General features: G+C 46.8%; 3 protein-coding genes, 1 long non-coding RNA gene and 1 pseudogene across 4 annotated transcripts; 3 read left to right on the forward strand and 2 right to left on the reverse strand.

Annotated features, from left to right (window-relative positions):
* Nucleotides 1–6: 6 nt before the first annotated feature.
* Nucleotides 7–64,717, forward strand: LOC149439021 (myosin-10). The gene is made up of 31 exons (XM_089659565.1): nucleotides 7–118; nucleotides 2,276–2,428; nucleotides 4,333–4,506; nucleotides 8,961–9,134; nucleotides 11,326–11,440; nucleotides 18,645–18,838; nucleotides 20,513–20,634; nucleotides 21,996–22,065; nucleotides 22,167–22,327; nucleotides 27,770–27,878; nucleotides 32,575–32,706; nucleotides 32,904–33,110; nucleotides 34,040–34,177; nucleotides 35,711–35,834; nucleotides 35,958–36,129; nucleotides 38,017–38,229; nucleotides 38,328–38,472; nucleotides 41,577–41,783; nucleotides 42,544–42,648; nucleotides 42,978–43,130; nucleotides 43,277–43,525; nucleotides 43,936–44,148; nucleotides 47,442–47,654; nucleotides 47,774–47,935; nucleotides 48,038–48,166; nucleotides 50,714–50,802; nucleotides 55,027–55,150; nucleotides 55,333–55,541; nucleotides 55,862–55,970; nucleotides 59,277–59,449; nucleotides 63,360–64,717. Exons 1-31 carry the CDS (start codon nucleotides 29–31, stop codon nucleotides 63,511–63,513), a joined length of 4,782 nt encoding a protein of 1,593 aa, XP_089515691.1. The 5' UTR covers nucleotides 7–28; the 3' UTR covers nucleotides 63,514–64,717.
* Nucleotides 64,718–74,376: 9,659 nt separating this feature from the next.
* Nucleotides 74,377–75,885, reverse strand: LOC149439022 (E3 ubiquitin/ISG15 ligase TRIM25-like). The gene has a single exon (XM_089659566.1). It carries the CDS (start codon nucleotides 75,883–75,885, stop codon nucleotides 74,377–74,379), a length of 1,509 nt encoding a protein of 502 aa, XP_089515692.1.
* A 20,444-nt stretch (nucleotides 75,886–96,329) lies between these two features.
* LOC149439023 (nuclear factor 7, ovary-like) lies at nucleotides 96,330–98,695 on the forward strand. The gene has a single exon (XM_089659567.1). It carries the CDS (start codon nucleotides 96,355–96,357, stop codon nucleotides 97,864–97,866), a length of 1,512 nt encoding a protein of 503 aa, XP_089515693.1. The 5' UTR covers nucleotides 96,330–96,354; the 3' UTR covers nucleotides 97,867–98,695.
* An 8,323-nt stretch (nucleotides 98,696–107,018) lies between these two features.
* On the forward strand, nucleotides 107,019–108,991 carry LOC149439024 (E3 ubiquitin-protein ligase TRIM39-like; annotated as a pseudogene).
* Nucleotides 108,992–121,278: 12,287 nt separating this feature from the next.
* LOC149439025 (uncharacterized) lies at nucleotides 121,279–131,115 on the reverse strand. Its single transcript, XR_016307880.1, has 2 exons — nucleotides 130,626–131,115; nucleotides 121,279–127,483 (listed from the first exon to the last, which is right to left on the reverse strand). It is a non-coding gene; the product is annotated as an uncharacterized LOC149439025 (long non-coding RNA).
* Between the last annotated feature and the right edge of the window lie 8,912 nt (nucleotides 131,116–140,027).

Consider the following 140,027-nt stretch of genomic DNA (forward strand, 5'->3'; position numbering starts at 1 on the left):
CGCACAGAAACTCTGCCACCTGCTGGGCATGAATGTAATGGAGTTCACCCGAGCCATCCTGACCCCGCGCATCAAAGTGGGCAGAGACTACGTACAGAAGGCACAGACAAAGGAACAGGTGAGCCGCTGCCGTCACCCCAAAATGTTTTTTATAGACAACAATATTTTTTACTTTCTGCTGTAAAACATGTCAAGTGAAAAAAAAAATATATAAATGAAAGAGAGACCGAAAATTTGGAGGGAACATTTTTTTTTTCTACTTTCTATTAGAAAAAAAAAGGGCCAAAATGTATTCTGCGACATGTCTATGGTTATATCACCATCAATGTACACAGCGCTTTACATATATATTGTACATTCCCATCAGTCCCTAACCCTCAAGGGGCGTACAATCTAAGGTCCCTAACCCTCAAGGGGCGTACAATCTAAGGTCCCTGACCCTCAAGGTGCGTACAATCTAAGGTCCCTGACCCTCAAGGGGCGTACAATCTAAGGTCCCTGACCCTCAAGGGGTGTACAATCTAAGGTCAATGACCCTCAAGGTGCGTACAATCTAAGGTCCCTAACCCTCAAGGGGCGTACAATCTAAGGTCCCTGACCCTCAAGGGGCGTACAATCTAAGGTCAATGACCCTCAAGGTGCGTACAATCTAAGGTCCCTGACCCTCAAGGGGCGTACAATCTAAGGTCCCTGACCCTCAAGGGGCGTACAATCTAAGGTCCCTGACCCTCAAGGGGCGTACAATCTAAGGTCCCTGACCCTCAAGGGGCGTACAATCTAAGGTCCCTGACCCTCAAGGGGCGTACAATCTAAGGTCCCTAACTTACATTCATACATACACATACTAGGGACAATTTAGACAGGAGCCAATTCACCCCCAGCATGTCTTTGGAGTGTAGGAGGAAACCGGAGTACCTGGAGGAAACCAATGCAGGCACAGGGAGAACATGCAAACTCCAGGCAGGAGGTGCCGTGGTTGGGATTCGAACCAACGACCCGAGTACTGCAAGGCGGAAGTGCTAACCATTTAGCCACTGTGCTGCCCGTTGTATATTGATTGGTTTTCATAAAAGTTATTTCACTGCACTCCTGTGCACATCACATGCGGTGTGATTGGAGCCGTGCATTTTGTATGGCTGTATTCGCACCACACCAAAAAGGTGCAGGACCCTTTTTTTGGGTCCGCACTAGAATCAGATCGCACGGGTATTCACACCTATGAGATCGGATTCTGCACATCGCACCGCGTTTTGCAGGCCGATTTCAGGATGATGTTAACATACACACCTGCAGTGGTTCACATGAACGGAGTGCGATTCTGATGCAGTGCAGAATTCGCACAGAAAACGCTGAGAATTCCGCACCGCATCAGTGTGAACCCGGGCTAAAGATCAGCTCCTTGTGGTTTAGGCCACATGATTAAAAGATAACTATTGTAACACCCCAACCCACATGGAAGAAAAATATATTTGAAATACTACAATTTTGGCCATATTATATATATATTATATTATTATTATACAGGATTTATGGCGCCAACAGTTTGCTCAGCGCTTTACAATATAACGGGAGACAATACAGCAACAATACAGATCAATACAAGAGGGATAGGAGGGCCTGATCCTGGGAGCTTACAATCTAGGAGATATAATATAAATATATATATATAAAATTATTATTTTTTTTTATTATTTTCTTCAGATTTTTTTAACATATAAAAAAGTCATTTTAACATATATTTTTACATATATTTGTAAATGAATTCCAAAAATGTTGATTTCTATTTTTAAAGGCATACGGTATATTTGAAATGTATTTTTAAAAATATTTTTCATATATTTTGTTATAAAAACGCATTTCAACATGCAGTGTGTGTGTATATGTGTATATATATATATATTTATTGAAATATATTTTTAAATATATTGAATATGGCCAAAATTATTGTATTTCAAATATACGGCAATATATTTGGGGAGAATGTTTTAAAAATATATTTCCAATATATTTTTATTCCATATGGGAACCCCCGCAGTGTTATATGGTTTGTCCCAACCCCTGTAACTGAGGCTTTTGTTGGACAGCTTGGCCTGTTATAGGAAATGGAAAAATTGCAGATCTTCTGTTGGCAGAATAAACAGGTATTAAAAATATGTTGTGGGTAACAAAACTGTTCTATTATTTCCAGTGACCCGCTGTATCAAATATACAACGTTTGACTTTGCCCATAGCTGGAAACATTGGCAGGATTCTTTCATATTCTCTCTCTTTCCAGGCGGATTTTGCCGTAGAAGCTCTAGCCAAAGCAACGTACGAGCGCCTATTCCGCTGGCTGGTCCACCGGATTAACAAAGCTCTGGACCGCACCAAACGCCAAGGAGCTTCCTTCATCGGAATCCTGGACATCGCTGGCTTTGAGATCTTCGAGGTGGGTCAGAGCCGTTCACGTGCCCCTCTGCATATTGTTTGTTTCTCATACCCATCACAAACCACAATACAATACGAGAAGATTTTTCATTTTAATCAGAACTGTAGGTAGTTCTGCTAAATAGAATGATCTTGCCTTTGTTTTACCCTTAAATGGGCTTTAGCCACTTTAAAGTGTTACTAAACCCACAACAGTAAAATCAGTCCGGGGAGAGCGGATATAGTGAATGCAGGGTCCGGGGAGAGCAGATATAGTGAATGCGGGGTCCGGGGAGAGCGGATATAGTGAATGCGGGGTCCGGGGAGACCGGATACAGTGAATGCAGGGTCCGGGGAGAGCGGATATAGTGAATGCGGGGTCCGGGGAGACCGGATATAGTGAATGCAGGGTCCGGGGAGAGCGGATATAGTGAATGCAGGGTCCGGGGAGAGCAGATATAGTGAATGCGGGGTCCGGGGAGAGCGGATATAGTGAATGCAGGGTCCGGGGAGACCGGATATAGTGAATGCAGGGTCCGGGGAGAGCGGATATAGTGAATGCAGGGTCCGGGGAGAGCGGATATAGTGAATGCAGGGTCCGGGGAGAGCGGATATAGTGAATGCGGGGTCCGGGGAGAGCGGATATAGTGAATGCAGGGTCCGGGGAGAGCGGATATAGTGAATGCGGGGTCCGGGGAGAGCGGATATAGTGAATGCAGGGTCCGGGGAGACCGGATATAGTGAATGCAGGGTCCGGGGAGACCGGATATAGTGAATGCGGGGTCCGGGGAGAGCGGATATAGTGAATGCGGGGTCCGGGGAGAGCGGATATAGTGAATGCGGGGTCCGGGGAGAGCGGATATAGTGAATGCAGGGTCCGGGGAGAGCGGATATAGTGAATGCGGGTCCGGGGAGAGCGGATATAGTGAATGCGGGGTCCGGGGAGAGCGGATATAGTGAATGCGGGGTCCGGGGAGAGCGGATATAGTGAATGCGGGGTCCGGGGAGAGCGGATATAGTGAATGCAGGGTCCGGGGAGAGCGGATATAGTGAATGCGGGTCCGGGGAGAGGGGATATAGTGAATGCGGGACCGGGGAGACCGGATATAGTGAATGCGGGGTCCGGGGAGAGCGGATATAGTGAATGCGGGGTCCGGGGAGAGCGGATATAGTGAATGCGGAGTCCGGGGAGAGCGGATATAGTGAATGCGGGGTCCGGGGAGACCCGGATATAGTGAATGCGGGGTCCGGGGAGAGCGGATATAGTGAATGCGGGGTCCGGGGAGAGCGGATTTTTTTTGCTAGAAATTTCTTAGAGCCCCCATACTTTATACATTTTCTAAAAGCAGATGCCCCAAAGAAGAAAATGGTGGATGTTGCCACAGGTGGAGACAGGAGACATCTGGGTCTATTAGAACACTAATGGCTCCTCTGCCTTCCAATGCAGCAATGATAGTGATTGATTAGCTTCATCCTCTGCTACAGTAGCCAGGGAATGACAACCCTGAACTTGAAAGGGACTCATCACAAGTCGTGTATGGGTTCAGTAGTTGCAGTGGGGTTGGGGGGTTGATGTACAGATGTTCCCTGATCACCTCCTGCTCTGTATGTCATGGTCCCCGGGCTCCCTGGAGGTACGGTAGATCCTGGAAACCACCACGGGAAGTGGTGGGATGGGCCAGCACTTCTCACATCTGTAAAAGCTCCCGAGCTGCCCTGTCTGCGTCTGTTGACACAGAGCGAGCGGCTCAGCCCCACCCCCCAATCCTTCGGCGCAGCATTTGATTGACAGCATCGGGAGCTGATTGCTCTGACAGGGAGACAGCAAAAGAAAATAGCATACCTGCTTATGGTTTAGTTTTTCTTTTTTGTTTTTGAATGTATTGTGATTTGTTGAAATGTGAATGCTAACTCTTCCTCTTGCAGCTCAACTCCTTTGAACAGCTCTGCATCAATTACACCAATGAGAAACTGCAGCAGCTCTTCAACCATACCATGTTCATCCTGGAGCAGGAGGAGTACCAGCGGGAGGGTATCGAGTGGAACTTCATCGACTTTGGCCTTGACCTCCAGCCCTGTATTGACCTCATCGAGAGGCCAGTAAGTGTGCACAGCCATTACCTCTGCTGTAGACCTTCATCGATTAAACAGAGCGCTACATGCAGCAATAAAGAAACAAATAGTGCAGCGCTAAAAATACATGAAAATGCATAAAAAACAAAACAAACTCATTGAATGAATAAACAAAAAAAAAAAAGAAAACTCATGAATAAACAAAAAAACAAAACAAACTCATTGAATTAATAAAAAAACAAAACAAACTCATGAATAAACCAAAAAAACAAAACAAACTCATTGAATAAATAAAAAAATAATGTCCAAATTTCTATATATGAGACTCCCAACAAATGAATAAATAAAGTGCCAAAAAAGGAAGCGATCCTCCTCTTGTATCCAGTGTGCGTATCCAAAACACCCCGTTTGCTCCACAAACCACACTGAGGTTTTAAAGTTGAGACTGTGACCCTCACAGTATGTTACTCCAAAGTGCGGCCACCACCAGGCTTGATACCTTCCTAGGAGCTCATCTCGCATTCGCATAAACAGGACCGATGCATTATACATAAAAAAGGCAAAAAGACCACTCCAATAGTGTAAATCCGGCAGATATTTAACGGAAAATCAGTTAAGAACACTTGCATAGATACTGTGCATAAAGGCATAATAAAAAAAAAGACATCCCAGAAATTCCTCGAGGTACAAGCAACACGCTCAATGATGTCACAGCCTTCGGTTCCGCCCAACGCATTTCACCATAAATGACATCATCAGGGGCACAGAGACCAATTAAAGGAGCAAAGGTAACACCAGAATCGGAAGTAATTGAAAGAAACCAAAGCAGCCAGTAAAAAGTAAAATGCCCAAAACTAGTTGAGCATTCAAAAGCCTCACTTATGACATCTTGTGGGCAAAAAAAGAAAATAATAAACAACAGTATAGCAATGACCATAAAAAGGCCATTACTAACCTCTCTAAAAATTTCAAAACCAGTACTGGGTCAAAAAACAATTATATCTGTTTAAAAAAAAAAAAAAAAGGGGGAACCAACCGCAAAATGCTTAAAAATATTTTTAATATTCCGATTTTTCCTTTTTACAAAAAACTCATAAATACATAATAATTAAAAAAAAATGTAATAACCACATGTATAAAAACATCAAAATTCATACACCCTTTCCACCTCAGTGGTAACTGTGATTAATATATGCTTTTACATCCCATTCCACGTTTAAACCGTAGGGGGAAAACGTACGCATCTCATATATCCACCTGGTCTCCCTCTGTGATATTTCTCTCTTAATGAAACCTCCTCTCCAGTTGGGGATATATTTATCAATCCCTAAGAAAAAAGTGCCCTTCGGATTTTTATTATATGCAGAGGCATAATGTTTGGACTGTGTCCTTGGAAGCCTCGTTTAACCCCTTGCCCTCGCAAAGATTTACCCCCCTCCCTGATCAGGCCATTTTTTGTGATACGGCGCTGCGTTACTGACAATTGCGTGGTCATGCAACGCTGCGCCCAAATTAAATTTATGTCCTTTTTTCCCCTCACTAATAGAGCTTTGTTTTGGTGGTATTTGATCGCCTCTGCGTTTTAAGACCGACAATTTTGAAAAAAAAAAAAACCTATATTTTTGACTTTTTGCTATAAAACATCCAGTAAAAAAAATCAAAAAATCTAATTTCATCATAAGTTTAGGCCAATTAGAGGTTACAATCTGCCAAAGAGCACATTGACTGGCCTGAAGAGAAATGGCGCAACACTTTGTGGACTGATGAAAGTAAGATTGTTCTTTTTGGGTCTAGTGGGCGGAGACAGTTTGTCAGACGACCCCCAAACACCGAATTCAAGCCACAGTACACTGTGAAGACTGTGAAGCATGGTGGTGCAAGCATCATGATATGGGGATGTTTCTCATACTACGGTGTTGGGCCTATTTATCGCATACCAGGGATCATGGATCAGTTTGAATCCATCAGAATACTTGAAGAGGTCATGCTGCCTTATGCTGAAGAGGAAATGCCCTTGAAATGGGGGTTCCAACAAGACAACGACCCCAAACACACCAGTAAATGTGCAACATCTTGGTTCCAGACCAACAAGATGGACGTTATGGAGTGGCCAGCCCAATCCCCGGATCTTCATCCAATAGAAAACTTGTGGGGTGACATCAAAAATGCAGTTTCTGAGGCAAAACCAAGAAATAGAGAAGAACTGTGGAATGTAGTCCAATCATCCTGGGCTGGAATACCTGATCACAGGGGCCAGAAGTTGGGTGACTCCATGCAACACAGATGTACAGCAGTTCTCAGAAACAGTGCGACTACAACCAAATATTCATGAAGTCATTCAAAGGAAAGCAAAATCTTCAAACATTTCTCAGTTTATATAGTGAATGTTTGAGTTTGTAAAGAAGAATACAAACACTGCGATTTTTTTGAACCGTCTAATATTCACTTTTCTTCCATTTTTTTAGAGGAACAACACAAATTTGGTCTATTTTTCTTCATGTTGTGATTTGGAATAGAATGTGTCGTGTTCCCAATGCATTTGTGTGGATGGAAATAAAAGCTATTAGAAGGATTTTCAGCTTTATTCACTTTTTTCAACACACTGCTATTATTTTGAACACAACTGTATATGGGGTTTATTTTGCAATTTTTTTCTTTTCTTACGAAAGTGAAGTTACTCTTTAACTCATTGGGGTCAATGGACTTGACCGGCTCATCTCCACAATCCAGTATACTGTAGCAATACCAGTAATGTTCTCTAGAAACACCCGAAGTCCATCCCTGATGGGGTTCATATACTTTGGACTATATGCTGTATATCCTATAAAACCTGAATATGTTTATAAGGACATTCAGTGAGCTCTGACGCCATCTGCTGGAGAAAAGTCGGCTTCGATTCGTGTCTGCATTGGCTCAGTCCGTGGTCTTCACTCTCTGTAGCTGAAAGTATCACTTACAATCGCTCTGATGCTGAATCAGAATACAGGGTCTGCCATACACTTCCTGTTTCTCCTCCAGGACAGGTTGTAGTAATAATGCCAATATTTGAGACTTTAGTTTCAGCCTCTTGCAAGACACATTGATCTCCAACCAAGAGATCAAACGAGCGAACGGTGTCCAGATTCCACACTGACACCAGTGCTAGCAATATCAAGGGAGATGGATGGACGGCTGCGGGGTCACCCAAACAAATTCCTCACATCGAACCGCTCTCCATACAGTGTAGTGAAGGATTAAAACAGAAAAGACGTCATAGTGCAACCTGATAAAACTCAAAGATTTATTCAATACAATATTGCACTTGCATAGATAAGGTGCATAAAGGCAGTATACAAATTCGAAATTCCCGCGGTGTCCTACCACCACATTTCTCCAAAACTGGCGTCCTCTGGGATTGGAGACTCCCCCCTCCTTGCCTAATAAGCGTTAATGAGTGTTTTATGTGCTGCTGTCTACTGAAAATATTTTTGTTCCTTCTCCCTTTACAGGGAGAAGAAACAAAGAGATTTTTCCCTCTGTGTTGTTTGTCAGGGATCTGGACTGTGATTGGCCTGGACCTGCTGACAAAATCCCACTAATTCCAGCAGGAGTCATGGGGGGGGGGTGGTTGGGCGCCCTGTACCAGGAAGAGGCCAACAACGTACGCTTTGTCTGTAGGAGCCACCCCTCCGCAGTACAAGGCGGGCGATCCTGAAGCGATTAAAGCAGAACTTCGGGAAAAAGATTCTCCGTTATGTCCTCCTCCCGGCCCCCCATCCCCAAAGAGATTGCTGGAAAGGGGGTAGCAAGGGGTTAAATGTGCGCCTAGCAATGTGTAATGTGAGTCTTAAGTGCTGCTTTTACTAAAAGATCTCTTTGTTTCTTATCCCTGGCCGAGACCTGCTGACAGATTCCCGCTTTGTACAATCACAGCGGCTGTCATGGGGGCGGGAGGCAGGTAATGGCGCACCAGTATGGGTCGCTTGTCCACCTTTTGCCAAAAAAATGACAAATGCACGCAAATTTGCAGCAAGAAAATGTGCGGCCATTTTTTTTTTCTGTAAATGAAGCTGCACAGCATTGTAACCCCGATCAGTGAATGGTAGGTGCGGTGCACAGGCTCGTGCAGACTCTTCCTCCAGCTCTGTGTCCGTACCAAGTACCAGGCCTTCAGTTAGAGAGCTGGAGGAGGTGCAAATGAACTAGTAGTGCGGTGATCACTTGCGACTTGTAGTTCCTCCATTTACAGGTCTCTGTGAATAAATGAGGCACATGTGCAGGAGGAGAAATGCGCAGCCACGCTATATTCAATGCAGGAGAAGATCCCCGTCAAGCTGTCAGAGGGGGGGAGTGTGGGGGTCGGCTTGCAGCTATGTTACACCCTAAATATGGTCAAGGTGGAGGTAGCCTTTAACCCTTTTTGCTGTTACCATAGACCAGCACTACTTTGCAGAATTTCTGTTCAGCCTTTGTTATCTGGTTTTTTTTTTTTTCCCACCCAGGCAAACCCTCCCGGGGTCCTGGCTCTGCTGGACGAGGAGTGCTGGTTCCCCAAGGCCACAGACAAGACCTTTGTGGACAAGCTGGTGCAGGAACAGGGCACCCACTCCAAGTTCCAGAAGCCACGCCAGCTGAAGGACAAAGCCGATTTCTGCATCATCCATTACGCCGGCAGGGTAGGTGGCTGCGGTGCTTCCTCAGGTATCTTGTCTACTGATCTAATCGTACAGAATACGTTTTGTAGTTCACCTATAGGGGGTTATTTACTAAAGCCGGAGTGTGCAGAATCTGGTGCAGCACTGTATAGAATCCAATCAGCTTCCAGGTTTTATTGCCAAAGCCTAATAGAAGAAGCTGATTGGCCGCCATGCACAACTGCACCAGATTTTGCACTCAGTTATAGTAACATCCACCCCATAGAGCAGCCTTTCTCAACCAGGGTGTCCAGGTGACCTGGGGTGCCTTGAGGTTTCTTCAGGGGTGCCTTGACAAAATGTCTAAACATTGCCCAAAACTTGTATACAAGCCAGCAGGTGGAACAAGCCCGCCTTTTAATTGCACAAAGCCACAGGTTTTCATTGTGCACCATTGCGACCTTCTAGCCGCTGGCGTCCTGACAACCAATGACATCAGTTGATAAGGAGGATGTCAGTTGCCTGCACAGGATCCTGGTTTGACCCTCCCCCACCCCTCTCCATCAGTGCTGGGGTCACATTAGCTCAGTGATGGAGAAAAACTGAGGGAGAAGAGAAACATGGGAATACTAGTCAGTACCGGTGTGCAAAAGTGTATTTGCTTTGGAAGAATAAATCACCTCTAATGTTGGGTGTCCTACATGTGTGGATGTTGCTGCTTTATATAAAACTATTAAAATAATTTTAAAGGGTGCCTCAGGACTCTCCATATTTTAAAGGGTGCCTCGGGACTCTCCATATTTTAAAGGGTGCCTCGGGACTGTCCATAATTTTAAAGGGTGCCTCGGAACTGTCCATAATTTTAAAGGGTGCCTCGGGACTGTCCATAATTTGTAAAGGGTGCCTCAAGACTGTCCATAATTTTTAAAGGGTGCCTCGGGACTGTCCATAATTTTTAAAGGGTGCCTCGGGACTGTCCATAATTTTTAAAGGGTGCCTCGGGACTGTCCATAATTTTTAAAGGGTGCCTCGGGACTGTCCATAATTTTTAAAGGGTGCCTCGGGACTGTCCATAATTTTAAAGGGTGCTTTGGAACTGTCCATAATTTTAAAGGGTGCCTCAGGACTCTCCATATTTTAAAGGGTGCCTCGGAACTGTCCATAATTTTAAAGGGTGCCTCGGGACTGGACATAATTTTAAAGGGTGCCTCGACTGAGTAAAGGTTGAGAAACACTGCCTTAGTCATCTTGTCCCATGGAAATCTATTAGTGAAGGAATATGAATGTATCTTATATACTGGAATTTGCTGCTGTAACCGTCCCTACAAAGCACCCCTTCTGAACTAGAGAGGAACTTCACCCTCCCTAATAAATCCCCATTCCCCCCACTTACCTTTTGGTGATCGTTTTCTGCTGGAATCACACACTTGATAGCCAAAGGGCAGGTCCTATCCTGTGATGCCAGCTTAATTCAGCCACTTTTTAACATCTGCTGGCTTTAATATGGATTAAGTCCAACGAGGTGCATGCCACCTTGTGGACTTCTTTTATTCACAACTTACCATTTTACTGAGCATCGGGGTACAGCTTTCCCAGACTCCCAGCACTCTTGACAGGGGACATGCTACTTTTTCATAAAGCGGCAGCTCTGTCCGCCCCTGCTTTCTGCTGTCCATTCACAGAAGCCTATGTATTTTGTGAATGGGTTTACATAATACAAGGCGCTCTGTGATTTGGCAGGAGGAGAGGAGTGAGTAGGCAAAGTGATTCTGCAGCTGGTGGAGCTGAGACCAGAAGGTTCAGCATTGGGAGCGGTGGAAGTGTAGTGATAGCTATACAACCAGCACTCCATAAAAAGGCAAATTTAAAGGGAAAGTGAATGAGGGGGCATGCATCCTATTGGACTTGACCTTTGGTAAGGCAGCACATCTTACAATCTGGCTGAATTCCTGGTGTTCTGTTTAAGGTGGAATTTCAGCAAGCTTTGTATTGCATTAGACACAGAGAAGTTGCCAACATTTCCATTTACAACTGTATCATCTCTTGTAAGGTGAGGAAGCCAGCCAAGCATTAAAGCATGGCTAAAGCCAAGCATCGGGCCCCGGGCTCCTGCCTAGGTTGCCTGGTGGATGACTCCGCTCTGGTGTGGTGTGCGAGCAGCCAAAACACGGGGCGGAATAGGTCCTGGGTGCATGTTATTGCCAGTTACAGGTTCTGCGTTCCCTCCCTGCAGGTGGACTATAAGGCCGATGAGTGGCTCATGAAGAACATGGACCCTCTGAACGACAACGTGGCCACCCTCCTCCACCAGTCTACAGACAAATTTGTGGCCGAACTCTGGAAAGATGGTAGGAAAATGAAATGTGTTTTTTTTTGTTGGTTTTTTTTTTGTGTAATACTTGTCTTAGCAAAATTCAGACGTCTGTCACAGGAACTTCAAGTGGAACATCAAGTATTTTAGCATTTCTTTTTTTGGGGGGTTTGTTACGTCTCTTGGTGCTCAGGAGTCTGACATGGAAAGGGTTAGGAGGACTTCTTATTCCAGCCTTCTCCATCTGCTCTTTGCACTTTGGACTTCAGCTGCTTCACTGAGAGCCAGGAGCAGCCTGCTTCCATATAAGGGCGTCGCCTACAAGCTGCACTACAGAAGCTGCACTACAGAAGCTGCACTACAGAAGCTGCACTACAGAAGCTGCACTACAGAAGCTGCAGTCATGCTAGTGTTGCAATTAGTGAAGATTTCTATGCTGGAGTGTCACAGAACATCTCATTGATGGGTGAAATCTGGGAAATTCCTTGAACATGAACAGTGCTGTGCTGATTATTTCCAACCTCCTTTTTTGTTTTTCTCTTTAAACGTAGACATACAGACTGTCCAGAGAGCCTCCTTTTATGACCAAATATGTGGAGGTGATATTTTTGTTCATAGATTAGAACTGAATGTAGAGAGCAGCTTTTAGACTAGTGTGCACGCTTGCCGTGGAGATACGGTAGAGTAGGCAGAATCTGCGTAGATGTGCTTCATATCTGTGCCAGGGTTAGGTGCGCATACAGATTGCAGCCGCTCTAGAAATCAATGATGAGGGTGTTGAGCTCTCTGCTTCAAACGTTGGTGGGGCCTAGTCATTTCATTATATGTCTTGCTGACTCCGTGCCCCGTTCCTTCCACCCGCCCGTGCCCCGTTCCTTCCACCCGCCCGTGCCCCGTTCCTTCCACCCGCCCGTGCCCCGTTCCTTGCACCCACCCGTGCCCTGTGCCCCGTTCCTTGCACCCGCCCTTGCCCTGTGCCCCGTTCCTTGCCCCGTTCCTTTCACCCGCCCTTGCCCCGTTCCTTTCACCCGCCCTTGCCCCGTTCCTTTCACCCGCCCTTGCCCCGTTCCTTTCACCCGCCCTTGCCCCGTTCCTTGCACCCGCCCTTGCACCCGCCCGTGCCCCGTTCCTTCCAGCCGCCCGTGCCCCGTTCCTTCCAGCCGCCCGTGCCCCGTTCCTTCCAGCCGCCCGTGCCCCGTTCCTTCCACCCGCCCGTGCCCCGTTCCTTGCACCCGCCCGTGCCCCGTTCCTTGCACCCGCCCGTGCCCCGTTCCTTGCACCCGCCCGTGCCCCGTTCCTTGCACCCGCCCGTGCCCCGTTCCTTGCACCCGCCCGTGCCCCGTTCCTTGCACCCGCGCGTGCCCCGTTCCTTGCACCCGCGCGTGCCCCGTTCCTTGCACCCGCGCGTGCCCCGTTCCTTGCACCCGCGCGTGCCCCGTTCCTTGCACCCGCGCGTGCCCCGTTCCTTGCACCCGCGCGTGCCCCGTTCCTTGCACCCGCGCGTGCCCCGTTCCTTGCACCCGCGCGTGCCCCGTTCCTTGCACCCGCGCGTGCCCCGTTCCTTGCACCCGCGCGTGCCCCGTTCCTTGCACCCGCGCGTGCCCCGTTCCTTGCACCCGCGCGTGCCCCGTTCCTTGCACCCGCGCGTGCCCTGTGCCCCCGTTCCTTTCACCCGCCCTTGCCCCGTTCCTTTCACCCGCCCTTGCCCCGTTCCTTTCACCCGCCCTTGCCCCGTTCCTTTCACCCGCCCTTGCACCCGCCCGTGCCCCGTTCCTTCCAGCCGCCCGTGCCCCGTTCCTTCCAGCCGCCCGTGCCCCGTTCCTTCCAGCCGCCCGTGCCCCGTTCCTTCCACCCGCCCGTGCCCCGTTCCTTCCACCCGCCCGTGTCCCGTTCCTTCCACCCGCCCGTGTCCCGTTCCTTCCACCCGCCCGTGTCCCGTTCCTCGCACCCGCCCGTGCCCTGTGCCCCCGTTCCTTGCACCCGCCCTTGCCCCGTTCCTTTCACCCGCCCTTGCCCCGTTCCTTGCACCCGCCCGTGCCCCGTTCCTTGCACCCGCCCGTGCCCCGTTCCTTGCACCCGCCCGTGCCCCGTTCCTTGCACCCGCCCGTGCCCCGTTCCTTGCAGCCGCCCGTGCCCCGTTCCTTCCAGCCGCCCGTGCCCCGTTCCTTCCAGCCGCCCGTGCCCCGTTCCTTCCAGCCGCCCGTGCCCCGTTCCTTCCAGCCGCCCGTGCCCCGTTCCTTCCAGCCGCCCGTGCCCCGTTCCTTGCACCCGCCCGTGCCCTGTGCCCCGCCCTGTGCCCCCATTCCTTGCACCCGCCCGTGTCCCGTTCCTTCCAGCCGCCCGTGTCCCGTTCCTTCCAGCCGCCCGTGTCCCGTTCCTTCCAGCCGCCCGTGTCCCGTTCCTTCCAGCCGCCCGTGTCCCGTTCCTTGCACCCGCCCGTGCCCTGTGCCCCCGTTCCTTTCACCCGCCCTTGCCCCGTTCCTTTCACCCGCCCTTGCCCCGTTCCTTTCACCCGCCCGTGCCCCGTTCCTTGCACCCGCCCGTGCCCCGTTCCTTGCACCCGCCCGTGCCCCGTTCCTTGCACCCGCCCGTGCCCCGTTCCTTGCACCCGCCCGTGCCCCGTTCCTTGCACCCGCCCGTGCCCCGTTCCTTGCACCCGCCCGTGCCCCGTTCCTTGCACCCGCCCGTGCCCCGTTCCTTGCACCCGCCCGTGCCCCGTTCCTTTCACCCGCCCTTGCCCCGTTCCTTTCACCCGCCCGTGCCCCGTTCCTTGCACCCGCCCGTGCCCCGTTCCTTGCACCCGCCCGTGCCCCGTTCCTTGCACCCGCCCGTGCCCCGTTCCTTGCACCCGCCCGTGCCCCGTTCCTTGCACCCGCCCGTGCCCCGTTCCTTGCACCCGCCCGTGCCCCGTTCCTTGCAGCCGCCCGTGCCCCGTTCCTTCCAGCCGCCCGTGCCCCGTTCCTTCCAGCCGCCCGTGCCCCGTTCCTTGCACCCGCCCGTGCCCTGTGCCCCCATTTCTTGCACCCGCCCTTGCCCCGTTCCTTCCAGCCGCCCGTGTCCCGTTCCTTCCAGCCGCCCGTGTCCCGTTCCTTCCAGCCGCCCGTGTCCCGTTCCTTCCAGCCGCCCGTGTCCCGTTCCTTCCAGCCGCCCGTGTCCCGTTCCTTCCAGCCGCCCGTGTCCCGTTCCTTCCAGCCGCCCGTGTCCCGTTCCTTCCACCCACCCGTGCCCTGCTCCGTTCGCCTTCCACCCACCCGTGCCCTGCTCCGTTCGCCTTCCACCCACCCGTGCCCTGCTCCGTTCGCCTTCCACCCACCCGTGCCCTGCTCCGTTCGCCTTCCACCCTCCGTGCCCTGCTCCGTCTACCTTCCACCCTACACAGACTCGCTCCATCCACCCACCACGGACCCGCTCTTTCCACTCTCCATTACCTGCTGCTTTCCCCGTGATCCATGGCCAAGCATGCATATTTGGGAAGAAGACAAGTTGCTAAAATGACCATAGGTTGGTCTAATTGTTCCCACGTGTTGGACCATCCTTCTGCTTATGTTCACCAGTCTTGGGAAAGATTGCTTGTACAAAACAATCTGCCCATATACAGTACCAATCCTGTGTGGCCCAGAAATCTATAAATACCTCATGCAACATTGTGAGGTTCTATTGAAAAGATCCTCCAGGTACGGGAAATGCACATGCTTGTGACTCGCTCCATCCACCCACCACGGACCCGCTCTTTCCACTCTCCATTACCTGCTGCTTTCCCCGTGATCCATGGCCAAGCATGCATATTTGGGAAGAAGACAAGTTGCTAAAATGACCATAGGTTGGTCTAATTGTTCCCACGTGTTGGACCATCCTTCTGCTTATGTTCACCAGTCTTGGGAAAGATTGCTTGTACAAAACAATCTGCCCATATACAGTACCAATCCTGTGTGGCCCAGAAATCTATAAATACCTCATGCAACATTGTGAGGTTCTATTGAAAAGATCCTCCAGGTACGGGAAATGCACATGCTTGTTTGAGATGGCTCAGTTAGCTCAATCTATATCAAAGGCCAACATTTCTTTTACATTTTTGGATAGTGCAGGGAAGTTTTAAGGTTGCTGACAGGTTTTTGGTCAGGGTCCAATTGTTGAGAACCCTCTCCTGGAGATACAGCAGGAAGAGGAAATTACTCTGAAATCGGAGCACTCCTCTTAGACAGTTGTCACCAGAGCAGGTGTCCCCATTCTAAGTCCTCTCTTCCTGTTCCCGATGACAGCTTGAAATTTTAGACTTTGGTCCCGCCTATTGAGGAACACAGGAAGTCATTAACTGTTGGGCTATATTGCCGCCTACAGAAGGATTGGCAGAGAAAAAAAATAACAGGCCAGCCCAGGATAACCCCTACTACTATCAGCATGCCTCAGTGTTTTGTTAGTGTCCTAGAAGGATGGACATCTTTTCTTCAGCTCTTCTAGGAAAAGTCTCGCCAATCTTTTGCTAGCTTATCTTTCTCTCCATTCAGGATTCTTTGTACCTCGCTGGTTGAATGTGTGTCCACAATGACAACCTTTGCTCAGCTCAGCTTTGGAGTACCATACCTGGTCCCTATTGGACTGGACATCTAGAAGCAGTGACCTTTGGGGGCAGGGTTCCAACGTTGGGTGTATTTGAGACCCTGTTCTGTTAGGACATCGCAGAGCGCTTTCCAGGTCCAGAGCCATTGGCATGGCCTCCATGCTTTCCCTGTCACTGAAGACTCTTGAGATACACTTTTGCTCCCTGCCTTGGAGATGCAACAAGAAGTGAGAGCAAAATGAGACTGAAACAGGTGTCACCAATGGAAGTTTTCCCCTCTCTTCCTGTTGTGGTGACAACCTAAAATTATTACTTTCAGTGGTCATTAATACATATAAACAGGGTGTATCTTCCCAGCAGGGACACAGACAGTAGTAAGGACTTTTTGTAGGATAAAAGGATATGTATGTGGAAATCAGTCCAGATACGGATTTATTTATTGCAATAAAAGTGTTGACAGCCAACGCATTTCAGGAGGTTGTACAAGATTCATCAGGGCTTTAATATTTTATGCAGAAGGGATCTGAACAAATAGCTTCTTAAAGTTGAAAATACAAAACTATCTTTATAGTGGGGAGCACCCTGCAGTACAAGGGGTAAAAATGCTCATTGTTGTCTAGGGCAGGGGTCTGCAAAGTTTCCGAACAATAACCACTTTGCTGTCCTTCAGACTTTAGGGGCCAGACTGTGGCCAGTGAGAGTAGAAAATGCTCTGGTGTCATCGAAATTAAAAGAAATTGAATAGTGCCTGTGGTCAGTTGGAGGGGAAATGGTGCCTCATCACTGGTGTCAGTGGAAGAAATGGTGCCCCATCATTGGTATCCATGGAAGGATTACTGCCCTGTTATTGGGGTCATTGGAAAGAAAAGTGCCTCATCATTGTGTTTCAGTGGGAGGAATAGTGCCCCATCATTGGTGTCAGTGGGAGGAATAGTGCCCCATTATTGGTGTCAGTGGGGGCATAGTGCTCCATCATTGGTATCAGTGGGAGGAATAGTGCCCCATCATTGGTGTCAGTGGGAGGAATAGTGCCCCGTCATTGGTGTCCGTGGGAGGAATAGTGCCCCGTCATTGGTGTCAGTGGGAGGAATAGTGCCCCATCATTGGTGTCAGTGGGAAGAATTGTGCCCCATTATTATTGTCACTGGGAGGAATAGTGCCCCATCATTAATGTCAGTGGGAGAAATAGTGCCCCATCGTTGGTGTCAGTGGGAGGAATGGTGCCCCATCGTTGGTGTCAGTGGGAGGAATGGTGCCCCATCGTTGGTGTCAGTGGAAGGAAGCGTGCCCCATCATTGGTGGTAGTGGAAAGAATAGTGCCCCATCATTGGTATCAGTGGGAGGAATAGTGCCCCATCATTGGTATCAGTGGGAGGAATAGTGCCCCATCATTGGTGTCAGTGGGAGGAATAGTGCCCCATCATTGGTGTCAGTGGGAGGAATAGTGTCCCATCATTGGTGTCAGTGGGAGGAATGGTGCCCCATCATTGGTGTCAGTGGGAGGAATGGTGCCCCATCATTGGTATCAGTGGGAGGAATAGTGCCCCATCATTGGTGTCAGTGGGAGGAATAGTGCCCCATCATTGGTGTCAGTGGGAGGAATAGTGCCCCATCATTGGTGTCAGTGGGAGGAATAGTGCCCCATCATTGGTATCAGTAGGAGGAATAGTGCCCCATCATTGGCGTCAGTGGGAGGAATAGTGCCCCATCATTGGCGTCAGTGGGAGGAATAGTGCCTCATCATTGGCGTCAGTGGGAGGAATAGTGCCCCATCATTGGTGTCAGTGGGAGGAATAGTGCCCCATCATTGGTGTCAGTGGGAGGAATAGTGCCCCATCATTGGTGTCAGTGGGAGGAATAGTGCCCCATCATTAGTGTCAGTGGGAGGAATAGTGCCCCATCATTGGTGTCAGTGGGAGGAATAGTGCCCCATCATTGGTGTCAGTGGGAGGAATAGTGCCCCATTGTTGGTGTCAGTAGAAGCATAGGTCCTCACATCTGTGTGAGGAGTAGTGCCACAAGGGCCAGATAAACACAGGCAAAGGGCCGCAGTTTTGAGACTAATGGTCTAGGGGAAAAAAGTGGAAGTGTGTGGTGTATCCTTCATTCTCTGACCACTAGAGTTGTGGATGGGTTCTCTACGTCCTCAAATACAATGCTGCACTGCTGGTGCTGCATTGTACTTGATGATGTTAGAGCGCGCCCGACAGAACGTGGAAGAGAAGCCGCCATGAGCAGCCAGTCGCATGGAGAGATGGAAGCCTGCGGGGGGAAAAGGAATATGGTAAGAAAAGCTGCTTTTTGGTACTTTGGGTAAAAATGAGCATTTATCCCCTGCAGTGTTGGGGATCCCCTTAGCAAGGGGTAGATATGTTAACCAAAGTTTCCTGTGTTTGCTCTGAGGTTCGTGCGATCTGCACTGTGCAGCTCTCCATGATTGGCAGCTTCAATCGGAGACTGTTACAATCACAATAGGATCGTTCCAGCAACTGTTTCATCTGTTGTCACCAGCAGAAGCAATATTTGAACAAATAGTTGGGGCCGCAGGATGTGGTAAAGCAAATGTAGAGTTGAAATGGGGAACACGCAGAGGAGGTTGCAGACAGAAACCGGGTTGAACCGGCCCCATGGACCCTCAGATTAGTAGTACGACAGTCACTAATGGCCGCATTCTGCTTTGTAGTGGACCGTATCGTGGGCCTGGATCAAGTGGCCGGAATGACGGAGACGGCATTCGGATCCGCCTACAAGACGAAGAAGGGAATGTTCCGAACGGTGGGCCAGCTGTACAAGGAGTCCCTGACCAAGCTGATGGCGACGCTGCGGAACACCAACCCCAACTTTGTGCGATGCATCATCCCCAACCACGAGAAACGAGTAAGTGTGCCATAGGTGGAGGCAGGCGTTGACCTTGGTTCTAGAGGGTGCTGGAATAAAGTTGTGTTGTTTTGAATGTGCTTTACTGATGCTAGGTTTTAGGTGTGTAGCCATCTAGATTCGCATTCAGTTTCTTATTCGGAGGCCTAGACGTGAATTTACTTCTGGCCTTCCCTTCAAGTGGTTGTAAAGGCTCAAGGTTCTCTGCATGAAGGTAATAAACCTTCTGTGCGCACCAGCCCCACTATTACCAAAGCCCCATCATGATCCAGAAATGTGCATGAGAACCTCGGCTCTCCCGGGTCTCTGCCTCCTCATTGGCTGAGATAGTCAGTCACAGCCAGGAGACAGAAGTGGCAGGGCCAAGCTGTGGCTCCGTGTGTGATTGAAAACACGGAGCAGTGGCTCAGGAGTGTGCCTGCTCAGGTGCCCCCATAGCAAGCTGCTTGAGAAAGGAGGAGCCAGGAGAGACGGCAGTGGACCGGAGAAGAAGAGGATCCGGGCTGCTCTGTGCAAAACCACTGCGCACAGCAGGTGAGGAGAACACGTTTGTTGTTTGAACAAATAAGAAAACTGAATCTTTTAGTATTGCTTTCAGTCTTGCACAGGTGTACCGGCTCCTCCCCTTCAGTCTTGCACATGTGTACCGGCTCCTCCCCTTCAGTCTTGCACAGGTGTACCGGCTCCTCCCCTTCAGTCTTGCACAGGTGTACCGGCTCCTCCCCTTCAGTCTTGCACACGTGTACCGGCTCCTCCCCTTCAGTCTTGCACAGCTGTACCGGCTCCTCCCCTTCAGTCTTGCACAGCTGTACCGGCTCCTCCCCTTCAGTCTTGCACAGCTGTACCGGCTCCTCCCCTTCAGTCTTGCACAGGTGTACCGGCTCCTCCCCTTCAGTCTTGCACAGCTGTACCGGCTCCTCCCCTGCAGTCTTGCACATGTGTACCGGCTCCTCCCCTTCAGTCTTGCACAGGTGTACCGGCTCCTCCCCTTCAGTCTTGCACAGCTGTACCGGCTCCTCCCCTTCAGTCTTGCACATGTGTACCGGCTCCTCCCCTTCAGTCTTGCACATGTGTACTGGCTCCTCCCCTGCAGTCTTGCACATGTGTACCGGCTCCTCCCCTGCAGTCTTGCACATGTGTACCGGCTCCTCCCCTTCAGTCTTGCACATGTGTACCGGCTCCTCCCCTGCAGTCTTGCACATGTGTAGCGGCTCCTCCCCTTCAGTCTTGCACATGTGTACCGGCTCCTCTCCTGGAATGAAATGGCTTACTCTGATTTCACTGCACACGGTAAGCTTCTCACGATGCGTTTTTTGGTGCGCTCCAGTGAATTTTTGATGCGTTTTTGACATGTTCCGGTGCGTTTTTTTATGCATTCCAGTTCATTTTTCCCCTCTTTTTCTTTAATTTAAATAGGGACATGGTTGTTCCGGTGCGTTTTTAATGCATTTTACTGCGTTCCAGTACAGTGCAGGAAAAATGCAGCCATACTGGACCTGCAAGCACTGATGTGAACTATGACATTGACAACCCTATCATCTACTTTCTGTGCATTTTGGATGCAGAATAAAAGCAACAAACGCATGCGGTGTGAACTGGCCCTTAGGGTTCACAGTTATTTGGTTTTGATTCTTCCCTCTAACCTTGGCTTCCATTTTTCTCTGTCCTGTACAGGCTGGTAAATTGGACCCCCATTTGGTGCTGGATCAGCTGAGGTGTAATGGGGTTCTGGAAGGGATCCGAATCTGCCGGCAGGGATTTCCCAACCGGATTGTCTTTCAGGAGTTCCGGCAGAGGTACTGTAAACACAAGCGTGTAAAGTGGAGCTTCTTTGGGTTTTTCTGTGATATTTTTTTCTTTGTCCCAATTGTTATTTTCATATCCTTTTTCGATTTCCTTGCTTGTCCTTATTAAACAAAAAATCCTTAGGTCTCATTCACATGTGCTTTGATCCCTGAAGAGCAATCCGTGTTCGGATCACTCATTAGAGAGAATCTGACAGGTGGTGAGGAGGTATTGCATCGCCTCCTCACTGCCTGCTTTAAAGTGGCTGTAAACCTTAGACCTGAAATATGAACCAAGCATTTCCCTCGATAGTGTGTACTTATCTCAATCCAAAGCACTAAGTGTCATTTCTGTCTGCTGCATCCATCTGCTGCTATCAGCATGAATCACTTCTGACAAGTTTTCCTGACACCAAGAGGAAAAAGGTGACAGGGGAGGGAACTCCAGTGCACAGTCTGTGATTGACAGCCTCAGCTATATTGCTTTGTGAAGGGGGGTATGTCCCTTCCTTTCCCTTCCCTCCAATCAGCTCTCAGAGCTCTGCTCACTGAGCTCTACAGTGTGTAACTTTACTTCCCACCCACTGTTTTCTAAAAGCTCAGACAAGCTTTATAAATTCAGAACTTTGAATGGCTGTAGGGAGGAGAAGACCGCATTTAACCAGGTACAACTTTTATAGGATGATTTGTTTCAACTTTGTGCATCACCTGGGGCCAGCCACTTCACTGGTTATATGTCAGGGTATACAACCACTTTAATGCCTTGACCTCCACAGTAGCGTGCTGCAACCCCATGCATTGCACGCGGTTGGGGGGAGCTTGCAGAGCAGTCCCATTCTCTTGAATTGGTTGCATTTGATGGGCACTACACCCACTGAAAGTGATAATTCCTGCTGCAGTATATGTGCACCCCTGGCAGCTAAAGAGGATAGTGGTGGAAGGGGGGACACGAGGGGGGCTGTAAAAGCGTGGCTCAATGCTGGAGTTTTACCATCCCCCAATAATCAGTGTGAACAAGCCCTTACGGCTGGGAATTTGACTTAATTTTTTAACCATCACAATTTTTTAGTTCCATAACTATATTTCCTCCTGGTAATTTTTCCCCTTTCTAGTACAGCGAGGGTTATCTGGTAATTGTAGAATCATGAATCAGTAGACGTTGCAGTGAATTGTGGAACATGTCTGAAACATTGTTTCAAAAATCAAATTCCGCCTAGCAGATGAGTGGAGCCTGGTTGTGGAGTCAAGCTTGGTCATGTGACCACAATTCCCATAGAGATCATAGAGTAGGACTTCGTAGGGTGATAAAAGTGTGTGTACTGGATATCTCATGGATGGAGGCAATTAATGTGTTCCTGTGTTCTGCTCTCCAGGTATGAAATCCTCACCCCCAACTCCATCCCCAAAGGATTCATGGATGGGAAGCAGGCCTGCGAGAGGATGGTAAGAGGAAAACTTTGGTCATGAGAACAGACGAGGTCATGTGATCCTTATGCAGTTACTCTGCCTGCACCTTTTTGCTGACAGTTGGGTTCTCCCTGCAGATCCGGTCACTCGAGCTGGACCCAAACCTCTACCGCATCGGGCAGAGTAAGATCTTCTTCCGCGCGGGTGTGCTGGCGCACCTGGAGGAGGAACGGGACCTCAAGATAACCGATATCATCATTTACTTCCAAGCCGTTTGCCGAGGCTATTTAGCCAGAAAGTGAGTATTAGACTTTGGTACACTGGATGGAAAACTGAAAATTCTGGCTGCTTGGCAGCCATACGTACATAGTTACATAGTTAGTCTGGCTGAAAAAAGACAAAAGTCCATCCAGTTCAACATAAAAAAAAAAAAACTTACAATCCTACACCCACAGTTGATCCAGAGGAAGGCAAAAAAAAACCAGTAAAGCATGATCCAATTTGCTCCTGCAGGGTAAACAAAATCCTTCCTGATCCCCCGAGAGGCAATCGGATATTCCCTGGATCAACTTTACTTATATCCAGTTATATTCTGTGTATCTAAGAAAGAATCCAGGACTTTTTTAAAGCAATCCACTGAGCTGGCTAGAACCAACTCTGGAGGGAGTCTATTCCACATTCTCACAGCTCTTACTGTGCAGAAACCTTTCCGTGTTCGGAGATTAAATTTCTATTTCCTCCAGACGTAAAGAGCGCCCCCTTGTCCTCTGTGATCCGGTGGTTTCAGAATGTTAAGTCACTGACTTGGAAAAGTTCCACTTCCCATGCTGAATACTGGCTCTAGGGCAGCAGCTAAAAAATGATTAAAATTTAAAAAAATGATAAATTATTGAAGCCAACAGCCACGTCATTTACTATTTCAGAAGGTGGTTGTCTTTGTTTTAGCATGCATGCCTATTATTACTAGACCAGGTTCTTGTGTATTAGAAAGCAGACATACTTCACCAACATACCTGTCTATCTTGGAAAGAAAATCCCAGAGTTTGCGAAGTTGTGTGCAAAGCGCCATCCCTTCAGTAAAACATACAAGTGCCATAAAATGCAGTGTAGATTCCTGTACCGGAACCGACCCAGACTGCGCTTGGGTACATCCGTTAGAATATCGCTTCCCCGTCCGAACACCGACCACAGACACCACAACCGACCAAACAAGACTAGACGACACCAGTCTTGAAGTAAACCAGGAGGTAGACTAGATTATTTTAACACAGATACAATATATGGATGAACAAAAGCAGACAAGGGCGCACTCTCATCGTGTATTACCGTGGTACACCCCGTGTTTATTGACCTCTTTAGCATTCTTTGGTATATAAGTGTTGGACCAGCAGGTATACACTTTAGCTCCGAAGAAGGGGATTCGTCTCCCGAAACGCGTCAGATTTTCCCTAATTAGGGCACAGCATTGTATTGGACTGCCATTGCGGACCACTTATTCTGCTTTTATTCTCCTGTGGTTTGTGAGTATATATCTATTTGATTTCACAATAAACGTGGTGTACCACGGTAATGCACGATGAGAGTGCGCCCTTGTTTGCTTTTGTTCATCAGTATCCAGATTTCCCGGTCTTTGAAGGGCTGCACCTCCCCGTTTGGCATTCTGAATTCCTTCTAGTCTGCATGAAGATTTTTAGTGCTGGTTTCGTTTGTTTACAGATACAATATATATACACTCAAGGGGACAATCCCCCCTCCCTGCATAATGACACAGGGTGGGGCAATCTACATTTAGTACCGATACTCACCAACAGACAGTCCCCTCAGGAGGGAGGGCTGCTGGAGACAACCCCCACCAAGCCAATACACATAAACACATACATCCCATAATAGTTTGCTCCCAAGCAAGACACACAATAGAACGCAACCACATAACATCCAACAATCAACAACCCCCCACCCCAATATTAGGACAGATCACCCTGTACCCCTAACAGGCACAGGGTGACTTACACATAATAGGGATATGGGGAGCTGAGACGGGGGTCTCCCCACCTCTCCAAAGTGAGCTGGGTTCCATGGGCCCCCCCACCCAAAGTGACTCCCATCACAATTCCATATCCAGATGTCCCTCCATCGATTTAATTGGACAGCCACTAACCAGCTAGTATTGCTTCTCTATTTAAAAAAAAAAAAAAAGTAAAAAAGCACAGAATTCCTGTAACCCTAGGAAGCTGCTTCTCAGGCCAGCAGATCTCCTCTTCCTTCTCTCATTGCACAGTATTTATATCAACAATCATAGAAAAATAGAACAACACATAGCATACTTCTGCTAGACCAGGTATTTGTGTATGAGAAAGCAGACATACTCACAAACATACCTGTACACAGTTGTTCTCAAAAGTTTGCATCCCCTGGCAGAAATCGTGAAATTTTGGCATTGATGTTGAAAATATGACTGATCATGCCAAAAGACTGTCTAGTGATCATATGAAGCCATTTATTATCACATAGTTGTTTGGCTCCTTTTTAAATCATAATGATAACTGAGCTGAATGGTTGACAGCCAGAAAGAAGCCTTTATTGGGCCAATGCCACAAAAAAGCCCAGTGATGTGTGTCAAGATGTTGTCAGGAATATTGTAATCGGGCTTTTTTTTTTTTTTTGTGTGGCATTGGTGCAGTAAAGGTTTTTTTCTGGCAACTCGACCATGCAGCTCATTTTTGTTCGTATCATCGTATTGTGCTCCTTCAAAACAACCACAACGTCTTTTTCCAGAGCAGCCTGTATTTCTTCTGAGGTTACCTGTGGGGGTGTTTCTTTATATCCCGAACAATTCTTCTGTAAGTTGTGACTGCAATCATTCTTGGTCTGGATACAAAGAAAAACAAACAGAGGGCGCCCCGGCCTAGTGCATTATTGTAAAAAATGTATTGGAAGGATAAAAAGTAAGTATCGTACTCACAATAGGCAAACAGGTCAAAGGCACGACACACTAAACAGTGGTGTCCAATCCACATTGCATATACGTCCAAAAAAAAATGAAACAATGGACTTCCAACAGGCTAACGCGTTTCAAGGTCTCAACCTCTTCCTGGTGGCTCTGAGGAAGAGGTAGAGATCTGGACTACCCAGGTCCTTTGAGGGCAACAAGGAGTGCATTTTCCAGGATATCTGTGATGTTACCATAACCCTAGCCGAGTCCATCCCGAAGTGCAAGAGTACAGAGTTTGCTGTGTTATCGTTCTTGATCAACCTGACCTTGGCTTGGTATCGAGGGATCCCCACATTTTCCACTTCTTAAGTGATTGCACAGTACTGACTGGCATATTCAAGGCTTTGGATATCTTTTTATATCCTTTTTCTTCTTTTAAAGCGCCATTACCTTGTTACGCAGGTCTTTTGACAGTTCTTTTCTGCTCCCCGTGGCTTAGTATCTAGCCTGATCGGTGCATTCACGGGAGAGCTAACAGACTCACTCATTATTTATACAGACACTAATTGCAATTTAAAAAGCCACAGATATGGGAAATTAACCTTTAATTGCCATTTTCACCCTTGCGTGTCTGTACCAAGGCCAAACATTCCAGGGGAGGGAAACCTTTGATCCGGGCCATTTGGGTGATTTCTGTTATAATTTAAAAAGGAGCCAAACAACGATGTGATAATAAATGGCTTCAAGTGATCACTATCATTTAATGAAAGACCGTTATGTGGCATGATCAGTCATATTTTCAATATCAATTCCAAAATTGTGTGATTTCTGCCAGGCTATGCAAACTCTTCAACACAACTGTATCTTGTAACGCAGATCACAAAGTACACTATATTGCCAAAAGTATTGGCCCCGCCCTCCAAATCACTGGATTCAGGTGTTCCAATCCCCTCCAAATCACTGGATTCAGGTGTTCCAATCATGTGATTCAGGTGCTCCAATCCCCTCCTTGGTCACAGGTGTATACAATCATCCCCTAGGCTTGCAGACTGCTTCTACACACATTGGTGAAAGAATGAGTCGCTCTCAGGAGCTCAGTGACTCCAAGCGTGGTCCCGTGATAGGTGGTCACCTGTGCAATAAGTCCATCCGTGACATTTCCTGGCTGCTAAATATTCCACGCTCAACTGTTAGTGGGATTATAACAAAGTGGAAGCAACTGGGAACAACAGCAACTCAGCCACCAAGTGGTAGGCCACGTCACATGACAGGGCGGGGTCAGCGCATGCTGAAGCGCACAGAAGTCGCCAACTGTCTGCAGAGTCAATAGCTAAAGACCTCCAAACTTGGTGTGGCCTTCAGATGAGCCCAACAACAGTGTGTAGAGAGCTTCATGGAATGGGTTTCCATGGCCGAGCAGCTGCATCCAAGCCTTACATCACCAAGTACAATGCAAAGCGTCGGATGCAGTGGTGTAAAGCACGCCGCCACTGGACTCTAGAGCAGTGGAGATGTGTTCTCTGGAGTGACCAATCACGCTTCGCTATCTGGCAATACAATGGACGTGTCTGTGTTTGGCGGTTGCCAGGAGAACGGTGCTTGCCTGACTGCATTGTGCCAAGTGTAAAGTTTGGTGGAGGGCGGATTATAGTGTGGGGTTGTTTTTCAGGGGTTGGGCTTGGCCCCCTAGTTCCAGTGAAGGGAACTCTTAAGATGTCAGCATACCAAGACATTTTGGACAATTTCATGCACCCAACTTTGTGGGAAGAGTTTGGGGATGGCCCCTTCCTGTTCCAACATGACTGCGCACCAGTGCACAAAGCAAGGTCCATAAAGACATGGAGGAGCCAGTTTGGGGTGGAGGAGCTTGACTGTCCTGCACAGAGTCCTGACCTCAACCCCATAGAACACCTTTGGGATGAATTAGAGCGGAGACTGCGAGCCAGGCCTCCTCCCCCGACATCAGTGCCTGACCTGACAAATGTGCTTCTGGAAGAATGGTCCAACCTTCCCATAGACACCCTCCTAAACCTTGTGGACGGCCTTCCCAGAAGAGTTGAAGCTGTTATAGCTGCAAAGGGCGGGGCCAACTCAATATTGAACCCTACGGACTAAGACTGGGGGGCCATTAAAGGCCATGTGCGTGGAAAGGGCGGGGCCAACTCAATATTGAACCCTACGGACTAAGACTGGGGGGCCATTAAAGTTCATGTGCGTGGAAAGGCCGGCCGACCAATACTTCTGGCAATATAGTGTATGTGAAGCAGTGTGCTAAAACAGTATCCCTTTGGGAAAACATGCAACTGCCATAACCTTCAGTGTAGATTCCACATCCAGGAATTCAGTGGGACAGCCACTCCCCAGCTAGTATTGCTTCAATTTTGAAAAAGTAGAAAATCTCTCTGAATTTGTATGATCCTAGGCAGCTGCTTCTCAAGCCAGCAAATCACTTCCTCCTCCTCTCACCCCACAGTATTCACATCAAGGATCATGGGAAACTAATACAATACATGTCATAGTACAAATGTTTATTAAAAGGCAAATAGACTCACACTTTGTAAAAGGATCACACGGCATGTGAATCAGTCTGCTGGTCCTACTGGGATCTCTCCTCTCCCCTGCTGGCAGTGCTGAAGCCGGCGGCGGTGCCTGTTCGCAGCATTCACATTCTGTGTCAGATAACAAAGATAACCGTTCCGTTATATCCCTGAAAAGTATGTAACGTGAATGTGACAATGTATCCACTAAAAGCACAGACACGTCGGCTCGTTCATGGTTCACACTTCTAGCTTTGTCTCTTCTGATCAGGGCCTTTGCCAAGAAGCAGCAGCAGCTCAGCGCCTTGAAGGTGTTACAGCGGAACTGCGCCGCCTACCTGAAACTGCGCCACTGGCAATGGTGGCGACTCTTCACTAAGGTAAGCCGGAGGCACCGCGACACCAATGTCCGTGTGGTCAGCTGTAGAAGAAATGGCTTTATTACTGTGTGTAACTCTCTGTGACCGTCATGACCCATACGTTCATCTCATACCACTCTTAACTGCGCATGCGTGGCTCCGGGGGAGCGCAGCGCAGCAATCGGTGGTCACCGATCAATGGAAATAGCCGAAGACATCGGCTCTGTCATGTGATCAGCTGTGTCCAATCACAGCTGATTGCATGCAAATAAGGAAATGCCGGTTATCGGCATTCATCTCCTTATGAGCTGTCACGCTGACAGAGGAGAGGAGAGCCGGTAGTCGGCATTCCTCAGAGGGGACATGTACACTGATCATGAGGGCACTGATGATCAGTGTGCCCTGATGATCAGTGTAGCCCCATCAGTGCCATCTGTCAGTGACCATCAATATCAGCTGTCAGTCCTCATCAAAGCCACATATCAGTGCCTACCAGTGCACATCAATGCCACATATCAGTGCCTACCAGTGCACATCAATGCCACATATCAGTGCCTACCAGTGCACATCAATGCCACATATCAGTGCCTACCAGTGCACATCAATGCCACATATCAGTGCCTACCAGTGCACATCAATACCACATATCAGTGCCCATCTGAGTTGCCTTTCAGTGCCACCTATTAGTGCCACCTATCAGTGCTGCCAATCAGTGTCACCTATCAGTGCCAGTCCATGCCGCCTATCAGTGCGCATCAGTGCCATATATGAGTGCTGCCTATCAGTGCCCATCACTGCAGCCTCATTAGCGCACATCAGTGAAGGAGAAAAATGACTTATTTACGAAATTTTATAACAAACTAAGAATTTTTTTTTTTTTTTTCAAAATTTTCAGTTGTTTTTTGTTTACCAAAAAAAAAAAAAAAAACCCAGAGGTGATTAATTACCACCAAAATAAAGCTCTATCTGTCTAAAAAAAAAATGATAAAAACATCATATGGGTACAGTGTTGCATGACCGCGCAATTGTCATTCAAAGTGTGACAGTACTGAAAGCTGAAAATTGGCCTGGGCAGGAAGGGGGTATAAGTGCTCTGTAGGCAGGAAGGGGGTAGAAGTGCCCTGTAGGCGAGGGGTTAATAAAAAATAAAAATAAAAATGTTTTAAAGAAGTTGTCTCAGTTCTATTTTTAGTGTTCTGTTCCGTTTTTATTTATGTAGTACTGTGTTTCATCTTCCTATGTGCTGTTGGATGGCCATGGAGAAAGGGGTGCCCTGGCCAACCTCACATCTAGCCTTTGACAACAGAGCTTGCAAGAAGACGGCTGTATCGATAGATGGCGCTATTCTCCATCTCCAAACGCTTGCTTGCCTGGAACATTTTAGTTGGCAAGCCCCTTTCCTCCTGCATTCCTTGTGTCTTAGGCAAGTGCTTGGAGACAGAGAAAAGTGCCGTCAAGGCTGCCGTCACCTTACTAGGGGCATTGTTGGATGGCCATGAAGGCTTAAAAGGTGCTCTGTGTGACGAAACCAACAGCCTTAGACAGCTCGTAGGGAGATCAGACAAAGTGCTACCTGTATTTTGCCCTCGGGAAATAGAACACAGTACTAAAAATTGAAGTGAGACTTAAATGTGTTTGAAATAATTATTAGAAGTGGAACCGATTCAAGGTTACCTCTGGGCCATGTAGGTGTTAAAGGAAACGTGCCAAGCTGGCTTATACTGGCCATAGCCAGGGCTCCCATCCAGTGCTGAGGCTTCCATTGGCAGACTTCTGCAGACCAATCTAGTACCCGGGGCAGTTACTGAGTGTGTTGCTCGAGAAATAAGCTCTGCCCTGGAACAAGCACCGCTTCCAGGAGGCAGGCTAAGACGACGTTCATATCAGAGCTTCATGAATTGAATAAGGCTTTGCAGTTGTACCACATCTGCAGGCTGGTGGATTGGAGGAATCATGCCCAAGTAGACAGACTGATGTCTTCCTGCCTCCCAATGTATTCAGGACTTATTGCTTCTATATGGTGGAGTTGGTCAAGGTTCAGACCCCCCCCACTGTGGTGTCACAATGATTCCATCCTGCTAAGCACTACCCCTTTGCACTGTAGCAGCTGGTATAAACACTACACCACCATGGCATACAGATGGGGTAAGGAGTTGTTCATGTCCACAGTTCGAAAACGGTCAGCTTGGCAATCCAGATCTCATGCTGTTTGTATAGGTTTGCAATTATTGTCCAGTACAATTAGAACTCACTATATGTGTGTGTGTATATATGTGTGTGTATGTATGTATGTATATATATATATATATATGTGTGTGTATATGTGTGTGTATGTATGTATGTATATATATATATATATGTATATGTGTGTGTGTATATATGCGTGTGTATGTATGTATGTATATATATATATATATATATATATATATATATATATATATATATATATATATATATATATATATATATATGTGTGTGTGTGTGTATGTATATATATATGTGTGTGTCTACACACCCCTTTTAAAATGTCAGGTTTCTCTGATGTAAAAAAATAAGACAAAGGTGAGTGACCTATACACTGCACAACTCAGTCGAACAACAAACTGAAATCTTTTGTGGGGGGGGGGGGGGTAGTAAACATAAAAAACTCAAATTATGTGGTTGCATAAGTGTGCACACCCTCTTATAACTGGGGATTTAGCTGTGTTCAGAGTTAAGCAATCACATTCAAATTGTTAAATAGGAGTCAGTACACATTTGCCATCATTTAAAGTGCCTCTGATTAATCCCAAATAAAGTTCAGCTCTTCTAGTAGGTCTTTCCTGACATTTTCTTAGTCGCATCCTACAGCAAAAGCCATGGTCCGTAGAGTGCTTCAAAAGCATCAAAGGGATCTCATTATTAAAAGGTATCAGTCAGGAGAAGGGTACAAAAGAATTTCCAAGGCATTAGATATACCATGGAACACAGTGAAGACCGTCATCATCAAGTGGAGAAAATGTGGCACAACAGGGACATCACCAAGAACTGGACGTCCCTCCAAAATGGATGAAAAGACGAGAAGAAAACTGGTCTGGAAGGCTGCCAAGAGGCCTACAGCAACATTCAAGGAGCTGCAGGAATATCTGGCAAGTACTGGCTGTGTGGTCCATGTGACAACAATCTCCCGTGTTCTTCATATGTCTGGGCTATGGGGTAGAGTGGCAAAACGGAAGACTTTTCTTACCAAGAAAACATCCAAGCCCGGCTAAATTTAGCAAAAACCCATCTGAAGTTTCCCAAAAGCATGTGGGAAAATGTATTCAGGTCTGATGAAACCAAGGTTGAACTTTTTGGCCATAATTCCAAAAGATATATATTTGGCGCTAAAACAACACTGCACGTCACCAAAAGAACACCATACCCACCGTGAAGCATGGTGGTGGCAGCATCATGCTTTGGGGCTGTTTTTCTTTACCTGGAACTGGGGCCTTAGTCAAGGTAGAGGGAATTATGAACAGTTCCAAATACCAGTCAATATTGGTGCAAAACCTTCAGGCTTCTGCTAGAAAGCTGAACATGAAGAGGAACTTCATCTTTCAGCATGACAACGACACAAAGCATACATCCAAATCACCAAAGGAATGGCTTCACCAGAAGAAGATGAAAGTTTTGGAATGGCCCAGCCAGAGCCCAGACCTGAATTCAATGGAAAATCTGTGGGGTGATCTGAAGAGGACTGTGCACAGGAGGTGTCCTCACAATCTGACAGATTTGGAGTGTTTTGCATGGAAGAGCGGGCAAATATTGCCAAGTCAGGATGTGCCATGCTGATAGACTCATCCCCAAAAAGACTGAGTGCTGGAATCACATCAAAAGGGGCTTCAACAAAGGATTAGTGTAAGGGTGTGAACACTTATGCAACCAGATTTTAGGTTTTTATTTGAATATCCCTTAACCTAAAAGATTTCAGTTTGTTGTTCAACTGAGTTGTACAGTTTATAGGTCACATTAAAGGTGGAAAAAGTTATGAAATTATTTATCTTTGTCTCATTGTTTTACATCGCAGAAACCTGACATTTTAACAGGGGTGTGAAGACTTTTTTTATATCCACTGTATGTGCATTGAAAGATGAACCAACTGATCATTAAGAATAGTTTTATCTCAAACATTCATTGGAAACAGAAGAAATATAACTAATGTAGCTGTATGTCAGTATGTCTTCTCCCCCCCCCATACTTACCTTCCTCCAAAGCTGTGGCCATCTGCAGTGGCTCTCTCCCCTCACTTCCTGGTCCCAATGGCTTTGTTGCAGAAGCGGAAGCCATTGGCTCTCACTGCTGTTCATCAAAACCTGTGACAAAGGGGCAGGGCCAAACAGTGCTTATAAGTGCAGGCAGCGTGGCTTGGGAATGAGCCTGCAGGTGTGCCCCCATAGCAAGCAGCTTGCTGTGGGGGGCACACCAAGAAGAGGAGGAGCCAGGAGTGCCAGCGGGGGACCTGAAATAAATAATAGTATTTCAAGTCACTTTAAGACCAAGCAACACTGACACTGAACAAAATGGAGAAATTAAAGTTTAATGTGCTGACCTGGTCCATTGTGTTGGAGTTTGTGCTTGTTTACCCCTTGTGAGATAGTTTGAAAACTTGTCGCGTTATTATCGATCAACTGAACTTGCCAACAATCTCTCTTATCACATTTACAGAATATTTGAGCCAAGCCTTCTTGTTTTGCAGGTAAAGCCCCTCTTACAGGTGACCCGACAGGAAGAGGAGCTGCTGGCCAAAGATGAGGAGCTGCTGAAGGTGAAGGAGAAGCAATCGAAAGTGGAGGGAGAGCTGGTGGAGATGGAAAGGAAGCACCAGCAGGTGAGTAATAGATAAATGACAATGTATTGACTTTAAATTTCACATTTAAGACGGCTATGTTGTGTTTTATAGGCGTTCTTACAGTATATTAGTATAGTAGTTTAGAAGACACTCATGGAAGTCATTAGAGGTGGGCTTTTTAGAGAACATGGGAATGTCTATCTAATGTCTGACCATTTTGTGATCTCATCATCCAGCTGGTAGAAGAGAAGAACATCCTGGCCGAGCAACTCCAGGCTGAGACAGAATTGTTTGCAGAGGCCGAAGAGATGAGGGCCCGTCTAGCAGTCAAGAAACAGGAACTGGAGGAGATTCTAAGGGACATGGAGATCCGAATGGAGGAAGAAGAGGAGAGGAACCAGGTTCTGCAGAATGAGAAGAAGAAGATGCAGTCTCATATCCAGGTATGGACCACCTTCGTCATCTATCATGAACGCTGCTGCCAGACTCATCCACCTCACTAACCATTCCGTATCCGCCATCCCTCTCTGCCAATCCCTCCACTGCCCTCCATTCAGTGTCCTCCACCCCTCTCTGCCAATCCCTCCAATGGCCTCCATTCAGTGTCCTCCACCCCTCTCTGCCAATCCCTCCACTGGCTCCCAGTTGCCCAACAGATAAAATACAAAACTCTGACAATGACATATAAAGCCATCCACAACACTGCCCCAACTTACATAACCGATCTTATCTCTAAATATCACCCAAACCGTACACTCCGCTCCTCGCAAAACCTCCTACTCTCTAGCTCCCTTATCTCCTCCTCCCATGCTAGTCTCCAAGACTTCTCCAGGGCATCACCCATCCTCTGGAACTCCCTACCCCACTCTATCAGATTATCACCTACTCTACTTGCCTTTCGGCGTTCACTGAAAACCTGTCTCTTCAGGGAAGCCTATCCTGCCCTCTGCTAATTCTGGTATCCTCTACTCTTCCAACCACTCCATCCCCCACAGTGATTACCTACTGTACCACTCACCCCGCCCCCCTAGATTGTAAGCTCCAAGGAGCAGGGCCCTCAAATCCCTCTTGTATTGTTACTGTATTGTCTCCCACTATAATGTAAAGCCCTGAGCAAGCTGTTGGCGCCATATAAATCCTGTATAATAATAATCTATATACATCTCAGAAAGCACTTCTAAAGTGTAAGTCCAGGTGGTCTTACAAAGCTATATGAAGCTAACCTGTAACTTCCCAAATATTTTGATGCGCTTGCATTTTTCAGTTCCTGATGCACAATCCATCTAGAATTATTTGACTCTTTGTCTTCTCGGTTCACCATCATGTAGCAGCCTCTTCCCAATGAACTGAACTATGTTTGTGTCCACCGTAGGATCTGGAGGAACAGCTGGATGAGGAAGAAGCAGCTCGACAAAAGCTACAGTTAGAGAAAGTAACAGCAGAAGCCAAGATAAAAAAGATGGAAGAAGATATCCTTCTACTAGAAGACCAGAACTCCAAGTTTGTGAAGGTGGGAGACATTTCATAGGAAATATGGATATACCGCATGGGTCATCATACACTGATTGGAATGTTAGTTTAATGGCGCCCCAGAATCATGACAAAAACTTTCAATTGCAAGGAACTTCAGGGCAAAAAGAAGTAACTCAGTTTTAGTTCTAGATATAAAAGAGCCGCTGAGATCCTAGGTGAAGATAGACATACTAGAGGTCTGTACAATATATGATGTCCTAGACTTTGTTTTTAGTGGGCCCTTTTAATACATTGAATATAAATAAATAATATCTGTGCTAGGCCAGAAAAAAAAATGATATATCTATATACACTCTAATCAGGCAGCCGCTGAACAAATGTGATACCGGTAGAGAAGTCAATGAACATTAAAACAGATGATAATCTGTGAATAAATTCCATAATAAAAAGCTATATCCATACACAATCTACATACAGCGGGTACATTAAGTACTGAACATGTCCCCAGTTTCCTCAGTAAATATATTCCTGAAGGTGCTATTGACATAGTTACATAGTCAGTCTGGCTGAAAAAAGACAAAAGTCCATCCTGTTCAACCATAGAAAAAAAAAAAAAGTTATAATCCTACACCCACAGTTTATCCAGAGGAAGGCAAAAAAAAAACCCAGCAAAGCACGATCCAATTTGCTCCTGCTGGGAAAAAAATTCCTTCCTGATCCCCCGAGAGGCAATCGGATATTCCCTGGATCAACCTTGTCCTTGACATGTCGGTAACAACCCATGCAATCCATAGATACAAAGAAACCAAAAGTACAGAAATTAAGTTGTGTGTAACAAAATTGAATGACACAGGGAAAAAGTATTGAACACGCTAACTGAAATTTATTTAATACTTCGTACTGTATGGAGAAACTAGTGGCATGCATCGCTCAGGTGCGATTTTTGGCCCATTCTTCCACACAGTCTTCAAATCTTGAAGGTTCCGTGGGTCTCTTCTATGAACTCTGATCTTTTAGATTTTCTATTGGTTTCAAGTCAGGTGATTGGCTGGGCCATTCTAGCAGCTTTATTTTCTTTCTTTCTTTGAAACCAATTGAGAGTTTCCTTGGCTTTGTTTTTGGGATCATTGTCTTGCTAAAATGTCCGCCCTCGTTTCATCATCCTAGGTGTCAAACTGGCGGCCCTCCAGCTGTTGCGAAACTACAAGTCCCATCATGCCTCTGCCTTTGGAAATGATGCTGGTAACTGCCAATCTTGCAATGCCTCATGGGACTTGTAGTTTGGCAACAGCTGGAGGGCCGCCAGTTTGACATCCGTGCTTTAGGGCTTCTTAATCCATTCATTTAGTTGGAATGCCTGGGATCCAGGCAAAAAAGGCAACATGAGCCAAATGCAAGATGTTCTATGGTGGAAAGTCTACACATCTTAATTTCTTCTAGAAAAATATTCAGCACTTAACATTCTATTGCATGTAGAAGGCAAGAACTCCTAGGTAGAGTCCTATATATATAATAAAAAAAGATGTTGCTTAAACACCTCCATGGTTTTTCTCCATTTTCTTCCTCTCAGGAGAAGAAACTGACGGAGGAGAGGATAGCAGAGTGCACTGCACAGCTAGCGGAGGAAGAGGAGAAAGCCAAAAACTTGGCCAAGCTCAAAAACAAGCAGGAGATGATGATCACTGACCTTGAAGGTACAACGTGACCTGTTTTAAAATGATTCATTTTCCAAACTCTCAGCCATTTTTGTTGTGTCTGGTTTAAAATTTTGTGTGCTATCTGACCATTTGCCCCGTTGTATTTTTTCTGACTTTCAGAAAGATTAAAAAAGGAGGAGAAGACACGGCAGGAGTTGGAGAAGGCGAAGAGGAAGCTGGATGGGGAGACCTCTGACCTCGCAGACCAAATCGCTGAGCTGCAGGCTCAGATCGAAGAACTGAAGTTACAGTTGGCCAAAAAAGAGGAGGAGCTGCAAGCTGCTTTAGCTAGGTGATTGGAGGGGAGGCTCCATGTGAAGGTCTGGACCAGTAGCAGACAACATTCATATCATTCCTAGGGATGTCACCCTTATCAAATAACGTTCCTTCATCTCCTGAGAACCAACCTGAGCAAAAAAAAGGGTTCATGTACAGAGCATAATTTTTTTTTTCTGAAACCATTGTGTGTAGTTGATGCCCCTTGATGTTAACCCCTTCCCAGTCAGTGTCATTAGTACAGTGATAGTGTACAGTATTATATCTGATCACTGTATTAGTGTCGGTTATTATACCTCCAAGCGAGGGTCTGTTAGCGCCAGATTGCCTTCCACACTCACAGTCCCACTATATGTCCCTGATCACCACCATTACCAGTATAGTTTTCTAGCAGCATAAATTCTAGTATATATGCCATAGTTTTTAGATGCTATAACTTTCAAAGAAACCAATTTATATACACTTATTTGGGATTTTTTTTAAATTAAAGACATGTAGCAGAATACATTTTGGTCTAAATTTGTGGAGAAATTTGTATTATTTTTTTTAATTTTTTTTTTAATTGGATGTTTTACAGAAGGTAGAAATTTTTTTTTTTTTTTTTTTTTTTTTTTAATTTTCGGTCTTTTTTTGTTTATAGAATAACAAAATTTTAAAAACCCAGTAGTGATGAAATACCACCAAAAGAAAGCTCTGTTTATGTGATATAAATCTCATTTGGGTACAGTGTTGCATTAACGAGCAATTACCAATTAAAGTAGCGCATTGCAAAAAAAAATGCCCTGGTCATGAAGGGGGGTAAAACCTTCTGAAGGTCAAGTGTTTAACCCCTTCAATACCGGGCACTTATACCCCCCTCCTGCCCAGGCTAATTTTCAGCTTTCAGCGCTGTTGCACTTTGAATGCCAATTGCGTGGTCATGCAACACTGTACCCATATGATATTTTTATCATTTTTTTTCACACAAATAGAGCTTTCTTTTGGAGGTATTTAATCACCTCTGAGTTTTTATTTTTTGCTAAATAAAACAAAAAACACCTGAAACTTTTGGAACAAAATGCACTTTCCTTTGTTTCTGTTATAAAATTGTGCAAATAAATAACATTTCTTCATAAATTTAGGTCAAAATGTATTCTGCTACATTTCTTTGGTGAGAATAATTGAATTTGTATTTTTTTTTTTTTTTGCAAATGTTTCTATTATTTTTGTTTATTTTGTATTACATTTTTTTTTTTTTTACTATTTTATTTTTCAGCACACTGTGACCAAAGCAATACAACCATAGTAACATTGAACTACTCTGGGCAAGTGATCAGGATTTTTTTTTTCACATTATGATTGCTAATACCAATATGTTTCATTGATATTTGCAATCATTGCTACTGAATGAAACTGATTCATTCAGTCTTTTGTTCTGATTAGCTGTGATTGGGCAAAGCTGATCACATGATACAGATTGGCTGTGATTGGTCCTGTCTGTATCATGTGACTGCCTTGACCAGTCAAAGCTAACAACACAATTGTATACAATATATGGCATGACAGGAAGCCATCCATTGTATACACTTGACATGTGATCTGCTGTGATTGGTCACAGCGCTCACATGACACTGGCGATGGGCCAGTGTAGTGATATGTCATTGGCTGTGTCCCGTGGACACAGCCGGGGACAGATCACACCACTGCGCAGCCGTGTGAGCGGCTCGTCTTGACAGGACGTCATATGACGCCCAGTCACATTGGCATGTGTCCCGCCCGACCGTCAATCTGCTATAGGCCGGACAAAAAGGTGTTAATTGAAAAAAAAAAAAAAAAGTTGTAAAATTCAGTGGTTTACATGAAACCCTTCTATTTTAACCTTCTTAACCTGTTCACTCTTTGACCTTCTGTGTTCCCATGATAGGGGAGATGAGGAGGTGGTACAGAAGAACAATGCTCTGAAGCTGGTGCGAGAGCTACAGGCCCAGATTGCCGAGTTACAAGAAGACCTGGAGTCCGAGAAGGCTTCCCGTAACAAAGCAGAGAAGCAGAAGAGGGACCTGAGCGAGGAGCTGGAGGCACTGAAGACAGAGCTGGAGGACACTCTGGACACCACGGCTGCCCAGCAGGAGCTGAGGTATCAGAATGAAGGCAATGTCCATCTTGGGTTTGTCTCCTGTTTCTGGCCTCTTTCTTCTAACTCAAGTTAACACTCCCATTTCTTTCATCTTCAAGGACCAAACGTGAGCAGGAAGTGGCTGAGCTGAAGAAGAGCATTGAGGAGGAAACCAAAAACCATGAGGCCCAGATACAGGAAATGAGGCAACGTCAAGCCACCGCCCTGGAGGAGTTGTCCGAACAGCTGGAGCAGGCCAAGAGGGTAAGAGGCCTGGACCTAGAAGGGCCTGTGAAGGGTTCCTTAACCGCTTGTCAAATGGCAGTCGGCTCTCCCAGGCACCTACATGTGAGCTTCCTGGTTTAGGGGCATGCAGATCTGTGCTGTGATTGGACACAGCACAAATTTGTCAGCAGGTTACAGCCAGTCATTTTGACTGTGTACCTGCTGATCGGCTGTGGCCAATCAAAGCACAGAGATCTGTGTGTTTTGTTAGCACAGCAGCACAGATTCTCGCCAGATTTCTCCCTGCTTTCAGTTATCGTTCAGAACTGAAAACAAGGAGAGGCTCACGCCAGATCTGTAAGTAAAAGCAGCATACAAACACTTGCATACACTTGTTAGGCACACAGTTAATCCTTTGATTGCTGTTCTGATCAATCCTGTCACCCACCCAGTGTCTTTAGTACAGCGTAGAGGGGTGGCCCTCGGAGCTCTCTGATGTGGCCCTTTACCTCAAACTGGATGCAGTAGTTTTGGTTCACTTTCAGAAAGTGCACCACACCCGCAAGATATAATAGACGTCTATGGCAAAACGCAGGGAAGCCTCACCCAGGATGCAGGTAAACCACGGCGCATCTTTGTGAAACCAGCCTTATAAGGGGCAGGGGTGTGGGAATTTTTTTTCAAAAACTACTTGTCCAGGGACTAAATCGGGGTCCCAATCTACTTGTCCCTCATGACAAATTTCTTGTCCTGATTAATAAAAAAATTTTTTTTTAAACAAGACCATATTTAAATCAGAGATGATTTTAGGAATGTCGGGGCTTTTAAAAACAAAAGGGGCTCTATGGCAACTTAAACATGTAATATTTTTAACATTTCGCTGTTTATCTCCTCCTCCCTCCCCCCGCCTGTCTCCAGCACCGCACCCGGGGTCTAGCAGGGAAGGGAGAGACCTTGTAGTGTAATGAGCACTGATTGGGTGCTCCTCAGAAAAGGGGGAGGGTCCGGCTTATCCTTTAACCCTTTCGCTGCCAGAGCAGTGTTTGCATTTTTTTGCACACGTTTAAACAATCATCTTAGGCCTGAAGATTACATAAAACCCCCAAACATATATTTTCTGAGAGCCGAGACCCTAAAATAGTGGTAGTTCCAATTTTGTATGTCACATGTTATTACAAAATGTCAGTTAAAAATACAAGTAAGTTAATTTTAGGGCCCAAAAAAAGCTATAAATTACCCCAATTTTTTTGTAAAATATAAAAGATGAGATTGAACCGAGTAAATAGATATCCGACTTGTCAAACCTTAAATTTGTGAGCGATCGTGAAATGGCAACGAACTTCAGTACCCTATGTTTTCTATAGGTTGACACTTATAAAGCCCCTTATAAGTCATCGGTAGAGTGTTCTGGAGGAGGTCTGGTGCTAGAATTATTGCTCTCATCCTGGGTGCACGGTGATATGTGACTTGGGTATCACAATCGTTTTCATGCGTAGGCGCTCCAGCATGTGCTTTTACATTTGTACGTGTGTATATGTGGGGGTGGGAGGGCTTTTATTTATTTTATTTTTTTTTTGGGGGGGGGGTGTTATGTACTTGGGTGTAACTTTCATTTTTTTTTACATGTGATAATTTTTGGTGACAGGTTCTCTTTAGGGACCCTGCCTGTCTCCCCCTGTGCTCCACTGAATGTAATGCAGTGCACATCGCACCACATTACATTCTTTCCCAGCCTCCGTGGCCGGGAATCTCTCAACGGGGACCTGGAAGTGACATCATAACGTCACTTCTGGGTCAGGACAAGAAGGGGAAGGGAGGGGAAGGGAGCGGAGGCTGGCTCTGTGTGGAAGCAATCGGCAGCAGCTCTGCTGCCCAAATGACAGATGAGCCGTGCTGCTTGTCCACAGCAGGGCTAAAGGTAAAAAAAAATGACCTGCTCAGCTCCCAGAACTACATGTCCCGGGCATCGGGTGATATGAATTCAACATCCCTGAAGGTGCTCAGGACAGTCAGGGTTCGCTCCCCCTTACCACCACTGGTGTAATGTCAGGGGTCTCAATGGCGACCCTGCCCCATGCTCCATGGGGCCCATGCGGACTCCCTGTTAAGTTCTGTTTTACACTTAGACAGGAGGGGTGGCATATGCAGGAACCGATCCTCCATTTTTCTCCTGCAATTGCTGAAACTGGGCTTCTCCTCCTCTCTCTCCTGCTGGCACTCAGCAGCTTCAGGGGGGAAATGTTCATTATGCTATTCAAAATCAAAAAAAAAAATCTAAATTCTGAACCATTTCCTTTCATTGTGGCCCACAACCGGTTACAAAATCATTTAAATGGCCCTCGTTCTTCAAAGGGTTGAGCACCCTTGGTGTACTGTATTATCACTGTTCACTGTATTACAGTCACTAGCAACGTCCGTGTCAGTTAGGAACATGCACATGTTTAAACAATCATCTTAGGCCTGAAGATTACATAAAACCCCCAAACATATATTTTCTGAGAGCCGAGACCCTAAAATAGTGGTCCGTGTCAGTTAGGACCAGGTTGCCCGCCACACTATCAGTCACACTATAAGTCGCTGATCACCGTCATTACTAATATAGTGTCTGTATGGATCAGTATCTTGATCACAACCAGAACCTTACTAGTGTCCACACTAGTATAGTGTCCCCAAAAAAGGAGTTTGCTTTTTACCAGACATGTAGCAGAATACATTTTGGCCTAAATTTTTATGAAAATGTTTGATTTTATTGGATATGTTTTATAACAGAAAGTAGAAAATATTTTTTTCCCAAAACATTTTCTGTATTTTTTCGTTTATATAATAAAAAAACCCTGTGGGGATCAAAATACCACCAAAAGAAATCTTTATTTGTGTGCATAAAAGGAAATAACTTTTGGTTGGGTACGGTGTTGCAACACCAAGCAATTTCCAGGTAAAGTAGTGCAGTGCTGAAAGTGGTAAAAACTTTCCAGTAGTCAAGTGGTTAAGGTTAAAAGTGAATATTTCCATAGACCAGCAATTTACTTCATACATCAAGTCAGCAGTAGGGGAAGTTCCTCTTTGATCCTAATGAGAATCTTCTTTGGGTTCATTGAAAATGAAATTATTTCGACGTTTTAATTTCCCTGTGTCCCGCACAGCTCAAAGTGAACCTGGAGAAGAACAAGCAGAGCCTGGAGTCTGAGAACAAGGAGCTGGTCGGTGAGGTGAAGGTTCTTCAGCAGCAAAAGTCAGAGTCGGAGTACAAGAGGAAGAAACTGGAGGGTCAGGTTCAGGAGTTTCACGCCAAGGTGTCAGAAGGGGACAGGCTGCGTGCTGAGCTGGCAGAAAAGACCAGCAAACTTCAGGTACTTTGTCCGACCCATGAAGCCTTCTGTCACATGGAGATTGTAAAACGATCCATTACTGTATATTATCCAAAACTTTCCTGCCAGTTTTTGAAGTTTACTTTATTTGTCCACCATACTGCCCCGAACTACATCACTGACCTAATATCCAAGTACCGCTGAGCACGCACACTCCGCTCCTCACAAGACCTCCTTCTCTCTAGTTCCCTGGTCTCCTCCTCCCATGCCCGCCTCCAGGACTTCTCCAGGGTGTCACCCATCCTCTGGAACTCCCTGTCCCAACCCATCAGATTATCACCTACTCTCCTCTCCTTTAGGCGTACCCTGAAAACCCATCTCTTCAGGGAAGCCTACCCCACCCCCTGCTAACTTGCCGACCTCCTCCACTCTTTCTACCACTCCATCCCCCACAGCTATCTCCTCCTGTGCCACCATCCCCCCCTCCTAGATTGTAAGCTCCAAGGAGCAGGGCCCTCAATCCCCTCATGTTTTGCATTGTATTGGTATTGTTCTGTCACATGTTCTGTCCCCCTTTGTAATGTACAGCGCTGAGCGAACTATTGGCGCTTTATAAATACTGTATAATAATAATGTATAATAATTTGTCGCAAATGGATTTTGTCTCTACGTAAAAAAATTGTTGGCATGACACCTAAGTGAAAGGCAAATTTGTTGTTGGTCAGCCTCTGCTTAGCAGGTTTTATGCTGAAAGGTTGTGATATGGTCTTGATACATAATGATTTATTGTTTATCATTACAGAATGAACTGGACAATGTGTCAACCTTGTTAGAGGAAGCTGAAAAAAAAGGGATTAAATTGGTCAAGGACGTCGCTGGCCTGGAGTCCCAGCTGCAGGACACTCAGGTCTGTTCGGTGTGACTCACGTACTGTTAGTGGTTGGCTATTGTGGTTTTTGAGGTCAAGATCTTAAAACCGGGGGAGTACGTATAGTAGTCGTAATTGCGAATTGGACCCATGCTGCAGGGGGCCCGTGCAGCTTCCCTGTACACCTGGATAGGAGGGGCAGCATATACAAGGACTGATGCCCTCCATTTTCCTTCTGCAGCCTTTCAGCTGAGCAGACACCACCTTTATCTGAACTATAACTTTTGGGTGGACTGGGTTCAATCTGGCTTAATGCATTTCACACAAAAGACACAAAATCCCTAATGTATGGTTTATCCCTTTGACAGGAACTGCTCCAGGAAGAAACTCGGCAGAAGCTGAACCTTAGTAGTCGTATCCGACAGCTAGAGGAGGAGAAAAGCAACCTGCTGGAGCAGCAGGAGGAAGAGGAGGAGGCCCGCAAGGCCCTGGAGAAGCAAATCATCAACCTCCAGGCACAGGTACCATTCCTGTTGGAATATTATATGTTCTAAAGGGCTGCATAGTGAAGAACATGTCCTACCTGTAACTTGTCATAACCAATCAAAATTCAGTTTGTTGCCTTTTGCTTGATTATATAACATCAGCTGACAAATTTTTGAACCAGCTTGTAGACTCGAAGAAGAAGCTGGAAGATGATGTTGGCACCATTGAAGGGTTAGAAGAAGTGAAAAAGAAGCTCTCAAAGGACATGGAGCTAATGGGACAGCGCTTGGAGGAAAAGGGCTTGGCTTACGAGAAGCTGGAGAAGACCAAAAACAGACTTCAGCAAGAGCTGGATGACTTGATGGTGGACCTGGATCACCAGAGGCAGATTGTGTCCAACCTGGAGAAGAAGCAGAAGAAGTTTGACCAGGTTAGTTGACTTTGTCCCTTCCAACAGAAGAAGTTTGACCAGGTCAGTTGACTTTGTCCCTTCCAACAGAAGACGTTTGACCAGGTCAGTTGACTTTGTCCCTTCCAACAGAAAAAGTTTGACCAGGTCAGTTGACTTTGTCCCTTCCAACAGAAGAAGTTTGACCAGGTCAGTTGACTTTGTCCCTTCCAACAGAAGAAGTTTGACGAGGTCAGTTGACTTTGTCCCTTCCAACAGAAAAAGTTTGACCAGGTCAGTTGACTTTGTCCCTTCCAACAGAAGAAGTTTGACCAGGTCAGTTGACTTTGTCCCTTCCTTTACTAGATGATATCCAGTACCTCAGGAGAGATGTATATAAGGGGTTTCCTTTCTTGAAACATGGCATGAATTCCATCTCTCTCTCCCACCAGCTTCTTGCTGAAGAAAAGACCATCTCAGCCCGATGCGCCGAGGAACGCGATCGGGCCGAGGCAGACGCACGGGAGAAGGAGACCAAAGCTTTGTCACTAGCCAGAGCCCTGGAGGAGGCGCTAGAGGCTCGTGATGAATTTGAGAGACTGAACAAGCAGCTGAGAGCAGAGATGGAAGATCTGATGAGCTCCAAAGATGACGTTGGGAAGAACGTAAGTTACCATAAAGGAGATCTGTGCACATGGATTAATATTTTAGTAAAGGCCACTGTGGTTATATTTGGCAAGCATTGCGACAGCCTTCCTTAACCAGAGTTCTATGAAACCTTAGAATTTCTCCAGAGGTTGCTAAGGGGTCCTTGAACAATGTCTCTCAGATCGGTAACCACTGACAACAACAATCTTTTTAGTGATCTTTAAAGGGGGTATTCCTCCCAGTGACCTCCTACTGACATATTAATGTACCATGGGCTATAGATATAGGAATTATTAGCAGAGGTTCCATGAGACCAGAAAGGTATTTCACACGTTCCTCCGTGCTAAAAGATTTGAGAAAGACTGACTTACCATTATTTTACACCCTTATAAGGTCTCATTTCTTATGGTCAAACTCCAGCCAAAGCTGCAATAAAAGCTCTGCCAAATCTAAAAAAAAAACAAAAGTGTTGGCTGGGTTTGGGCCTTATTGCTTGTACATCTGATTTAATGAAGCTATGCAGGCAAGATCAGGAGGGCCAATTTTGTCCTAAAGTGGAATTTCATGTTTTATTGCCCAGCAGCTGCTTTCTGTCTAGTGCTTCCCCACTAGAGCCGACATGCTTCTTCTGGCTTTACCATTTGGTCTAAATGAAAGTCAGCGTCACCAAACTTACTTCCTGTGAGCCCCGACCATCCTAGACCTTCACCCTAAGAATACAACATTACACAGCTTGAGCGTACACCTAGACTGTTTGGTGCTCATCATTCAGTCCAGGCCGAACAACAGCCCCAACCACCACTGCTGAGGAAGGACCCATTACACCACCACAGCCTAAAGACTGCAGCGGAGAAGTGATATCGGGTTTTCATGAACAAAAAAAATGTAGACCAAGCGGGCTTAAAGTGGTTGTAAACCCTTACATGGAGTGACCAGCCTCAGGTGATACACAAAGCTGAAAACAATCCTCCTACCTAAGTTGTACCTGTTTACCTGTAGCATTTTCTTCTCTACATCCATTCAAACCCACATGGAAGAAAAATATATTTGAAATATATTTTTAAAATATTCTTCCCGAATATATTGGCATATATTTGAAATACTACAATTTTGGCCATATTCAATATATTTCAATAATGTGTGTGTGTGTATATGTATATATATGTGTGTGTGTATGTATGTATGTGTATATATGTGTATATATATATATATATATATATATGTATGTGTGTGTGTATGTATATATATATATATATATATATATATATATATATATATATAGAGAGAGAGACAAGTGCACACTATAAATGGATATGCTATGTTCAAACTTCATGTCTGAGGTTTTCAACCACTTTAAAGGAAGGGTGGGGGTATATGTGTGTGTGTGTGTGTGTGTGTGTGTGTGTGTATATATATATATATATATATATATATATATATATATATATATATATATATATATACACACACACACATACATTTCATGTTGAAATGCGTTTTTATACCAAAAGATTTTTAAACATATATTTCATATATACTGTATGTCTTTAAAAATGCAAATCTACATTTTTGGAATGCATTTACAAATATATGTTAAAAAAATTTGAAGAATATATTTTCAAAAAATATATTTTTTTAACATATAAAAAAAAGTCATTTTAACTTATGTTTACATATATTTGTAAGTGCATTCCAAAAATGTAGATTTGTATTTTTAAAGACATACAGTATATTTGAAATGTATTTTTAAAAATACTTTTCATATATTTTGTAATAAAAACACATTTTAACATGCAGTGTGTATGTGTGTGTATGTATGTATATATATATATATGGCCAAAATTGTAGTATTTCAAATATATTTTTCTTCCATATCGGAAGTGCTGAATGTCTAAAGCTTGTCTGAGTGTTCAGTAATAAAGGGGTGGATATCTGAAATCACACACTGCAGAGCTCAGTGAGAAGAGCTGATTTGGAGGCAAGAGCCACACCCCCCTCCACACAGCTTACAGGAACAGAGCTAAACCTGTCAATTTGCTGGAGGTTCCTACCCTGTCACCATTTTTCTTTTGGTGTCAGGAAAACTTGTCAGAAGTGATTCACGCTGATAGCAGAGGAACGAAGCAGCAGACAGAAATTACACTTAGTACTCCGGACTGAGACAAGAGCACACTATAAATGGATATGCTTTGTTCATACTTCATGTCTGAGGTTTTCAACCACTTTAAAGGAAGGGTGGGGGTAGCTGGAGTTCCTTTTTAAGAAGTAAAAAATGTAAACATTTGATTTTTATGTAATACTTTTGAGACTTGTAGATTGTAGTTGTGTGAGTTGGTCCTGTTGGTTGTAGTTGTGTGAGATGGTCCTGTTGTAGTTGTGTGAGATGGTCCTGTTGTAGTTGTGTGAGATGGTCCGGTTGTAGTTGTGTGAGATGGTCCTGTTGGTTGTAGTTGTGTGAGATGATCCTGTTGGTTGTAGGTGTGTGAGATGGTCCTGTTGGTTGTAGTTGTGTGAGATGATCCTGTTGGTTGTAGGTGTGTGAGATGATCCTGTTGATTGTAGATGTGTGAGATGGTCCGGCTTATTGTAGGTGTGTGAGATGGTCCGGCTTATTGTAGGTGTGTGAGATGATCCTGTTGATTGTAGGTGTGTGAGATGGTCCGGCTTATTGTAGGTGTGTGAGATGGTCCGGCTTATTGTAGGTGTGTGAGATGGTCCGGCTTATTGTAGGTGTGTGAGATGGTCCGGCTTATTGTAGGTGTGTGAGATGGTCCGGCTTATTGTAGGTGTGTGAGATGGTCCTGTTGGTTGTAGGTGTGTGAGATGGTCCTGTAGATTGTAGGTGTGTGAGATGGTCCTGTAGATTGTAGGTGTGTGAGATGGTCCTGTAGATTGTAGGTGTGTGAGATGGTCCTGTTGGTTGTAGCTTTGTGAGATGATCCTGTTGGTTGTAGGTGTGTGAGATGGTCCTGTTGGTTGTAGGTGTGTGAGATGGTCCTGTAGATTGTAGGTGTGTGAGATGGTCCTGTAGATTGTAGGTGTGTGAGATGGTCCTGTTGGTTGTAGCTTTGTGAGATGATCCTGTTGGTTGTAGGTGTGTGAGATGGTCCTGTTGGTTGTAGCTTTGTGAAATGGTCCTGTTGGTTGTAGGTGTGTGAGATGGTCCTGTTGGTTGTAGCTTTGTGAGATGGTCCTGTTGTAGGTGTGTGAGATGGTCCTGTTGAAGGATTGCTTCCCTCGCTATTATTTCTTTGTACTGTTGCTCTGCTTTGGCCTTTCAGTACATTTGATTCTTGACGTCTTTTTCCAGGTTCACGAGTTGGAGAAATCTAAGCGGGCTCTTGAGCAGCAGGTGGAAGAGATGAGAACTCAGCTGGAAGAACTGGAAGATGAGCTTCAAGGCACAGAAGATGCTAAGCTGCGTCTGGAAGTCAACATGCAGGCCATGAAGGCGCAGTTTGAGCGAGACTTGCAGGCACGGGATGAACAGAACGAAGAGAAGAAACGCATGTTGGTCAAGCAGGTAGGAAACCCCATCCAGCTGGGGAGTTCAATGCAGGAAGCTGCCTTTCTGAACTTCATACCGTCAAAGTCTGCCGTTGTAATTAGGATTCCGAGTTTATATTTTTTTATCTTTCCAAGGTGCGGGAGCTCGAGGCAGAGCTGGAGGACGAACGCAAACAGCGAGCTCAGGCTGTAGCTTCCAAGAAGAAACTGGAAATGGATTTGAAGGATCTGGAGTCTCAAATTGAGGCAGCCAATAAGGGACGCGAAGACGCCATCAAACAACTGCGCAAGCTGCAGGTAGCTTGGAATACTGTGGACAATCTTCAGAATGTGGAACGCTGATGTCCACCATCGGCCTTCCTATGATATTCCACATTTTTATTAACTTTCTCTCACCAGGCACAAATGAAGGACTACCAGCGGGAGCTTGAAGATGCCAGGGCATCCCGAGATGACATCTTCGCTCAGTCTAAAGAGAATGAGAAGAAGCTGAAGAACCTGGAAGCCGAAATTCTTCAGCTTCAGGAGGTAATGTGTATTACAGTATGCAGTTGGCTTAAAGCGGAGCTCCACCCAAAAGGGGAAGTTCCGCTTTAAGCCTTTGTTCCCCACTCCCCGACAAGGATTGGCACCTTTGGGGAGCGGGTACCCAAATTTGACAGGTACCCACTTCCACTGCGATTGCCTAGGCAATTGGAAGCGGAAGTTGTCCCCCCACCAACACCACCCCCCCACCCCCCGGGCAGGGGGAGGGAGCAGGTACCCGGATTTGACAGGTACCAGCTCCCAATTGCAGTCGGACCGCCTAGGCAATTATAAACAAAAGGTGTCCTCCCTCCCTGTAGTCTTCTGGGACATGTGACAGATCCCAGAAGACTACGGGGCCATTCACAAAACGCAATGCTTCTCGCACATGCTCAGTGGGCACCTGGCTGTGAAGCCGCAAGCTGTCATAACCAGGTGCCCACACTAAAGATGCCAGCACCAGGGAGGGAAGACAGCCGGTGAAACCAGCCGTGGTGAGGACACCGCTGGGCCGAGGGACAGGTAAGTGGCTGTATTTTAAAAGTCAGCAGCTACAGTTTTTGTATCTGATGACGTTTTATTTTTTTTTAGGTGGAACTCCGCTTTAACAAACCAGCATTTTAAAGTGAGGATTACCCCCCCCCCCTTCCTGACCAGGCCATTTTATTGTGTTACGGCGCTGCATTACTTTAACTGACAATTGCACGGTCATGCAATGCTGCACCCAAATTAAATTTACATCCTTTTTTTTCCCCACGAATTGAGCTTTCTTTCGGTGGTATTTGATCACCTGTGTTTATTTTCTTTTTTTTTTTTTTGCACTATAAAAAAAAAAAGCGTAAATTTTGAGAAAAACACATTATTTTGGACTTTTTGCTATAAATATGTCCAGTAAAAAAATTTAAAAAAAAATAAAATTTCATCATAAATGTATTCTGCGACATGTCTTTGCTAAAAAATAATCCCAGTATGTGTAAATTGGTTTACGTGAAAGTTATAGTGTTTACAAATGGCGGTATAGATAATGGGATTTTTTTTTTCTACTAGTAATGGCGACGATCAGCGACTTTTAGCGGGACTGCGGCGGACATTCTGACACTGGGGGGGAACTGGCTTGGTGTCAGTGACATCCCCAGTGACACCAATACAGTGATCAGCACTGACACTCTACTAATGACACTGAGCAGGAAGGGGTGGTGAGGGGTGATCAAAGGGTTAACTGTGTGCAGGGAGTGTTTTACTAGGGGGTGGTGTGTTGGTGCTTGACTGTAAACACACTGCTCTGGGTGTGCACAGCCATCTAGAGCAGTGTGCCCGAACTGACAGACTCCGTGTGCCCGATCTGACAGGGAGGAAGACTGTTAGTAAACAGAACAGTCCTCCTCCCCATCAGAGATGCTCGGTAATCACCGGGCACCGGTGGTCAATTACTGGCCAGGACTCGGTGATTGACAGCTGCGGCTGAGAATGGCAGCGCGGAAATGCAAAATCATGTATATATATATATACACGTGATTTTGCTCACCCCTGTAGCAGTATATCTGCTATAGGGCGGCAAGTGACTGGCCTCAGGTGATGCACAGAGATGGAAAAACAAATCCTCCTACATAAGTTGTACCTGTTTATCTGCAGTATTCGCTCTGTTCAAAGTCCAGAATGTGTACCTTTGTCTGAAAAGGGGGCAGAAAGCTGAAGTTACACTCGGCAGAGCTCGGTGAGGAGAGCTCTGAAAGCTGATTGGAAGGAAGAGACACATACCCCCCCCCCCCCCCCAGTACACAGGAACAGAGCTGAGGCTGTCAATCACAGGCTGTGTGCTGGAGTGCCCTCCTGTCACCGTTTATCTCTTGGTGTCAGGAGAATGTTTCAGAAGTGACTCATGCTTATAGCAGGGGAACAAAGCAGCAGACAGACTTAGTGCTCTTGATTGAGACAAATAACTTGTATAGAAGTAGATGCTTTGTTCATATTTCATGACTGAGGTTTACAACCACTTTAATACACGTTCAGCAAGGCCTTCCCACTGACGTGCATGTCTGCACAAAATGTAAAATAAAAAAAAAAATTTATCAGTACATATCTGCCATCTAGTGATCTCTTAACTTCCTCTGGCAAGCTGACAACGCTGTCTCTGCTGCACTGAAATCAAAAGCAGTGTTGTCAGCCCTGCCCACAAAGACAAGCCACTGTAACTGGGCAGGTTGCCAAACTTGTAAGGATGTGAAGACGGGTCGTCATGTCATACGGCTCTGCAATCTAGCCTGGTGTTTGCTTGAACAGGTCGCGTTTGGCGTATGCAACGGGAGGAATAAACTGCCATGCAAAGGACCTCAGCATGGGTACACCCTTGTTCAGGTGCCTTAAGGGGGTGAGGTGGTTTGGAGGAGGTAATGGTTTAACCACTTATTTTTACTGCCCCCCCCAGTCACATGTATAAACTAGGCCTTATGGCGCAGTGAATGTTCCGCTGGTTACTAACCCCAAGTCCGCAGGGTAGCTTGTGCTCTATGTTCATTGGCTTTCAGTGACTCGTTTACTTTACCCCCGTAGGATCTGGCAGCTTCTGAGCGCGCCCGCCGCCACGCCGAGCAGGAGAGAGACGAGCTCGCTGATGAGATCTCAAACAGCACTTCAGGAAAGTGAGTGGTGCTTTTAAAAAGTAACTCCAAGTGGAACTTCACTCTCTCAATCAACATTGAATATTTGTAATCCTTAAGCCGCCAGCCTTAGTACATAGATAGGAAAGTATATTATATTTACTTGTTTAAACTTTTTTTTTTAAAACATTTCTTCAGTTACGTCCTGATTTCCATGCCTAGGCAAATGATGCCATACATCCCAGCAGTCTTTGGGAGGGAAGGGTTCTCAGCTCAGCCAATGCCTGAGCTAAGGGCAGATGGATTCCAGGAAGTAAATGCTACATGAATCATCTGCCCTTAATGAAGATGGCCACTGCCAGAAATGCCAGGGGGTGTTTTCCGATATGATTTCTTAGCAAAATGCAGACGCGGATGGATGGTGGAGTTTGCTTTGAATATTAACCTCTTGGCGCCGGCCGAATGCAAATGTGCGGACTCCCGGCGTCTGGGCCTAGACGCTGAGCGGCCGCACATTTACTGCCTATTAAAAAAAAAAAACGTGCTGAGAGTGCGTTCCCTGCATGCTCCCAGCACACATGTCCGGTACTCATGAAAAGGTCCCGATCTCCTCTTTCAATCAAGACCTTTCCTGATCATGTGACCGCCGTCATGGCGGTCACATGACCCTAAACCCCACCCCCTGCTTCTTAAACCCTTAAAGGGCTGGGAGGCGCCAGAGCTGAGGGGTTAACAATGAATTAAATAGCATTTTTGGTTTGTGGTGCTCAGATGACGCGCAGTTCCACTTTAACCCCTAGCCTACGGGGCACTTCTACCCCCTTCCTGCCTACGGGGCACTTCTACCCCCTTCCTGCCTACGGGGCACTTCTACCCCCTTCCTGCCTACGGGGCACTTCTACCCCCTTCCTGCCTACGGGGCACTTCTACCCCCTTCCTGCCTACGGGGCACTTCTACCCCCTTCCTGCCTACGGGGCACTTCTACCCCCTTCCTGCCTACGGGGCACTTCTACCCCCTTCCTGCCTACCGGGCACTTCTACCCCCTTCCTGCCTACCGGGCACTTCTACCCCCTTCCTGCCTACAGGGCACTTCTACCCCCTTCCTGCCTACAGGGCACTTCTACCCCCTTCCTGCCTACAGGGCACTTCTACCCCCTTCCTGCCTACCGGGCACTTCTACCCCCTTCCTGCCTACCGGGCACTTCTACCCCCTTCCTGCCCACCGGGCACTTCTACCCCCTTCCTGCCCACCGGGCACTTCTACCCCCTTCCTGCCCACCGGGCACTTCTACCCCCTTCCTGCCTACAGGGCACTTCTACCCCCTTCCTGCCCAGGCCAATTTCCAACTCTCAGTGCTGTCACACATTGAATGACCATTGCGCAGTCATGTAACACTGTACACATATGACATTTTTATCATTTTTTTGTGACAGATAGAGCTTTATTTTGGTGGTATTTAATCACCTCGGGGTTTTTTATTTTTTCTTAAACCAAAAACCACTGAAAATTTTGGGGAAAAAAAAGTTTTTTCTTAGTTTTTGTTATAAAATTTTGTAAATAAGTGATTTTGTTCCTTCACTGATGTGCGCTAATGAGGCTGCTGTGATGGGCACTGATAGGTGGCACTGATGGGCATTGACAGGCATCACTGTTGGGCACTGAAAGGCAGCACTCATATATGGCACTGATAGGCGGCATTGACTGGCAGCACTGTTTGGCGGCACTGACTGCCACTGTTTGGCGGCACTGACTGCCACTGTTTGGCGGCACTGACTGCCACTGTTTGGCGGCACTGACTGCCACTGTGTGGCGGCACTGACTGGCACTGTTTGGCGGCACTGACTGGCACTGTTTGGCGGCACTGACTGGCACTGTTTGGCGGCACTGACAGGCAGCACTGACAGGCACTGATAGGCAGCACTGACAGGCACTGATAGGCAGCACTGACAGGCACTGATGGGTGACACTGAAAGGCAGCTCAGATGGGCACTGATATGTGGCATTGCTGAGGCACTGATGGGCACTGGCAGGTGGCATTGATGATCACTTACTGCTTGCATTGATGGGCACTGACAGGTGGCACTGCTGGGGCTACACTGATCATTAGTGCCCTGATGATCAGTGTACATGTCCCCTCCGCAGAATGCCGATTACCGGCTCTCCTCTCCTCTCCTCTGTCAGCGTGACAGCTCGAGAGGAGAGAAATGCTGATAACCGGCATTTCCCTGTTTACATGTGATGAGCTGTGATTGGACACAGCTGATCACATGATCGAGCCGACATTTTCGGCTCTTTCCATGATCGGTGATCAGTTGTGTCCGAGGGACACAGCGCACCGCCGATCACCACACTGAGAGTGGGAGGACGTCATACGACGTCATCCCACAACGAGAGAACCACCTTGCGCCCGTCATTGGACAATATGGCGGACGGAAGGCGGTTAAAGCCAGCTGTGCATCTATGTGACAGCAAGGTGGTGGGCCTTATGCCGTGCTGCCACATATATGCGATCGGCTGGCGTCGCTGTGCTGGGAGCACATTTAATCGTATGTCCTCAGCACTGTGACCGCACCGTCGCCAACTGCAGGAACTGGTAGGTTTGGCTCCTGAACACATGATCACTGTGACAGCCAATCACGATTACACGATCAGGAAGCCCATATAACACCTCTGGCATTATGAGCGCTTAAAGCGTGGGAAGGGATTTAATAAACCTTTATTAAACCTTCTTATGAAGCCATTAACCCCTTCCCTACCAGGCACTTTCACCCCCTTCCTGTCCAGGCCAATTTACAGCTTTCAGCGCTGTCGCACTTTGAATTGCGCGGTCATGCAACACTGTACTCAAAATGCACAGAAAGTAGGTTATATGGCTGTCAATGTACTAGTTCACATCAGTGCTTGTTGTACCAGTATTCTCTTGAAATACCTCAATCAGGAAAATACAGCATTATGGCCACTAGGTGGAGCTGATGATGAAAGAAAATTAATGTATCAGTCAAATGATGGTTATTATTCATCACAGCTGGGCAAACGCTTGTGACACTTGTCTTTTTTCTTTTTTTTTAATAAATAGATCCCTATGTGTATTTGTGACAGTTGCCACCTAGGAAGCAGGGGATTTTGGTGGACTGTTTCACAGTCATTTTTTTTTTCCTGAACTAGTAAAGTGGCGGGGTCCTTTAATTTGTTGCTAGAGATCGCTCCATGAAAGATACCTGTTAAGAGAAGCTTCATTGGTAGGCCTCGGCATTGTCTAAAATGCAGACCTAGAACAGTGTTTCTCAACCTTTTTTTAGTCAAGGCACCCTCTAAAATTATGGACAGTCCCGAGGCGCCCTCTAAAAATTATGGACAGTCCCGAGGCGCCCTCTAAAAATTATGGACAGTCCCGAGGCGCCCTCTAAAAATTATGGACAGTCCCGAGGCGCCCTCTAAAAATTATGGACAGTCCCGAGGCGCCCTCTAAAAATTATGGACAGTCCCGAGGCGCCCTCTAAAATTTATGGACAGTCCCGAGGCGCCCTCTAAAATTTATGGACAGTCCCGAGGCGCCCTCTAAAAATTATGGACAGTCCCGAGGCGCCCTCTAAAAATTATGGACAGTCCCGAGGCGCCCTCTAAAAATTATGGACAGTCCCGAGGCGCCCTCTAAAAATTATGGACAGTCCCGAGGCGCCCTCTAACATTTATGGACAGTCCCGAGGCGCCCTCTAAAATTTATGAACAGTCCCGAGGCGCCCTCTAAATTTATGGACAGTTCCGAGGCGCCCTTTAAAATTACGGACAGTCCAGAGGCACCCCATTCTAAAATGTAAAAACTATTCTAATAGTTTTATACAACGCAGCAACATCCACACATGTAGGACACCAACCATTAGAGGTTACTTATTCTTCCAAATGAAATACATTTTTGCACAACGGTACTGACTAGCATTCCAATGTTTCTCCTCTCCCTCAGTTTTTCTCTATCACTGACCTGATGTGACCCCAGCACTGATAGGGAGGGACGGGGGGGTCAAACTAGGATGCTGTGCAGGCAGCTGACATCCTCCTTATCAACTGATAATGTCATTGGTTGTCAGGACACTGGAGGCTAGAAGGTGCACAATGAAAACCTGGGGCTTTGTGTAATTAAAGGCTGGCTTGTATACAAGTTTTGGATATTTTGCCAAGGCACCCCTAAAGAAACTTCAAAGCACCCCGGGGTGCTAGGGCACCCTGGTTGAGAAAGGCTGAACTAGATTGCCATATTTTCAACAGGTCGGCCCTCCTGGACGAGAAGAGGCGTTTGGAAGCCAGGATCTCCCAGCTGGAGGAAGAGTTGGAAGAGGAGCAGAGCAACATGGAACTTCTCAATGATCGGTTCCGTAAAACCACTCTTCAGGTGAGCAAAATGCATCCCCTTTTTACTAAAATTTAAAGGTCAAGGACCCCGTTATCAGCTGTTCCCGGGCCTGGATCCTGCTGTGTATATTTTGACTAGCCGGAGTTACTGACAGGAACATAAAATGACTGGCTATACATGTCCTGCTCAGATCAATGGACTGACTTTGGTTTGGATTCCAGGTGGACACGCTCAACGCCGAGCTGGCCGGGGAACGCAGTTCAGCCCAAAAAAGCGAAAACGCACGACAGCAACTGGAGCGCCAAAACAAGGAGCTGAAAGCCAAACTTCAGGAACTGGAGGGGACTGTGAAATCCAAATTTAAAGCCACTATTGCTACCCTGGAGGCCAAGATCGGACAGCTGGAGGAGCAGCTGGAGCAGGAGGCCAAGTGAGTATTTGTAAGAAAGGCAGAGAAGCGGTGCAGACCGGGGGGTCCAGGGCCCAAATCCCGGTTCGCATGAAGATTGCAAGTTCTCTGTGTTTGAGTTCGCCTTACCTGTAGGTTAACCAGCTTCCTCTGATTGGCCCCGAGTGCGTATTGTCATTACAATGCGAGGTCCCTCTGATGAGGAATCGTTTGGTATTTTCTGCAAAACGAGATAAAATGGGTTGGTTCTGTAAAAAAAAAAAAAAAGGATATTCTGAAGACAGTGCATTGGGAAGTCTCATAATAATGGAGTATTCCCCTCCCCCAATCTCCTCCTCCAGAGAACGAGCCGCATCTAACAAACTGGTGCGCAGAACCGAGAAGAAACTGAAGGAGGTCTTCATGCAGGTGGAAGACGAGCGCCGGCACGCCGACCAGTACAAAGAACAGGTACCCATTGAGCAGATAATGGACTGCATACCTGGGGGGGGGGGGGGACACAGGCAACTGGCATTAGAGGTGTGTGCCTCGGGTGACACTTGTTTTTTGTCTATCTGCACCACACGCAGCTTCTGTTTCAGAGTTAAATGGAACCTGGTGCAGGTTTTGCGCCTCATTAACAAAGGGATGGTGCCAGAGATAGAAAACTGCTGCCGATCCTCACCAGACCTGGCAAAGGGATGTGAACTGTCTGCAGTGATTGTATTGCATGGGCGGAGCCTGCAGGGTTAATAATCCTCCTCCTCCAACCCAATCGAAGCTGCGTGGGAGGAGTGAGGTGGGGGGAACTTAGTGTTACTAAACCCACAACAGTACAATCAGTCTGTAGATGCAGTAAAGCATGCTTGTTATACTCCCTGTGGAACCTAAGGGGTTAATCCTCTGCATTGTGTAAAAATGCGGTTTTATCCTGTCTTCTCTGATCCTCCCCTTCTTCCAGTGTCTCCCATCTTATCTCTTGATAAGACCTATTGTGTGGTCACTCTGCACATGCAGTTTGGTGTGTATTTCTCGAGAGGCTTTTTTATTTTTTCTTGGGAGAGTATATGTGATCAGCACAGGGCCATTTATCACTGTGCAGACAGAGGTTAGGGGTTCTGCATTCTCCTAGAGCAGAATGAAAACTCCTCCTACAAGCTTTAACGTGTGCTCTGCTGGACACTGATAGAAGTCACAAGACTGCTCTATACTGTTGATGAGAAAAGGAATTTAGCAGTTTATATTTACCAAAATAATTGAATTTCCATGTTCTGTGTACTGTGGGAGAGAAGATATAGTGAATGCGGGGTCCGGGGAGAGAAGATATAGTGAATGCGGGATCCGGGGAGAGCGGATATAGTGAATGCGGGGTCCGGGGAGAGCGGATATAGTGAATGCGGGGTCCGGGGAGAGCGGATATAGTGAATGCGGGGTCCGGGGAGAGAAGATATAGTGAATGCAGGGTCCGGGGAGAGCGGATATAGTGAATGCGGGGTCCGGGGAGACCATATATAGTGAATGCGGGGTCCGGGGAGACCATATATAGTGAATGCAGGGTCCGGGGAGAGCGGATATAGTGAATGCGGGGTCCGGGGAGACCATATATAGTGAATGCGGGGTCCGGGGAGACCATATATAGTGAATGCGGGGTCCGGGGAGACCATATGTAGTGAATGCGGGGTCCGGGGAGAGCGGATGTAGTGAATGCGGGGTCCGGGGAGAGCGGATGTAGTGAATGCGGGGTCCGGGGAGAGCGGATGTAGTGAATGCGGGGTCCGGGGAGAGCGGATGTAGTGAATGCGGGGTCCGGGGAGAGCGGATGTAGTGAATGCGGGGTCCGGGGAGAGCGGATGTAGTGAATGCGGGGTCCGGGGAGAGCGGATGTAGTGAATGCGGGGTCCGGGGAGAGCGGATGTAGTGAATGCGAGGTCCGGGGAGACCGGATATAGTGAATGCGGGGTCCGGGGAGAGCGGATATAGTGAATGCGGGGTCCGGGGAGAGGGGATGTAGTGAATGCGGGGTCCGGGGAGAGCGGATATAGTGAATGTGGGGTCCGGGGAGACCGGATATAGTGAATGCGGGGTCCGGGGAGACCGGATATAGTGAATGCGGGGTCCGGGGAGACCGGATATAGTGAATGCATGGTCCGGGGGTTTAGTGACACTTTAAAGAGGTTCTTCAGCTGCTGACTTGAAGGACTTTTAGGAGGAGATTTACTGAAACGGGTGCATGGTAGCCAATCAGCTTGTTCAATTTAGCTTTGACAATAAAACCTGGAAGCTGATTGGTTTCTATGCAAAGCTGCACCAAATTTTGCACTCTTGAGTATTTAGTAAATCTCCACCTTACTGTCCAGGGATCCAGCACTGTCCTCGCCTGGGCCAGTCCTTCGCCAGTGTTCAGGGAGCTGGCAAGTTGTGTGTGGGAAGCTGACTCCTTGCGGCTTCACAGCTGGCCTAACACTGCACATTAGCGAGCCGCTCTGCACTTTGAAAATGATCCCGCAGCCCCCTGGGACCTGTAACTTATCCTTAGAGATTGCAGGCAATGGGAGTCGGACTTCTGGTGGAACCGCCGAGGCAATTCCATAGGCAGTAGGAGCAGGTACTACCAAAACTAGGACCCCCCTTCCAAAAAAATAAAATTTGCCAAAAATGTTAGGAGGGGGAGAGGAGGACATAAAGTGGAACTTTAACTGCAGAGGGATCCAGCGCATGCAGCTCCAGCTGAACTGCTTTCTGTGCCATGTCTAGCTTGTGACCCTTTTGTCAATCAGGAGCAGATTCTGCTCAGTTTCCCTAACTTAGAAGAGTGGCGCAGGCATAAAGTCTGAACTGCTCTCCTAAAGTGGTTGTAAAGGCTGAAGGTTTTTCATTCTATGCATGAAGGTAAAAAAAGGTGTGTTGCCCCCCCCCAAATACTCAGCTGAGCCCCTTCTCGATCCTGCGACGTGCAGCTGAGTCACATGAGGAGAAGCGGAGGGCCGAGCCCGCGGCACATGGTGTCTTACAGACACGTAGAGCAGGGCTCAGGAGCGAGCACGCACCAGTGCCCCCCATAGCAAGTGGCTTGCTATGAGGGGCACTGCTCAAGAGGGAGGAGCCAGGAGCGCCAGTGGGGGACCCGAGAAGAGGAGGATCAGGGCCACTCTCTGCAAACTATTACACAGAGCAGGTAAGTATGACGTATTAAAAAAAAAAAAAAAAAACTTTTAATATCCCTTTTAACTCCCCCCATAGTCTCTAAAGGACCAGCAGTTGCTTGAAACCAGGGGCAGACTGACCATTTGGAAACTCGGGCACTGCCCGAGGGCCCGGGGTCAGTAGGGGGCCCCATGAGATGCCCCTGGTACCTTTTTCATAGGCTTTTTTTTGAGTTTGGGCAAGGACACAGGGGCCCCATGATCCCCTATTGCCCGGGGGCCCCATGAGTTGTCAGTCCGCCCCTGCTTGTAACGACCGACTTTCCCCCTCCAATCTCCAGTAGTGGCTGCCTTGGGGTGACAAAACTGCCCTTGTCACTGGGTTATGGTTGTATCTGAACATTGCAACTTCCTTTTTTTTGTATTTTGGTAAAGAATTTCATGCACATTTATGTACATTGGGAAAGGTTAAGATGGATTTGGGTCTGTAGCCATCACCCCTGGAACCTCGCTGCAGCCCTGAGCCCACATCACTCCTTCAAGGACGGACAATTCACTTTCTTATATGTCATGCCAGATATCTGTGCTCCCGGGGCTGCCATCTTACTAATGAGCCGTGCCTTCTCCTCTGTAGATGGAGAAAGCCAACACTCGCATGAAACAGCTGAAGAGGCAGCTGGAGGAGGCAGAAGAAGAAGCCACCCGGGCAAACGCATCAAGGCGCAAGCTGCAGCGGGAGTTGGATGACGCATGCGAGGCCAACGAGGGTCTGACCAGGGAAGTGACCACTCTGAAGAACCGACTAAGGTGAGAAGATTGCACCTAACCGGCGATCAGTGGCAGACCGAGGGAAGGGGAGAGGGCTTTCTAGACTCTCCACCATTGTTCCACACACGTCAGTATTGATTGGTTGTGGCAGGCATCCCCTAAGCCCCTGTAAAGCCCATTAACCCTTTAGCTGCCAGAGCAGTTTTTGTACACGTTTAAAAAAAATAATAATTTTAGGTCTGAAGATTACATAAAACCCCCAAACATATATTTTCTGAACGCAGACACCCTAGAGCAGGGATGTCGAACTGGCGGCCCTCCAGCTGTTGCGAAACTACAAGTCCCATTATGCCTTTGGGAGTCATATTTGTAGCTGTAAATCTTGCAATGCCTCATGGGACTTGTAGTTTGGACAGCTGGAGGGCCGCCAGTTTGACACCTGTGCCCTAGAGAATAAAATAGGGGTAGTTCCAATTTTTTATGTCACACGATATTACCGCAAAGGTCTAGAAAACACAACATTTCTGTAAAGAACATACTAAAGTGAATTTTAGGGCACTAACAGAAAAGATGAGGTTGCACCGAGTAAATAGATACCAAACATGTCAAACCTTAAATTTGCACGTGACTGTGAAATGGTGACAAACGTAAGTACACTATATTTTCTATAGCCGTGGCTTCAAAAGCCCCTACAGGTCATCAGTTTAGTGTTACAGAGGAGGTCTGGAGCTAGAATTATCGCTCTCCGGTGTGCAACTTTTTTTTTTTTCATCACCTAGAGGACACAAAGTCCCCTTATGTGATGATTTTTAGGCGACAGTCTCTTGGACCCTGCATGTCTCATTAAAGAGAACCTATTAATGTCTCCTCTGGGATCCACTGGATGTATTGCAATGCAAATCACATTGCAATACATCTCTCCCCCGTTATTCTAGCTGTGGAAAGTGACTGCGGTGACCCGGAAGTGACATATCACAGGTCACAGCAAGAAGGGGAGGACCTTGAACGCAGCCCGCCATGTCAGTACAGGGGAGTGCAGGTGGAGCCTGGAATACATGTCAGGAGCATGCGTGGGGTGGGGGACATTACCAAGGGCTATGGAAGCAATCTGCTTCCACCTGACACCAGGAGTCTGTCAATTTTAGACACAATCCCGGGGGGGCTGCAGCCTTTGGATGTGTGTAACACCCCCCCCCCCCCTCCTGCTGTTCGGTCCATATGACGTATGGACATGGCATGCATTGGGGGACAGCATTACCAGGGGCGATGGAAGCATTCTGCCACCACCTGACAGCAGGAGTCTGTCAATATGAAACACATTCCCGGGGGGGGGGGGGGGGGGTGGCTGCAGCCTTTGGACGTGTGTAAACCCCCCCGCTGTTAGGGCCATATGACGTATGGACATGGCATGCATTGGGGGGAGACATTACCGGGGGGCGATGGAAGCATTCTGCCACCACCTAACCGCAGGAGTCTTTCAATTTTAGACACAATCCAGGGGGGCTGCAGCCTTTGGATTATGTGTAAACCCCCCCCCCCCCTCGCTGTTAGGTTCATATGACGTATGGACATGGCAGCGAATGGGTTGAAGGGAATTGTTGCAGTTAATTGCTGTTAAAGTGTATATACACCATTAGAACACTAGTTCCTAGTAGGTGGGGCTACACAACCCCTACTTTGTTGTAGATAAGGAGATGTTGTGTCCATCAATGAACTCAGAGAAAGGGATTTTGCAGCAAGTGCAAAAAATCCCATTTTTTTTTCCCCCTCTTTTGGGTGTAATGTGGTTGTTTTACAAAGATGAAGACTGCACACATTTATTTGGGTTCGGAGCTTCCTTTATTGTGCAAAATATCACAACTGTGGTTGAACTTGAACACGTTTCGGGAGTTTTGATACTCCACCCTTCATCAGGACTTGGCGTTTGCATAATCATGAAATGAGACCATTTGGTTTGGGAACTTATTGGTAAAATGAATTAGGCTGATCACTGGAGCTTTTTTGTTTTTTTTATGTATGTGTCCTACCAACATGTAGGGTCGCATGACTGGTGTTTTGTGTGTCCCATGGATCAATAAATACACACTATATTCATCTATTTCCCTGTCCATGTGGGATCTCCTTCATGGTGGGGGTTGGGGAAAGACCTGGCAACCTACCCTATAAAATAATTGCTAAGAGAATTCATGGAAGAAGTCGCTTACGAGTGACGGTCCGTGCAATCACCAAGGGTCGGCTATGACTGAATGGATAGATATTCTTCTAGCCTCCGATGTGCGGCTTGCCCTTCTTCCTATTGCATTGTGTGTGGTGGTGAGCCACAGTCTGCACCTGCTGTGGATTGATCTGGATTGTTTGCCTGAGCGGTATACCTTTGTTTTTTGGATTCTACCAACATGTACCGTTATCTTCTTGTAGCCTTGATAGGCGTGCTTCTATGCCTTGGTCCTTTATTAAAAAAAAAAAAAAAAAAAGGTATTACAGGAAAATATTTAGGACGACACTTGTCAGGAGCATTGGCTTGGTGGCTCATTCAATCAGCATTGGTGTATTAAGCCACTGAGATACTGCTGGTGGTTGTCGGCCTCATTCATTTTTTAGTAAGTTCTCAAACCGCGTCACTTTTCAAAATCGGAGCTCTGCTGAAGCGGGGCTGTCAGTACCTGTGAAGCGTGTTGGATGGTTACCCCGATATCAATGTGAACTAATCAAAGACTGTTCGGCGCTCCTATCAAAAGTTTTCTCATTTTGGACCTTTGATATCTTGGTCAGGGACCCCCTGCTGCATGAGAGCAGCCTCACCATCGACTTTCCACAACGACGAGAATTGTTTCTATGACTTGTTCGCACCGTGTCTGTTGAGCTGTGTTTTTCTGTATACGGACGTACATGTGTGGTGTGAACCAAGCACATAGAAAGCAGTTGTTTTCTACCTACCGTGTGGTGCCATTGCTACAAGACACTTAGAGGGATGATGGCGGAGACAGAAACCACACCCATTGCTTTGGATTGAGACCGTACACACGCAGGGGTGTCAAACTGGCGGCCCTCCAGCTGTTGCGAAACTACAAGTCCCATCATGCCTCTGCCTTGGGGAGTCATGCTTATAACTATGTAATGGGATGGGGGGGTCCTTTCCCTCTACTCAGATCTCAGATTACACCCAGCTCTGTAACGCTGGAGCTGAGAAAAAGCCTTTGATTGGCATGCTTTAGAGGGCTGTAGATAAACAGGTACAATATACATAGGAGGATCTGTGTATCACCTTAGGCCAGTGGTGGGCAACCTTTTTTTTCAACTGAGCCAAATCTCACCAAAACCACGATTGAAATTTATTTTGAGAGCCACAATTTTAAAACTGAAAATACATCCCCCCTATAGTAATTCATCCCCCCTATAGTAATTCATCCCCCCTATAGTAATTCATCCCCCATATAGTAATTCATCCCCCCTATAGTAATTCATCCCCCCTATAGTAATTCATTCCCCATATTGTGTCAATTCACTTACCTTTGCTCCGCGCGTTCCTCTCGCCGTGTTCCCGCGCTGTTCCGGTCTTCAGGGCGGACTGTGAGAGGAGAGGAGTTCGTCACGCTGCCCCGCCTACATCCTCACAGCCAATGTTTGCCACGCTCCGTGGGCCGGATTAAAAGGTCCGCCGGACCGTAGTTTGCCCATTGCTGGGCTAGCTGCAGAGTCCTGACTTTTGGGGCGGCCGCCCGAGAGGAGGGAGGGGAGCGGGCGCCCGGCACACAGAAGAGCCGCATTAAAGTGTGCAAAGAGCCGCGGCTTGCCGACCACTGCCTTAGGCCAATCACTTCACTGGGTATATGTATGAGTTGGCAAATATAGTATATGAACCTCCTGCCCTACTAAGCCTACTAAGAAGATTAAATATGTATGAGTTTACAACTACTTTAAAGTTGCTTTTTTTTTCTTCTTCTTCCAGGCGAGGTGGACCCATATCCTTCTCCTCATCTTCCAGCCGCTCTGGTCGCCGACCATTGCAGATAGAGGGCACGTCTATGGACCTCTCAGATGATGAGACAGAGAGCAAAACCAACGAGGTCAACGAGACAACGGCTTCCACCCCCTCTGAGTGACCTCCTCTCTCTGCAAGTCCTCTGCCTGTCAGGAAGGGACACTAAACTGCTCACGGCAGCACTACAGGTCATACAGACAGAGGGAGCCTGGGGGTAGGGGGGGCTGTAACACCCTCTTCTCAGGCCACTCCACTTTGCTAAAAATCCCAATCCGCTGAACCAATCTCCTGCTGAAAGTGCCCTTTTCTGCAGGAAGGAGATGGAAGCCATCTTCTTCCACCTCTCCCACCCCCCATATTCAGAAGGCAGCCAATGAGAATGAGTTCTGTGCTCTGCGTTATCCTACAGACTTCATTTCGTTCCTCTTTCTAGCATCATACGGACAAAAAAAAACAAAAAGACGCACTACATGTTCTCTGTCCCGAGGGAGGGGTGGGGGAGGTGAAGGGAGGACATGGGATCAAATCGTCCCTTTGCATGTTCTAGAAGCTCCTATGTCCTTACCCTATTCCATTATAAACTACGGAACTTTCTGTGGATCCTTTTTATCAAAGAATTTCCATAACTAAACTGTGAATTCCGCCAGTTTGTTTTTTTTTTTTCTTTAAAGGTAGGGATTGGTGGCGGGAGAGAACTGTATAATTTCTTTTTTTTCCTTTTGGGATTTCAACCTCCTCCAATTGATATCTAAACCAAATTCCAACTCAAGATTAGCACTTTCTTGGAAAACGTAAATGGGGAAAACAAAACATGACAACAAAAAGAAAAAAAACGTGACAACAAACAAACAAAAAAAAAAAAAAAAAAAGGTGCCTTAGCCACTTAGACAATTGAGAATAATAAAGTACATATCCACTTGTCCCTATGGAACTAATGTGATGACTTTATTGTGCATATTATATCATGTGTAACTATGACGTCAATCCAAAAGTCAGTATTATCCAAACTCTTGTGCTGGAAAATAGCATTTTTTTTTTTATTATAATTATTATTAAAGGCTTTGACCGTTCCAGACTTGGGTGGAGTTTTGGTTACCCATCCTGAGCTGGAGACAGTTTCATAGTTTATACAAGTTATCTCTGCGCTCATTCAAGTGTCTGTTCATTTATTATGATTTTTTTTTTTTTTTTTTTTAAATACATAACAGCTGCCAGAATCTCCCACCCCATCCCCTTGGATCGCCCCCCATACCTCTCACTTCCGTGTATATCTCATATTTCTAGACAATAAATTTTGTAAGACAATAAACGTATTCATTCTAGAATGGGATTGTAGTCTTATTTAGAAAGAAAAAAAAAAAAGGTTTAAAGATGTTGTTTCTGATGGTTGGGAAACTCGAAAATTTGATATCAAAAAGAAAGTTAACCAATCATTCCAGTTGTATACGAAGATGGTTTAGAGTAGATGTAAACCCGGTCAGTGAGATGTCATATCGGCTTTTACCTGGAAATATGGAAATCGTGCAGAAAGGGCTGTAAATTGGGCTAAAATTAAAAAGCGGCAAACACAAAAAAAAAGAAGATATCCCTTCTAATAGTATCAACTTAAAAAGACAAACACCGTGTTGTGCTATAAATAACCAAAAGTGCAAAATAAATATAAATATGATGTTATAGTACACAAAGATGAATATACAGGCGTACCTCGGTTTACGAATTGAATTAGTTCTGCGGGACTTTTCGGATTCTGAAAAATTCGTAAACCGAAACGCGGTTTCTCATAGGAATGCATTGAAAACCAATTAATCTGTCCCAGAGGTCAGAAAAAAGTAAAAAAGAAAGTCATTTATCTGTTCAAAAGTCTTTATAAAATGCACTTTAACTAGTTGCCGACCGCGGATAGCCAAATGATGGCTGCACTGCGGCCGGCCAGTTCTGGGAGGGCGTCATATGACGTCCTCCCAGAACATGCTGTCTTGCGCCCCCGGCGATCTCCGTGATTGCTGAGCCCTACGGACTCAGCTGATCACGTGATGTTGTAAAAGGCCAATCACAGCAGTCTTTTACCACGTGATCAGCCATGTCCAATGACACGCTGATCACCAGTAAATGCAATTGCCGGTTCTCGGCTGCACTTTCCTTACACTGTCAGACCGTGAGGAAAGTACTGCCGAGAACCAGCAGTTGTCAGAGCAGAGATCGGCACCGATCATCAGGGCACTTATGATCAGTGCCACCCACCAGTTCCGCCCACAAGTGCCTAGCAGTGCCACCCACCTGTGCCCATCAGTGCCGCCTATCAATTCCACCTCATTAGTGCCGCCTATCAGTTCCACCTCATTAGTGCCGCCTATCAGTTCCACCTCATTAGTGCCGCCTATCAATTCCACCTCATTAGTGCCACCTATCAGTTCCACCTCATTAGTGCTGCCTATCAGTGCAACCTCATTAACGCACATCAGTGAAGGAGAAAAATTACCTGTTTTATAATGGAAACAAAGAAACTTTTTTTTTTTTTTTTAATTTTTGCTCTTTTTTTGTTTATAGCACAAAAAATAAAAACACCCAGTAGCAATTAAATTCCACCAAAAGAAAGCTCTATTTGTGAGAAAAAAATGACATATGGGTACAATGTTGCATGACCGCGCAATTGTCATTCAAACTGCGACAGTACTAAAAGCTGAAAATTGGCCTGGTAAGGAAGGGGGTATAAGTGCCATTAGGCAAGTGGTAAAGGCATAAAGGGACATGATTAAAAAAAATTAGTAAATGCATTGAAAACCAAGTAACCCGTTCCGGAGGTCAGAAAAAAAGTCTTATCTGTTCAAAACTCTTTATAAAGTGCACTTTAAAGGCATGAATACTGTACAGGGACATGATTAACATGAAAATTCGTAAATGCATTGAAAACGAATTAATCTGTATTGTGAAAAAAATTTGTAAACCGAGGTGTTCGTAAGCCAGGGTACGCCTGTACAGTACGTGTTAAAGTAAGATAAGTGACAACAAATGTCCATAAAGATCCAGAGCAAGGAAAGATAAAAAAAAATTGTGTCTGAAGAAGTAGTCCCTTTGAGAGTGCAAGGCAGGTAAGCTTCTTCTTTTCTCAGCACTATTATATCAATGGTGTCACTCAAAGTGGTATCAGGGATGCAGGCTTACCAGATCCTCATGATCCCCTTGCTAAGTGTGGTCATAGAGCCCTCAATCAATCATCTCATGGACATCACTGGCCTCTTCAGCACACCTTCCCAGGTCACCCAAAGAAGCCACTCACCAGTAATGTCCGGTCTCCCAGCAATATAACTGGTGCAAGGGCAAATAAACACCTCATCGTGTAATGTCTTTACATTTATTCCATATAAAAATGACACTCAATGCGCGGGCCCCAGAAGACGTCTTGATGACGAAACATTTCGGACGGAGCCTTTTACTGACTTCATCGTGTACCGGAAGCGGACGCAGCAAGTTGGCCTGGTGATTGATTTTCAGCGCACATTGTTTTTATTCAAATGCGATTGCAATTTTTACGTAGAATAAATGTTGTAGAAGACGTTTTACACTATGAGAGGCGTTTATTTTCCCTTGCATGAGTTATATTGCTGGGTGACCGGACTTGACTGTTTGGTGGGTGGCTTCTTTGGGTGAAAATGTGCTGAAGAGGCTAGTGATGACCATGAGAATTGCTTGAGGGATTTATGGGCCACTTTTAGCAAGGGGGTCCTAAGGATCTGGAAAGCCTTCTCTGGGTGACGGTGGATATTATTGACACCAGGGGTGGACTGACCATTTATCCACTCGGGCACTCCCCGAGGGCCCGGGGTCAGTAGGGGGCCCCATGAGATGCCCCTGGTACCTTTCATAGGCTTTTTTGGGTGTGGTTTGAGTGTGGGTGAGGGCACAGGGGCCCCATCATTTCCTATTGCGCGGGGGCCCCATGAGTTGTCAGTCCGCCCCTGATCGACACCATCGATTATAATACTGCTGAGAAAGGAAGAAGCATATTTGTCTTGCACTCTCAAAGAGACAACTTTGGACACATTTTTCTTTTTTCCGTAGATCATGATCTTTGTGGACATTTCTTTACTTTGTCACTTCTCTTACTTGGGTGAATAACATGTATATTAACATTTGCATACAGTAGCATCATACGTGTATATATCTTGCCATCTTGGTTATTTATGTTGCAACATATTTTAGGCTTTTACATGTTAATTTCTTTTCAACTGCCATTTTCAGCAATTGTAAATTTGCAGATTTTATTGCAGTGATCCTGCCATGAAGATCCTTGTTCAGGCACCTCCTGTTACGGTAGGGTGCCAACGTTCTTTGCCTGTCTCCCAGTTATGCTCTTGCGCTGTTATCCTGTTGGGCCGGCATCCGATGGAGACTACAAGTGGCAGTTTCGGTATTATGCAGGTGTGGGCTACGGTTGTCGTCATCAGCAAACCCTGGAAATACCAAGCAGCTATCCCTGTAGTGCATGTAGGAACTGCAGGAGATTAGCAGTACTGATGAATGAAAAAGGGTAAAAAAATCCCTCAACTAAATGTCATTCACTTAGAGCAGCCTTTCTAAATCTTTTTATCCCAGATGGACTCGTGAAATATTTTTCAGGTCTCAAGGAACCCATGCAACAATTCATTGGTAGTGATGGGGGGGGAGGCTCGTATACTGATGGCAAGTGAGAAGAATGTCCTGGTTGCAGTGATGGTCAGAATGCCACCCTTACTGACAGCTTTGGGTTTAAGCAGCTGATGCTGCCAAGTGGCACTATGCCAACTGGGAGGTCAACCATTCTTGGCTCAAGGAATCCTTAGAAACCTTTGGAAGGGACCCTAGAGTTCCATGGAACCCTGGTTGAGAAGGACTGGCTAAGAATTTACATCTACTTTAATGGTAAACTTTCATTGCCAAATCACCTGTTTGGTGCCACAGGGCATTCTTGCTGGCAGTGGTAGTATGGGTGGGGGAGGGTCTCCTGCTTACAAGGGTGCAGATTTATAGAACCATTGCTTCAACCAGCAGTGAGATCTGGGATCATCGGGAGTAACAAGTATGCTGACTGAGTTCCTTTACAGCATTTATCTGACTGCTCGGTTGAGGTTGACATAGTATCTAAGCAGCTGCACAAAAGACCTCAATTTTTCCTAGATGTGGGTCCAAGTGGCTGCTGAGACTCCTTGTCCCTGTCTCATGGATCCAGCCCTGTCCTTTAATACAGTGTTTCTCAACAGATTTTCAGTCAAGGCACCCTTTTAGAATTGTGCACAGTCCTGGGGCACACCAGGAGGTACAGCCAAGCAGGCACACTTTTCTTTGTGCGTTCCCTCACGTCCCCTTTTTTTTTAAGGGGCTGTGGTATGTGTGGGAAACATACAAAGGGGCACACTTGATTTTTTTAAAATGGTGCTGTGCCATGTTTACTAGATGCATGGGGGTGCCATTACTAATTAATGGCAGCTGTGTACATCTGCAAAATGCAGTACAGGAAAACATGCAGTTTCACATGTGTTATTTCACTTGGTGTGAACAAGCCCTAAAATGTAGGCTGTGAGGGGGAATTCAGTGGTCTGTAGGAGTAGCTCACAGACGGTGAGAGCTGGGAGGCGGTATTGCCACGCGCCCCACCCCCTTTGCCAAATGAAGCTTGGTGGCAAGAAGCCAGTGAAGGATAGGGCCCATTGACAAAAAAAAAGTAAGATTTGGATTTACTCTCCATTACAAAGGGGCAGTGGTGTAGGCTTACATTAACCACTTGCCTATCGGGCACTTATACCCCCTTCCTGTCCAGGCCAATTTTCAGCTTTCAGCGCTGCCACACTTTGATTGACAATTGCGCAGTCATGCAACATTGTACCCATATGAAATTTTGATCATTTTTTTCTCACAAATAGAGCTTTCTTTTGGTGGTATTTAATCGCCACTGGGCGCTTTACTTTTTGCGCTATAAATAAAAAAAGTGCAAAAAATTTGAAAAAAAAAAAGTTTCTTTGTTTCTATTATAAAATTTTTCAAACAGGTATTTTTTCTCCTTCACTGATGTGCGTTGATGAGGCAGCACTGATAGGCAGCACTAAAAGGGCACGGATAGGCGACACTGATGATGGGTACTGATAGACTGCACTGACTGGCACAACCCCTGGGCACTGACTGGCACAACCCCTGGGCACTGACTGGCACAACCCCTGGGCACTGACTGGCACAACCCCTGGGCACTGACTGGCACAACCCCTGGGCACTGACTGGCACAACCCCTGGGCACTGACTGGCACAACCCCTGGGCACTGACTGGCACAACCCCTGGGCACTGACTGGCACAACCCCTGGGCACTGACTGGCACAACCCCTGGGCACTGACTGGCACAACCCCTGGGCTGCACTTGTGGGTAGGCACAGGTGGGTGCACTACTGGGCACAGGTGGGCAGAGCTAGTGGGCGCACTGCTGGGCAGAACTTGGGGGTGGCACTGATCATCAGTGCCCTGATGATCAGTGCCGATCCTCGCTCTGACAACTGCCGGTTCTCGGCAGTACTTTCCTCACGATCTGACAGCGTGAGGAAAGTGCAGCCGAGAATCGGCACTTGCATTTCCCTGTGATCAGCGTGTCATTGGACACCGCTGATCACGTGGTAAAAGGCCGCTGTGATTGGCCTTTTACCACATCACGTGATCAGCTGTGTCTGTAGGACACAGCTATCACGGAGGAGAGCGCGTTCTGGGAGGACGTCATACGACGTCCCCTCAGAACTGGCCGGCCGCAGTTTAGCCGTCATTTGGCTATCTGCGGTCGGCAACTAGTTAATCTATGAATGTGATATACTAATAGATACGAATGAGCAGAATCCTCACCAGAGGAGCGATGCATTGACTGGCCGCATCAATCAGAAGCAAGTCTTCGTACAGCAGGTGTATAGACTTCTTCGGCTTTAAGAGTTGGTGCAGCAGTGATGCCATTAAGTCAAATTCTGAAGGCCCCTTTTTCTGGGGCCACTCAGGAGTGGGGCCCAGTTTTCCCTACCATGACTACTTTGAGAGCAGGAGGGAAAAAAAAAAACAAAAAACAAACAGCTGAAGATCAAATAGAGAGCCCAAGTATAGGTGTCCTACACCCTAGGCATAGACAACTGGCAGGAAGGGCTGTTGAAACAATAATAAGAAGCCAATAAGACTGGCATCACTGTTGGGGAGTCCCAGTTATGCTACAAACTAGGTGGTCTATTTTGCACAAGGTCCATAACAGGATGTGAAAGACATGTCACCTGGTGAGAGGTTCAGGGCATCCAGGTTAGGAGCTTTTGTGAAGAGAATCCTTTCCTTCTTGGAGCTAGGTCTGAAACAGCATTTTGCTTTCCACCCTTCCTTTACATCATGTTTCAGAGACTGTTGACCTCTCACATCTTGGTTTCCCACCCCCTGACCACTAGTGTTGCCACCCTGTTCAATCACCCTGGCAGACTATATCACTGAACAGACTGCTGCCAGCGAGACCAGAGAACGGGTGTGGCCCCATTCACAAAAAAGTACCGGGACCTGTTGGAAGCCACCGCCTGGGTAAGAGAGTCCCAAACAAGTGAACACTGTGCAGGTAAAGCAGCAAACGGAGAATGTCAGTTACCGCCATTGCATCCAGTTAACATATGTTGCAGCCCTCATTAAACAAAGTAGCAGCACAGTCTAATGGGCAGGGCTAACCGCAGTTCACACCTTCTACCAGCCACATTACACCAGTGCTCCCTTGACCATCTTAAAAGCAAACCCCCTGCTATCATTGCCATTGGTTATTGCAGCCTAGCGTGGAGTTGCCCTTTGCCAACAAGCCCTATTGCCCATTTGACACTTTGTTTGCCTAAAGCAGCCTCTTTCCCGAGTATGTAAAAAAAAAAAAAAAAAAAAAAGGGGACAACACCCACAGCAAGTACCATTTAAAAGAGATAGTAGTCATCCTGTCCCTCTCCTTGTGATAATCCTTTAAGGAACAGTCACCTACATCACTTCCTACTTGTGCACCAACTGGGGGCCCAACAAGCACACAGAAGAATTCGCACTGCATTTAAGGAGACATTGATTACGCTGGTCAAAGAGCTTTCTAGCTCAAATCTAAGCCTTGCCCTCAGTTTCTGAGGGCCCACAGTGAGGTAGTTCTGTTGTTTGAAGTGTTATCATCCCCAGTGAGCAATGAAAACTAGCAGATTGATGGTATTGGGCCAACTTATGAAAGAAGAAAAGAAAAAAAAAAAAAAGGGGGGGGGTGCAAGGAAGCAGATGTTACATCAGTGAGGAGCAATCTGATAACCAATTGGAGAGAAGTGACATACCCCCTTCACCCAGGAACAGAACGGAGGCTGTCAATCTGCTGGAGATCTCTCCCCGTCACCATTTTTGTCTTGGTGTCAGGGAAACTGGTAGAGGAATGGAGCAGCAGAGAGAAATGACATTCACAGCTCTGGATTGAGGGGATACATTTTATTAAGAGTTTGGCTGAGGTTTTCAACCACTTTAAAAAGGAGGCACTGGTTCCAGCCCTGTGTTGATGATATTGCTTTTCTACAATTGAGACATTCTAGTAATAGGCCTGTAGGCTGCCCTACAGTTTTGTTGGTCCAATCCTCCATAGGTAGCAGTAGACTATGACAGTGAATGACTTCCTGCTTCCCTCAATAGAATCCAAGAATAGGATTTTTGTGCTTGCCCTAAATTCCTATTTTTGTTCATTCTATAGTGGAAGAGTGGGGAAGGGTTGGTACCCATCAAATTTTGTCTCCATTTTTTTTCATATTGCCATCCATTCATTTTGAAGATTTTGCCTCACTTCCCATCAGAATTGAAGCGAGGTGAAATCTACAAGATGGACATAGATTTTACATTAGAGCCTTCCTGTCCTGTGACCACCCACAGCCTCTCAAAAAAAAAAAAAAAAAAAAAAGAAAAGAAGGGGGGGGGAGAGAAGAGAAGGAAAGTTATACAAAATGAATTGTTAACATTGTAACCCCTTTATTACAGAATTTCTAATTAACATACACATAGCAGCAGGTACACAGGGACCTGACAAGTGTTCTTTAATGGACATATATAACATTTACATACAAGTGACATCTACATTACTAGGGGGCCAGTGACATTAATACTGGTACTTAGGTGCTGGTGTCACCCACATAGGAATATATGGTGATTGGGTTCCGCAGATTGACAGCTGTCACAGAAGAAAGCAAGGTGGGGAGAGATCCACTTGCTGGGGTCGCTGACAGCAGAAAAGGCCCAATAGGGCATTGAAACCCTTCCCAGCTCTATCCAAAATTAGAACTAAGACAAGCCCAGGTCTCCGACAACAGTGAAGGTTCAGTGGGGTCACTGAAGCCTGCCATAGTGTTAAAAAAAAAAAAATTCCAGTTTTGGCACCTTTTTTTTTTTGTTAGCCACATTTTGAAGTGCCTTCACTGGTCATTTCCCCTTGACATTTATAGGGGAGGAGGGTTTTTTTTTTTTTCCCCTCTCTTTTAAAAATTATCAAAAAGTGGCTTTTTTGAAGAAAAATCTGCTGGCCCAAATCTGCCTAACATTACAAGCAACTCCATCTGGCCAGTGTCTTGTAAGCCTTTAGAAAAAAATGCAATCACCCCCACATTTTTGTAGGTTTTTTTTTTTCTCATGCTAGCAAACTGTTGCCATCCTATTGGCCAGCTACTGCACCTTTCATTGGAACTACATTTATAGTTTGAGCCTCAGTCTAACAGTCAGACAATAGGAAGTGGAAGGCCACAATTTTTTTTTTTTTTAATAAAAAGTGAGATATTCAAGTTTTCTTTATCTAGGCTAGGTTCTTGGATGTTCTGTAACATTTAGTCTTTCAATGGCACAGTATGGAAACTCAGAGCAACCAATGAGAAATTATATATTTGGGTCTTTGATGTTTGAACATTGGTTGCTTTGGTCATAAATCTGAACTCACCAAGCTATAAAATGTGAAAAGATAGTCATGTTAACCCCACATAATAGCTTAGAAAATGAAGCCCATAACATTTCCTCCAAGCTCCATTCCCTGCAAGCCAATAGAGACTTCCTCAATGTCATTATTTGCAATTGAAAAGGTACCTTACCAATATCTAGTGATGCTGGTTGATCTTTTAGGCGCCATACATTTTATTGGTAAATAAGGCACTTCTGCCTATCTCCCCCTAGGCAGAATCCGAGGAGCTCCCAGTGGCACAGAAAGGGTAGAACCTAGCAGGACAAAAGAATTTGCCAAAATTAGCTGACATTTAAAGTGACCACAAGGACACTTTTAATGGAAAACCAGCCCTGTAGAAAAGTCAAGCTTTCTGGCAGCTCATGTCTTCAAACCGGCTCCATAGATGATGCAACTATTAAACCCTTCCCAGGTGGGTTGAATACCTGCCACATGCAACGGTTTCTCCATTTGGCTTTTATGTCCTTGGTGAAGCTGGTGGACAGAACCCATGGCATGTGGTTGGAAGAGTGAGAATTCACCAATGCAGAACCTTGGAACACACATGCAGCAGTTGGGTCAAAAAAAAAAAACAAGCCTGCAAGATGGGCCTCTTTTACAGGGCTGGGCTTCTTTTAAAAGTGACCTGCTGGTGATAGGGGTTGCTTTATTTAACCGCTCGGATTTGCACCATAGCAGCACTCCAGCAAACGTTTTAAAAATTAGGAGTGGTTGGAAGGGTCAGCATCAGTCAGCTTTTTATTGCTATATATCCTTGTTGGGGAGATTTCCCCTTGTTCATGGTGTGCCCAGAGGACAAGAGTGAGAAGTCTCCCACAATGAAAAAAGTCAGCCAGCAACACAAGTCTGACAGAACCTTTTACTTACACCTCCCCATTCTATCTAAAAGCTGAAAATGGTGTCTGGGACAAAATGCTTCAAGATCTGCTTTAATATGGAAACCCAAACTAGGTCAACTAAAGTTATGGCTGATCTACACATTAGTCACTTTAGTTACAGATTTGGTGACCGCACTCTTAGTTTCCAATTCTAATGGACCCTTGAAAGACTCCAAGCACAGCATGAAGGGGCTCAGAGAAGGTGGTTGTGAAGGTGTGCAATAGTCTCATGGAGTTTCCCACCTCATAAAAGGAGAGCTGCCCAGCTTCATAATCTAGATAGATGAGAAATTTATGGCTGGAAGGCTTGTCTGGTAAAAGGAAATGGTGACTGTCGTGTACCATGTTATATTTATCCTTCCACCTCCGCAAGCACCAGGAGTCTCTCCCTTGTCCAATAGGCTTTTTCCTGTTGATGGAGGGGTAGCACATTCCAACTCTCCAGCTATCTGATTGGCTTGTGTCCACCTCCCAGTAATGCCGCCAAGAGGAGAAGCTGCTGCAACTTAAAACCCCACAGTGCCGAATTCTCTCTGGAGTTTCTGGAAAGCTCCAATTTAGCTCTATCTTGGAGGCAGATTTTAAATTGTTCGATATTGCAAGATTTATGGCAGCTGTGTTGGCATCCAGTAATATATCTGCAGGTTTTCTTATTTGTATCTTTGCAGAGGTCACCTTGTCTAATAATTTGTGTAATATGCTTGAGATCAAATCCTCCTGGAAATCAGGAAATTCAGGGTCATTGCTCAGTATCCCCTGGCTGTCGTGCAAGTCTTTGTCTAGTCCCTGGTTTTGTAGGACACTTAGCGGGTGGGCAAAGTCTTGCAGCTCCTTAAAGTGACTTAGCTTCCTCGAGAGCTGATCCTCCTTCATTTCCAGCTTTTGAATCTGATCAGAGACCAATTGTGCAACTTTCGTTTCCCATCTGAAGACCTCACTGAGGACCACTTTCTCCAGATCCTCCACATGCTTCTTGATGTTGCCAATGTTGGCAGTGACTGTGGCCACTAGCTCTTGCGCTCTTGTTCTTCGCTCCTTTAGACTCTGAACTCTCATTTCAGCCTTTTTGTGCTCCAAAGTCACCTTCTCCAGCAAAGGTCTCAGTTTCTTCTTGGAGGCCTCCTCCAGCAACTCCACCTGGTGTCCTTTGTGTTCACCATCCAACCTGCAGGATACACAGACACACACGGAGTCCTTTATGCAATAAAATTCCATAATCTTCCCATGTAAAGGACACCTTCCTTTTGACAGCTCAGCTGTTGGTGGCAGTAAAGTGTGCTCCACCGTCTCATCGTGTTTCCTCAGGTGATATTCACACATGGAGGTCTCACACTGCTGACAAGACTTCACAGCTGGAACAGAGAAGTCGCAGTATGTACAGAAGATGGTGTTCCTGTCCTTTCCTGGAGGAGTATGGAATCTCTCCGCTATGTTACTGAGGGCGATGTTCTTACTAGGTGCTGGTCTGGACAAAAATCGTTTCCTGCATTGTGGACAGGTATAAACTCCAGTCACATCCTGTTCACCAAGTAGATGATGGATACATGCCAGGCAGAAACTGTGTCCACACATCAGAGTTGCAGGATCCCTATAAACCTCCAGGCAGATGCAGCAGTTGAGGTCACCTTTCATGTTACCAGATGCCATGCTGTAGAGAAGCCAAAATATTAAATGTGAATGTAAGTGGGCCTCTGCTAAACCACAAATACAGAAAGCAATCTGACAAGGATTGACTCCAGTTTTAAATGTAGAGAGAACTGACCTCTTACTACATACGTCCCAACTCTACTAAAAAAGGTGTTCCTGTTTTGAGACCTCAAACTAAAAGGCAAAAGGCATATATAATCTCTAGTTTAGCAGGCCATGAAGAACCAACATGCAAAAATAAATAAATAAATGCAAATAAAAAATTTGACATACTTACCTGTAAAAATCCATTTCTTGGAACACATCACAGGACACAGAGCAGGCCATAATAATGACTATGTGGGTTATATGCCACCTATAGGTGAATGGACTCTGGCCAACCAATCAAAAAGGAAGTACTCCCCCATATAACCCCTCCTTCACAGAAGGAACTCAGTTTTTGTAGCAAGCAATGAAAATCCAGAAGAGGGTAGGGACCTCTGTGTCCCATGGTGTACTCTTAAATGGATTTTACAGGTAAGCGTGTAGAAAAAAAAAAAAAATCCTAAATTTTCTTTATCGTACATCACATTACACAGATCAGGCCATAATGACTATGTGGGATATCCCAAAGCAATAAAACCTTGAGGGGTGACATCACAATAACCACTGCCAACATCTCAAAAAACGAACTACTCAGCTGTTCACAAAATACTGCAGCCAAAGGCAGAATCCTCCATGACTCTGACATCCACCTGGTAGAACCTTGTGAATGTGTGAACCGAAGACCATGTAGCAGCCTTGCAAACCTGAGCAACCGACGCCTGGTGGCAGATAGCCCAAGATGCCCCCACACTCCTGGTAGAGTAATGGTGTGAACCTCCTGCGCTCCCAAGTGTATCAACTAAATAAAAAAAACCAAAAACACACCTGGAGAAGCTGCCAACATTAAATCATATACCAGTGATCGTGTTAAATAAATACAATAAAGAATGTAGCGCTACTCCTTAAGGTACATATACACATAAATAATAAATTAATAGGTGATGTGTAATCACAAAATTACATCAATTTAAATAAAAATAATAAAAAGTGAAAGCGATATCAATTATTATTAATTATTAATTTGTGCCCATGATTCATTGAATCTATAAAAATAAATTCATATAACTGAGAGCTTGTAAAACACACATTTACATATATACATAGATATATATAATACCGTGCATATAGAATCACACGTGCCTCTCGTGTAGTGAGAACACCCCAATATAACAATGCATCAAACAGTGCTCACAAAGTCCAATAGGTATTAATAGTGATAAAACGAATCCAATGACTACTGTTGGTGACCATAAATAAACCAGAAATCATGTGGATCTTTGGGTGAATGTGAATTCTGACAATCCGACCACCATCTGGATTAGCCTCTCACCTCATCACTTCGACCCTTGCGGATCAAAGCGCTTTTGTGGATCCCCCTCACAGAACCTCCAAGATGCCTATCACTCCAAATGTTGCTCCTTGTCGCACCCAAATCTCTCAAGACTTAATATTCCACCAATGGCTCCTCTCCAGGTAATTTGCAGCATCAATCTCTTCAGAATCAAAGGCCTCTGCAAATAATCATTTCACTCAATGCTGCCTCCTTGCTGCAGTGCTGTTCCTGATCCCTTTCACATGTGTGGTTTGGCTGTTCTCCAAACCACACATGTGAAAGGCCTATCAAAAGCCTCAAAAACGCACATAGGGTGTTTGGGAAGTGTTTGTAACACTTCTCAAACCCTCCCCAAACACCTAACGCCTGTCAAAAGCTATAGGGGCATTTGGCAAACATTAGAAATTAGTCAAGTGTGAACGAGCCCTGAGAAGAACCTGCCCTGTGTCCTGGCCATCCCTCAAGGGTCCAGTGGTAATAGTAGAGGAAGTGGCGGCTGCAACACATGTAGACAGGCAGCATCCCATGTAAGTAATATGGCCGACTTAATCTTCCTGCTGCGCATGTGTTCTCGCTGCGTGCAAACGCTTGTGTGTCCACGCAGTCCTCACTGCAACAGACTCCCTCAAGTGGCCAAAAAACAAGTACTCCCCCCGAGTGGCTTTGGCTTTTCCACCCGTGGGGGGGGGTTGATTGGGAGTACATACATACTAGAGGAATGCTTCCAAATCCCGCTGCAGGCCCCTGAACTTTAGCCAGGGACCAACTGTTACCCATCACTGAGGGCTTTGTCCCGAAGACCTTCAAGGGCTCAGTCCCCCTCTTTAAAATGGGGGCCACCAACATGGACCAATATAGCACCCTGCTGGAAACGCCTTGGTCAAACAAAACAGGGTTCCGAAAATGTGGGGTCCAGCACCGTAAAGCTGCATTAAAGGCAAAACCTTGAGTATTCCTCTCCTTATCCAGCGAGGCTTGTGTACCATCCATTTTGGCCAACAGCTTTTCAAATAGATAGGATTTAGGCCCTTGATTCTCAGCATCAATCCAGACCTCTCAGAGCACATGTTCAGTGACTATCCACCCTACAGACACTGGCAAAAAAGTACTACCTGTGTAGGAATGATTATATGTGGAGGACTACTTGTTGGATTGGTCGGCCAGTGTCCATTCATCTATAGGTGGCATATAACCCACAGTCATTATGGCCTGCTCGCTGTCCCATGAGGTACTATAAAGAGATGATTGCTTAAGCCAGTCGTCTCCAAACTGCGGCCCGTGGGTCAGATGTGACCCTTTGCACTATTCCTCCCACTGACACCAATGATGGGGAACCATTCCTCCCACTGACACCAATGATGGGGAACCATTCCTCCTTGAATAGGGTGACATTCCTTGCACAGATGTTAACAGGGCACTCTTCCTCCCATTGATACCATTCATGGGGCACTCTTCCACTGACACCAGGGCATTCTACTCCCACTGACCCAAGTCTGAAGGAGCGTAAACTGACCTTTTTTTTTCCCCCCTAACAAAAGTGGAGACCCCTGGGTTAAACCTGAAAGTACTCCCCCCCCACATCGTACTTTTTCCTTTAGTCATTGTCAAAATAACAAAGCAAATCATTTAGAGGGTGGATGAAACATTTAGTGCAATATACAATTTTTGGTAGTTAAAGCATAAATGTAATTGGAGGGAATTCCATACATTACACTAGAAAGAGGAGGAACAGAGGGATTAAATCCCCCCCTCCAGCCTTCCCTGCCTACATGCAGAGGCCCAGTAATGAGTTTACTGGGTCTAAAATAGGGGCGTAATGGGGGATTAAAACATTTCATTAGCATGTTGATTTAGAACAGCAGAGGAAAATGTCAGTAAAACAAAGCAAAGAATTCTAAATAACACAAGCTTACATGGGAGCAGTTCATTTACCACGAGGCAAACAGCATGTTTGCCGGGGGAAGAAATTTTCAGAGGGTGGTGGCATGGCTGGGGACCTGGCGAGGCACTGGCTGAGCTCCTCCAGGAGGCTGTGCACTGCTGCCTGCTTTCATTATGGTAAGCTCTTGAATCGGGTGGGGGCAATGGGTGTTGGTGGTGTGCCCAATTCTAGTGTTGTCTGGGGCAGCACAAAAGGATAAATACACCACTGCATGGGAGTCTCCATCAGAATCCATCCTAACATCAGGGTCACCATGAGAGGCCCCCCGCTTACATCAAAAAGGCTGGATAAAAATCTTGCAGACATTTTTCTTTAGAGACCCCCTGCCCTGACAAAGAAGTTCCAAGAAACAAGGGTTTTGGGCAAAGGTGTGTCCACAACGCAGCAACTAGACGTACAGCAAGGACAGACAGGTAGCAAGTCATGGGCAGTTATTAAAAGTCCAAAGTGTTGACACAGTACAGCAACTGTTAAGTCCAGAGGGTCCAAAGCACCACGTCAGGTGACCGCGTCGACCGCGCTTATAGTTCTCAAACGACGTTTCCCCAGAACTTTATACGCCGTCATAACCTTTGATCCTGCACCTCGCCATACGGCAAGTAAATTGCCAACTTCAGTCCCAGAGGCACCAGCTAAGCGGTTCCAACAATTTGCCCTCTTTCAAGCTCTGACATGACTCCGTATTACTAGCAGTGAATGAGGACCGTGAGGCTTTCTGCCTGTATAAACTATATGGTTACTATTCACACACACATTGCAGTTATGAAGGATTTCCAGGTTTTTCTATATATTCAGCACGCATCCATTCATAAGAGATTCTACGTTTAGCTGCCACCCAATACCAGGTTTGTAACCAACACCCCAGTTACGTTTAGCCCATTCACTTTGTCTGTCCATCTAGGAATTATTGCTTCTATGGAACTATTTTAGATACACATTTTTGTCTCTCCAATAGTGAGCATCATGATCAGGGGAAGACTGACAACTCATGGGGCCCCCAGGCAATAGGGGATCATGGGGGTCCCCGTTTCCTTGCCCACAAAAAAAAAAAAAAAGTGTACCAACGGCCTTTCATGGGGCTCCCTACTGACCCCGGGCCCTCGGGCAGTGCCCGAATGGTCAGTCCGCCCCTGATCATGATTGAGTTACGGTTCACTCCATGTTAAAAGGCTAGTTGTTTAGTGGAGAGTACATATAGGCTACTATATTGTTCCTTTACTTATGCTATATTATGTATACTCATTGTTCTTCAGTATATACTCACATGGCTCTTCTATCCCTTCAATCTACTTAGTGCATGACGCCCCCCCGACAGACACAGTACTTCTACTGAGGTGCCGGGACTTCCAAGCGTGTGGTGTCATCTTGGATGACCATGTCATCTCCATCCTTCATTTCTCTCTGTTGGTGGTGGTGAGGTCTTACCTGCCAATATTTTATATATGTGCCAACTTTATTCTGCAATATATGATCGTATTTTGTTTTTTCATTTAAGCTGCAGTTTGTCCTCATTGGGACCCCTTGACCTTAGGGATCCCTCTCCTTCTTATGCATTAGTAGGTTCCGAGGACACCACATCGTGAGTCGGCTATGGTTATTTTGTAATATTAGGGGTTACCATGGTTGGAACCCCTTAGGTCTTCATTTATCTAATATTCAGCTTAGGGCATCCCGGTTTTTTATTGTGTTATTTGTAACCAAACACCACAGTTACATTTAGCCCATTCACTTTCAGTTTGCTCTTCCACCATGGAAGCTGCCGACTTGGGATCTGAGCGGACCTGCTCGATTTACAGGGACTTCTACACAGATCTGGCTACTCTGAATGATGGGCACAACCTAGTTATTATGGATGATTATCCGTTTACACCGCCACCATATTGTAGCCTTCTTCAAACAGAACTGATGCAGTCGGTGTGGCGGAAACCGATTCCTCTGCAGTCGTATGAGCTTATATAGAGTCATTATCGTGTATACATATTTATCTAGCAACTTAGAACGTTGATTGTGCAACACCCTCTAGCTTAGGTGGCACGTTTGTTTTTTTCTTCTCTAAGATAGTGACTGAGCAGCAGCCTGGGAGTGAGTTCACCTCAGGACTGGCTAGGGAGGTTCTACAGGTCAGCACTTCTGGAGCTCTCCCACCCTTACAGAAACTGGAGAACTTTCTGGAATATTTTGAGGGACCTTGGCCAATCACCTGGCAAGAGGCCATGAATGGTGATCAAGGCAACCCTTAAATATGAGAGCCTGAGGAGCAGTGGTCAGCGTCGGGTAGAAGATGGATTGACAGAGGAAGGCTGGGCCCCAGGGACGGGAGCCTACCTACAGAGAGGATGCCTTAACATACCCTAGAGGACAGCCTGTGCAGCAAGGAAGGAGCCAGCCCGGCATGAGGCCCGAAGGCAGCCACCAACCCACTAAGCTAACAGGACTGTGCGAGTACTCCTACACCCCCTGGGCCAGATAAAGTGAGAGGGTGGTCAGTAATACCAAACTAGGTTCTCATCTGTGAACCATTTAATTGACAGCTCTTCCATCCCCTTGCTCAGGGATACCCTCAGGGAGCTGGGTGAAGAGGAAGAATCATCTGAGATGGTACACCAAAGGGGCTTTAGATGCTCCTTAAAAGAGAGACCATCTCCATTTTTGGTCATGGTTGCCCTCAAGTTCTGCAGTTCCTTGGGCATATCATATACCCCTAGACCCCATCCAAAAACCACACAAAACCAAAATTCAAGGACTGGTTTTACTGACTGGATGAGAGAGCTGGAACGGAATTCAAAACCCAGCAGCCCTTAAGGGAGTAATGCTACAACTGTAATAAACAGGACTGAAATATTTTACAGCAGATCTAGAAGAGTAAACAAACTACAATTACCTTTAGGTGTATGCATGCTTGTTACAGCCTTTTATTATACATCCACCTACTTTATATACCCTTCATACACACCTATGGCTTTTTTTTTCCCTTTAACACCTTAAAGAGCATAAACATGTATGTAGCCTCATTGTGCTTGTGCTGAAATCATGCTGCATAGGGCCAGTTCTTGACCTCTGTGATAACCTCTGAGTGGCCAGTGATCAGTCACTGTACAGCCCACTCCTGTGTTCCTCCTCTTGAATGGACCCTGTATGTATACAATGCATCATTTTCTCCTTGCTAGAGGAGAAACTTAAAGGAAAACTTTGAAAACCCATCAGATCTCAATGGGGAGGAATCTCCTGCTGGATCTCTATACTGATATAGACAGTCATGTGTTAGGAATGTAAGGACGCCCCATCATTTGATGGAAAGAAGATAATCAACCTACAGAGGACTGAATTCAAAGACACCCCGAAAATCAAAGTGAAAAAATGATGCAGCAGGTGAGTCCATTTTGCTGACATGTCATTGCAGCAACTCAGAATGGTCCTCAGTAGTTTGTATGCCCCCCCGCTTGTATGCATGCCTGACAACGTCGGGGGAGGCTCCTAATGAGACGACAGATTGTATCCTGGGGGATTTCCTCCCAGATCTGGACCAGGGCATCACTGAGCTCCTGGACAGTCTGAGGTACAACCTGGTGGCGTCGGATGGACCGAAACATGACATCCCAGAGGTGTTCTATTGGATTTAGGTCAGCTGAGTGTGGGGGCCATTCAATGGTATCAATTCCTTCATCCTCCAGGAACTGCCTGCATACTCTCCCCACATGAGGCCAGGCATTGTCGTGCACCAGGAGGAACCCAGGACCCACTGCACCAGCATAGGGTCTGACAATGGGTCCAAGGATTTCATCCCGATACCTAATGGCAGTCAGGGTGCCATTGTCTAGCCTGTAGAGGTCTGTGTGTCCCTCCATGGATATGCCTCCCCAGACCATCACTGACCCACCACCAATACAGTCATGCTGAACCATGTTACAGGCAGCAGAACGGTCTCCACGGCTTCTCCAGACCCTTTCACGTCTGTCACATGTGCTCAGGGGGAACCTGCTCTCATCTGTGAAAAGCACAGGGTGCCAGTGGTGGACCTGCCAATCCTGGTGTTCAATGGCAAATGCCAATCGAGCTCTATGGTGCTGGGCAGTGAGCACAGAGCCCACTAGAGGATGTCGGGCCCTCATGAAGTCTGTTTCTGATTGTTTGGTCAGAGACATTCACACCAGTGGCCAGCTGGCGGTCATTTTGTAGAGCTCATCCTGTTCCTCCTTGCACAAAGGAGCAGATACTGGTCCTGCTGATGGGTTAAGGACCTGCTACGGCCCTGTCCAGCTCTCCTAGAATAACTGCCTGTCTCCTGGAATCTCCTCCATGCTCTTGAGACTGTGCTGGGAGACACAACAAACCTTCTGGCAATGGCACGTATTGATGTGCCATCCTGGAGGAGTTGGACTGCCTGTGCAACCTCTGTAGGGTCCAGGTATGGCCTCATGCTACCAGTAGCAACACTAGTGAAAAAGTCAAAAGATAAGTAGGGAAGAAAAAGTCACCTGTAATACCATTCCTGTTTTGGGGGTCGTCTCATTGTTTCCCATCTAGTGCACCTGTTAATTTCATTACCACCAAACCAGCTGAAACTGATTAACAACCCCCTCCGCTACTTACCTGACCAATACCCCAGGAGTTTCAATGACTTGATGCTAGACTTGGATTTAAAAAAAAAAAAAAAAGTCTTACTTTAATTTTTTTGAGGTATGTGTCACACACACTTTTTTTTTTTTTATTTAGGTCAGTGGCAGGGATAGGGTTATGGTCGAGTCAAAAGGTGAGTTTTTGTAGGTACTATTATTTCTGGGCCCGACTTCAGATACAAATAATGTATGTGGTATCACTGCAACTGTCATGAACAGGAGAATTTATTTGGGGTTGTTCTTTGATAGTAGGTTAGTAAAAAAAAAATTATTCATTTTTTGTGCCTTTGGGGCATGATCTTTCCCAATGATATGAGGCACCATTCCTCCCACCCACACCAACAACGGGGCACTACTCCACTGGCCACAGTCCAGCCCCCAAAAATTCTTATTTAGAAAGATTGGAGATCCCTGTTCTAGACCAGTTGCGCCTACTATACTGAGATCAGTGGAATTACTTGGATGTCTTGTAGCCCCTTCGCTGTCAGCTCTGACAAAGAGGAGCCAATTTCGAGAGGCGTTGACTAATCCGTTAAATGTGAACAGAACACTCAGAATACAAATATAAGCCGTCTTTTGTAGAGTGTAAAAAAGGGGAGATTTAGAGAGATCTTTAATTTCTTTTCTTGCAAAGAGAAATTCTGAGTAGAGCCGGTGCAAATGACAGCAGAAGAAGTCTGTTGATTCCTGCAGCTGTTTCAGGCACCCTTAAGTGGCTAGCTATGGCCACCGCTGAGCAGTCATTGGAATGTACAGGACTTGGTGATGTTTGACAACCATGGCTGTCTGTAGAGCCAGCAATTACCAGTGGGGATCACCTGCAGCACTCTGTTTTATAGCCACTTACATACTACACAGGTGGGTGGAGCTGGGACCTCAGGCACTGGGACCTCAGGCACTGGGACCTCAGGCACTGGGACCTCAGGCACTGGGACCTCAGGCACTGGGACCTCAGGCACTGGGACCTCAGGCACTGGGACCTCAGGCACTGGGACCTCAGGCACTGGGACCTCAGCGCCCCTGCAGTACTATGCACTATTGTTTCTGTAGTGCAACAAACCAGAACCAGTCATCGCAATCAAAGGTGATGCAGCGCCAAAGTATCAGCCCATAAAAAGTAGTACCTGAATGGTTTAGGTTTGGAGTTTATATTAGGAGGGATTAAGGGACAGCTAAACCTTTCCAGAACAGAAACCTTTCAAACCACCATCTCCTCATGAAAAAAATGCAGATTTCCTGGCTTTGATGTGAAATAAGTCAAAGGCCGCTACCTACCAACCAACCAGAGGCCGCTACCTACCTACCAACCAACCAGAGGCCGCTACCTACCTACCAACCAACCAGAGGCCGCTACCTACCAACCAACCAGAGGCCGCTACCTACCTACCTACCAACCAACCAGAGGCCGCTACCTACCAACCAACCAGAGGCCGCTACCTACTTGTTCTAGGTTGGTAATCCAGATTTTCAGTAAGGCAGTCAGTCAACTATCGTCCTCTGCTCTGACTTTTTATATTGTTTGGATATTCGTGTTGGTTAGTCTTTTATCTATGGCATGTTCTCTTCTTGTTTAAGTTAGATTTGATTGAAGTACTGATATTTAATTCCATCAAATACCTATACATTGATTCTTAGGAGTAAGCGCACAAATTGGGGCAGGCTGGGATTGGCCTCAGTGAATTACTTTGCCGAGGGGCCCCTGATGTTATTAAGATGTCCCCATCCAATGGTGCTTCTATAACGCCAGCGCCAACCAGAGAGGACGGGGAATTTATAGAAGGCCTCGGCTTCATCTCCTGCCAAGGGAGCCAGTCACCTGCCATTTACACAGGAGGGACGGCGGCGATGATGATCAATACAGCAGAATGATCCGGCTGAACCAGCATTACAGGTAGAAGAATTCAATCCAGACACACCGCAGGGCGGAGACGACCGGCTTAGCAATTGTTATAACGATTAACTTTTAGCAACTATCCAAAAAGACACGCGATCCTTCACAGCCAAGATACCATTAATATTTAACTACTTCAGGTGCGGAAAGTCCTCCCCTCCCTACACTTACTCCAAGTTTCTGACTCTTCAGTGCTGAAGTCTGAGGATCTGAATGGCTGCCAGAGAATTGGCATTATTAGTCTGTTATTTCACTATACAGTTTTCTTCAATACATATTGGGGGAGATTTACTGAAACGTAAGCACTCAAATTCTGGTGCAGCTGTGCCTGGGAGCCAATCAGCCTCTAACTTCAGTTTGTGTTCCTAAACCCTGGACCCTCGATTCCTTATACCCAGTCTCCCTGGACCCTGCATTCACTACATCCGCTCTCCCCAGACGCCACATTCACTACATCCGCTCTCCCCGGACCCCACATTCACTACATCCGCTCTCCCCGGACCCCACATTCACTACATCCGCTCTACCCGGACCCCACATTCACTACATCCGCTCTCCCCGGACCCCACATTCACTACATCCGCTCTCCCCGGACCCCACATTCACTACATCCGCTCTCCTTAGGAACCCCTGTGTTCACTACATCCGCTCTCTCCGGACCCCGCATTCACTATATCCTCTCCCCCCACGCTCACGACATCCACTCTCCCCGGACCCCCCACGCTCACGACATCCACTCTCCCCGGACCCTGTATTCCCTATAGCCTCTTCCCCCACACTCACTACACCCACTCTCCTTGGACCCCCCATGTTCACTACATCCGCTCCCCGGACCCTGTATTCCCTATATCTGCTCTCCCCACATCCGCTCTCCCCGGACCCCCCGCCCTCACGACATCCGCTCTCCCCGGACCCCCCGCCCTCACGACATCCGCCCTCCCTGGACCCTGTATTCCCTATATCCACTCTCCTTGGACCCCCCCATGTTCACTACATCTGCTCTTCCCGGACCCTGTATTCCCTATATCCGCTCTCCCCAGACCCCCCCCCGCGTTCACTACATCCGCTCTCCCCGGACCCCCGCGTTCACTACATCCGCTCTCCCCAGACCCCCGCGTTCACTACATCCGCTCTCCCCAGACCCCCCATGTTCACTACATCCGCTCTCCCCGGACCCTGTATTCCCTATATCTGCTCTCCCCACATCCGCTCTCCCCGGACCCCCCGCCCTCACGACATCCGCTCTCCCCGGACCCCCCGCCCTCACGACATCCGCCCTCCCTGGACCCTGTATTCCCTATATCCTCTCCCCCCACTCTCCTTGGACCCCCCCATGTTCACTACATCTGCTCTTCCCGGACCCTGTATTCCCTACATCCGCTCTCCCCAGACCCCCCCCCCCCCCGCGTTCACTACATCCGCTCTCCCCAGACCCCCGCGTTCACTACATCCGCTCTCCCCAGACCCCCGCGTTCACTACATCCGCTCTCCCCAGACCCCCGCGTTCACTACATCCGCTCTCCCCAGACCCCCGCGTTCACTACATCCGCTCTCCCCAGACCCCCGCGTTCACTACATCCGCTCTCCCCAGACCCCCGCGTTCACTACATCCGCTCTCCCCAGACCCCCGCGTTCACTACATCCGCTCTCCCCAGACCCCCGCATTCACTCTCCCCAGAGCCCACATTCATCATCCCCCCCCTACAACTTAAGACATGCATTTAACTGCGTTCCAGTACAGTTCAGTGCAGGAAAAAACCTAAAACCCCCCCCCCCCCCCCAAAAAAAAATAAAAAAAATATGCAGCCCATTTTTTTTTTTTCTGGAACGCACTGAACTTATTGCACTAGTGTGAACAATGCCATTGGAAACCATATAACCTGCTATCAATGGGTTTTGGATAAGAAAAAAAAAAAAAGCCCTTAAACTGCCAAATGGCAACTACAACTGTGAGCCAAGCACTTAGCTGGCATCTGCACTGCGGCCCCATTGATCTCTATGGGTGAGTGTGCCAGGCGGTGCCACTCCCTGTTGGGGCTCAGCACGCAGTCTTCTAGGCAATGGCGTATGGGAAGTGAATTCAGAAACTGGGGGGTGGTAATAAGAGAACCAAATCAACACCAAACAAACAAAAATGAAGCATTTGTTGGCCCTTACCTGTGTGGTGTGTTCTCTCCCAGGCACAGCCACCATTGCAGGGGGAGCCCAGCTGAGGGCCATTATAATCAGGGAGGGCTGGGGGACGGATCCAATCAACCCTTCCTCCTAGATTGTCAGCTCTAACGAGCCGGGCCCTCAGCTTCCTCTTGTACCCCATTGTATTGTACTGTAATGTCCGCCTTCATTTTGTACAGCGCTACGCACACTGTTGGCGCCATATAAATCCTGTATAATAATAAGGGCCAATCAGGATGTTTAACACATTTGTACATACTGCCGGAGTTTGTATGAGGTGAGTGGCAACTTTTTTTTTTTTTATTTGATTTAACCAACTTTTTGCAAAAAATAAAACACCCCGAAGACAACCCGCTGCTGACTGTTGCGGTAGAAATCCTTGGCGCGGGTCGCACGGATCCGATCGTTCATTTTGAAATCGGTTGAAAAATTGGTAGAAGGTGCCTAAAAAAACTGTCACGTGTACAGATTGCATGTGGTTGGGAGGGCAGTTGAGCCGTGTTTTTACCACTTTCCCCAACCGCCCCCCCCTCTTTTAAGTTTTGCATTGTCATGGCTGCAATGATTTGCTACGCAGCATGGCCAGGATTATACCCTCCTTTGTATTGGACGGGCGGTGCTGCCTGCCAAATGCAGCTTATTCAAGGGAATGGGGGTCACACCCAACCACCTTGTGGTGTGGTGGTGCGGGCTCTGATGCAGGCCATAGACGGGTCGTTTATCGGCCGAATTTTCTTCTTCTGCGCAAAAAATCGCCCGTTAGTAGGGCAATGCCGGCGGCCATTTTTCATGGATCTTCTCATTTCTTTTTATCGGTCATGCTGGAAAATCCACTAAAAACGGCCGTTTTTCGTAGACATTGGTGGCAACAGCGGCAACGACCGTTTTTTCATTTATCAGCCAACAATTCAACCGATTTTTTGTTTATCTGCCGACAATTCAACCGATTTTTCGTTTATCGGCCGATAAACGGCCCGTCTATGGCCAGCCTTAGCGGTTAAAATAGGGTGTAAGGAGGAGACATATCACCTCCTCCATACCTGTCAAATGCCTCTGAAAAGTGATCCACTCCGGATTGCACTTCAGAGGGCAATGCGTCTGTAAATAAGCCCTAGGAGTAATCTTCATGGGGCGGGGTTGGCAGAGTGGTGGGAACTTTGCCTTTGAGCCTTTTTATCACATTGGGGGTCATCGACCAAATCTGGTGCAGCTCTGCATATAAACAGCTTCCATGTTTTATTGTCAAAGCTTAAAGCAGAGCTCCACCCAAAAGGGGAAGTTCCGCTTTAAGGACTGGTCCCCCGCTCCCCGTTAGGGATTGTCACCTTTGGGGAGCGGGTACCCGAATATGACAGGTACCCGCTCCCACTTCTGCTGCGATTGCCTAAGGTGATCGCAAGCGGAAGTTGTCCTCCCCCCCTCCCCGTAGTCTTCTTAGACTCGTGATAGGTCCCAGAAGACGACGGGGCCATTCAGGAAGAGCAGCGATACCCGCACATGTGCAGTGGGCACCTGGCTGTGAAGCCGCAAGCTGTCACAGCCGGGTGCCCACACTGAAGATGCCGGTGCCGGGAACACAGGGCGGCCGGTGAAACGGGTAGCACGGGGGGGACACCGCGGGATTGAGGGACAGGTGAGCGACGATTTTTTAAAAGCTACAGGTTTTTTTTGTTCGTTTTTTTTTGTGTAGCTGCCGACTTTTTGTTTTTATTTTATTCAACTGGAACTCCACTTTAATTGAACAAGCTGAAGTTAGAAGCTGATTGGCTCCCAGGCACGCTGCTCCAGATTCTGGGTGCTCCAGTTTTAGTGAATCCCCCCCAAAGTAGCTTTACATTGTGATTCCATTCATTTTGAGCTTTTTGAATGTTTAGGGCCCAATTACATTTTTGCAGTGCGTTTATACATGCGCGGAAATGCATGTTGTGTCCAGCAGAGCACTGGTTAAAGCTTGTAGGAGGAGTTTTCATTCTCCCCTGACTGTCCTATGAGGCTGCATGACCCCTGACCCTCTGTCCGGACAGCGCTGATTGGCCCTGTGCTGATCATATGTACTCTTCCAAAGAAAAAAAAACTCTCTAGGAATACACACCAAACTGACCGTAGAAGGGGAGGATCAGATGAGACAGGATCAAACAGCCTTTTTGAACAATGCAGAGGATTAACCCCTTAAGTTCCACAGTGAGTATAACAAGCATGCTTTACTGCAGATACAGACTGATTGTACTGTTGTGGGTTTAGTAACACTTTAAGGTCCGAACACTGGAGGAGGGGAGACTGAGGAAATGCTTCTTCTTGCCTGCAGCAGACGGATTGAAATCAGTGGAAACATTTGAGAATATGCATTGTCAATTACAGCTCAGCGTGCTTTTTAACAAGTCTTGACATGGGTCCTCATGGGAGTCAGTGGAAGCTCATCAACTAACAATGGCACCGATGTAGCCTATGCAGAGGTGTCCCTAGGGTTGGTGTCACCCGGTGCGATAACACTTGGTGACACCCCCTCCGACGATCCCCGCAGAATGGATCGGATCTGCGGATTGAGCATAATGAATCGGACTCTGATCCATTATGCTCCCCAATCCACAGATCCGATCTGTCCTGCGGGGATCGTCGGCTTTCTTTACAACTTACCTTTTCTTGCAGCGGGTCCGGTGTCACCCCATATAGGTTTCATGCCGACGATCCCCGCAGGATCTTTTTGAGGTTCGCCCTGTTCAGGCGTATGGACGAACGCTCGAGCATTTACCCATTTGGCATGAGCCAAACATCATATGTAATAGCAGTATTCAGGGTTTTTTTTCTCAGAGAATAGGTGCAGCATCAACAGACCTGTCCCTTACCAGTACATCCCTCCCAGCGACTAGTGACCCTCCAGCAACATGAGACCCCACACACCACCATCCAGCAACAATAGATTCCCCACCAGCAACAATAGACATCTCTAGCAACAACAGACCCCCCTGCAAACATAGATCCCCCTCCAGAGACAATAGATCCCCCACAACAATACACCCCACGGCAACAATGGACTCCCCAGCAACACAATACCACCTCATCAACAATATGTCCCCAACAGCAACAGATCTCTCAGTGGCCAGCATCAATAGACCTCAATAGTAGATCCCTCCTAGCAACAAGTGAACCCCAAGCAACATGAGAACCCCCACACCACCATCCAGCAACAATAGATTCCCCACCAGCAACAGTAGACATCTCTAGCAATAACAGACAACCCTGCAAACATAGATTCCCTCCAGCGACAAAAGATCATTCACAGCAATATACTCCCACGGCATTAATGGACTCCCCAGCAACACAATACCACCTCAGCACAAGGAAGTCCCCAGCAGCAACAACAGATTTCTCAGCAGTCAGCATCAACAGACCTGTCCCTTAACAGTACATCCCTCCCAGCTACAAGTAACCCTCCAGCAACATGAGACCCCACATACCACCATCCAGCAACAATAGATTCCCCACCAGCAACAGTAGACATCTCTAGCAATAACAGACCCCCCTGCAAACATAGATCCCCTCCAGTGACAATAGATCCCCCACAATATACCTCAGTTGCAGCAATGGACTCCCCAGCAACACAATACCACCTCAGCAACAATATGTCCCCAACAGCAACAGATCTCTCAGTGGCCAGCATCAATAGACCTCAATAGTAGATCCCTCCCAGCAACAAGTGAACCTCAAGCAACATGAGACCCCCAACACCACCATCCAGCAACAATAGATTCCCCACCAGCAACAGTAGACATCTCTAGCAATAACAGACAACCCTGCAAACATAGATTACCCTCCAGCGACAATAGATCCCCCACAACAATACACCCCCACGGCAACAATGGACTCCCCAGCAACACAACACCACCTCATCAACAATATGTCCCCAACAGCAACAGATCTCTCAGTGGCCAGCATCAATAAACCTCAATAGTAGATCCCTCCCAGCAACAAGTGAACCCCAAGCAACATGAGAACCCCCACACCACCATCCAGCAACAATAGATTCCCCACCAGCAACAGTAGACATCTCTAGCAACAACAGACCCCCCTCCTGCAAACATAGATCCCCTCCAGCGACAATAGATCCCCCACGGCAACAATGGACTCCCCAGCAACACAATACCACCTCATCAACAATATGTCCCCAACAGCAACAGATCTCTCAGTGGCCAGCATCAATAGACCTCAATAGTAGATCCCTCCTAGCAACAAGTGAACCCCAAGCAACATGAGAACCCCCACACCACCATCCAGCAACAATAGATTCCCCACCAGCAACAGTAGACATCTCTAGCAATAACAGACAACCCTGCAAACATAGATTCCCTCCAGCGACAAAAGATCATTCACAGCAATATACTCCCACGGCATTAATGGACTCCCCAGCAACACAATACCACCTCAGCACAAGGAAGTCCCCAGCAGCAACAACAGATTTCTCAGCAGTCAGCATCAACAGACCTGTCCCTTAACAGTACATCCCTCCCAGCTACAAGTAACCCTCCAGCAACATGAGACCCCACATACCACCATCCAGCAACAATAGATTCCCCACCAGCAACAGTAGACATCTCTAGCAATAACAGACCCCCCTGCAAACATAGATCCCCTCCAGTGACAATAGATCCCCCACAATATACCTCAGTTGCAGCAATGGACTCCCCAGCAACACAATACCACCTCAGCAACAATATGTCCCCAACAGCAACAGATCTCTCAGTGGCCAGCATCAATAGACCTCAATAGTAGATCCCTCCCAGCAACAAGTGAACCTCAAGCAACATGAGACCCCCAACACCACCATCCAGCAACAATAGATTCCCCACCAGCAACAGTAGACATCTCTAGCAATAACAGACAACCCTGCAAACATAGATTACCCTCCAGCGACAATAGATCCCCCACAACAATACACCCCCACGGCAACAATGGACTCCCCAGCAACACAACACCACCTCATCAACAATATGTCCCCAACAGCAACAGATCTCTCAGTGGCCAGCATCAATAAACCTCAATAGTAGATCCCTCCCAGCAACAAGTGAACCCCAAGCAACATGAGAACCCCCACACCACCATCCAGCAACAATAGATTCCCCACCAGCAACAGTAGACATCTCTAGCAACAACAGACCCCCCTCCTGCAAACATAGATCCCCTCCAGCGACAATAGATCCCCCACGGCAACAATGGACTCCCCAGCAACACAATACCACCTCATCAACAATATGTCCCCAACAGCAACAGATCTCTCAGTGGCCAGCATCAATAGACCTCAATAGTAGATCCCTCCTAGCAACAAGTGAACCCCAAGCAACATGAGAACCCCCACACCACCATCCAGCAACAATAGATTCCCCACCAGCAACAGTAGACATCTCTAGCAATAACAGACAACCCTGCAAACATAGATTCCCTCCAGCGACAAAAGATCATTCACAGCAATATACTCCCACGGCATTAATGGACTCCCCAGCAACACAATACCACCTCAGCACAAGGAAGTCCCCAGCAGCAACAACAGATTTCTCAGCAGTCAGCATCAACAGACCTGTCCCTTAACAGTACATCCCTCCCAGCTACAAGTAACCCTCCAGCAACATGAGACCCCACATACCACCATCCAGCAACAATAGATTCCCCACCAGCAACAGTAGACATCTCTAGCAATAACAGACCCCCCTGCAAACATAGATCCCCTCCAGTGACAATAGATCCCCCACAATATACCTCAGTTGCAGCAATGGACTCCCCAGCAACACAATACCACCTCAGCAACAATATGTCCCCAACAGCAACAGATCTCTCAGTGGCCAGCATCAATAGACCTCAATAGTAGATCCCTCCCAGCAACAAGTGAACCTCAAGCAACATGAGACCCCCAACACCACCATCCAGCAACAATAGATTCCCCACCAGCAACAGTAGACATCTCTAGCAATAACAGACAACCCTGCAAACATAGATTCCCCTCCAGCGACAATAGATCTCCCAGCAGCCAGCATCAGTAGACCCTCCAGCACACCCCATCACCCCTTGCCATTACATACATTCAGTAATGGAGGTGCCAGAAATCCCCCACTTTCCAGCTGAAAAAAAGCCCTGAAAATGACTACTGCTTTTATGCTGTCCATGACAGCTTCCTGCTCTTGATGGTTGCTAAGAACGCTGGTGGGTGACGTCGCCGCTGAGTCCTTAACAATCAGTGATGTTGCTGGTCCTATTGACTTACATGGCCTTGTAAGCAAAGAAACTAGTAATAGTTTAAAAAAAAAAGCGTGAGCATCCCCGCCCCCCAAAAAAACACTAAAAAAGCTAAAAATCGCAAATGTGAAAAAAGGCGAAAAAACACAGCAAAACGCCACTAAACGCTAATGCAAAAACGCAAAAAAATTGAAAAACTCTGGTTTTTAACGTGACTTTACACAGCTAACGCTACCAGCGTTATTAAAATGTCCCGTGGCCGTTTGGCGGCTTCAAAAGTGTTCCTGCATTCCGGGTGCACGCCATTTGGCGTCCTCCCGCACATGCGCAGTTTGCGCTAATGCAGAGCGGCGCAGCAGCGCGATCTGTCACCGGCCGTGCACCTCGGACACGGCCGATGACAGATCCGAGTACCGACTCCCGTTGCTGGTACCATGTGACCTGCTGTGACCAATCACAGCAGGTCACATGACAGTTGTATACAATGGATGGCTTCATTCATGCCATCCATTGTATACTAGTGCCTAGCTGTGAATGGTCACAGCAGGTCACATGCACATGTCATGTGATTAGCTGTGACCAAATCACAGCTAAGCACAAAAAAAAAAAAAAAAAAAAAAGCTGAATAAATCGATTTCATTCAGGTAAATGCTTGCTTATAGCAAAGTAATTCTTTGCTATAAGCAAATTGTGTAAAAAAAAAAAATACTGATCACTTCCCCAAAGTAGTACAATTTTACTATGGTAACATTGTACTACTTTGGTCATAGTAAAATATGAAAAAAAAATCTTAAAAAAAATTAAACAAAATGTAATAAAAAATTAAAAATAATAAAAAAAAAATATATATATATATTTTTTTTCATACTGTCACCAGTCAGTGTCCCTGTTCACCGCCATGCCAGTTATATGATGACGCTGTACTGCAATGGTGACAGTAAGTAAAAAAAAAAATAGTGAAAATAATTTTTTTAATTTTTTAATTTTCCGAAAAATTATGACAAAAAAATACAACTTCAAAAAACTCGCCATGCCTCTTATGAAGTACGTCGGACTGTCTACTCTGCAAAAAGGGGTCATTTGGGGATATCTGTACTGTTCTGACATTTGGGGGATATCTGTACTGTTCTGACATTCTTGGACCTCAAGAAATTAGATTGGCTGTCAGTACTTCAGGATTGATCAATTTTCAGATCTATACCATAGTTTGTGAACTCCATAACTTTCCTACAAACGAAATAATCCATCCTAATTTGGGTTATTTTCACCAAAGACATGTAGCAGAATACATCTCGGCCTAAATTTATGAAGAACAATTATTTATTTGTACACTTTTATAACAGAAACAAAGAAAAATGTGTTTTTTTTTCCAAAGTTTTTGGTCTTTTTTTGTTAATTTAGCAAAAAATAAAAACCCCAGCGGTGATTAAATACCACCAAAAGAAAGCTCTAGCTGTGTGAAGAAAATGATAAAATTTTAGTTTGGGTACAATGTTGTATGACCGCGCAATTGTCATTCAAAGTGTGAGAGCGCTGAAACCTGAAAAATGGCCTGGGCAGGAAGGGGGAAAATTGCCTGGTATTGAAACAGTTAAAGAAGAACCCCACATAAAAATCAAGTAAAAAAAGGCTAGCCTTCCCCTCCAAAAAAATCCACAGCAGACCCTTATCTGAGCATGCAGCCTGGTCGCCCAGGAAAGGAAGGGGGAGAGCGAGTTTCCCAAACCATACCAGCCCACTCGCCCCTTTTTTCTTTTTTAAATGCTGCTGTAGTCGATTGTATATATCATACAGACAACGCCACTTCGCAGGCAGGGTCAGGGCGCCCCCCAGGCGTGTTATATATAGGAATTGCACATTTTTTAAATGTTTCACTTTTAGAATTATTAGCACTTCAACTCTCCTCCAAATACAATAATTTTTTTCTTGCATTAGACATGTCCCCCAAGGCCATGATATCTCTTGACTATTTGCCCAGAACATGAAAAAAGCCATGTGGTAGTCAGGGGGCAACAGAGACAGGTCTTATATTAGATCCTCGCTGATAAAAGGCTCACTTCAGGAGCCCAGACTAGAGACGGTTAAATAATAATGATAATTCGTAGGTGAGGTCTGTCAGACGAGACTCACCCTTATTTGGAATAGAGTCAAACAAGCTCTTCTGGATTACTAAAACACTTTCACCTCCTGTTCTGCATTTCTAACCATGGCTTCCACTGATCTGAGACACAGGCTGAACTGCTCCATCTGCCTAAACCTTTACGCCGATCCCGTCGTGCTGACGTGCGGACACAGCTTCTGCCGGATCTGCTTGGACCGTGTTCTGGACACCCAGGAGGAGTCTGGAGTTTATACCTGTCCAGAATGCAAAGAACAGTTCCACGAGCGGCCCGTCCCATCAAAGGATCAATCACAGCATGAAGCTCCCCGCAGCCTTTGTGATTATTGTATTCAATCTCCTGCACTGGCGGTTAAATGTTGTCTATTGTGTGAGTCTTTTTTGTGTGAAGACCACCTGAACGTCCACAGCACGTCTGAGGAACACGTTCTAAGTGATCTGAATGTGGTCTGTCCTGAACACAAAAAAGTCCTTGGGTATTACTGCTGTGAAGATGCTGAGTTTATCTGCGATGCCTGTATTCTGGCTGAGGAACACACCAACCACCATGTGAAGCCAGTCCAGGAGGCCTCGATGGAAATGAAAAAATTAGGGAGAGACCTTCTGGACAGACTGGCCTCTAAGGTAGCAGAGGACGAAAGCAAGGCCCAGGTTCTCCAAGTGACTGGTAGAACAACCCAAGAAAAGTTGGCTTTTATAAAAGAGAAGGTCAGTGCCCTGTTTAGGGACATCAAAAGACAACTGGACGACCTGGAGAAGAAAATCCTGAGGGACATCATCCAGAAGGAAGAGCAGATTTCTCTCTCGGTCACAGATCTGATCCAGCAGTTGGAAATAAAGAAGGATGAGCTGTCCAGAAAGATGCATGACATTGAGGAGCTGTGCAACATGAATGACCCCATATCTGTACTTGAAGAGTGGAAGACCAGCAAAGAGGACTTTGGCAAGACAGAGAATGGATCCGACATGAGCGCCAAGGAAAAATCAGGTGGTGAACTAGACGAGGGCCTGATCTCAGTGAGTTTACACACTAGTTTAACGGAGATTGTTACTAACGCCAAGAAAGTCTTTTATGTCCAGCAGGATCCAGACTTTGGACTGGACATCAACACGGCTTCTAATAACGTATATCTATCTGGGGACTTAAAAGCTGTGTCGGCCTCGGAGATCAGCCAGAATCGCACCAAGACGCTAGAGAGATTTCAATATAATCAGGTCTTGGGGAGCAAGAGTGTCCACTCTGGGAAACATTACTGGGAGGTAGAGACTGGAGAAGGGGGCAACTGGAGACTTGGCTTGTCCTATCCTAGTATCACCAAGAAAGGCTACCACTCCCTGATCGGACATAGCAACAAATCCTGGGGCCTGTGTAGGTATTTTAATCAGTACTTTGCTGTACATGACAGGAGAGTGTTACCAGTGCCACAGAAACCATCCTCCAACAGCCTGGGGGTCTATCTGGACTACGAGACCGGGCAGATATCCTTCTACGAGCTTTGTGACCCTGTCAGGCTTCTGTACACTTTTTCTGTTACTTTTTCTGAACCTCTTCTTTTGGTGCTTGGTGTGTATACAGGCTGGGTGAGAGTCAAAAATTAGGTATTCAAATCAGACTGCTTTTTGATTTAAGGTGAACTTAGGAATTTTTGGGGACAGTTCCTGTTGTCCCAGACCAAAAAAAAAGTGTCCCTAGAAATGAATATGCATCCTCATCCACTTGACTTCTAGTCATTTGTCAACCAAGTAACTATTTTCACGTTAGGCCAGGCTGCATCGGTAGGAGGTTAGGAAATTTGTAAAAATATACCCGCTGATCCTGAAAGAAATACAACGTCCTTGTACCGTCCTGTGAACTAGCAAAATCTCAAACAGTGCTGTCAGCTTTCCATGTGGGATACAGAACACTTTCCCTTATGTTATGGTGTTAAAAAGAGAGGAAGGTGTTCTGTAGTCCTGTCCTAGGGTGACAAGGCTGCTCCTGCTTAGATATGGTGCATTGAGTGAGCATTGTCACCCTAGGACAGGAACTGTGTTACTGGCAAGGTCTCCAGGTGTAAATACAGAGAAAAAAGTCTTAAAAAGGAAAACTAACGCAACCGCCACATCTAAGGGCTGGTAAGCTGCAAAATATTCCACTTTTGTTCTTGTCAGCAGCCATCACTAAATGGCGGACAGCAGTCTGGACCCAGAGTGACTATCAGTCCAATCCAGACTGCCAGCCCAGGCAGTCCCCTCCTCTGCAGGTGTTGGCTGCTAGGGCTGCCAGTGTTCCAGCCACCAGTACCATCATGTGCATGCCCTGAACCCAACAGCACAGAAGGACGGAAGTGGAACTTCCTCCTAGACCTGCAGCCTGCTTTGCTTCCTGGCTCCCACCTTTTGCTTGCCTGGTGCTAAAAGATACAAGGACACTGTGCTTAGGACACCTAGTGTGGGGAGGGGGGTGGGGGGGCTCTGATGGGGACACCTGATATAAAGGGGACTCTGATGGGAACAACTGATGTAAGAGGGCACTCTGATAGAGTCACCTAATGTAAGGGAGTAAGGGAGAATCTGATGGGGAAACCCAATGTAAGGGGTACAGCTGATATAAGAGGGACTCTGCTGGGGACACCTGATGTAAAGAGGTACTCTGATGGGGATACCTGATGTAAGGGGGACTCTGATGGGGACACCTGATGTAAGGGGGTACTCTGACAGGGACACCTGATGTAAGGAGGTACTCTGACAGGGACACCTGATGTAAGGGGGCACTCAGATGGGGATACCTGATGTAAGGGGGCACTCAGATGGGGATACCTGATGTAAGGGGGACTCTGATGGGGACAGCTGATGTAAGGGGGCACTCAGATGGGGATACCTGATGTAAGGGGGCACTCTGATGGGGATAACTGATGTAAGGGGGCACTCGGATGGGGATACCTGATGTAAGGGGGCACTCTGATGGGGACACCTGATGTAAGTGGGCACTTTGACGGGGACACCTGATGTAAGGGGGCACTCAGATGGGGATACCTGATGTAAGGGGGCACTCGGATGGGGATACCTGATGTAAGGGGGACTCTGATGGGGACACCTGATGTAAGTGGGCACTCTGACAGGGACACCTGATGTAAGGGGGCACTCGGATGGGGATACCTGATGTAAGGAGGCACTTTGATAGAGTCACCTAATCTAAGGGAGACTCTGATGGGGACACCCGATGTAAGGGGTACTCTGATGGGGACACCTGATGTAAGGGGGCACTCTGATGGGGATAACTGATGTAAGGGGGCACTCGGATGGGGATACCTGATGTAAGGGGGCATTCTGATGGAGACACCTGATGTAAGGGGGTACTCTGACAGGGACACCTGATGTAAGGGGGACTCTGATGGGGACACCTGATGTAAGGGGGCTCTCTGACAGGGACACCTGATGTAAGGAGGCACTCTGATGGGGACACCTGATGTAAGGGGGCACTCTGATGGGGACACCTGATGTAAGGGGGTACTCTGACAGGGACACCTGATGTAAGGGGGACTCTGATGGGGACACCTGATGTAAGGGGGCTCTCTGACAGGGACACCTGATGTAAGGAAGCACTCTGATGGGGACACCTGATGTAAGGGGGCATTCTGATGTGGACACCTGATGTAAGGGGGTACTCTGACAGGGGCACCTGATGTAAGGGGGTACTCTGACAGGGGCACCTGATGTAAGGGGGTACTCTGACAGGGACACCTGATGTAAGGGGACACTGATGTGGATCTATTTATTGATAGAGACATAACTACATATCTTATCTGAGTCATAGCACAAACATGAGATTCAGACCTCTGCTGCAAGAAAATTATTCTGACCACATCTCAAGGCGATACTAAACCCAAAACACAAAATGGAATATTTTACAGCTTAATGATCATTAGATGTGGTGGCTGCATTCCTTTTCTTTTCTTAGACTTTTTCCCCTCTGTTTTCACCTGGTTATCTGTTCAGTAACACATCTCCTGTATTAAAGCGCCCCCACTCTGGATGAATGAGTACAGCAGCATTGTCAGTCTGGGGAGAGGGGAATGTTAGATCGACTAGGAGATTTAAATATACTAACAAATTGAAGCTGAACTCTGGTTCATACTTTATAATCATTTATAGCAAACAGTTTTTTTTTCCTTTTGGGATAAAGGTTTTATATTTTAAAAAAAAAAGCTAATTATTGTAAGCACCTCTGCCAGCGTTCAATGGTCTGTCTCATCTCTGTAACTGATACATCTTGCAAAAGAGCTTGTTCTGTTGAAAAACAACAGAGACTTACTGGCTAGATCACTAGGCAAAAAAAAAGCCTGAAAATAGAAAACTAATGCAGCCAACACATCTAAGAATTGGTATGCTGCGATATAATAGATGTTTGCTTTCGGGTTTAATACCGCTTTAATTTTTTTTTTTCCAATATCCTTGCTATACAGGATGGCATTATATTGGGGTTACATTATGGTTGAAATGGTCTCATGTTACCTTTTGTCTAAAAAATGTGTTTGGTTTTCTTATGCCCTTTGCACAGGGAGCTGAGCTGTTGTGGATTGTACAGTTTGAACATCAAAAAATAAAAAATGCCTAAAGCAAAATGCATTCGGGTTGTCAGCTGTAATTCAGTAGGAGGTCAAACCAGGCCACAGGGAGGTGACAAGACTGTGCCATAATAAAAACAGCAACTAATGCGAATTATAGGGACTTGGCCTCTCCTTCTGGAATTGCTACTCACTTGGCTGTGATGTTACCACTTTAAGTCCTCATGCACACTTGGCAATTTTACAGCGACTGTTTTTGGCTTTTGATATTTTTTCTACAGCTAGTAAACCCCCCAGCATGTTATCCTATGTGTCCATTCACACATAGACTGGAATCAACATTTTTGTGGCTGGGACGTTTTTTTGGCTGGAAAAAAAACCCCAGGACTAGTGGGTTTCTAGAGGAGTCTTCTAGCTTTAAAACCACTCTAACACTGAAAAAGCAGTAAAACACTTCAAACTGGCGTTTTTGGAATTTTTTTTACCAAAAAAACATTTTTTTGATAAAAAAGCGCAAAAAAACGCAAACGCGGGAAAACTCCGCTAAACACGGCAAAACACGGCCGCTAAATGCTAATGCAAAAACAGTAAAAAAAAAGCTGCAAAACTCACATTTTTAACGTGACTTTACATTTCGTTTAGCGAGTTATAAAAACATCCAGTGTGCATGAGGACTTAGGCCGGCCATATATAGGTCGATTTAAACGATTTTCGTTCAAAAATCAGACCTAAGAATAATCGGCCGATTTTTGCTCTGTTAGTGGGGAAATGGCACCGTCCGATTGTCGTGGTTGCTGCCCATTTTGTTTATCGGGCATGCTGAAAATTCGTGAAAAACGACCGATTTTCTAAATCATTGGTGGCACCATCGGATTACAGAACGATTGATGTTTTCGATTTTTGATCGAAAAATAGTCTGGAATTCGACCCATGTATGGCCTGCATTAGTCAGTGCCCCTGAACAAGGATGCTGATATAGACTTTCCTTCAGGATTTGCAAGCCTGTTCTGGGTCAGTGACTCACCAAGCCAGAGACTACCAGGCTACTGGCATTTTCAGAAGAAGGTCAGCAATTGAAGCTCTCATATTTCCATCAATACAGCTTTAGGTGGTGTAGTCCTCTTTTTTGGGGGGGGGGGTATGCCATGTGGCCAGGGGCGGACTGACCATTTGCTCACTCCGGCACTGCCCGAGGGCCCAGGGTCAGTAGGGGGCCCCATGAGATGCCCCTGGTACCTTTCATAGGCTTTTTTGGGTGCGGTTTGAGTGTGGGCGAGAACACAGGGGCCCCATGATCCCCTATTGCCCGGGGCCCCATGAGTTGTCAGTCCGCCCCTGCATGTACCTGTAGGTAAATGAGAGAACCAGAACCTTCCCAAAGTGGAAGATTGGGTTTGATAATAAAGTTGTCAGTTCCTCCATCCAGGACAGGGCCTCCCAAGGGGATTCCCTTCTTTGGAAATTAATCAGTAATCTAATCAAATAACTGGAAGCAGAGGAACTACTGCAACCAGCATGTACCATTACCCATAAGTATATAGATGCACAACAGTATAGAAATAATACAAGGTTTATATAAGAAGAGATTAATAACAGTACATACATCCAATGCACAAACATATTATCAGCAATCGGCCCGATAGGATTCTTGGTGGAAATATGCACATATACAGTGGGGAAAATAATTATTTGATCCCCTGCAGATTTTGTACGTTTGCCCAGTTACAAAGAAATGAAGGGTCTATCATTTTTATCATAGGTGTATTTTAAATGATGGAGACAGAATATCAACCAAAAATGCAGAAAAAAACACAATACAAATGTTATAAATTGAGTTGCAGTTCAGTGAGTAAAACAAGTATTTGATCCCCAAGCAAAACATGACTTAGTACTTGGTGGAGGAACCCTTGTTGGCCAGCACAGAGGTCGGACGTCTCTTGTAGTTGGTGGAGGAACCCTTGTTGGCCAGCACAGAGGTCAGACGTCTGTTGTAGTTGGTGGAGGAACCCTTGTTGGTAAGCACAGAGGTCAGACGTCTGTTGTAGTTGGTGGAGGAATCCTTGTTGGTAAGCACAGAGGTCAGACGTCTGTTGTAGTTGGTGGAGGAACCCTTGTTGGTAAGCACAGAGGTCAGACGTCTCTTGTAGTTGGTGGAGGAACCCTTGTTGGCCAGCACAGAGGTCAGACGTCTCTTGTAGTTGGTGGAGGAGCCCTTGTTGGCCAGCACAGAGGTCGGACGTCTCTTGTAGTTGGTGGAGGAACCCTTGTTGGCGAGCACAGAGGTCGGACGTCTCTTGTAGTTGGTGGAGGAACCCTTGTTGGCCAGCACAGAGGTCAGACGTCTCTTGTAGTTGGTGGAGGAACCCTTGTTGGCCAGCACAGAGGTCGGACATCTCTTGTAGTTGGTGGAGGAGCCCTTGTTGGCCAGCACAGAGGTCAGACGTCTCTTGTAGTTGGTGGAGGAGCCCTTGTTGGCCAGCACAGAGGTCGGACGTCTCTTGTAGTTGGTGGAGGAACCCTTGTTGGTGAGCACAGAGGTCGGACGTCTCTTGTAGTTGGTGGAGGAACCCTTGTTGGCCAGCACAGAGGTCAGACGTCTCTTGTAGTTGGGTGAGGAACCCTTGTTGGCCAGCACAGAGGTCAGACGTCTCTTGTAGTTGGTGGAGGAGCCCTTGTTGGCCAGCACAGAGGTCAGACGTCTCTTGTAGTTGGTGGAGGAGCCCTTGTTGGCCAGCACAGAGGTAAGACGTTTCTAGTAGTTGGTTCCCAGGTTTGCACACATCTCAGGAGGGATTTTGGGGACACAGCCACTTACAAATACAGGCAGCAAAGGGCAGCAGATTCCTACAAAGGCAAACTACAAAAATGGCATGAACCACTCAGTAGCCTTTAAGTAGCAGTAACACAGCAGTTTTTGTTTTTCTGAGTCCCCCCACCCCCCATATATTTCTGTTGATCCTGCCAGTAGATCTGTTATGTTCACACACACACAATATTCATATCACACATTTACAGTCATGGCCGAAATTGTTGGCACCCTTGATATTTCTCCAGGAAATCATGTATTTCTCACGAAACGTATTGCATTAACACATGTTTTGCTATACACATGTTTATTCCCTTTGTGTGTATTGGGACAAAACAAAAAAAGGGAGGAAAGAAAGCAAATTCGACATAATGTCACACAAACCTCCAAAAATGGGCTGGACAAAAGTATTGGCACCCTTTCACAACTGCGGATAAATAAGAATGTTACAAGCATGTGATGCTCCTGTAAACTCACCTGGGGCAAGTAACAGGTGTGGGCAATATAGAAATCACACCTGAAAGCAGATAAAAAGGAGAGACGTTCACTTAACCTTTGCATTGTGTGTCTGTCTGTGCCACACTAAGCATGGACAACAGAAAGAGGAGACGAGAACTGTCTGAGGACCTGAGAACCAAAATTGTGGCAAAATATCAACAATCTCAAGGTTACAAGTCCATCTCCAGAGAACTAGATTTGCCTTTGTCCACAGTGCGCAACATTATCAAGAAGTTTGCAACCCATGGCACTGTAGCTAATCTCCCTGGTCGTGGACGGATGAGGAAAATTGATGAAAGATTGCAACGCAGAATAGTCCGGATGGTGGATAAGCAGCCCCAAACATGTTCCAAAGACATTCAAGCTGTCCTGCAGGCTCAGGGAGCATCAGTGTCAGCGCGAACTATCCGTCGACATTTAAATGAAATGAAACGCTATGGCAGGAGACCCAGGAGGACCCCACTGCTGACACAGAGACATAAAAAAGCAAGACTACAGTTTGCCAAAATGTACTTGAGTAAGCCAAAAGCCTTCTGGGAAAACGTCTTGTGGACAGATGAGACCAAGATAGAGCTTTTCGGTAAAGCACATCATTCTACTGTTTACCGAAAACGGAATGAGGCCTACAAAGAACAAAACACAGTACCTACGGTAAAATATGGTGGAGGTTCAATGATGTTTTGGGGTTGTTTTGCTGCCTCTGGCACTGGGTGCCTTGACTGTGTGCAAGGCATCATGAAATCTGAGGATTACCAAAGGATTTTGGGTCGCACTGTAGGGCCCAGTGTCAGAAAGCTGGGTTTGCGTCCAAGATCCTGGGTCTTCCAGCAGGACAATGACCCCAAACATACGTCAAAAAGCACTCAGAAATGGATGGCAAAGAAGCGCTGGAGAGTTCTGAAGTGGCCAGCAATGAGCCCAGATCTAAATCCCATTGAACACCTGTGGAGAGATCTTAAAATTGCTGTTGGGAAAAGGTGTCCTTCCAATAAGAGAGACCTGGAGCTGTTTGCAAAGGAAGAGTGGTCCAAAATTCCGGGTGAGAGGTGTCAGAAGCTTATTGATGGTTATAGGAAGCGACTGATTTCAGTTATGTTTTCCAAAGGGTGTGCAACCAAATATTAAGTTAAGGGTGCCAATACTTTTGTCCAGCCCATTTTTGGGGTTTTGTGTGACATTATGTCATATTTGCTTTTCTGCCTCTGTTTTATATTTGTTCCAATACATACAAAGGGAATAAACATGTGTATAGCAAAACATGTGTTAATGCAATACCTTTTTTGTGTGAAATACTTGATTTTCAGGAAAAATATCAAGGGTGCCAACAATTTCGGCCATGACTGTATATAGCTCTGACATATACTGCAGTGCTGTACAGAGACCACTGAACCATTTACATCAGTTTCTGCACTCTGGCATTCTTACTGGTGTGTGTGCCGGAGGAGCTTACACTCTAATGTCCCAGCACAGTCTCACACTATTATTATTAGACAATTACAGTATATATCTGTGACATATACCGCAGTGCTGTAGAGAGAACACTGAACAGTGACATCAGTCTCTGCAGCCGAAGAGCTTACACTCTAATATCCCCCCACAGTCACACACTATTATTATTATTATACATTTAAATAGCTCTGACATATACCGCAGTGCTGTACAGAGAACACTGACCCAGCCACATCAGTCTCTGCACCAGAGGAGCTTACACTCTAATGCTCCCCTCCCCCACAGTCACATACTATTATTATTATACATTTATATAGCTCTGACATATACCGCAGTGCTGTACAGAGAACACTGAGCAGTCACATCCGTCTCTGAAGCTGAAGAGCTTACACTCTAATATCCCTACCACAGTCAGACACTATTATTAATTCACATTTATATAGCTCTGACATATACCTCAGTGCTGTACAGAGAACACTGAGCCATTCACATGAGTCTCTGCACCAGAGGAGCTTACACTCTAATGTCCCCCCCCCCCGCCACAGTCACATCAGTCTCTGCACCAGAGGAGCTTACACTCCAGCGTCCTACCACAGTCTCACACTATTATTATTTAACATTTATATAGCTCTGACATATACCATAGTGCTGTACAGAGAACACTGAACCAGCCACATCAGTCTCTGTACCAGAAGAGCTTACACTCTAATGTCCCCTCCCCCACAGTCACACACTATTATTATTATTATACATTTATATAGCTCTGATATATACCGCAGCGCTGTACAGAGATCACTGAGCCAGTCACATCAGTCTCTGTATAAGAGGAGCTTACACTCTAATGTCCCCTCCCCCACAGTCACATCAGTCTCTGTACCAGAGGAGCTTACACTCTAATGTCCCCTCCCCCACAGTCACACACTATTATTATTTAACATTTATATAGCTCTGACATATACTGCAGTGCTGTACAGAGAACACTGAGCCAGTCACATCAGTCTCTGTACCAGAGGAGCTTACACTCCAGCATCCTAGCACAGTCGCACACTATTAATATTTAACATTTGTATAGCTCTGATATATACCACAGCGCTGTACAGAGATCACTGAGCCAGTCACATCAGTCTCTGCACCAGAGGAGCTTACACTCTAATGCCCCCTCCCCCACAGTCACACAGTATTATTATTATACATTTATATAACTCTGACATATACCATAGTGCTGTACAGAGAACACTGAGCCAGTCACATCAGTCTCTGTACCAGAGGAGCTTACACTCTAATGCTCCCCTCCCCCACAGTCACACACTATTATTATTATACATTTATATAGCTCTGACATATACTGCAGTGCTGTACAAAGAAGCCATTAGCACAATCTTTGAAAAAAGAGCAAAATGGTGGGGGTGAGGTCTTGTTCTACTTCACAGCATTTTGTGTAACCAGAGCCAGATGTTGCACAAGCCATGGCTAGTAAAGAGTTAAGTACGCATTCTCCCACCCATCAGTTGGCTCCATCCAATTGCGGCACAGTTTCCTCTTCCTGCTTTCCAGCATGGCGTCTGCCGACCTGAGAGATGAGCTGAGCTGCTCCATATGCCTGAGCATTTTCACCGATCCCGTCACACTGAGATGCGGACACAACTTCTGCCAACTCTGCATTCACCGTGTTTTGGATACCCAAGCCGAGTCTGGTGTTTATTCCTGTCCGGACTGCCGGGAAGGGTTTCACAAGCGCCCCACAGTGCACAGAAACTTAGCTCTGCGTAACATATCAGAACGGTTCTTGTCCGCCCAGTGCGATCGGCAGGATTCTGGGATCTTCTGCTCCTACTGCATTCATTCTCTCATACCTGCTGCTAAATCCTGTCTACTCTGTGAAGCTTCTTTGTGCCATGACCATCTGAGGGTGCACAGTAAGTCCGAGGAGCATGTCCTGAGCGATCCCAGTGCCACCCCAGGAAACAGAAAATGTGCCATCCACAAGAAACCACTCATGTATTACTGTACAAAGGATGGAGAATGTGTTTGCTTGTCCTGTTGCCTAAATGGAGAGCACAGTGGTCACCAGGTAGACATAATGAATGAAGCCTCCGAGAAGAAGAAAAAGAAACTTTATGCCATCATGGAGGAACTCAGGGCAAGCAAAGACAAGACTGATACAAAAGTCAAGAGTTTGTATGAACGAAGGAAGCAAATGCCAAGAAAAGTTGAAGTTCTACAAAGAGCAGTCAATGATTTGTTTAAAGATCTCAAGAGGCAGCAGGATGACCTGAAGAAGAAAGTCTTGAATGAGATCGCTAGACAGGAAAAGCAAAATGCATCAACAGTCTCTCATCTTATTCAGCAACTGGAGATAAAAAAAGTGGAACTGTCCAGGAGAATTCATCACGTTGAGGAGCTGTGTAACATGACTGATCCGGTGACCATCTTACAAAACCCTGACAGAGAAGACTTCGGTGATCCAGAGCCAGAAAACGAGGTCTGTCATGAAGATGTTGATGTGGAAAAGGATGGAGAGAACATCGCTACCCTAGCAGATGCAGTAGGTGACCTAGATGAAGGAATGATCTCAGTGATGTTGCACAAAAGTTTATGTGATATTATGACTAGCGCAAGAACAGATTTCCTTACAATGTGGGTGTCAGACATATTGCTGGATGTTCGTACAGCTTCTAACAATGTCCATATCTCAGGGGATCAGAAAACCGCCTCATGGTCACAGAAGTCTCAAGGTCGCCAAGAAACACTAGAAAGATTTCAGAGCTTCAAAGTTCTGAGTTCTACAAATTTCTCGTCTGGTCGGCACTTCTGGGAAGTAGAAGCTCATAAGATGGGGAACTGGAGATTAGGCATGGCCTATGCCAGTATTGACAGAAAGGGAGATCGATCAAATATTGGGAATAACATCAAGTCTTGGGGTTTGAGGTGGTGCAATAATCAGCTCTCTGTGAGATATGATTGTAAAGAAATCAGTCTATCTCATAAACTCCTAAGCAACTCAATTGGAATATACTTGGATTATGAAGGGGGACAATTGTCCTTTTACGACATGTGCAATCCTTTGAGACACTTGCACACATACAAGGCCAGTTTCACCGAACCGTTACACGTTGCATTTGCCTTATGGAACAATGCCTGGTTGAAGGTTTAGCCTACTTGATCCTCTGATGAATATCGCTTATTAGCTTTAGCTTATAATACCCACCGCCTTAGGAGACCACGATATTTGGCTGATGTGATGTTTCCTCTTGGACTTTAGGACAAGGTGCTTGGCTAGTTTGGCTAAATCCTGAATTGGACTAACAGCACAGTGCTGAAGCTAGCCCAAAAGAGCTCTGGAAACAAAAAGATTTGGCTAAACTGTTAAATCATGAATGATGTTGAATGGATCTACTCAGCTATAAAATCCACATTAACAATTGATGGCTGTTTTCAGCTCTCATTGATAAAATTATTACCATATCTTTAGTTCAGGGAAGTGGAAACTGTCTTTTAAGATCCACAGGTGCTTAAAGAGTTTGGACCACCCAAAATTGATATTCCAGTTAGAGGTTGACATTGGTGGCCTATAGCCTGGTTAACTGAGCAATGTCTCCCAAGTCACACATGTTCTTGAGGGGCTGATCCACCCAAAACCAATATTCCAGTTACAGGTTGACATTGTTAGGCTATAGCTTAGTGAACTGAGCAATGGCTTCCAAGCCACACAAGTTCTTGAGGAGCCAGTCACCAAAAACCAATATTCCAGTTACAGGTTGACATTGCTCAGTTCACTAAGCTATAGCCTACCAATGTCAACCTGTAACTGGAATATTGGTTTTTGGTGACTGGCTCCTCAAGAACTTGTGTGGCTTGGAAGCCATTGCTCAGTTCACTAAGCTATAGCCTAACAATGTCAACCTGTAACTGGAATATTGGTTTTGGGTGGATCAGCCCCTCAAGAACATGTGTGACTTGGGAGACATTGCTCAGTTAACCAGGCTATAGGCCACCAATGTCAACCTCTAACTGGAATATCAATGTCTCCTAAGTCACACATGTTCTTGAGGGGCTGATACACCCAAAACCAATATTCCAGTTACAGGTTCACATTGTTAGGCTATAGCTTAGTGAACTGAGCAATGGCTTCCAAGCCACACAAGTTCTTGAGGAGCCAGTCACCAAAAACCAATATTCCAGTTACAGGTTGACATTGTTAGGCTATAGCTTAGTGAACTGAGCAATGGCTTCCAAGCCACACAAGTTCTTGAGGAGCCAGTCACCAAAAACCAATATTCCAGTTACAGGTTGACATTGCTCAGTTCACTAAGCTATAGCCTGCCAAAGTCTCTCAAGCCACACAAGTTCTTGAGGAGCCAGTCACCCAAAACCAATATTCCAGTTACAGGTTGACATTGGTAGGCTATAGCTTAGTGAATTGAGCAAAGGCTTCCAAGCCACACGAGTTCATGAGGAGCTAGTCCACCCAAAACTACTATTCTAGCTACAGGTTGACATTGTTAGGCTGTAGCTTAGTGAACTGAGCAAAGTCTCCCAAGCCACACAAGTTCTTGAGGAGCCAGTCCACCCAAAATGAATATTCCAGTTACAGGTTGACATTGGTAGGCTGTAGCTTAGTGAACTGAGCAGTCTCCCAAGCCACACAAGTTCTTGAGGAGCCAGTCCACTCAAAACTAATATTCCAGATACAGGTTGACATTGGTGGCCTATAATGAACTGAGCAATGTCTTCCAAGCCATACAAGATCTTAAAGGTTCAGTCAACCCAAAACTAATATCCCAGTAGCCTGAACAATCCTCTGGCTTGGGGATTCCACAACCAAGATGTCACTACTAAAGCATCTGAGCACTGCCTAGCTCCTAAAAGAGGTCTCACTCTTCCTGCTGCATGATATTAGACAATGTCTTCTACAACAGGAGAAGGAACCTGGGTAAAAGAGTGACCCTTCCGTTGCTGAACCGAGAACTGTAGCCCTTAAAGATGTGGTGCCCCTTTGCTTTTTGAATGGCTAATGTTGGTCCTTAACATAACTTGATGCAGATACAGAGCAACAGGAAGAGCAAGACACATTGTCACAGCTGCAATAGGTTGGTAGAGGTGGACTGACAACTCATTGCTTTATTAGTCCAAAATAATATTGGTTTTGGCTGCACGACACTTACGCACATCGCCGTTTCACCATATCTGTGAGACTGAGATTTCCCTTCACTTACTACCCTGGAGACAGACTGTTAAGTGAGAGGAAATCTCTTCAGACTGAGGGAAATTCCCTCGTAATTGTCACCAGACCAAGTGTCTTTTTATTTTTTTCTGGTAACAACTCAAAATCTCAAACTTTCAGTCCCAGAGACAGTGGTCACCAGGACAAATAGAGACTGTGTTCTTCCTGCTGCTCTTGTGTGTCTGTGTGTCCTATCATCGCGACAAACAGCTTTAAGAATTTTTTATAAATATACTCCAAATTTTTTTTTCTAGAACACTTGATATTTTGTTGTAATACTTGATTCAGTGTTGTAAAATCTGTCTGAAGAGAACTTTTAACTTTCACAATTTGCAAGATGTTTAAAGTTTCATTCTGTCTGTGTGCCCATGCAATCAATGATCACTGAAATAAAACGATGGTGGCTGAGTTGCTGTTGTTCCCAGTTGCTTCCACTTTGTTATAATCCCACTAACAGTTGAGCGTGGAATATTTAGTAGCCAGGAAATGTCACGGATGGACTTATTGCACAGGTGACCACCTATCACAGGACCACGCTTGGAGTCACTGAGCTCCTGAGAGCGACCCATTCTTTCACCAATGTGTGTAGAAGCCGTCTGCATGCCTAGGTGATGATTTTATACACCTGTGTCCATGGAGGGGATTGGAACACCTGAATCACATGATATGGAGGGGATTGGAACACCTGAATCACGATTTGGAGGGCGGGGCCAATACTTTTGGCAATATAATGTATTTAGGGAGTAACATGAAGCATGGACACCATCACCAAACTGCCCCTTACCTGAATCCGGACGGGCTGCTTTATACCGAAGGTGGTTGCTGCTGTTTGGACGTAGGCACCTTCAGCAGCTGATTTAATCCCTTTTGCAGCTTCTTTATCTTTTAATCCTTGTCTATGTTCCAGTGTAAGCTGGTATGATGATCACTGCCCCAGGTTCCCTGTTTCAGGGTGGCTCCTTTCTCTTGCAGCATCCTATGGGGACACTCTTGCTTGCAGGGTTTAGAGCTGGGTGTCCCTACGCCGTGTAAAAGAGCATACAGGTGGCGCAAACACCTAGTGCAATATCCACGGTTTATTAAAAAATTTAATTTTTAATATACATTTTTAATAAACCTTGGATAATGCACTAGGTGTTTGTGCCACCTGTATGCTCTTTTCCAGTTGTTGATTTCCCCATCTGAGGAGGGCTGCATCCAGGGGCGGACTGACAACTCATGAGGCCCCCGGGCAATAGGGGATCATGGGGCCCCTGTGTCCTTGCCCAAACTCGAAAAAACCTATGAAAAAGGTACCAGGGGCATCTCATGGGGCCCCCTACTGACCCCGGGCACTCGGGCAGTGCCCGAGTTTCCAAATGGTCAGTCCGCCTCTGGCTGCATCTCTGAAACGCTATCCATAAGCTACCTTTTGTTCTGGTTCCCCTGGCTTTCCTTTGGCATTGATTCCTGGAGCGCTGGAGAGTATACATTGTTTTCCCTACACTGTGTGCATCAATAGAAACACACAGCCCCACAGCCTAGGATGGCAAGACCAGGGGCCGACTGACCATTTGGGAACTCGGGCACTGCTCGAGGGCTCGGGGTAAGTAGGGAGGTGCCCTGGTACCTTTCATAGGCTTTTTTGGTGTGGTTTGAGTGTGGGCGAGGATACAGGGGCCCCATGATCCCCTATTGCCGGGGGGCTCCATGAGTTGTCAGTCCGCCCCTGGGCAAGAAACACCCTGCTCCCCCCTCCTCCTCCAACCTAACAGACTGACTCCAGACTGCACTGCCCACTGTTCACTCTTTCCTGTGAAAACCGGAAGTTCGGGGAAGCAGCACTGAGAGAGCAAGGACCAGCCTCTTTGTAAACTTGGGTAAGAATTTTACCAAATCGTTTACTGGGGAATGTGAATGTTAATGCGCTCAATGTGTTTAATATTACTTTAATCAAGAAACAGAGTACGAAAAAAATCCCACTTTTGGTAAATACGTTTCGTTTTCGATGTGTGTACACTTTATATGGCAATTTATAAAAATGTAGAAAACCCAGCTACTCCGACAGAAATTATCTCATCTTACACCCGGTCACTTATCCGACTTCCAGTGAAGTCGCACAATTTCAAAGTCGGATGTCATTCTGACTTGAGGTGCGACTTGCAAGACATCTGCAGCTTGCAAGGCTCAGATGTCTACGCAAGTCGCATCTAAAGTAGTGCACCACTTTAGAAATCGATATGACCGCTTTAATGGCAGACAATAGGGTGTGGCTTGCCATGCGATTTACAACTCGCATGGCTTGGCAAAATCGCATGGCAAGTCGCATCTGGTGTGACTCGCATGGCATGGCAAATCGCATGGCAAGTGGCATCCGGAGTGACAGGGGTGGTAATGGGGTTTGCGGATTTTAAGTATTGGTTTCGATTGCTCGTGTGCCCAGGGCTATGTTAGTATCCAAAAATCATGTTGATATCGATGGTAATTCCGCTCTGATATGGCTGGAGATGCAGAATCGCAGGTTAGTGGCACGATTGTTCATTTTTAAACTTTACCCCAATGGCTGCTCAGAGCAGGAAAATGTTGTTCCGTATGTGGTCACTAGAGGGGGAACTTGACAAACACATGACAACCGCCTCCTATAGTGCTGCCATTGTCCTCCCAACAGTTCCAATTATTTATTTCAGGTCCTTATATAGTGACGTCAATGTACTCCGCGCTTTACATATATATTGTACATTCACATCAGTCCCTAACCCTCAAGGGGTGTACAATCTAAGGTCCCTAACTCACATTCATACATACACATACTAGGGACAATTTAGACAGGAGCTAATTCACCTACCAGCATGTCTTTGGAGTGTGGGAGGAAACCAGAGTAGCCGGAGGAAACCCACGCAGGTACAGGGAGAAATTGGAAACTCCAGGCAGGTAGTGCCGTGGTTGGGATTCTGTGTGCACCAGTGAATGCAGGGTCCGGGGAGACAGGATATAGTGAATACAGGGTCCAGGGAGAGCAGATATTGTGAATGCAGGGTCTGGGGAGAGCTGATATAGTGAATGCGGGGTCCGGGGAGACCGGATATAGTGAATGCGGGATCCGGGGAGAGCGGATATAGTGAATGCAGGGTCCGGGAGAGCGGATATAGTGAATGCAGGGTCCGGGAGAGCGGATATAGTGAATGCGGGATCCGGGGAGAGCGGATATAGTGAATGCAGGGTTCGGGGAGACCGGATATAGTGAATGCAGGGTCCGGGAGAGCGGATATAGTGAATGCGGGGTCTGGGGAGAGCAGATATAGTGAATGCAGAGTCCTGGGAGACCGGATATAGTGAATGCGGGGTCCGGGGAGACCGGATATAGTGAATGCAGGGTCCGGAGAAAGTGGATATAGTGAATACGGGGTCCGGGGAGAGTGGATATAGTGAATGCGGGGTCCGGGAGGGACCAGATATAGTGAATGCGGGGTCCGAGGGGGACCAGATATAGTGAATGCGAGGTCCGGGGAGACGAGATATAGTGAATGCGGGGTCCGGGGAGAGCGGATATAGTGAATGCGGGGTCCTGGGAGACCGGATATAGTGAATGCGGGGTCCTGGATATAGTGAATGCATGGTCCGAGGAGAGCAGATATAGTGAATGCGGGGTCCGGGGAGAGCAGATATAGTGAATGCTGGGTCCGGGGAGAGCGGATATAGTGAATGCGGTGTCCAGGGAAAGCGGATATAGTGAATGCGGGGTCCGGGGAGAGGTGATATAGTGAATGCGAGGTCCGGGGAGACGAGATATAGTGAATGCCGGGTCCGGGGAGAGCGGATATAGTGAATGCGGGGTCCTGGGAGACCGGATATAGTGAATGCGGGGTCCTGGATATAGTGAATGCATGGTCCGGGGAGAGCAGATATAGTGAATGCGGGGTCCCGGGAGAGCAGATATAGTGAATGCGGGGTCCGGGGAGAGCAGATATAGTGAATGCGGGGTCCGGGGAGAGCGGATATAGTGAATGCGGGGTCCGGGGAGACCGGATATAGTGAATGCGGGGTCCGGGGAGACCGGATATAGTGAATGCGGGGTCCGGGGAGAGCGGATATAGTGAATGCGGTGTCCAGGGAAAGCGGATATAGTGAATGCAGGGTCCGTGTTTAGGAACACTTTAAGATAGATCGGTCACAGACGTCATTTTTAACATTCCAACACATTTCAGGTGATTTGAAGCCGCTCCCTTCATTAGAGCCTGATCAGGGCAAGTCCATTTGAGCGGAACAGGCAACCAGTATACTGTGAAATGGTAAAGTAATAGCTGTAAAGCTCATCACATCCACATTGATTTGCTGCACTTAGTTTGCGCCCTTTCATGTTTCTTTCTTGATCAGGGCAAAGCCTGTTAGAGCTAGGGGCCCATCATCAGTTTTCATAGCAGCATCATCGGCTTGTTTGGATGGAGGCTACAATTGTCAGTAGACGTGGAATGCCTGAGATGTGGCTGGGACCCTGATCAGTGGGCAATGCTTTGGGAGAAGAGTAGGAGGAAGTGTGGAAGATAGTATAGAAGCAGTTGATGAAAAGTAAGTGGGATAACAAGTAAAAAGCTGGGGAGCGTCAGACCTCGCGGTGTGCAGATCCGGTGCCTCAATCTGCGGTGGGACACCATTATGGTTTTAAACGTTTGGTTTGATAAGCTTGGGTTCCACCAATTTTTGGCCATAGAGCAGCGGAAATAAGGGAGGACCTCAAGATCTCCCAAACGTTTTTGCCCAGTCCACCCTCATCCAACCATCTACAATTAAAAAAAAAAAGAAGGCAGAAGGCTGACCAAACTGGTGAAGCGTCTTGTAAATGCCCCAAAAACATCGCTCTGAAGATCAGACGGCTCCAAGAACCGGGCCCCGATGTGCGTGAATCTACAATGCCGATCGGGAAGTCGGAGGGTTTGCTGGTTGGATGCACATTCCCAAGCTGGTGTCCTTCAACACAAAGAATGAGGTCACGACAGCCATGTCTCTTCTGTATGGGGACAATAGGTATTTCTGTGAGATCTTCGAGACCCCCCCCCCCCAAGGACACCAAATTCTCACACTGCCTGCATCTGCCACACATAAATACACATGGGGCCATTGTGACGGCACTGACAAGACACTCTCAGCCCCTGATGACTCCATCAACTGGTAGCACAAAAACAACTTTATATAGACAACAGAACAGTGCTGTGTGTGGAGGGGGATGGGAGGGTCAAATCTGGCTGGTCACCACCAAATGGAGATACAATTACAAGGCGGCTGTGTTTGTGTATCTGTTCTCGGCTCCCCACATTTTTCATTATTTATATATTATATATTGTACATTCACATCAGTCCCTAACCCTCAAGGTGCGTACAATCTAAGGTCCCTAACCCTCAAGGTGCGTACAATCTAAGGTCCCTAACTCACATCCATACATACACATACTAGGAGCAATTTACACAGGAGCCAATTCACCTACCAGCATGTCTTTGGAGTATGGGAGGTAGAGATGAGCGAATTTTTCAAAAATTCGATTCGGCGAATTCCAGGAAGAAATTAGCCTGATAGGCTGTGAATATAGAGACGAGCACATATTAGAGCAGCAGTGTTGCTATAAGGAACTTGGAAACCTGGAATTAATCCATTTGATTGAAGCTGATTTATGGGAAAGAGGACTTTTGTTTATTACACTGGGATGTTTTTTGATGCATGGGTGATTTTCTATGAGGATTTTTTGTGTATTATATTGGGATGTTTTTGCTGCATGGGTGGATTTTAGCGGAACACAATTAAGATGGTTATTGCATGTTTCTGAAAATTGATATATATATATATGCACATGCTGTTTTTGTTTTTAGGGAGCGCAGCACAATAATTTATTTATTTACTATTATATGAGTTGGGTGTGAAGTGTTTGCGAACCACATATTGTTTTTATCTTTGGTTTAATTTTATGTTTTTATTCATTTTTTTTTAAAAATAGTATATTTTATTTTGTTACACATTTTGAAGGTTAAAAGTCACTATATTGGCTCACAAGTCTTTTTTAAAAAAAATGTTTTTTGAGTTCAGCTTTTTCCTTTGATCTTATTAATAAAAATACTACACTATCAGAGGTTTCTGCTTGGGCTCGGTTTATTGCGCGCCCCCCCCCCCCTTTAAGGTGGATTCCTTATTCTCCACACTCACCATTGAGTGATCCCCCTGCTGGATGGATGTGTATCCCTGGAACCTGGAGAGTGATGACAAGCTGATTACCTGTCTTGTGGTGGTTTGCCAGATGATCCCGATTCTCACCTTTCCAGAATCAGATGACCAGGAGTGGTCTGTTTACTCAAATGCGCACTATATTGCGCTGTCTGGTTAGTGCAATGTATACTCATTCATAAATCACTGGAGTCACGGAATTCACTGAATCATTTGTTTTGGACTTACAAACTATTATTTACTGGTTATTTACTATTTATGTCACTTTTGCACTTTAACCGTCAATAATAAGACGTTTTTTCACATTAATGTATGTTAGCGCTCTACAGCGCATTTTTGGATTTTCTAGACCATATACCTTTCTTATCAAATATTTACATGGAATTATAGCGCTGCATCTGTTTATGACCGATCATTATATTCTCCAAGCGGGGAGCCACAACAGCGCTGCGCTGATTCCACATTCATATCAAATGTACAGATGGGGGCGTTTGCACATTTTCTTTTCGTCAACTTGCTAATTGAACAAAAAATAAAATGTACAATGTATGCCGTCTCAGGTGACGCTGTTTCCATATACAGTGGAGATCAAAAGTTTGGGCACCCCAGCTAAAAATTTGTATTAATGTGCATAAAGAAGCCAAGGAAAGATGGAAAAATCTCCAAAAGGCATCAAATTACAGATTAGACATTCTTATAATATGTCAACAAAAGTTAGATTTTATTTCCATCATTTACACTTTCAAAATAACAGAAAACAAAAAAATGGCGTCTGCAAAAGTTTGGGCACCCTGCAGAATTTATAGCATGCACTGCCCCCTTTGCCAAGCTGAGACCTGCCAGTGTCATGGATTGTTCTGAATCATCGTCTGGGAAGACCAGGTGATGTCAATCTCAAAGGTTTTAAATGCCCAGACTCATCTGACCTTGCCCCAACAATCAGCACCATGGGTTCTTCTAATGCAGGCCATAGATGAATCGTAATTCGGCCGATTTTTCGTCCGGAAGATAAATCTACCGATTATCTTATCGTTAGTGGACGATTTCGTCGGCCGTTTTTCGTGTATTTTGGACTTTCAGATTATCGGTGATGTTGAAAAATTTTCGGAAAACGCCCGACTTTATCCTCATTGATGGTCAAAAACGGACGATCGTTTTCCGAAAATTTTATGCGCATGTGCAGTGACCTGGAAAGAGAAGTTTGCAGCATACGAAGTTTCGTTTCCGGTACAAATTAAAAATAAAAATGACATCATTTCCCGTTATAGGTTACTCATTAATCGGCCGATTTTCGTAATAATTGGTGGTCAGGTAGGTTTTTTAGACCGACCGATAGTTCGTTAATCGACCGAAAATCGGCCGAATTACGATCCATCTATGGCCTGCATAAGCCAGTGGTTCTCAAACTTTCTAATGCCGCGACCCCTTAATACAGTTCCTCATGTTGTGGTGACCCCCCAACCATAAAATTATTTTCGTTGCTACTTCATAACTGTAATTTTGCAGTGGGGGGAGGAACAGTGCCCCGTCGTTGGTGTCAGTGGGGGGAGGAACAGTGCCCCGTCGTTGGTGTCAGTGGGGGGAGGAACAGTGCCCCGTCGTTGGTGTCAGTGGGGGGAGGAACAGTGCCCCGTCGTTGGTGTCAGTGGGGGGAGGAACAGTGCCCCGTCGTTGGTGTCAGTGGGGGGAGGAACAGTGCCCCGTCGTTGGTGTCAGTGGGGGGGGGAACAGTGCCCCGTCGTTGGTGTCAGTGGGGGGGGGAACAGTGCCCCGTCGTTGGTGTCAGTGGGGGGAATAGTGCCCCATCACTGGTGTCAGTGGGAGGAATCGTGCCCCAACACTGGTGTCAGTGGGAGGAATCGTGCCCCAACACTGGTGTCAGTGGGAGGAATAGTGCCCCATCGTTGGTGTCAGTGGGAGGAATAGTGCCCCATCGTTGGTGTCAGTGGGAGGAATAGTGCCCCATCGTTGGTGTCAGTGGGAGGAATAGTGCCCCATCGTTGGTGTCAGTGGGAGGAATAGTGCCCCATCGTTGGTATCAGGGGGAGCAATAGTGCCCCATCGTTGGTATCAGTGGGAAGTATAGTGCCCCATCGTTGGTGTCAGTGGGAGGAATAGTGCCCCATCGTTGGTGTCAGTGGGAGGAATAGTGCCCCATCGTTGGTGTCAGTGGGAGGAATAGTGCCCCATCGTTGGTGTCAGTGGGAGGAATAGTGCCCCATCGTTGGTGTCAGTGGGAGGAATAGTGCCCCATCGTTGGTGTCAGTGGGAGGTATAGTGCCCCAACGTTGGTGTCAGTGGGGGGGAGGAATAGTGCCCCATCGTTGGTGTCAGTGGGGGGAGGAATAGTGCCCCATCGTTGGTATTAGTGACACCAATGATTGGGCACTATTCCTCCCACTGACACCAATGATACTTACCTTGCTGACCCCTGCTCCAGCCTGGGCTCGCTCGCTCCCTCCCTCTCCCATGGTACAGACACTTACCGGTCAGATGTCTTCCTTCTCCGGCCGCTCTCCTCCTCTTCACTTGCTCGATCTTTGCGGTGCCGCTCGGCTCCTCCTTTCCAAGCTCCACCTCCTCGCCGGTGATTGGCCGCCTGTGTGCATCTCCTGAGCTACAGTTCTGGCGGCCAATCACCAACGAGGATTGATCCCGGGGGGGTGTCCAGATGACAGGGACGGCATGTCATCCCGCCCACACCTGGAGTCGGATAGAGGAGCGGTGTCTCGGTTCCTAAGGCCATCGGAAATATGTGTTTTCCGATGGTCTTAGGCGACCCCTGGGAAAGTGTCGTTCGACCCCCAGGTTGAGAACCGCTGTTCTAAGCAGTTGTCTAGAAAACTGAAACTGAAAATAGCTGAAGCTCACAAAGCTGGAGAAGGCTATAAGAAGATAGCAAAGCGTTTTCAGATGTCAATATTCTCTGTTCGGAATGTAATTAAGAAATGGCAGTCATCAGGAACAGTGGAAGTTAAAGCAAGATCTGGAAGACCAAGAAAAATATCAGACAGAACAGCTCGCAGGATTGTGAGAAAAACAATTCAAAACCCACGTTTGACTGCACGATCCCTCCAGAAAGATCTGGCAGACACTGGAGTTGTGGTACACTATTCCACTATAAAGAGATACTTGTACAAATATGGTCTTCATGGAAGAGTCATCAGAAGAAAACCTCTTCTACATCCTCACCACAAAAATCATCGTTTGAACTTTGCAAATGAACATATAGACAAGCCTGATGCATTTTGGAAACAAGTTCTGTGGACCGATGAGGTTAAAATTGAACTTTTTGGCCGGAATGTGCAAAGGTACGTTTGGAGAAGAAGGGGCACAGAATTTAATGAAAAGAACCTCTGTCCAACTGTTAAGCATGGGGTTGGATCAATCATGCTTTGGGGTTGTGTTGCAGCCAGTGGCACAGGGAACATCTCATGAGTAGAAGGAAAAATGGATTCAATAAAATTTCAGCAAATTTTGGATGGTAACTTGATGCCATCTGTGAAAAAGCTGAAGTTAAAGAGAGGATGGCTTCTACAAATGGATAATGATCCTAAACACACCTCGAAATCCACGGGGGATTACATCAAGAGGCGTAAACTGAAGGTTTTGCCATGGCCTTCACAATCTCCTGACCTCAACATCATTGATAATCTATGGATAGACCTTAAAAGAGCAGTGCGTGACAGACAGCCCAGAAATCTCAAAGAACTGGAAGACTTTTGTAAGGAAGAATGGGCAAAGATACCTCAAACAAGAATTGAAAGACTCTTGGCTGGCTACAAAAAGCATTTACAAGCTGTGATACTTGCCAAAGGGGGCAGTACAAGATATTAACTCTGCAGGGTGCCCAAACTTTTGCAGACGCCATTTTTTTGTTTTCTGTTATTTTGAAAGTGTAAATGATGGAAATAAAATCTAACTTTTGTTGACATATTATAAGAATGTCTAATCTGTAATTTGATGCCTTTTGGAGATTTTTCCATCTTTCCTTGGCTTCTTTATGCACATTAATACAAATGTTTAGCTGGGGTGCCCAAACTTTCGATCCCCACTGTACATATTTCAAGTTTAGTCATTTACCTGGCGTTCAGCTTCTGAAAAAGTTACCTGGCTGTTATTTGGACCGTCCAGCTCCACAACTTCTGCGCCATGGAAATCAAACATTCAGAGGCAGAAAAGTCCGAGGTATCTGCAGCCTTGTTCCTGGGCCAGCTACCCAAAGTTCCAAAGCCAGAGGATTAGAATGACGGCCTGCTAGTTTCCTTCAAGAATACACCAGATTTCAAAGAAACAACCATTTTTCAGTCTTTTTTTTTTTTTTCTTTTAACGTAGGCTTTTATTCCGTACTAAAATTGCCACTGTTCCAGACAGACACTCGCCAACAATGATAGTCACGAAGAAGAGTTGATGTTTGTTGCGCGCCGTAGCGTCTCTGAAACCTTCCGCCCTTTTCTTTGAAACATGCCTTATAGAATCTTCAATAAATATATAGCTACACGGCCCAAGTTATGTACAAATATCTTAGGCAAAAAAATATTATGTTTACAAATCTATATACAATAAAATCGAACAGGAAAAAAAAAAAAAATGTAAACAGTCATATCACAACTTCAACAATAAGAACAATGGGGGTGAGAGGGGGATGGGGGGGGGGAAATATAGATCTTGTAGGAGGTGGGTGGTCAACGTGTTAAAATTAAGTGTGCTTTAAAATAATGTGCAGGAAGATTTCATACGTGTGGTACCAAGTTAAAGGGTATGTTCGGCCAAATTTTTTTTTTTTTTTTTTAATATATATAGTTTCGGATAGAGTCAGGAGGAATTCGAACCCCTGTCTGGTTTTTACTGCTGTCCAGGACTCCGGTAGCGAGATTTTCCTTCACTTTCTGTTCTGCTGACAACAGTTTTACCAAACAGGAAGGGAGGGAAAATCTGTTGTCACCAAAAGTAAGGGTGAATCTCTGCAATGAAGCCCCAGGGAGCAGTAGAAATTCAACAGGTTCAAACCCCTCCTCCCTCATGCCAAAAAAAAAAAAAAAAATGATTGCCTTGCCTTAACGCACGGGTGTCAAATTGGTGGCCCTGCAGCTGTTGCGAAACTCCAAGTCCCGTCATGCATCTGCCTTTGGGAGACATGCTTGTAACTGGCAGCCTTGCAATGCCTCATGGGACTTGTAGTTTGGAAACAGCTGGAGGGCCGCAAGTTTGACACCCCTGCCTTAACATGTGCCTCCAGAAATTTTTTTGCCAATCTTCACTTACCCATCCAGCTCTGTCCCCAACTTTCTTCTCGGTCCAGCATACCAGCATATGTTGTGTACATACACCTCACCTTGCAGACTGGGGCTCGCAGTATTCCAGGACTAAGCACCGCCCACTCATGGAAGAATGGCAGCCCGCCCACCACCACCAAAAGATGGAGAAAAGTCAGGAATAACATCACGAGACCGGCGAGAAGGTATGTACTGGGGCTTAAAAAAAAATCAAGGGAGGAAGGCTGCTTAAGGGGGTAGGGGGTGAAGGAAGAAAAATCCTGGAGTTACCCTTTAAATAATTTCAAACCATGGTTTTGAGGAATGTGTCCTTATTTTAAACCAGTGCCCGCTTGTAGAGATTTCTCCAGGTGCGATCGGGTCTGTGCAGACATTTACAGCCCTCGGCTTATTAAAGGTGCCAATATGGCGGTCATTGCTCCGTGATGCAACCATACCCGCCAATTCCCTATGGGAGCTAATAAGTGTCCACCCCAACCACCTCCACCAACCGTCTCAGCGTTTGTTTCCAGATGAGGTCCCATGCTTCGCACAGCCCTTGTGGATGCTGAGGGCTGTAAATGACTGAACAGGCCATAGTCTGAACTTTCTATTAGCCCCTAAAAATAGTGGTGCAGATGATTCTAGAATTGGGCTGCGTTTTATCACCCGGTGTCCCCCCCCCCCATACCTGGAGAGTCTCTTTACATGACAATAAATATGGGACGTGGAGAGTGAGCTTTCCCCTAAAAGTGCAGACGGCCTGCAGAGATCACAGTGAGCATGCCCTGAGCCATGTTCCTCATATCTAAGGAATCCTTGCTGAACCATGCAGGTAACCGTACTTATCAAATGCTGGGGGGGGGTGCCAGATATTTAGCCGTTATAGACTGAATTGCAATAGGTTTCTAGAATACAGTATCTGATTGGTTGCTGTAGGGCGGGCCGGTGCTGACAAACATCCCAGGAAGTTGATTGAGTTTGGTCATTAATATTCATTTCTTCTGCTATTCCTTTATGTCTGTGCAGGTTTAACCCTTCGCGCCAGCGCCTCCTGGCCCTTTAAGGGTTTCAGAAGGCAGGAGGCGGGGTTAGGGTCATGTGACACGACGTCACATGATCGGGAAAGGTCCCGATCGAAAGAGGAGATCGGGACATTTTCGAGAGTACCGGACATGTGTGCTGGGAGCGTGCAGGGCGCGCGTTCTCAGCACATATGTTCTTTTTTAATAGGACGCAAATGTGCGGCCGCTCGGCGGCTAGGCCCAGATGCCGGGAGGTGTCACATTTGTGTTCGGCCGGCATGATGAGGTTAAAGAAGAATTCCAGGTATGCATATTTTATACATAGTTACACTGGACCAGCTTGGATCAATGTAGCTATGTATACGCCATACCTGTGGGATACATCTGGAAGCTGGAAATGACTGAAGTAGACACTGCTACTACACTGCTACTACAGTGATCTCAACTAACTTCCGGGTCCTGTGCCGAGCGGCTGTCCAGCTGCACTGTCAACACAGCAGGTCGGCTACTTGGCACAGGCGCCGTTTAGAGAATGCTTTGCATTTTCTAAGCGAATGCAAAGCTTTCACTGACTGGACCAGGCGGAGAGGCGGGGCAGTGACATCATGCTCTCCACCTGTCCACTATGCAAAATATTCTCTGAATGGCATCTGTGCCAAGAAGTCACCTGCTGCATTCTGAGCAAAGGCGGTCGGCTGCTTGGCAAATACACCATTCACAGATTACTTTGCATTTTCTGAATGCAAAGTGGATGAGGTGGAGAGTGTGACGTCACTCCCCGCCCCCCCCACCTGGTCCAATCAGAGAAAGATTTACATTTACGCAGAAAATGCAAAGCATTAACTGAATGGGCCCCCAAGTGGCCGACCTCCTGTGTTCACAATGCAGCTGGGCACAGGACCCAGAAGCTAATGGAGATCACTGTAGTAGCTGCGTAGTAGCAGTGTCTACTGCAGCGATTTCCAGTTTCCAAAAGGACCCCACAAGTATATATATGGTTACATTTTTCCAAGCTGTACCAATGCAATTATGCATAAAAAAATAATCCATATCTGAACTTTCCTTTGCTGTGTCCAATGACAAAATTGCTCCTCATTACCATTAGAAAACAGTAGCATTAGGCCCCCTCCACACAGGGCAGACTCTGCCAGGAGCCCGCCTGCTCAGTGGGGAATCCCCACACTCCTCTATAGACGGTCGGATATTATCGGACCGCCTGTCTACACCCGACTGTCATCCGATCCTCTAGACCACAGGTGCCAAACACAAGATCTGCGGGCCGAATCTGGCCCTCCAGGCCATTTCATGTGGCCCTTGCACCTCTCCTGCAAGTACCCCCCGGTCTCTGCCCCCACCTGGTCTCAGCAGTTGGCAGCGGAGAAGAGAACAGAAATCCTCTGCCAAATCCTCTGCATCCCCTCATCTCCGCCTCCCCTGGTCTCAACATTCAGCAGACTGTGGTAACTGACTGCACTCCTTCTCTGGTCCTCCTCCAGACCCTGCACTTTCTGCTGTCTAGCTCTACCCCCAAAGGGGGTGCACGGTGATGTTAGGGAAGGTGTAGGATTCTTGAAATCTGATGTAATGGGGGGGTGGGGTGCTCTGGATATCTAGTCTTACAGATACAACACACCCTTTTGAGGGCAACCATAATGCTGATATGGGCCGCGATGAAATGGAGTTTGACACCCCTGCTCTAGACAGATGGGGAGCAGATTGCCATCAGTCAGTTTATAGCGGATTGGATGAGGACAGGTATAAACAGACATGTCCATTTACATAGAGGATAATGGAGGGTCCGAACGGGACAGCCTGAAAAACTGACAACTGGACCCGATTGTCTGCCCTTGTGAGAGGGGGGCCTTAACCATCCTAATTCACCTCCAAAGCTCTTCCAGAGACACTGCATTCCCTCCGTCAGCCGTTCATTCATAGCAACAGCCACAAGTACCTGGATCCAAAGACTACTTCAAGAGCCTGCACAGGCACAAGGGAACAAGCTTGGTAATGAATAGGAACGACATATTAACTGTTCGTGCAAATTTGATCTATAGAGGAGCAAGTCAGCAAACGTACACCGTGTGAGAATGCCCAGAGAACAGCTACCAATCCCAATCTTGAGGTCTCTGCACACAAAAAGAAAAAGAAACGTTTTGGGGTTTGTTATCACTAGGATGGGAATACACAGAAAAAAAGGGGCATGGGGTGTCAAGTACGAGGGTTAAAGGGTAGAACACAAACAAGTAGCTTTTTTTTAAGAATCATTATATGCCAATGACACCTTAGAACTTACACTGACATATAGGGCCGCCTTCATCCAAAAGCGATATTTCCACTTTAAGAGCAAACCTGTACAGGGGGGGGGGGGAAGCCTCTGGGTTTCTTATAAACCTTCAGTGACAGGTTTCCCCCCCCTCAGTATTTGTTTTTCCCCGGCCCTCCCCATAAGGCCATAATGTAGGTGTCAGTCTTGCAGCGCCAGCCTCTGCTGGAAGGTGACACCGTCACTTGGCTATGTACATACTGCTGCAATGGTAAGGGACTGGAGGGTGACACTGTCACTTAGCTATGCTGCAATGGTAAGGGACTGGAGGGTGACACCGTCACTTAGCTATGCTGCAATGCTAAGGGACTGGAGGGTGAACACCGTCGCTTAGCTATGCTGCAATGGTAAGGAACTGGAGGGTGACACCGTCACTTAGCTATGCTGCAATGGTAAGGAACTGGAGGGTGACACCGTCACCTGGTTATGTACGTACTGTTGCAATGGTAAGGAACTGGAGGGTGACACCGTCACTTAGCTATGCTGCAATGGTAAGGAACTGGAGGGTGACACCGTCACTTAGCTATGCTGCAATGGTAAGGGACTGGAGGGTGACACCGTCACTTAGCTATGCTGCAATGCTAAGGGACTGGAGGGTGACACCGTCACTTAGCTATGCTGCAATGCTAAGGGACTGGAGGGTGACACCGTCACCTGGTTATGTACGTACTGTTGCAATGGTAAGGAACTGGAGGGTGACACCGTCACTTAGCTATGCTGCAATGGTAAGGGACTGGAGGGTGACACCGTCACTTAGCTATGCTGCAATGGTAAGGGACTGGAGGGTGACACCGTCACTTAGCTATGCTGCAATGATAAGGAACTGGAGGGTGACACCGTCACTTAGCTATGCTGCAATGGTAAGGAACTGGAGGGTGACACCGTCACCTGGTTATGTACGTACTGCTGCAATGGTAAGGGACTGGAGGGTGACACCGTCACTTAGCTATGCTGCAATGGTAAGGAACTGGAGGGTGACACCGTCACTTATCTATGCTGCAATGGTAAGGGACTGGAGGGTGACAACGTCACTTAGCTATGCTGCAATGGTAAGGAACTGGAGGGTGACACCATCACCTGGCTATGGATTTACTGCTGCAATGGAACTGGGAATTCTTCTGGGTGGTCCCAACGCTGGATCAACCAGGAAATGTGTGATTTGCAGCTTCACAAACCGGGATATCACTTTTGTCTGGAGTTGGCCTTCAACCTTTAAGTGGTGAGAAGGAAACATAAAGCAAAAACCAACACACATTCTTATGATGTGAAATTGAACCCTGTAAGAGAAACCAGAGGAATAGAAAGAATATTTTTGGGGGGCACTTGTAAAGCCCACAGAGCCCCTCCCCCAAAAAGCTTGGTGCATTGCTTGGCAGGCGAGAGACGCACATCCTCGTGACCCGCCTGCTGCGTCGGAAGCCTCGGCGGGCGTAGCGCGAGGAACAGTGAGGTGTAGACGCTTTGGAACGATGATGCTTGTGCCTTTTGTCTCGAGACGATGCCACAGCCAGTCCACAGCACAACAGCAAACCAGGACACAAGAAAGAGGGAGGAAAAAAAGGTGGTAGAAGCGGTGTCCGCGGCGTCACAAAGCATCCAAGATGGTGGCAGCCAGAGATTATATTGCGCGTCCTCAAGTTTTCAGCTCAAGTAAATAGAGATGAACCCTCTTCCTAGTTCTGCGTGGAGGCCACCCCTTTCTCTCAGGCAGTGAACAGGTTAAAACGAAGCGTGGGTTTTTTTTTTTTGTTCTTTTGTAACTTTCTGCAGAGAAACGACGACGAATAAAGTTTAGCAGTCTGCTCTCTGCCTCCTGCGTTCATACACTGAGCGGGAGCATCCCGGGCGGGGACGGAGGCCGCGATCCATGAATGCCAGGAGGTTCGTAGCCATTCATTGCCCTGCGGACAGAAAACATGGGGTCACTACACCGAGAATTCACAACGGCTCACCGCCCAACCTTCACATTTCTCAGGCCGGTGATAAATGAACAGGATAAGCAACTCCAACCACAAACAGGGTGGAAAATTCACCGATTGGATTCAAACAACTCAAAAAAAAAAAAAAAAAAATACATTTTTATATTCTATGAAGCGCTCCATAAACCAATGTTTCAGCATTTGACAGGTTAAGAGTTGAACTCTGAGAATGTGAAAAAAAGAACCCCTTTAGTGGGTCCTCTCAGCAACTCGTTCAGTCTAGGGCAGTGGTTCTCAAGCTGGGGGTCGAACGACCCTTTCACAGGGGTCGCCTAAGACCATCGGAAAACACATATTTCCGATGTGTAAAGAGCAGCTACAGTGTTGAAAGCAGCTACAGTGTTGAAGCAGCTACAGTGTTGAAAGCAGCTACAGTGTTGAAAGCAGCTACAGTGTTGAAAGCAGCTACAGTGTTGAAAGCAGCTACAGTGTTGAAAGCAGCTACAGTGTTGAAAGCAGCTACAGTGTTGAAAGCAGCTACAGTGTTGAAAGCAGCAGTATTGGAGGTAAAACGACACTCATGAATTATAATTACTGGGTAAATAATTTTATGGTTGGGGGTCACCACAACATGAGGAACTGTATGAAAGGGTCACGGCATTAGGAAGGTTGAGAACCACTGGTCTAGGGGAAGCGGAGTGGAGATACTTACCTTACCACCCACTCCGGCGCTCTCCTGCCCTCCCTGACCCCCGGGTTAACATCTATGCGGCCGTGCTTTGCATGGGCACGAGAGCCCATTCATTTGAATGGACTCCCATGCCACGCAGGGAAGAAGTCCCTGCACTTCTTTGGAAAACGTAGCCGAGGTTCCCAGTACGGTTGCGTTTTCCAGTGCGCGCGGCGTGCCACGAGAACTAATGGCTCCCGCCCGCGGGTCCGCAATTCTCTGTGAGGGTGGATCCGCAGTGGCACCACCCGCACAGATGTGAACCTAGGGTGAAGCTCCAGTCTGTGGGTGGAGCCACTGCATCGTCACATGCGATGCATGGCTAATGACATTTCACTGAACGTAGAGGAGGAAGCATTGTGACCACGGCCCAGAGCATCCTACAGAAGAAATTTTACAGGACTAGTCATACCAATAGGATGTCATTGCTGGACCGAGAAAAAAAAATGTATTACTCCTTAGCCCTGCACCCCTGGACCGAACAAGTGGTTAACCCTTGTATACTATGGAGAGTATGTGACCTCAGCCCAAAACTCCTTTGAGAAGAGGCTGCTAGGGACCAATCACACGGATGGAGCCATAAGTAAGGTATTTTCTACTCATCTGTGCTCCCCTACATTAAACCAGCAATGTCAAGAGGCCTCACTGCACGGGTTGGTTTTGTCACATTCCTGGAGTTCAGCTTTCAACCAATTTTCAACTTGTACAGCCAAAACTTTTTTTTACCCCCCCCCCCCCCCACCCCCGTTTTAGATACAATAGGGAAGTGTTAAAAATTCTGTCCTTTTATTTTTGCACTTTGTGGAGATTCCCCCAACCCCAGTTGTCACTGGCCCAGAAGACCCCGCTGGCAGGTTTCCCCTCACGTGACATTTTGGAACCAACCTAGCCCCCCCCCCCTCTCCCTGCTCCTGAGCACTTACCTCAACCATGCAGCCTTGGGCTCTGGTCACTGCCCTGGCCGCGCCTGCGCTTTACAGCCTCCTAGCCTTCTATATGTCCTGAAGACGATCTTTGGCAGTCCCAAAGAAGTCTAAGGCCTTTTTCACCCGAGCGTTCCGTATGTCCGTTTTCATCTGTCCTTTTACGGATGAAAAACGGACCCCCATGTATTCCTATGGACTTGCAGATGTAAACAGATGAACATTTTTTTTACATCCGTTAATGTCAGCATCCGTTACATCTGTTTTTTTGAATGGAAGTAAACCCTATTTTTCTTCCGCAAAAAAACCTGGAACGAACGAAAAACGGGTGTAGACGGATGAAAAACGGGTGTAGACGGATGAAAAACGGGTGTAAATGAAGGATTGGTGAAAAAAACGGATCAAAAAACACATGAAAAAAAAGAGAGGTAAACATGAAAAATGGGTGTAAATGGATGAAAATCAGATGTAAAGGGATGAAGGATGGATGAAAAAAACAGATGAAAAAACGGATGTAAACAGATGAAAAACGGATGTAAATAGATGAAAAACGGATGTAAATAGATGAAAAACGGATGTAAACAAATGAAAAACAGATGTAAATGGACGAAGGATGGATGAAAAAATGATGTAAACCAATGAAAAACTGATGTAGACAGATGAAAAACGGGTGTAAACAGATGAAAAACGGGTGTAAACAGATGAAAAACGGGTGTAAACAGATGAAAAACGGTGTAAACAGATGAAAAACGGGTGTAAATGAAGGATGGATGAAAAAACAGATGAAAAAACGGAGGTAAACATGAAAAATGGGTGTAAATGGATGAAAAACAGATGTAAATGGGCGAAGGATGGATGAAAAAAAAACAGATGAAAAAATGGATGTAAACCAATGAAAACCGGATGTAAACGTATGCAAACGGATGTGAATGGATGAAAAAAAACGGATGTGAATGGATGAAAAAAAACGGATGTGAATGGATGAAAAAATGTCACTGAAGAAAAAAAACCGGAACGCCCGTACCCAAAGGGGCTACAATGGGGAGGCGCTCAGGAGGCTGTGGCCACGGAATCTAGGTAAGTTTATCTGTGGAGGGGAGGGTGGGTTAAGTTCGGTCAGGAAAAAGGGGCAAAAGTAAATGTGCAGTCGTCCTCTAAACCCCCCCCCCCCCATCTTCTCTTGCATCTTGCTATTGGTGGGCCCGCTGTGCCACATTCCCGGTCTGCCCATCTTTCAGGGGTCCACCATCCCTAGTGAGCACATGACTATGATAGAGGCATCCCACCACGAACGTCTCCAGCGTCTCCAATGACTCCATCTAGCACTATAGTGAGCTGTGGAGGGTCTTTGGTTCACAGAGGAATATCTGTACATTTGTGGGTTTCCTCACCCTGGAAGGTTAAAGTGTTACTAAACCCCCAGCAGTACAATCAGTCTGTAGATGCAGTAAAGCATGCTTGTTATACTCACTGTGGAGCCTAAGTGGTTAATCCTCCGCATTGTGTAAACAGGCCGTTTGATCCTGTCTTCTCTGATCCTCCCCTTCTTCTACTGTCCCCAATCCATCTGATAATACAGAGCTATAGGAGTCACTCTGCACATGCTCACTTTAGAGTGTATTGCTAGAGTTTTTTTTTTCTTTGGGAGGGTGTATGTGTTTGGCACAGGACCAATCAGCATTGTCCAGAGGGTCAGGGGTCATGCAGCCCCATAGGACAGTCAGAGCAGAATGAAAACTCCTGCTACAAGCTTTAAATAGTGCTGGGCCAGACACTGATAGAAGTCACAAGAATGCTATATACTGCTGATGAGAAAAGGGATTTAGAAGTTTACATTTACTAAAATAATTGCATTTCCATGTTGTGTGTACTGTGAGAGAGCAGATATAGCGAACGCGGGGTCCGGGGAGAGGGGATATAGCGAACGCGGGGTCCGGGGAGAGGGGATATATAGCGAACGCGGGGTCCGGGGAGAGGGGATATATAGCGAACGCGGGGTCCGGGGAGAGGGGATATATAGCGAACGCGGGGCCCGGGGAGAGGGGATATAGCGAACGCGGGGCCCGGGGAGAGGGGATATAGCGAACGCGGGGTCCGGGGAGAGGGGATATATAGCGAACGCGGGGTCCGGGGAGAGGGGATATAGCGAACGCGGGGCCCGGGGAGAGGGGATATAGCGAACGCGGGGCCCGGGGAGAGGGGATATAGCGAACGCGGGGCCCGGGGAGAGGGGATATAGCGAACGCGGGGCCCGGGGAGAGGGGATATAGCGAACGCGGGGCCCGGGAGAGCGGATATAGCGAACGCGGGGCCCGGGGAGAGCGGATATAGCGAACGCGGGGCCCGGGGAGAGCGGATATAGCGAACGCGGGGCCCGGGGAGAGCGGATATAGCGAACGCGGGGCCCGGGGAGAGCGGATATAGCGAACGCGGGGCCCGGGGAGAGCGGATATAGCGAACGCGGGGCCCGGGGAGAGCGGATATAGCGAACGCGGGGCCCGGGGAGAGCGGATATAGCGAACGCGGGGCCCGGGGAGAGCGGATATAGCGAACGCGGGGCCCGGGGAGAGCGGATATAGCGAACGCGGGGCCCGGGGAGAGCGGATATAGCGAACGCGGGGCCCGGGGAGAGCGGATATAGCGAACGCGGGGCCCGGGGAGAGCGGATATAGCGAACGCGGGGCCCGGGGAGAGCGGATATAGCGAACGCGGGGCCCGGGGAGAGCGGATATAGCGAACGCGGGGCCCGGGGAGAGCGGATATAGCGAACGCGGGGCCCGGGGAGAGCGGATATAGCGAACGCGGGGTCCGGGGAGAGCGGATATAGTGAATGCGGGGTCCGGGGAGAGCGGATATAGCGAACGCGGGGTTCGGGGAGACTGGATATAGTGAACGCGGGGCCCGGGGAGAGCGGATATAGTGAATGCGGGGTCCGGGGAGAGCGGATATAGTGAATGCGGGGTCCGGGGAGAGCGGATATAGTGAATGCGGGGTCCGGGGAGAGCAGATATAGTGAATGCGGGGTCCGGGGAGAGCGGATATAGTGAATGCGGGGTCCGGGGTTTAGTAACACTTTAAAGCCCAACTCCAGTAAATACTTTCTGATAGGGGTTAGAACCTCCTGTCCTAGTGACAACCCATGTCTGGGTGTCAGAGGTTGTCACCTGGACAGGAAGTGAGGAAATCTCCAAAATGGAGGCACCACGATAAATATCCTTCCCAACCTTACAGAGATACATCGATCCATTCTAGAGATTGGAGTGGGAATCAATAGCAGTTGCTTATCCACAACACCAGCATCATCAATAAAACATCATCCAATGAAATCTGATAATCATCCGCACCAACCAATAGGATGCAAGTTTTCAAATATTCTGCAATTTCATAATAACAGAGCATTGTATACAGACATAAAACTTGTATTTGGATAAGAGAACAAAGGAGGCAGGCTGCCCAGGATGCAGAGAATAAATGGCCGGTGCCATACAACCATTTACAGAATGGGAGCAGTGATATTTGCAGGGTGGAAAGAAGCTGTGCTTATTGCTGCATCCTCGGGGGCGGGGTCTGCTTACTCAAAATACAGGGGAGGAGGGGAGGAGGAGCTCTGTTAGAATGAAGTCCCAGACAAAGGCAAATGATCACACAGCAAAGAGTTTGGATTTGTCAGAAATGTTCTCATTATAATCCACCCATCCCCCGCACTAACTGGGTCTATTCAGTGAAGCGCAGTAGCCCAGCAAAGCCAATCAGAATTCACCTTTCACAGAAGTATCTAAACCCAAGAATGATAATCCATTGCCGCCAACCAGTCCTGCAGATGTGGTGACTGCATTCAGTTTCCTTCAGGAATGTTCCTACATTTCCAGTAACATTTCCTGTCCTAGAATGACAACGCTCAGTTTACTGTGTCCATGGAGGAACAGCGTCCTCACCCCAGGCCAGTCAGTTCTGTAGGACTACAAAACACCTTCCACTGTCCTCATGGGATGAGGCAAGGTGCTCCGTAGTTCACAGAGGTGAACTGGGCAGGGCTAGAGATAAACGCTGCAGGGCGCAGAGGAACTTGGAAACTTCCTGATTTTCTGGCAGGATCAACAAGTATTTTTTTTACACATATTAACCATTTCCCATCTGGCCCATGTTTATAAACGGTCTCCCCGCTCCCTGGGAGCGCGCAGCACCGTTATCCGGTGCCCGCTGTGTCCTCCGGAGTGGAACACCGATCGTCGGACAGGACCTCAGTACGAGGTCCCGATCATGTGATCACTGATTGGCCAATCAGTGATCACATGCAGAGTAGTAAGAAATGATGTCACTTCTGACATCATTGCTTACTACGTGTGAAATCTGTGAATGATCACAGAGATCTCATGGTACAGGGCTGTTCACAACACCCTTGTATCATATGACAAGCTGTGACCAATCACAGCTCACACAGTATTTCTCAATGGCTGCAAGAATGCAGCCAGGGAAGGAGAAATGATTGATTTTACAACCTTTATGGGTGTAAAAGCAATCAGTGTAAAAAAAAAATCATCACCCCCCACAAGTACAGCGTCACCATGGTGACACTGTACTGCTAGGGTGACAGTGTGTAAAAAAAAAAAAAAAAAAAAAAAAAAAAAAAAAAAACAAATATAAAAAAATAAAATAAAAATGTAAATTTTTTTTTTTTTAAATTATAATTTTTGGTTATAAACTAATTTGGGGTTTTTTTTCTACTAAGACGATAACTGAATACATTTTGGCCAAGATTTCTGATGAAATATTATTAGCAAAATTTTACAAGAAAAACACTTTTCAAAATTTTTGGACTATTTCATTTATATAGCAAAAAAAATTAAAAATAAAGCTTTATTTTGGTGATATTTATTCACCACTGGGATTTTTATTTATGCGTCTCAAAAAAATGCTAAAAAATTCATATGGGTACAGTGTTGCATGACCGCGCAATTGTCATTCAAAGTGTGATCGCGCTGAAAGCTGAAAATTGGCCCGGACTGGAAGGGGGGGAAAGCGTCCGGTCTGGAAGGGGGGGAAAGCGTGCGGACTGGAAGGGGGGGAAAGCGTGCGGACTGGAAGGGGGGGAAAGCGTGCGGACTGGAAGGGGGGGAAAGCGTGCGGACTGGAAGGGGGGGGAAGCGTCCGGACTGGAAGGGGGGGGGAAGGGTCCGGACTGGAAGGGGGGGGGAAGGGTCCGGACTGGAAGGGGGGGGAAAGGGTCCGGACTGGAAGGGGGGGAAAGTGTCCGGACTGGACGGGGGTGAAGGTGTCCGGACTGGACGGGGGTGAAGGTGTCCGGACTGGAAGGGGGGGAAAGTGTCCGGACTGGAAGGGGGGGAAAGTGTCCGGACTGGAAGGGGGGGAAAGTGTCCGGACTGGAAGGGGGGGAAAGTGTCCGGACTGGAAGGGGGGAAAGTGTCCGGACTGGAAGGGGGGGAAAGTGTCCGGACTGGAAGGGGGGAAAGTGTCCGGACTGGAAGGGGGGAAAGTGTCCGGACTGGAAGGGGGGGAAAGTGTCCGGACTGGAAGGGGGTGAAGGTGTCCGGACTGGAAGGGGGGGAAAGTGTCCGGACTGGAAGGGGGTGAAGGTGTCCGGACTGGAAGGGGGTGAAGGTGTCCGGACTGGAAGGGGGGGAAAGTGTCCGGACTGGAAGGGGGGGAAAGTGTCCGGACTGGAAGGGGGGGAAAGTGTCCGGTCTGGAAGGGGGGGGGGGGAAGTGTTCGGACTGGAAGGGGGGGGAAAGCGTCCGGACTGGAAGTGGTTAAACAGATACAGGAAAATACGCACAATTTTATATTTAACAGAACAAAATGGAGACAGTAAGAGGCGTTCATTGTTCGGTGTTCGGTGTACATACACGATCGGTAAAATAACAGCCAATTGGTGAGATATTACATCATTGCTGAGCTTTGCATCACCTTGCAGAATAAACACTGAACTGTAAAGAATACCACAGTGCAGGCAGCAGAGACTCCCAATCTGTGGAGGAACAAGTCTTTCCATCCAACTGAGACTTGCTCATGAAATAAAGGATTGCCTCTGCTGGGGGTTCTGCAGTCACCAGTTTATGAACCGTTCACGCGGCCTGCCGCCATATTGCCAGTATCAGGCCTGTATAATATGAGGATACAGAGGCATGATCTCTATAGAAGTGGTGACAACACTGTGGACAGTCGTCCGGTCCGAGTGACACTCCTGTCCGAATGGTCAGCCAACAGTCTGCAGTGTCGCATACCTGTTGCTCAGCAATCATTGGTTGCTGAGACCAATGACGTCACATGTGCCCCACCGCCTGCAGCAAGCTTCTCTGCCCTGGTCCCGCCCCATACTCTTCCAGCTCCCGCCCCCAGCCTGCCTGACTACAGGGACATATCCACCAGGTACACTGTTCACTTAGATGGGCTACCAGTCTATAGGTACACTATGATGGACCGCAACTGATGTAAAGGGGGCACTCTGCGGGGGGACAACTGATGTAAAGGGGGCACTCTGCGAGGGGGGGGGCAACTGATGTACGGGGGCACTCTGCGAGGGGGGGGGCAACTGATGTACGGGGGCACTCTGCGAGGGGGGGGGCAACTGATGTACGGGGGCACTCTGCGAGGGGGGGGGGCAACTGATGTACGGGGGCACTCTGCGAGGGGGGGGGCAACTGATGTACGGGGGCACTCTGCGAGGGGGGGGGCAACTGATGTACGGGGGCACAACTGATGTACGGGGGCACTCTGCGAGGGGGGGGGGCAACTGATGTACGGGGGCACTCTGCGAGGGGGGGGGCAACTGATGTACGGGGGCACTCTGCGAGGGGGGGGGCAACCGATGTACGGGGGCACTCTGCGAGGGGGGGGGCAACTGATGTACGGGGGCACTCTGCGAGGGGGGGGCAACTGATGTACGGGGGCAACTGATGTACGGGGGCAACTGATGTACGGGGGCAACTGATGTACGGGGGCACTCTGCGAGGGGGGGGGCAACTGATGTACGGGGGCACAACTGATGTACGGGGGCACTCTGCGAGGGGGGGGGGGCAACTGATGTACGGGGGCACTCTGCGAGGGGGGGGGCAACTGATGTACGGGGGCACTCTGCGAGGGGGGGGGCAACTGATGTACGGGGGCACTCTGCGAGGGGGGGGGCAACCGATGTACGGGGGCACTCTGCGAGGGGGGGGGCAACCGATGTACGGGGGCACTCTGCGAGGGGGGGGCAACTGATGTACGGGGGCAGTCTGCGAGGGGGGGGGACAACTGATGTACGGGGGCACTCTGCGAGGGGGGGGCAACTGATGTACGGGGGCACTCTGCGAGGGGGGGGCAACTGATGTACGGGGGCACTCTGCGAGGGGGGGGCAACTGATGTACGGGGGCACTCTGCGAGGGGGGGGCAACTGATGTACGGGGGCACTCTGCGAGGGGGGGGCAACTGATGTACGGGGGCACTCTGCGAGGGGGGGCAACTGATGTACGGGGGCACTCTACGAGGGGGGGGGCAACGGATGTACGGGGGCACTCTACGAGGGGGGGGGCAACGGATGTACGGGGGCACTCTACGAGGGGGGGGGCAACGGATGTACGGGGGCACTCTGCGAGGGGGGGGCAACTGATGTACGGGGGCACTCTGCGAGGGGGGGGCAACTGATGTACGGGGGCACTCTGCGAGGGGGGGGGCAACTGATGTACGGGGGCACTCTGCGAGGGGGGGGGCAACTGATGTACGGGGGCACTCTGCGAGGGGGGGGGCAACTGATGTACGGGGGCACTCTGCGAGGGGGGGGCAACTGATGTACGGGGGCACTCTGCAAGGAACAACTGATGTATGGGGGCATCTGCCCTATTTTTGATCTGAGTCATAGCACAAACTTGAGATTTGGACCTTGACTGGAAGAACATTTTAGTGACCTGACCTTGAATTTTAGTTAGTTACCTCTACCCTATAGCATAAAGAGGGATCCACAATCTTTGCCAATTAGCCACCTCTATGGCTGTCTCCATAACCCCCCTATACCTGGATGTCTTTATGTCACAAGTAGGGGGCGCCCCTTGCGCACAGCCTGCGATCCCGGGCAAACTTTTATTTTTAGCAGCCAGCCTTCCTGCACGCAATAAACCTTTAGAGAAAGCAGGAAGGTCACGGAGCTTACAATGGAGGCAGAGAAGGACAACGCGGAGCCCATTACCGAAGGAAATACACTTTTAGACGTCATACTTTCTGCCGACACCAGAGACTTCTATAGCTGCAAATCTTTTTAAAGCAGGATTTTTAACCCCTTCTGGCCTGGAAGTATTTATGACTTACAACGGCCAGAAAGGGTTTTTATTCAAAATGAATGGAAAACCCGAACTCTAGGATTACTAGGGAATGGCTTGATTTTGGATAGAGTAATGCCAGCCATAGACGGGTAGAAAATCGGCCAATTTTCGTACCGTTAGTAGGTTAATTGGTCGGCCGTTTTTCGGGGTTTTTGCACATTTTTTTTTTTATCGGGCATGTTGCAAAATTCACACCCGATTTTGATGATCGGACGATTTTCCCAGCAATGATGGGCAAATCGGCTGATCGTTTTACCGATAAAAGATCTGGGCATGAGCCGTGACCTGGAAGAAGAAAAAGAATAAGAAGAATAATAAGAAGAAGAATTCCAGTGCGCTATTATATCTTATATGAAAAAGTCTTGCGGTTGCAACAATGTATCAACATTTTAATCCAAATAATGTATTTGTATTGCTGTCACATTGTATGGTGTGCTCCCCTGTCTCTGCAAGGGACAGAAGTTATGGGGTTAATGCTGGCCATAGACGGGTCGAAAATCGGCTGATTTTTTTTTTTACGGTGGTAACATTGGCCAAATCGAACTACTGATTTTTCGTTTTTTGTTGTTTTTTTTTTTTAAATCGGCCGATATTCGACCCATCTATGGCCTGCTTAAGGGAGGGTTATAACACCTGTCAGATTTTTTCTTTTTTTGCCATCTGTGTCCTATAGGGGAGATTTTCCTTCACTTTCTGTCCTATAGCCAATATAGGAAGTGAGAGGAAATCCCCCCCAAAGTGAAGGAATCCCCGGGTGTTACCAGAACAAGTGTCCCCATTGGGAGATTTCCCTCCATTGCTGTTCTAGGGTCAACCCAAAATGTGGAATTTTCTTTTACTTTTGGTGATATCTGTAAACAGAACAAATCTAGTGGCTGGATCTCCCTAACGGGGACACAGACAGCAAGAAAAACCTGACAGGGGGTCTAATCCATCTCTATTCTGTAAAAAAAAAAAAAGTTTTGACTTTAGTTACACTTCATTGCTCTGGACCGGCTTCCTACTGGAATATACGATCTAGAGTAACATGGTCTAGGTTAGATGGATCTAGATTTGTTGGATGTAAATTAGATGTATATAGATTAGATGTATCTAGAACAAACTGATCTAGATTAGATTAATCTAGATTAGATGGGTCTAAATTTGCAGAATCTAGATATGATGGATGTAGATTAGATGGGTCTAGACTTGTTGGATCCAAGTTTGATGTATATAGATTAGATGGATCTGGAATAAACCAATCCAGATTAGATGTATCTAGATATGATGGATCTAGAATAAACTGATCTAAATTAGATTAATTTGATGGATCTAGATTAGATAGGTCTAGATTTGCTGGATCTAGATATGACGGATGTAGATTATATGGGGCTAGGGTAGCTGGATCCAGCATAAACCGATCTAGGTTAGATGGATCCAGAATAAACCGATCTAGGTTAGATGGATCCAGAATAAACCGATCTAGGTTAGATGGATCCAGAATAAACCGATCTAGGTTAGATGGATCCAGCATAAACCGATCTAGGTTAGATGGATCTAGAATAAACCGATCCAGATTAGATGGGTCAAGAAACAGTGGACCATGTCTATGCAATCAGTCACTTGTAGTCTTTGCCAAGGGAGCATGTGACAGGGTGACACGGTAGAAGATCGGGGAATCAGTTGTCACCCTCGGACAGGTTTTGCTTGGACAGGGAACTTCATGAAGTTTTTGAAAGCTGATTTAAAAAGACTGAAGACCACTTCTGAAATGATCTGAACACGTGAAAGCTTCTGAGATTTTCGTGATTGGATTTAGACCTGCTTTAATCCGTGCCGTTTTCCCAATTGGCACTTCTAGAGCACCGCGAGCTTCTTGCATGCAATGACATCACTGTAATGGGATAAGACATGTAAGGCTCCCTGCCTGTGCCCCGGGATGGAGAGCCAGCTGTCTCCTGGTGGAAAGAAGACTTCGCGGAACAAACACTTCTGCTGGAATTAAAAACAAAACCCCTTAAGTTACATCCTGGTCACGTTGATAGTCCTCAGCTGCCTGCATTATGGGGCCTTGTTACAACCTGCTAATCCTATTAATGGGCTGTTCTGCCCAGACTTCTTCACATGGCATTCATCCGCAGGAACGAGGCTGTATGAAAGAGATCCTCGAATCACGATTGCAGAGAAACAAGCTCTGCAGATAATATCACAGCTCGGCTTCGTAGAATTCCACCCCAGATTTGTCAGCGCTACTGTACACACCTATACATGGCTTGCGTTTCCTGCGCTGAGTGTATTCTGGAGTTTAAAACCCTTCCTGGGCTCTGTGACCATTGGTGAGACGCTCTCACTTTTTTCTTACATCTCAAAATCATATATAAGGTGGTCTAGCACATTGTTTCTCAACCTTTTTTCAGTCAAGGCACCATTTAAAATTATGGACAGTCCCGAGGCACCCTTTAAAAATGATGGACAGTCCCGGGGCACCCTTTAAATTTATGGACAGTCCCGGGGCACCCTTTAAATTTATGGACAGTCCCGGGGCACCCTTTAAATTTATGGACAGTCCGGGGCACCC

The sequence above is a fragment of the Staurois parvus genome, unplaced genomic scaffold (assembly GCF_062004578.1).
Source record: "Staurois parvus isolate SC_StPar_1 unplaced genomic scaffold, SC_StPar_1.0 ptg001164l, whole genome shotgun sequence".
In the NCBI taxonomy this organism is placed as follows: Eukaryota; Metazoa; Chordata; class Amphibia; order Anura; family Ranidae; genus Staurois; species Staurois parvus.

What these genes read in the sequence shown, in the direction of transcription:
- LOC149439023 (XM_089659567.1), top strand. Translation starts at nt 96,355, where the DNA reads ATGGCTTCCACTGATCTGAGACACAGGCTGAACTGCTCCATCTGCCTA.
- LOC149439021 (XM_089659565.1), top strand. Translation starts at nt 29, where the DNA reads ATGAATGTAATGGAGTTCACCCGAGCCATCCTGACCCCGCGCATCAAA. An exon ending in TGGAAAGGAAGCACCAGCAG is followed by an intron (nt 32,707 to 32,903) that starts GTGAGTAATAGA and finishes CTCATCATCCAG; the next exon opens with CTGGTAGAAGAGAAGAACAT. An exon ending in AAAAGACCAGCAAACTTCAG is followed by an intron (nt 41,784 to 42,543) that starts GTACTTTGTCCG and finishes TTATCATTACAG; the next exon opens with AATGAACTGGACAATGTGTC.
- LOC149439022 (XM_089659566.1), bottom strand. Translation starts at nt 75,885, where the DNA reads ATGGCATCTGGTAACATGAAAGGTGACCTCAACTGCTGCATCTGCCTG.